Source organism: Dipodomys merriami, unplaced genomic scaffold (assembly GCF_024711535.1).
Source record: "Dipodomys merriami isolate MVZ:Mamm:240054 unplaced genomic scaffold, mDipMer1.0.p SCAF_15, whole genome shotgun sequence".
Lineage (NCBI taxonomy): Eukaryota > Metazoa > Chordata > Mammalia > Rodentia > Heteromyidae > Dipodomys > Dipodomys merriami.
Window position 1 is genome coordinate 12,075,640 of NW_027202826.1, and position 141,271 is coordinate 12,216,910.

The following is a 141,271-nucleotide window of genomic DNA, read 5'->3' on the forward strand; positions in this document are numbered from 1 at the left end:
AAATAAATAAATAAATAAATAAAATGAATAAAAATAAAATGTTCAAGAGTGGAAGAGTCGCTCTCATGGCTGAGCACTTGCCTAGCAAGCCCAGGTGCTGAGTTCAAACCCAACTACCATCAGAAAAGAAAAGAAAAGAAGACTAAAACAGACTCCAGCTGTTTTAGACTTGTAAATACACACTTTAGAATTTAATCAACCCTAACTCACATGCATCATTTCCATATAGAATTTTTGCATACCAGTTTTGTAATTATTAAAGCTATGATGTGGACTTTGAGATATTATTAAAAGTCTTGGAGCTCTAATGCGGATATTCCGTGACATGCTAACCAGGTTTCAAGGTAAGGATGTGCTGTAAACACCTAAAATGGCAGAAAAGCATTTGGCATGATCAGCCCACGGCTATTTTAGAAGTCTAGGCCACTAGCAGAAGTATATCTTATGGGCAAAATGTTATTTTACTCATCCTGAAAGTTTATTCATTCTCAATTTCTTTTAAACCTAAAATATGACTCACTATGTTGACACATCTATACAGTAAGTATATCATCAATAATCATATTCAACACCACACATACACAGGACATACTTTCTCTGAGTCTACTCAGCAAGCTATAAGGAAAACAGGTACTAGGTTCCATCCCTCTGTGACCCCTTCCAGTTCCAACACTTCACAATCCTAGGCTGTCAGTCAACAATGTGCTTTAGAAAGTCAACATTATTCTCATTTGGAGAGAGAAAAGTAGTGCTTTGTTAGCTCTTATGAATTTACCTTTAGTGAAAACTGCGTTAAGTGTAGAAATATCCAGCCTCCTCTTTCCTCTGAGTGCTCTCAGCACCCCCCCACACACAAGCCTAAGCACTCTGTATCATAGAACTCTGCTTGCAAACCCCAGGCTCACTCAGTCTCCTCTTTTGCCTGGATTGCTGCAAGGCCTTTAATCCTTTGGAGTCTTTGCAACACCTGTGTCTTATATCCCTACAACAGCATAGGCTTTAGAGCAGCTGTAACTTCTCAGGTACCCACATAAGCCTCACCTGAAAAACCTATCCAATCATGGCCTCACTTCCTCCCTCTCACCCCTGATTCACTCTGTCTTCCTGCTCCTAGAACATGCCCCGCTCAGGCCTCCTGTCCCTGGGAAGCTGTTCTGACATCCCTTCATGATTTGAACTTCAGCTGAGGTGGGGCCTTCCCAAAGAGGCCTGCCTCCATGAGCAAAACCAAGGTAGAGCCAATTGCTCTCCAGCCTGCTAGCTCACTCCTTTCTGTTTTAAAGCTTACCCCTATCAGCAGCTTGCTATTTCTGTATTCATGGTGTCTATTGCTTCTCCTTTCTCTCTAAACATATGCTCTCTGAGCTTAAGTTGTTGTTTCTATTATTATTGTCTCTCCAGCATGAGGCATAGGGCTTGGCTCACAGTAAACACCAACAGATTTCTATTCAATGGGTAATGAGGCCAGGTAGCGGAACTACTGAGAGAATGTATCACTCTCACAGACTAATGCTTGCCTAAAGGGATCAGAAGGGACGTCTTGGTATACTGTTCTTCATTTGGAGTGATTTTTGTGCGGAATTATAATCTTTTCCCACTCCTCCAGTGCTGGGTTTTTAACTCTGGGCCTTCCACTTGCAAGGTGCTCTATTTTTTGAGCCCTGCCTGCAGCCCTTTTGCCGTGGTCCTTCTTGAGATAGGGTCTTAAACTTTTTTGGCCTGAAGCTGGGATTACAGGTCCACAACATCACACTTAGCTTTTTTCTGTTGAGATGGCATCTCCCACCAACTATTTTTGCCCAGGATATCCTCCCAATATCCACCTCTCAAGCAGCTAGGATCACAGGCATGAGCCACCAGCACCTGGTATGATGAGTAACTTGCAATGATTCCAGTTGAGCAGTAAATCATCTGTAATGGTACCCAGAAGGCTGCCATCTTGCTGTAGATCACTACAGTGAAACTGGAATCATGAACATACTGGAAATCAATCTTTGCTCTATGACTTTAATAATGAATGTCAAACATATAGACAGCACCAGATTGCATGTGTATTTGGCTGTAGACAATACTTTAGGAAGTTGACATTCTTTTATGTATTTTGCTTGAGAAAAGTCATAAAATTCTCTGGGTGCTAGCTAATGAGAATATGTAATAGGGATTCTGTTGCAAATCTAAGCAGAGTCAGTAGCAGGAAAGAGGACAAACCCTCTGCTGACCTTTGTTTCACATTAAAATGACCGGAGTTTGACACCAAAATGACAGCTGGCTAAAACAGCTTGAGATTTCAAAGTGCTTAAGTGCAAGTAAATATTATGACTGAGCTTCTGAGTATGTTGGAAGACATTTAAGAAAGGTCTTGAGTTTAACAGTTGGCTACATTCTGCCCTTTGGATTGAAAGAATACATCACACACACACACACACACACACACACACACACATTTTATCTTCTGAATTTAGAAGAAAGAGAGTAATTAAGACCATGTAATTGCATTGAGCAGAAATCAAGTTGGAAGTTAACACTGAACACAAATTGTAACTGTAGACACTGTCCTCATTGATGACCCGAACAACCCATACTGTTCCAGATTAACCTCAGGTAATGAGGTAGCAACAGCAACAGTATAGACAAAATGCTCTCTCACAACCTATATTTTCTCCCTCCTTTTCTACTAGGGCAAGGGGAGCTTGTAGGTTCACGATGCCCAACTCACTCCTACACTCTGGGCTCAGTCTTCCAAAAGGTCAAACTACTTTCTCTTGTTGATTCTTTAAAAATATCTCAACTTTATTTTTGAAAGCTCATTCATATTACCTTTTTTTCCTAATCAAGACATTATCTAATAGTTCATTTGAGTCTTTGGTATAGTTTTCCAGGGCCAAGAAAGATTTGGGCTGGCTGAGCAGAAAAAATGAGAAGCTAGAACGATAAACAAAAGTCACAAGGACATGATTTGTCATTAGACAGAATAGATTGCAATTATCAGCAGCAGAGAGTTCAAGTAGAAGCTTTCCCATGAGGCTTGGAACGCTTCTTGAAGGCATTAGCATCAATTAGGGAAGAAATAATTCAGAAAGGGAGAGGTTGATTGGGGCCACACAGTCAAGGGCTGATTGGAAATGGTGGGCTGGAGGCTTCGCAGCAGACAAAAGTTGGTATGACTTTCTAGCAAGCACATGACCACAAGCAAAGGGTACAGGCAACATGGAATGAGATGAAAGGTTTTAGTTCTATGTTTGCTTTCACATTTTTAAATAACTTTTTAAAAATTATCTTTAAAGAGTTCTACAAAGGGGTTCCAACTCAACCTGTCAATTTCCATGGACAAGCCAGGCACCAGTGGAGCACACCTGAAATCCTGGTTATTCAAGAGGCTTGAGATCTGAGGATTACAGTTTGAAGCCCAGACAGAAAAGTCTGTAACTCTTGCTTCCAATTACTTCCAAAAAGCTAGGAGTGGAGCTGTGGCTCAAGTAGTAGTGGGCTAAAGATCATAGACACGAGCTACTGATGCCCATCCACAAACTGACTATTTTAATGGGAAGAATAGAATGTGATTCACTAAATGAAATGAAAATTGTTGGCCTTCCTAGGTTTTAATTTTTCTCAGTTGTAATTGAAAGGATCCATCCCATCCGTGCCAGGGAACCACGCAGAGGCAGGCAGGCACAGGAGAAAGATTATTACAAGGTTTATTAGAGGAGCCATATTTCCCCCAGGGAGAGCACAGGGCAACCTCCACTATCTAGATAGCAGCAGGGTCTGGGGGCAGGACGTGAGCTAGTTGGGAGCTCAGATGGGTCTGGATGGAGAGCGAAAGGGGCCAGCTGTAGGGCAAGAACTCCAGGGAAGGGAGGAGCTCAGGTCTGGGTGGAGCTGAGGACCAAAGGTGGGCATAATGCTTACATTCCCCGCTCTGTTGTTTAATAAAAATAGGGGGTACAGGCCGGGGGGTATGGGTAGAGGTCCTTTCTTCTGGAGCTACTTCCTGCTGTAAAGGGGTGAAGTAGTCAAAGGTCTCTGCTTTGTTGCTCAGCCGGGTACTGTCCAACAAGCATCTGCTTGACAGTGGTTGGTAAAGATCCTCCTTTTCCCATAACAATAGTTACTAAAATGCAAGACACAATAAAAGGCAAAATTGCTGTTAGCAGCCCAAGAGAGGAATATGCCATGGGAGAATATTGATTCCCAGAAGGGGCTGAAATTGCCCTTTTTTTGTCTTGGATTGGAGACATAGCATGGTACCTGACTCCCGGCATCCTGGAGGAGGGGGAATAAGACTGTTCCTGCTTTAAGATCACAGTAACCTGCGGAGGAGGTAGCAGCGATATTTAAAGGTACCAGAGACAACAGGTGTCATGAGCTCTTTTGGCTATTTCCTGCTGGCTTGGGGGCACAAAGGAATCCCGAGAGCTGGGGTCTGTAGGGTCCAGGTCTGCTCTGGGCAAGGCAGGGCAGTTTAAGTGATGTCTCCAGTTGCCTGTAGGAACAGGATGGCCTTGACTTGTTCCCAGGTGGTGTCCTGGGCAAGGGGATGTTATCCTGTTGAAAGAGACTTTTGGAAAGATCAGGCAAAAAGCTAACAAGGGAACAAGTCAGTTAACATGAATGACATAGGAGAACACACACTGGCCATGGGCCAGAAAAGTTCCATTTGGAGTATAAGCCCATTACAGGGAAGGAGGAATAACTGGACTGGGGCAAGAAGGTAGAAAGGGGTGTCTAGGGTCTTTTGGGCAACTGGGTAAGGAGAGTACAATGGACTGGTTGGGAGTACCAGTCAGAGGCTACTACAAATACAAATAACAGGTAACAAAGGCAAGACTGTAGCTTTCTGTCCAGTTAGAAGGTAGAGAGTTATGGACATTAGATGGGCAAGCAACTATTTCTCTTGATCTCCCAGCTCTGATTAATTTTGGAAGGGAGAGTGTAAAGTGACTCCATTTAGGATGTCATCTCCTCTTATTCTCCATGGTTTTCCATGGTCAGGACTGACTGTCCTGGCAGGTGTCTCAGTGTCCATTGCTGGGATGGCTTGTCCCAGTTGGCATTTACTGGGTTTGGACTCAAGGCCTGGGCACTGTCCCTGAGCACTTCTGCTCCAGGCTAGTGCTCTACCACTTAAGAGTCACAATGCCACTTTCAACCTTTGGCTGGATACTTAGAGGTGAGTCTTTAGCCAAGCCTCCAGGCTGGCTCTGTGCTGTTTAGCTGGGAGATGGAGTTTTAGAGGGATTCTTTGTGCCCAGGATGGCCTTGAACTGTATCAAAAGGAGTCTTTGTCACAAAAGCCCTTTTTATTTCCAATTAAAGCAACAAGGAGATCAATGAGATAGAGGTTACCTATAAGTTGTTAACAATTGACAAACAATTGCTTTCCAGAGTTTTTAAATAAAACCCAGTAGATTTTTTTAAACTGGGACTGATTGGTATTCTAAGTATTACCCAATGCCTCTGAGCAGCTTGTTTAAAGTGGTTTATATCTTGGGCTTCAGCAGGGTAGCCTGTTTAGCACTCTGGTTTATACAAGGATTTTTCTGGCTGGCTGAGGAAACTGATTCAGGCAGATCTCAATAGGGACAGAATCTCAGGTCTACAAACATTTTTACAAAAAAAAACCTATAAGGGCAAACTAGAATAGCAATTAAACAATCATTCTTTTTGGACTTTTAAAGAAACCTTTAGGACAGTTTTCACTTTAAACTTTGTCTGGGAGACCATCCACTCCCCACAACTTCCCAAATTTTCACAAAGGGGATGTCATTTTTAATCCCTTTTTTAAAAGTCACTTTAATCACGTTAATTGGCATTCAAATGCCCCCATTGAAACTGGGCAATACTCATAATGTTTTGGCTGAAGGTTTAAACAGGCCACTTTTTTTCTTCTTCTGTGGTCTGAGTTACCTTTAGGAAATAAGCAGTTTTTCTTAATGTAGAAGTCAATTTACAGCCTTTGCTCATAGACCCCTTATAGGCTAATCTGTGGGGATTAACGTTACATAAACAAATATCTGAAGTGGCTGTGTTTTACCCCAAATTAGCAGGCTTTTGGTCATGGGTGGTGGAGCCCTCAATGGCAGCACCTGTACAGTAAGTGAGGCACCTCCCACTTCCGGCCCCCAGTGATACATAAGGGGCCTCCAAGGAGCCAGACAGCGCCATTTCTCCCTTTCCTCATGAGAACTTGGCCTTGTCAGCTCTGCTGGCAATAAATCTTTCTTCTCCTTGACTTCTGTCCTTGTGGTCTACCTAGGTTACATTTTTCCTTCATCTGGTGGTCCCATATGGGGATAAGCTCCCCAGTGGATTTCCACACCCCCCCCAAAAAAAAAACCACCAAGCTGGTTTCCTGCTGATGGCTGATCAAGCCCTACCCCCAGGTAAGTGAAGAGTCTAGAAGCTTAGATTTCACTGTGCAGGCTCCATGCCTTTCTCAAGGAGCTTCACCACCACCCTCTACCCCTGGAAAAACTTGGCCAAGTCTCTAAGCCACATTTCTGAGGGCCTCTGTGGTTGAGGGACACTGTGGAGAAATGTGGCAATATTTCCCACTGGTTGTTTCCACGTTTTGAGGCAAATTACACTGTGTAGGATGTTTAGCAGCAGCTTTTGGTTACAGATAACTTAGAATGGGCGGGACACAATCTAGTATTCCTGACATTCCTCAGGACTCCCCCTTGGGTTGTCTCCTAAATAATCTAGAAATGCTTAACTTTGAATCTGACATTGATTCACAGGAGTTCATACATTTCTGTACTGAGATCTGGCCCGAATATCCACTGGACAATCAGTCCACGTGGCCCATTCATGGGACATTGGATCCTGATATTATACAGAATATATCCAACTTCTACAGGTGATCGGGCAAGTTAAAAGAGGCTAGCTACATCGATGCCATCTCTTTCTCTCCTTCCTCCAAACTAAACTTCTTCCTGAGTCCTTACATTCTCCTACCTATCTCCTCCTGGCCACAAGGCCACTGGCTTATAACACAGACTCTATTCCAGATCCAGCAGATGAGTTGCCACCATTTTGAACACGTGGGGCACCAGAGGTGGCAGCCCCCTCCCCTGCCATTGAGCAGGCGGCCCCGGCCCGCCAACACTCATTCCCGTACCCTTCACTCCCACAATCCAAGGCTAAAGCCCCCTTCCATTGGCACCTCTTCCTCCCCCACAGGACAAAAGCTCACCTGGCCTGGCCACTGGGAAACAGCTGTCTCAGCTGAAAGATGCCCTGGAGGTTGTTACGTGCCTTACAGAAACATTGAGTACCATCCTTACCCAGGCCAAAGAGCCTGCTGCAGATGACAGTTCGACCTCAGCCCATGTTCTCCCATTATGCAAGGTGGCAGGGCTGATGGTATAGACGCAGGGCACATGCCATTCTCACTAAATGGCATAGCACAGATGGAGACATGCCTGTAATCTTTCTCCACCAGTCCCACCGCCTACATCAAGGAGCTGCAGCATGTATTCCTACCGTATGAGCTAACCTGGAGTGATGTATACCTAATCTTGAGTAATACCCTTTTACCAGGGGGACAGCGGATGTTTGGGAAAAGGTCCGCCGCTATGCGGATGAGACCCACCGGACCACCCCTCCCCACCACCCCCCATCACTGGGACTGAGGCAGTGCCTGACCAGGACCCTCACTGGGATTACAATTCCCGGTGTGGTCACCAAAGGCAAAACCAATTTATTGCCTGTATAATGGAGGGTCTCAAACAGGCAGGCGGCAAAGCCATCAACTATGACAAGATGGCCACGGTCATACAAGACAAAAATGAAAACCCATCTGCCTTTTGGGCTAGACTGAGTCAGACCCTCCTTCAGTATACTAACCTAGACCCTGAGTCTGTGGATGGACAATGCTTTTTAATGACTCATTTTATTAATCAATCCACTCCAGACATCCAGGATAAATTTAAAAAACTAGACAGGGGGTCCTTACACCCACTAGTGAGGCTCTGGAGGCAGCCTTTAAGGTATATCACGCAGGAAGGAATAGGCCAAACAGCTCAAGTGCCAGATGTTAGCCAAGATCTACCAGCCTCTGGCCTTGCAGCCAACCCCTTCCCAGCAGGGTCCACCTGAGCCCTGCTATGTCTGGGGTCGAAAGAGGCACTGAAGGGAAACCTGCCCCCTGAAGCTGTACTGACAATGTGGCCAGCCAGGCCATAGGGGCCCAGCCTGCCCACAATCACATAAGCCAACCCAACCATGCCCCAAGTGCAGAGTTTCAGGGCATTGGGCCATGGACTGTCCATCATCCTCTCAGGGATGGTGGCCATCCAGTAAGGCCCCATCACCCCCTCCTGGTGCTCTGGGACTGACTGGGGATGCCCTAGACTCCTGGCCTTGACCACTCTCATCACATGCAGGAGCCCAGAGTGACAATCATGGCTGCAGGTCGGATGACCAAGCTTTCAGTGGACACAGGTGCTATGTATTGTGTGCTCACTGAGTTTCATAGCCAGATCTACCTAGCTGATACCTCCATAGTCGGGGTAGAGGGAAAACCTTACAACCCTCCCCTCAAAAAAACCATCATTTGTCTTTTTTCAGGAGTGACCTTCCGTCATTCTTTCCTTGTTATTCCCTACTGTCCAGTGGGGCCAAATTCAGAGCCTCTATTTCCCTATACCCTTCCTAATTGGCACAATGTGATATTGATTCAGTCTCCCTCACAATCTCCTTGTTGATGGCTTTAGTAGGTTCATCTAGCGACCTCTCAGATTTCCCTTTTCCACCCTCCAAGGTGGACCTCAAGGTGTGGGATACCCACAACCCCTCTAATGCTAAACACCACCCTCCTATTCATATCTCTCTGAGGGACGCCCAATGCTTCCCTTCACAACCCCAGTACTCCCTCCCTCACCACAGTCTTCTAGACTGCAACCAATTAGAAAAGACTTACTAAGAAAAGGGCTGTTAGGCCCCACTAATTCTCCCTATAATACCCCCATCTCAGCAGTAGCCAAAACTAACGGTTCATTCTGCCTGGTACAGGACCTTCGCCTTATAAATGCTGCTGTTATCCCCCTACACCCTGTTGTGCCCAACTCCTATATGCTTCTTTCCATAATCCCAGTGACAGTTGCCTTTTATTCAGTATTAGACTTAAAAGATGCCTTTTTAACTATCCCTCTAGTCCCCTTCCCCCAGAACCTTTTTGCCTTACGTGGATTGACCCGGTCACCCAAACCTCAGCTCAGCTCACCTGGACTGTGCTGCCACAGGGGTTCTGGGATAGTCCCCATCTGTTTGGCCAAGCTCTAGCGAGGGACTTAAGAGACCTAAATATAGAACCATCCTCCCTTATCCAATATGTGGAGGATATTCTCCTCTGCAGTCCCATACGGTAACACTTCTTAACTTTCTGGCCTCCCAGGGATATAGAGTCTCATCCAATAAGATACAGGTCATTCAACAGTCCATGACTTCTCTGGGTATTCAACTCACTCCTACATACAAGGCTATCACTATCCCCAGGAAACACCTGATTACTAACTACCCTACCCCCTCCACTAAGTTGGAGCTTCTCTCCTTCCTAGGTCTAGCTGGCTGTTTCAGGTCTTGGACTCCTAACTACTCCCCTTACCGGCCATCAAATGAAAGGATCCATCCCATCCATCCCAGAGGGCAACACAGAGACAGGCAGGCACAGGAGAAAGATTATTACAAGGTTCATTAGAGGAGCCATATTCCCTTGGAGAGAGTGCATGGCACCCTCCACTATCTAGATAGCAGCAGAGTGTGGGGGTAGGAAGTGAGGTAGATGGGAGCTCAGATGGGTCTGGGCAGAGAGAGGTAGAAGCCAGCTATAGGGCAGGAACTCCAGGGAAGGGAGGAGCTCAGGTCTGGGTGGAGCTGAGGACCAAAGGTGGGCATAATGCTTACAGTAATAATAATTTGTCCCATAAGAGTGTTTCCCTATTAAATTGTCCCTCTCCTTAGTAATTCCTGTCTATGAACTGTGGACACTGTTTTTATATTAAAAAAAAATCTTTCACAATTTAACAAACTCATATTGTAAAAAGAAAATTTTCATATTTATGTATAATAAAATATATAATATGTATAATAAATCTCTATATAAAAATCTTTCATAATTTAACAAACTCATATTGTAAGAAGAAAATGTTCATATATATTTATATATATATATAATAAATATTTTTTTCTTCACAGCAGCTGGAGGGCATCCAAAACTGGGAGTTTTCTGATGAGCAAGCCAGTCTTTCATAGATTGTTCCCTTTTGCTTTGGCTGGACAGGGGGCAGCAGGGCAGTTCCAGGGAAGTGTGGAAGTCCACTCCTGGCACGTCATCATTCATTAGCTCTGAAGTCCACAGAAGCCTTCAATACTCCTTGAACTGAAAGCTTGCCTTATCAGAGTCACCTGGGCTGATTCTGGGTGAATCAAGGGCAAAGTCCTCATGAGATAAATGACTCTTTTAGTAGTATATGCTGAGTTAATGCATATTTTTCAGCCCCTAATTTACAATGGGGAAATTTTTGATTCATCCTCTTATCCAGCAGCAAAATTAGAGTAAGCCGGTTACTTCCTGCAGGTGAATGCTTTGGTCAGGACCTCAGTTTCACTTTCACTTGGCAGTTTGGTTCATAGAGTGACACAAATTCTTGTGATTCCATGCACTTTTCTAGCTGCTTTGTGTTCTGTTGTGTTTGAGATGAGATAAGATAATGTGCTTAGATTTCTGGATTCCAGTGTGGATTGGTGTCAGGAGTTCATGAACTCTAAGTCATAAAACATAGATGGATTTGAGTTTTCAGGCCTGCTGAGTAAGTGATCTTTTGAGGACAGCCAAGTATAAAGGTTCCAGCCCCACATCTATTCCAGAGCTGCCCTTGAAAAGATCTTCCTTAGTATTTTCTTTTAAGCTACAATGGTTCATTGGTACCATTATGAGCCATGAACTTGAACGGAGTCACCATGAACTTGCTTGGGTCATGAGCACAATTTGGCATGGTCTGTCACTTCGCTTAAATCCTTCCTTAACTTGGTGTCCAAGGCCCTACCTATGTGTAGATTCCTACAACCTTGTTGACTTGCTCCTCCCTCTCCTCTGCTGATCTGCCCCCCTTTCTTCCTGGCTTCTATATGTTACAGCATCCTGAGGGGTGCCCTTTGCCTCTCTTCTCTCACAACATTTGTCTTTATGTGAATTTGCCCTGGGCAAACCTGTAAGAGCTGCTGTACTCTTCTTACAACAAAGATTTGGTGTCACCCACTTAGCACCTTGAATACATAAGTATTCTGCACATTTAAGTCATTGTGATGTACTTACTATGATATAGAAATGTAAGAAACATAAAAGTAATATAACAGGTATTTCACCAGGTCAGTGACCACAGATATATTATGCTAATTTGTGTGATATAAAAAACTTCACAGTACAGACAGACAAGAGTATATTTTACTGATAATGCACACATTACAAAGGTGTTGCTGTTGGTATGTGAACAGCTCTTAGTAAGATTCTAAACAAAGCAAAATTCAATCTTCTCTTGTTGCATCCTTTTTGTGTGAGTGTGTGTGGTGTGTGGGTCTTGAACTCAGGGCCTGGGCACTGTCCCTGAGCGTTTTCATTCAAGGTGAGCACTCTACCACTTTGAGCCACAGCACCACTTCCAGCTTTCTGGTAGTTAATTGGAGATACATGTCTCATAGACTTTCCTGCCCCAGCTGGCTTCAAAATATGATCCTCAGATCTCAGCCTCTTGAGTAGCTAGGATTACAGGCATGAGCCACCAGCTCCTGGCAGACATTTTGATATATAATAAAACTACACAAACGTACTTGACATTTCCATCTGACACAGAGTTAAGTTTTACTCTTAATTATAAATGGGTTTGTTATTTACATGAAATTTCTACTAACTCTTCAAAGTCATGGAGGACTCAGGACAACTCATTTCTGAGGGAGACCATCCCTTAAATTTCAGGCCATTCAGACTACAACACCAGTTTCATCTATACTGGTGTCAACACCCTTCCCACCCCCGTTACTAATATAAGCAATATAGTAATAACCTATCACCCTGCCTCAGGTGTGGTGTTGGTCCTATTGAGACCCTTTGAACTATCTAGCTGCAAAATAACAAGGTCCTATAAAGCATCTTCAACTTTGCTGAATATGTATGTTCTCTAACTCCGGATGACTCCAAATTCTTCTAAGCATTTGCACCAACTTATTCTCCACCTATTTTATATAAAATATACCATTTCTCCACATACATGCAGCAATTGCCTCTCTAACATTATACTTGTCCTAGTTCATAGCCTCTTTGACCTCAATAGTCATGTTAGAAACATAACTTATGTCCTAATTCTGTGTATACCTCTCTTCAAGATAAGGACACCTACCACCTTTCGAGTTCAGCCAGAACAGCCTACCTGCTATCATGAACACTGGTGTGGTCTCTTCTGCCATTTTCCCAAGTGTTGCTACAGTTCAACAAGTACCTAGTGGATCCTAAATCCTCTCATTAACTCAAAAACATCTATCTCCATCTCTTACCAACCCCTTCAAACTCCAAAGAGATCTGTTCAAAGACACCTGGGTATTCAAATTTTCCACTAGGAAGTTACTGGCTTCCAAGAGTGAGGTCTATTACTATTAACGGAAGTGATAATGATCTGACATTTGCACTTTGGATTATAGCTATAAAACAATTATTTCCAGTTTAATGGCAAAGTTTTCTACGACTCAGTGGTCGCCATGACATGAACTCATTCTCACTCAGGTTGATTTCAGCTGCAATGAGTAACTCTGCCCTACATCTTGAATTGTCTGGGCTTGCCCCAGGCCTGCTCCACCTTAGGATGAAAGGACAGAGGCCAATCACTGTCTGCTCTCTAGAGTTACAAAAGCCTGTCTCCCACTCAAGCATGTTGAAAGCTGCTGTGTATCAAGCCTGCTAATTTTCCAGAGGCCATAGCTCATCACATGGCTTATGCCCAAAGGCAGGAGCACATATTGTTCTCCAAGGACAATATAGAAGGGACTGAAAATTTGCTAAACAACATCCCTTCCAACTCAGCCCAGCAACCATTTGTTTGTTTTATAATGGAACAGAGCCTGTGATTAAGACAATGTTTTTTTGAGCAAAAATGTTTGAACCATAACGCTGGTTATAATACAACATTATGACTGAAAACATAGCAAATTGATCAAAAACAAAAACCAAGAATTAATGGAAAACTGGAGCTATAGTCCTTTGGTTATGAATCTTATTTGCAATTGACTATCAAAAAGCCATAAATGGAGGAAGCGTGAGTAAGCTTGAACCCCCTGTATATTAAAATCACACTGGGATGGTTTAATAAATTACTTTTGCCTTCATAAACCATAAACAAGGAAAACCTAGTGGAAGTTTTAAGTGGGTGGGGCAGGATGGAAGGAGAGTGTAGATCCCAAATGTGGAGATGGAACAGCTTGAAGATAAAACTAAACCTGGCGTAATAGGCAAATCAGTGCAAGGAATTTGGTCAGCTTGGTCAATATTCATTGCTTGTCTGTTTTGTACATGGCTTTTTCTTAGCATTTGCATTGGACATGAAGATGAAAAGTTAATTGCCAGGGCCAGTCTTGGAAAATATCAAATAGAAAGCCTATAGTTAGCCAGGCACTGGTAGCTCACACCTGTAATCCTAGCTAGCAACTCTGGAGGCTGAGATCTGAGGATCGCATTTTCAAGCCAGCCTCCAGCCAGGGCAGAAAAGTCCCCATGAGACTCTTACCTCCAATTAACCACTCAAAAACTAGATGTGGAGCTGTGGCTCAAAGTGGTAGAGTGCTAGCCTTGAACAAAAGAGCTCAAGGACAGCTCCCAGGCCCCAAGTTCAAACCTCATGATGGAGAAAAAAAAAAAAAAGCCTGTAGTTTAGTTAAACATTTACTAGAAGTTTATATGTGGCAAGTCCTAACTGTAGCAGGTATTAAAATATGCACACAAAAAAGAAAAAGACGTAGCTCTACCCTTACATAATTATAGAAACAAAAACAGCTATAAAAATCTCCAAAGACATGCCATCATACATTGCCTATCACTGTATGAGTGGATAGCACTGTGGTATTTGAGCCAGGTTCACCAGACTTGCTAAATGAAAATACTTAGCTTCTTTATGATGAGGACCTGGCCTTTGGGAGAAATGTGCCTCCTCCACTTGATTGAATTCTTGGAAGTCAGGGAAGGGAAGTTGGAAATGCTTTTCTAGGGATAGGGGCCAGGCCAGGTGGCCATCAGTCTCCAATCTTCCAAAACACAATGCTTCTTTGATTCTGAGGCAGCCTCAGGGCTACAGTCTAGTACTGCTCCAACTTAGCTTTCACCTGACCAGCAGATGGGAGTTCATTATAGTTCTTTCCTGTACTTCTACGAGTAAATACTGGAACTCTGAGGAGCAAACAACCCAGCTTCTTCACAGTGCGTAGAACAGCAAAGCCACACTCTCCATGGAATTTCACCAACCTGCAAGACACAGCTTCTAAGTATTCTAATTATGAGATCAGATTTCTTCTAAAATCTTTAGTTCCCATTTCCCAGTGTGTTTTATTTTTAAAATAATCTTTCTTGTAGTTGTCCATGTTAACAGAAGACTCAAATCCTTCACAAAAATTTCCCATTTATACTACTGAAGACAATGTGCTCACCAAATTTACCCAGATAGAAGACCTACATGTTATGTTCACTTTTTCCTCCTGGTAAGTTCCAACAGAAGCAGTTTATGGATTCTTTCTTCCGGTAAATCTTTAGTAGATGTAAAGATGATATAGCAAATATGTACCACACTTTGTCAGGAAATACTGATGTGGTTTGTTTGAGGTCTGGGCATGCTAAGAAGCTGGGTGTGACATACCTGAGCAAGCTAGAGGTTAGCTCATGAAAGGTACTGACTAAACCCAGAATCAGAAAGAGAAATAATGAACTTACACTGTCACTTAGTCAAAGCAAATATAAAGATGATCATAAACCAAGGATAGACCTACACAATGGAAAACTAATATTTCAGGGTGGATTTAGGGAGACAGACTTTCAGGGAACCAATCATATCCTTGCCTGGGACATTAAAATAACATTTAAAATAAAAGTGGGAAGGATACCAAAAGGAAATCCTCATGGTAGAAAATACGAACAGAAAGAAGAGCTATAAGACAGCCAACTACAGGAAGCTAAAATAAATCCACAGGTCTACTCTGACATGTCCTGCTCTTTTTTGTGTGTTTGGATCAGATTCCAACATTTGAGATCTTACATGTTCAATGCCGTGAAACATTGCTCACAAATTCCTTGACTGTGAAGTTTTTGTTATTGTTTTGGCTGTCATCACTTCCTCTGCAACATCTTCATGCCTGGAGTCACGATCTCTTTCCTCATTTATGCAAGAGTTTACCTTCCCTCTATTCTCTAAAATACATGAAGAGTCATCATTCCTCTCCTCTGCTTTTTTTTCTTTAATTCCATTCAGTTGATTTGAATTCCACTTCCAGTGTTACCACTTTTCACTCTGGTGCACTTTTATCTTTCTTGGCCAGTGTTGTCTTCACTTTTATAGGATGTCCTAAGTATTTATCATTGAGAAACAAGGAGGCCACCCAACTATGTGTTTTGCTATGTGTATATAAACTGAATAATAATTATGCAATTATATCATTAATATGTCATAATGTAACTCAAAAACTGCTTTTGCTCAAAAGCACCAACTCCTCACCTAAGCCTACAAATTAAGGAAAAGCAGAAGAGCTTGACATCCCTGCCCCTTTCCTGCAATCACTTTGGAATCCAAGACAGACAGGATGGATGGATTAACATCCTGTGACCCAAGACCAGGCGACCTCCTACCAGGCTGCATTGACTTTCTGATTGTAACAAGACACCTTTGACTAATCCTGAAATAATGAGCAACTGGGCCACACCTGAGACTGAGAATGTTTAATAATTATGCTCACTACTCTCTCTAGCCCCCGTTTTTTTTTTTTACTCCTATTCAAAACAGAAGCACAAGTCAGTACAGGAAAGATGGGTTTAGGGGCTCACTTTGCCTCTGTCTGCGGCATGCCTATGCCCATGCTACATAATCTCATTTCTCTGACCTTCACTACTTCCCACAAAATCATCACCAAGAGAAAATTCTGCAGTTTTATTCCCTATTTGTAAATGATGTTATAAATCTTTTGTAGCAAGTAGGCAAGGCCGCTCCTTTAGAATGGCATACGTGTCTCAACAAGCATTTCACCAGTTCTCCTTCTACGGTTTGCATAAATAGGAAATGCTTTTTCTGGAAAAAAGAAAACACACATATTTGCTTCATACATGTTAAGTATTCTTAGGAGTCCAAAGAAATGTATACTCTACCGTGTTGAAGGAAAATTCCTCCAGAAATGAAATGATCTCATTTTGCCCAACTAAACTTCAGTATGCAACTTTAATATTAGAAAATACACATTCCATATAGACATTTTTATATATTTGTGTGTGTGTGGGGAATGTACATCTTTAATTTTTTCCTCAGCAAGCTTGAGCTGAGCACCAGTGGTTCATATCTGTAACCCTAACTACTCAGGAGGCCAAGCGCTGAGGACCTTTTTGAAGCTAGCCAGGAAAATAAAAAACTGGAGCTGTAACTCCAGCCATAGAGTTGAGTGAAAAAACTAAATAATAGTGCCCAGGCCCTAAATTCAAATTTCAGTACTGTCGGGCGGGCACACACACCCCCCCACACCCCCCCACACCCTCCCAAGTGAAACGGTAGCTTTTAATCTTTCTAAAGATAATAGTCAGGAGTGAAGCCCTGCTAACAAGGTGCTAACCAATCAGGAAGGAAACAGGAAATGTTCATCCCAGGAGCTAATTAATTCCTATCAGCCTAACCCAACCAGCAGCACTAAGTTAGGAGGCTCCATGAAAAGGTGTCTGCTGGTCTCCTCGGCCTCCAGAAGGAATTTCACATAAAAAAGCCCTTAGAGTTAGCTAGTTAGGATACTGCTTATGTCCAGAGAACCTCACCTGAAAATGTGTCAATGAATTGAAAATAGTCCAAAGGAAAAACAAACGTTAAGATTATTATTTATGGTTTCACTGATTTACTAATCTAAGAAAGTCCTAAGGAAAACAAATATCTTGAGGGTAAAAATCTTAAATGACATTTAAAAAAAAATGGGCCCTGATGGAGGACCTTACTCCTTTAAATCTTAGCTACTCAGGAGATGGACATCTAGAGAATGGTGGTTCAAGGCCACCCCTGGCCAAAAAAAAAAAAAAATGAGGCAAGGGCTGAGGGTACAGTTCAAGGGGTAGAGTACCTGCTTAGCAAGTGGGAGGCCCTGACTTTAACTCCTACAATTCTGTGCTCATATGTAAGATCTTACCCCTTCTATGTGCCTAAGATGGGACATAGGACCCATGGCTCCTGGAGAAGGTATGTTATTAACATGAACTTTAGCTCTTCTCACTATCTGGGTAAAATAATTGATGTTCAAAACTTGGACCCCTGGTACTAGAAAAGTGGAGAAATTAAGTCCAAAGGACAAAAAGACTGTGTGGGATCTAAGTTAAGCTCTGCTTTTAACTTTATTGAGCCTCCAAGCTGGGTACAACACTTGGCAGAGAATACCTTAGGCACTCAGTAAATGAACACAGGGTGGAGGATGGACTGACTGATGGAAGATCAGACTTGCCCCGCTGCTTAAAGGAACAGACATAAATGAAATCTTGTCACCCAGACTATGTCACAAGCCTCAATTTCTTCGATAAAAATATATACTTCCAAGGGTAAAGGATTAAGTGTAAAGGTACAAAAGGTATTCAGACAAATACAAGTGACTCAAAGGCCAGAGTAGGGCAAATGGGGTAACTAGAGGTTTCAAAAAGGAAAATAAGTGTTGTGAGAAGACTCAGACTTGGACTCGGTTTGGATTCTGTGAACTCTGAGCAACGGAGATCTGGAATACAGAAAGATAACTCCAAAAGTATGGCAGGAAGATGGAACTTCAACAAGACTGGACAAAAGGGCTTATTAAGAGATTAAAATGTCAGATGCTGTATGTTGGCCTGTGCTGTTCAACAGAGACTTTCTCCTGTAACCTTGAATGACATCAGGGACCCTAAGATGAGAAACTGAAGTTAGCTGTTACATAGCCCTGATTTTAGCCTCCTTTGAACTGAGATCCAATTGGATCTTGGCCTAGTATACAGTTGGGAGAGACCCACTTAGACCTGAATACCAGGCTGTCTTTCTGAGTTTGGGAAGTAGTGGTTAAGGAGTGCAGACCAGGAAAGCAGAGGTTTTATCTAGTAGCCTGGACAGACCTAGCAACTCACTGGCATATATTTAAGTCATTTGCACATCAAATTTTATCACTGACTGTAGTCACCTTTCTAAGGATCTAAGGATCTGTGACAGGAAAGGTGTTTTACCAAGAAATGGAGTCTAAGGAAGTGTGGTGACGTTTCTTCAGCTGTTTGTGTGACTCAGGAGAACATGCAGATGTCAGATTTCTCTTAGCAAGCATTCCACCCATTTGGCTAAAATTGGTGTACAAAACTACCTATTATTGGGATGAGAAGGTGGTTCAGTGGTAGAGTGCTTGCCTTGCATACATGAGGCCCTGGGTTCGATTGCTCAGCACCACATAAGCAGAAAAAACCGGAAGTGGTGCTGTGGCTCAAGTGGTAGAGTGCTAGCCTTAAGCTGAAGAGCTGAGGGATAGTGCCCAGACCAGAGTTCAGGCCCCCATGACCAGACAAAAACAACAAATGAAAACAAACCTGTTAAGTGTTTAGATTTTTTTTCTTTCTTTTTACCTGTCCTGGGGCTTTAACTCTGGGCTTGGGTACTGTCCCTGAGCTGCTTTTGCTCAAGGCTAGCACTCTACCACTTGAGCTGCAATACCATTTCCAGTTTTTTTTCTGAGTAGTTTACTGGAGACTTTCCTGCCTAGGCTGGCTTCGACCTTCCATCCTCAGATCTCAGCCTCCTGAGTAGTTCGGATTGCTTAAATGTATTTTGATGAAGTCTGTCTCCGCTGAGTCTTCTGAAAACTAATCATTCAGCCACACAATGATATCTGCCACTGAGAAAACCTTAGGAAGCAGATGGCATTTGCAAGTTAAGGTTGCACTATGGTTGATCAAGAAAGGAATAGCAAACAGCTCAATGAGCATTTATTTAATGTTACATCCTGGCACAACTCTTCCCGACAAAATAAGTCTAGATTTCAGGAATGAGATGAAGCAGTTTCACCGCCTCCTTCCAGATTCAGAAAGCTGAATCCCTCTCTCGGCCTCCTTTGTGGGACTAGATGTGATTTCCCCATGAACAAAAGAAGAGCATTGGGAAGTGATCGCCATGGACAGGGGTTGGGAGCAAAAGGCCTGGCCTGGGAGAGGAGGAGGAGGAATTGGGCCTCCTCGGCGCCAGGTCTCCAGCGCTCCTTCAACCTGCAGGTCAGATGAAGGGGTCAAAGCCTCCATCCTCCGCAGGCCAGAGGAGCAGCTTTCTCAGAGGAAAACTTTTGAGCCTCCACCTGGCCAGCTTTGAGGAGCCTGCGGAGTTCAATCATTTACATAACGCATGCGTGCAGAGCTGGAGAGGCGCGGTGCGCACACAGCCTGCCCAGGCTGGCGCACCGGGGGCCGCCTCACCGGGAGAGGAGGGGCGGCTCCGGTGTCCCGCCCAGGCCCGGAGAGCAGCATCGCCCCCCGGTGTTGCAGCTCCGCTTAGTCCCCGCTGTACAGGTGCGCTCTTGGTCCCGGCGCCGTGCCCCCGACGTGGGGGGAACTGCCCTGGCACACGTTGGGGGCCGCGGTTTTCCGGGCTGATCGTTGGAAGGCGCGCGCTCAACCGCCCCCGCCGCCGTGGAGCGAGCGCGGAGAGGCTTCGGGTTCCGACCCCTGGCCGGGGAGGTGGAGGGAAGCGGAGCCCCTGAGGTTGCCCCCCACGTGGACCCTGGAACCAGCGGGGATCCCGGGCGTTTAAAGAGGCCAGAGGTCCGTTTAGGCGACGATCGCCGGGCTTTCCCAGCGCGCGCACTCGGCGGGGTACCCGCCAAGGCTTTAGCGAGCCGAGCTCTCCAGGCATCACCCCGGTTTCGAGGGCGGCGGTTTCCCTCCAAAAGCTTGGCCCAGAGGGCTTTGCTCCTAAAGATAGCTATCCCGGAGTTCCCGGATCGCGCCCCAGTCCCGACAGGTGCAGAACCACCTTTCACCCCGCCATGCATGCACCTCTATTTCCCCAAACCTGCCGCTCAGCCGGCGAGCTTGGGTCTCGGGTGAAAGGTCGAGAATACGACAACAGGAGTGGGTGTGGGGGGGGAGTCCCTGAGAGCTCCCACTTTCAAAGAGCCCCGACTCTCTCGACCTCCCCTGCCCTCGGCGCCCAATCAGTGCGCGCCGGGGCGGGGCCTACATTCGCCCCCGCCCCCCTCGCTGGCTATAAATACGGGAGGCTCGGTGCGCCTGGCGTGCGCCGCGCTCCGCCCCGCCCGACCTCCCAGGTGCACCCTAGGCGTCTGCACCTCGGGGCGCGCGCCCACTGCCACTCGTTCCCCCTTCCACCTGGGTCCCTCTCCATCCTGTCTTCTTTCTCCCGGCCCCCGGAGCCGCCCCGACGCCCAGCGCGGGCCCGCAGGTGAGCCCAGGTGAGCCGCCTTGCAGCTGCGCCGGTGCCCCGGCCGCAGCGCTTCCCGAGCTCACGCAGGATGAAGAACCCCATGCTGGAGGCGGCGTCCCTCCTGCTGGAGAAGCTGCTCCTCATCTCGAACTTCAGGCTCTTCAGTTTGGGCGCCCTGGGTGAAGACAAAGCCAGGAGCCGTTTCTATGAGATCAGCTCCTTCCTCCGCGGCGACGTGCTGGAGGTGCCCCGCACCAACTTCACCCACTACGGCATCTACCTGGGTGACAACCGCGTCGCCCACCTCATGCCCGACATCCTGTTGGCCCTGACCAAGGACGAAGGGCGCACTCGACAGGTCGTCTCCAACAAGCGTCTCATCCTGGGCGTCATCGGCAAGGTGGCCAGCGTCCGCGTGGACACGGTGGAGGACTTCGCCTACGGAGCCGACATCCTGGTCAACCACCTGGACAAGTCGCTCAGGAAGAAGGCGCTGCTCAACGAGGAGGTGGCGCTCCGGGCGGAGGCGCAGCTGGGCCTCACCCCCTACAGCCTGCTCTGGAACAACTGCGAGCATTTCGTGACCAACTGCAGATACGGCACCCCGCTCAGTCCCCAGGCTGACCAGGTACCACGTGACGCACAGGGAGTTGGGGGTGGGGAAGCCCTTCCCCATCCTTTTATCCTCTCTGGGAGCACGGGTCTCCCGGGACACCACTCCCCCACTCCGTCCTCCCCACCATTCTTAAGAGTTCTAGATGATCGACGGTCATTTCTGGTTTCTCAGATAGGTCAGGCAAAAGAAAAGCCTTCCAGGATACCTGGAAATGCACCGAGAAAGGGTGTGGCCATACTGGTTGTGTCTAAGGATTCCAGAGCCTGCCCGGTGGTCAGAAACCTTCAGACGACAAAGGGCAAGTGACTAAGGAAGGGGTCATAGGAATTCTGCCTCGTGTGCTGCAACTTTCCCCCTAGAATTGCAATCGGAAGAAAGATAGCCATTCTTTATAACATTTGAAGCACATCCTATCTTTAAAGTGTGTGGGGTGTTTTTTTTTTTTTCTCTCTCTCTCTCTCTCTCCCTCTCCAAGCTGCAGAGAGTGAATTCCCTTTGCTTAATACAAACTGTCAAAATTGCTGGTAGAGCTCTGATTTCCGGGTCTGCTTCAGAGTAGTCTTTTCCTTAGTATAAAGAAATGTTTCTTTGGTGGCTAATTTCCACCTCAATTCAGCATCCATTACCCGTTAGCCGCAAGGTCATGATAGACTGGATTGCTTATAATTGCCCAGAGATGAAAACAATTGATTTTTCAAGACCCAGCCCTCAAATTTGAGAAGGTAATTATTATGGATACTTTGAAAAAGGCCATATTAGAACTAAGATTCTTAAGCCACAAATCCAAAGAGAGGAGGCATGGGTCAGTTACCCCGTGTGAAACTTCTTAAGTTTTAAAGATAATCTTTTAAGCCTGAAAGTTCATTTGCAGTAAGAAGAAAGCTTTCTCAGCCTTAACTATAGTGTTGAAGGGTATTGTTAATATTCATCCATGGACACCTGGGCAATCAGATAATAAGCTTTAATGTTCCTCTTCATGTTTAGATTTTTTAATATATATACCAAAATAATCTAAGTCCATATAACCAGGCTCCACATCTTCTTGTTTAAAGACTGGGTCTTGCACTTGATAGCTGGTGCTCTACTACTTGACCCATGCCTCCAGGTTTTTGCTGGTTGAGCTAGTGTCTTAATTTTCCTGCCCAGTCTGGCCTTGAGCCAATATCCTCCACCCTCAGCTACCCAGGTAGCTAGAGTTATAGGCTTGAGCCACTGATACCCTGCTTGCTTCTTAGATTTCACTTGCTATGCATTTTAAGTTTTATGGGAAAAAAATTTCCATTTCAAAAGTTTCCATTTAAAACTCTCCATTTCAAAGCTTATCTAGATCTTATAGAGGACCAAAATAGATTCAATGTATGAATTCTTTTCCAAGCAAAATAAAAATACAGTTAGAATACTGCAGTGATTCAAGAATCACAGCTCCAGTACAGGCCTGTTTAGAAATGAGCTTCCCCACATTTACAAACACTAGCTCCAAAAGCGTACAACAGGAAAGATGTCAGATTTACCTAAGGACCAAGTAAATAATTTTTCTGAGAAAAACAGTCTTTCCGGTTGATAATTTGAAACTTACCCTTTCATGAAACACAGGTAATTCCACAGAAAAACATTACAAGTTTTTCAAACGTTATACAACAGTTAATCTACAGGAAAAAAAAAACAAACAAACTAGTTTGGAGTAGTTGTTTCTCTGGAAATTTTGTCAGTGAAGTGTTTTAATTACTGCTGCTACATAGTACCTCTTGTGAAATGGAGTTTTTGTCTCACCTTGAATGGTCTAACAAACAATTTGGCCCCAGACTAGATTATCTCAAGGGGGAAAAAGTTCTCATCCCAAATTTTCTAATTGTAAAAGTTGCCTTTAATGGAGTAGGTCATCAGTACTGAAGGATTTCTCCTTTTTGAGGCCATCAAGAAGTATATGATTTTAGGGTTGATTTCACAGTTATTAACATTTTAACATAAGAATGGCCGACTCTCTTACTTAGGTTCTGTTTGTAAAAGCTTTCAACAATGCTTTCCCTGAGCAAAACACTGCAATTAGATTGAAATTGCAATGAGCCGTAAGAGCTTTTTCCTTCTTTGTAATTTCTTTTTAATTTACCCTCAGTATTTTGTAAATTGTTAACCGGTTAATGAGTATTCATGATGCTTTTCTGTGATTCTCCCTGCCCTACCTCTTCACCCTACCCCCCCCCCCCTTTGCTAATACTGCTTTTGTATTGCCAGAATAAATTCAATGCCACTTTATTTTCAGGGGAATTCAGTGTTCACAAAAGTGACCCTATCAGCTTCTTAACACCTTCTCTAAATTTCAGTACAGTCAAATATCTCCAGAAATGCTTCCTGGACCAATGGCTCAGTGAACAGGGCTTGGACATTAGAAACAGATAAATGTAAAGGAAATCTTTCGGAGGAAAAAGAGTTGACCATGATTCTCAGTTTGTCTGAATTACAGCACTATTGTTAAGAAAAATAAAAAGATAAACATGACTCCATTAAGGGGCACCAGTGACTCACATCTGTAATCTTAGCTACTCAGGAGGCTGAGATCTGAGGATTGGCCTTCGAATGCATCCCTGGCAGTAAAGTCCATGATATTTTTATTTCCAATTAACTACAAAAAAGCCAGAAGTGGAGCTGTGGCACTACTGATAGAGCATTAACCTTAAGCCAAAATGAAGCTCAGGGACAGAACCTGAGTTCAAGCCTAGAGCCAACAAAGAAACAAAACAAAACTTACTCATTTATGCAAATAGATAATTGGTGGCAAGTTTCATTTATTTAGGCAGAGAATGGTTATGACAATACAGTGACATTGCCTCTCTATATCTTTCCCATTTTGAGACTTTTAAGACAGTTATCATTGGTATGACTAAAATTTAGGGTGCTGAATTTACCCATAGGCTAAGTTCTTTTAACTGAAGATAACTCTTAATTTTTAAGTATACTATTAGGTAGCTTTAACTTTTGGAGCTGAGTAACTGTTCTGTAGCTACATTCCATAGTTTTCTATAAAATTCTATATTTGCAAAAGCAACTGCTGCCTTCTTAACCTGGTTACCTGAAGCATCATTTTAGGTTCTATGGGACACAGAGTGACAAATCTGGACAGTATACATCTTGCATGATTTAACAAATCTCAAGGAACTTGGATTATATGTGTTTCTTTATATATGAGTTATATGTGTTCCTTTTTTTTAGGTTTAGCCACCTTTCCTGATACTTTTCATTTTTATTTTACAGTTTTGTCAAGTTGTGAAGATAATCATTCGTTCCCAGAGAAGTGTCTTTCTTTCAGCCCTCTTGGGATTGGCATCCGTGATTTGCATGGGTCTGGCATCATACACTATTCTTCCGGCCATTTTTATCCCATTCATCCTATGGATGGCTGGTTAGCTTCATACCCCCATGGAGGTGTGGAAATGAGTTTTTATTTATAGAGCACAAATCACTAGAAGCATGTTGAGAAAAAAAAAATGTGACCCAGAACACTGTTCTAGATACAAATGTGATTAAGAATCACACAAAGTGCTTACTGTGTAAGCCCCAGCACAATGGCTTTTGAATCTTCTTAGGAAGTTCTATTGCAAAGCACATTCAAACCTTGGAAAGGTAACATGTGGTAGAATTCAGCAGGATGAGAAAATTCGACCCACACTGATGGCCCCAAGAAATTATGTGTGTGATTTTTGTCCTCCTGTAATCATTTTTCTGTTAAGTCTGCATTGGAAGATTTGGAGATTTAGCAACTGAGATCACTAACTTTATTCTAAGTTTTTTTTTTTCTGTTCAAAGATTTAAGATAACTGAAAGACTATTTCTCATTCAAATGAAATTATGTTTGATGATTAGCTAAAAGGAAACCAAAACCTCACATTCTGGGTTTGTTTGTTTGTTTTCAGTATTACATGTAATCCTAAAAAAGTCCAGAATATCTTATGACTTGAATTCAGTATTGGCAGAGTTAAGGTTTGAAGTAAAAACAACTGACCAGAAAGTATCGAAATCTGTATCCCTGCAGAAGACACAAATTTGAATGATATTATTGGCTTTACTTATAAGGAAGCCTGGCATTTGTTCCTTTTGCCTTTTATGTGTACCTGTGGCTACTTTAAAACACTGTGAGTCATAACAACTGGTAAGATAAAAATAAGTCTAATCCATTTTCTGTGTCCTTGAATTCTGTAGATGTATGCCCTTGAATCATTGATCTTTAAAACATTTGTTCATGTTCTGAATAACTTTTAAAACCCTTAGATTTGTTTTCTGGTCAGTTTTCTCCATTTCATTTCTAAGTATACTTTGTGAGTTTAATACAGGGATGTGGCGAGCCATACGTAAATCCCCGAAGAAATGTCTATTTGATATGATTTTGGCACTGTCAAGCATGAAGCTGATTTCATTGAAGCCATCATAATACCAGAGCTGAGGTATAGCAGTGTTAAGCCTTCAAGTACTTTTGCAAAGTCACTAACTTCTAAAAGTAAAGCTAGAGCTGGACATATTTCAAGTACTAGTGGGGCCTAGTGGTGCATACCTATAATCTCAGCACTAGGGAGGCTGAAGGGATGTGAGTTCAAGGCCATCCTTGTTACATACATACACACACACACACACACACACACATTGCTTCAAACGAATGACTCATAAAACACTATGAGTGGTATTGATGATCCATCTGGAACAAATTAAAGAGTAGATTTTATTTTAACTGAGGTTTTGCCCATGGATATCCTACAACTTCAGCTAGAGTATAATAATTAAACTTCATTTTTGACTATTTAAATATCTTATTACTGGGGCTGGGAAGGTGGCTCAGTGGTAGAGCAATTGCCTTGCATGCCTGAGGCCCTGAGTTCGATTCCTCAGCACCACATAAGCAAAAAGAAAAAAGCTGGAAGTGGCGCTGTGGCTCAAATGGTAGAGCACTAGCCTTGAGCTGAAGAGCTGAGGGACAGCGCCTAGGCCCAGAGTTCAGGCCCCACGACTGGACCCCCCCCAAAAAAAAATCTTATTACTTAAATGGTTTATATAACTGAAACATTAAATAACACCAAAAAATACAGGTGTCCTAGAGACCCCTTTAAATCACTTAAAATTATTTATGTATCTATGCATGAAAGCTACCACTGTGAGAACTACTGTGTTCCAAGCTTTTTACTTACTCATATAGTAATTGTTTAAATAAATCAGTATCTTAAACATATAATGCCCTTGTAAATAACTAATACTTTTCTGGCAGATTTTATTATAGCAGAAAGTAAAACCCACTATTTGAAGTTAAATCTGTATTCAAATCCCTTATTAAATGCCAAGGAAATTCTTAGGGTTAGAATGAACAAAAATTGTCTTGACTCACTTCTAATCATTAAAGCAAGAGTCAATTCATGCCTAATGCCAATGGCTCAGGCCTGTAATGCTAGCTACACAGAAGGATGAAATCTGAAGGTCATGGTTCAAAGCCAACCCATGAAGATAAATCCAAGAGACTAATCATCAATTAAATACCAAAAATAAGAAATAGAGGTGTGGCTCAAGTGGCAGAGCACCAGCCTTGAGCTAAGCAAGGGTACAAAGTCCTAAGTTCAAGATTCAGTACTGGCACACACACACAAAGACTCAATTCATCACTCAGTGGAATGCTTACTATATGCTAGGCTGACCTGGTACAATCTCATGGTTTAGAAGTCGTGGTATTTTTTTCACTAACTACAAAAGCATGAATATAGTGCTTGGACTTTGGGTGATGAAGCATATCTGTATACCTGAAGCATTAGAACATAGCTTATTTATGTGATGCTGAGAAACACTGTGGGGTGATCTTACCACACAATTGCCTGTAGAAGAAAAGCAGCAAGGAAGGTTTTATAAAATGTTCCACAATACCAGGATTACATATCTTCTTAGAAAAGGAGGATTTGATTTTGTTGTCTTCTGTCTGATTTGTTGCTTAACAATGCAGAAAGTAAAGCACACTTTACAGATTGTGAATATGAAAGAAACCCTGAGTCAGTAATTTGTCTGCTCACTTGAAACAGTTCAGGACTTCATCAGTTAAGATTTGTCATTATAATCCAAGTCCCATAAATTTCTACTGTAGCTTGTAAAATACCCAAGTAGTGCTTGCTGCCTCCTCCTCCTCCTCCTCCTCCTCCTCCTCCTCTTCTTCTTCTTCTTCCCCCCTCTTCCTCCTCCTCCCCCTCCTCCTCCCCTTCCTCCTCCCCCTCCTCCTCCTCCTCTTCCTCCTCCCCCCCCTCATCTTCCTCTTCTTCTTCTTCCTCCCCCTTCCTCTTCCTCTTCTTCTTCTTCTTCTTTGCCATAGATGATGGCCAAAAGTACAGTGGGGCAGGTAGAGGGTAGGAAGGGTCTAAGATGAGATTACCAAAGTTACCTAGACAGGTGTTAGGAATGAAAAGATAAAAGTGGTATGGACCACTTCTGAGTGATGACATTTGAATAGAACTAAATGGAGATTCAGAAAGAAAAGTGGCTGGATTTAACTGGTAAGGCCAGTTAAATGCTGCTTTCTAGGGGATAGACTTAGGGAAGGATATTGTACACATGGTGAATAGCGCAGGCAAATGCATGGGAACTGCCACCACTCATGGCAGTTATCATGAGGTGACAAAAAGCACAACACTGCAAAGGATGGTCAAGAAAACGCAAGTGATTCAAAGGCCAGAGCGGAGCAAATAGAGTGACTAGAGATGTCTGAAAAAGAAACAGGTGGTATGAGCCGTGTGTAGATCCAGTTGTCTGGACTCTGTGAATGAGCAATGAAGATTTGGGTCACAGAAAGATAACTCCAACAGCATGATCCGAGGACTGGACCAAGAGATTGGGAGATTTAGTCAGCGTTCTCAGATAAAGGTCTAAAATGGTGAGGAAAGAAAGCCAATGTGTGAAGAGGGCCCAATAGACTTTAGCATTTGGCTCTTGAGTAGCATTTTTTTATGTGTGTGCTGGCCCTAGAGCTTGAACTCAGGGCCTGGACACTACCCCTGAGCTGTTGCTTTTTTTTTTTTTTTTGGCTGGTTGTGGGTCTTGAACTCGGCCTGGGTCCTGTCCCTCAGCTCTTCAGCTTAAGGCTAGCACTCTACCACTTGAGGTACAGCACCACTTCCAATTTTCTGGTGGTTAATTGGAGATAAGAGTCACAGACTCTTGCCCAGGCTGGTTTTGATCCTTGATACTCAGACCTTGGCCTCCTGAGTATCTAGGATTTCAGGTGTGAGCCACAAGTACCTGGCCCTTGAGCTGCTTTTACTCAAAACTACTGCTTTATCACTTGAGCCACAGCCCCACTTCTGGCTTTTTCTGAGTAATTTATTGGAAATAAGAGTCTCATGGACTTTCCTGCCCAGGCTGACTTTAAACTGAGATCTTCAGATCTCAGCCGCCTAAGTAGCTAGGATTATAGGAATGAGCCACCAGTGCCCAGCTCAAGTAACTCTTGGTAGAGTATTAGGGAACTGAGTCAAGCACCCTACTTTCCTGCAAAATAAATTCCTTTACTATGTATATGTATGTATATGCTACCCAGGCAATGCAATATGGATTTATTTAAAATTTTTCAGAATATATATTTCTTCTTATTCCCACATTCTATTTCATATTCTTAACATCAAAGAATGTTTTCCAGGAACATCAAACTATGGCAATGTCAAATGTCTTTTAGTATAAAGAGAAGCCTGTGGGAAATGGTGGCCAATGTGTTTTCAAATCCTTGAGCTCTCAGCTTTTCTGCCTATGGTTGGTATTCTACCACTTGAGCCACACCTCCAGTTCTGGCCAACCTGTTTTCTTTTTTTTTTTTTTTTTTGTCGGTCATGGGGCTTGAACTCCAGGCCTGGGCGCTGTCCCTCAGCTCTTCAGCTCAAGGCGAGCGCTCTACCACTTGAGCTACAGCGCCACTTCCGGTTTTCTGGTGGTTTATTGGAGATAGGAGTCTCATGGTCTCTCCTGCCCGGGCTGGTTTTGAACCGCGATCCTCAGATCTCAGCCTCCTGAGTAGCTAGGATTACAGGCGTGAGCCACCAGCGCCCGGCAACCTGTTTTCTATAATGTGTTTAGAGTGTTTTACCTAGCCCTGATTTGTCAGTATAAATTTTGTATCTGAAGTGCATGAATTTTGAATAAAATCAATTGTTCACATTGGTCTCTGTTGTCTTTGGATTTGAGGTGCATAAAAGTCATACCTTTTGGACGATGGTAGCCTAAGGAATATTATGTCTCCATGGTTCCTTTATGATTTATGAAACTTCTATATGTTTGAAACTAAACTTGCTATGGATATTTCAGACTGATATGCCTGTGTTATACCTCTTTATGTAGGAATATTCCAATAAGCAAAAAATCCCTTCTCCATTCTACAAGGTAAAGCAGCAACAACCAATCAGAGCTATTCTGCTGACTCTATACCTAGCTTATAGTGCTAAAAAGCAGCTAGCAGTGTACTCTGGGGATGGATAGCATGGGAATGGGGTTTAAGTGCCAGAAGTTACTGGCTGAACCTTTAAACCCCAACTGTATTTGCAATGCAGAATGGAGGGGCTAAAGTGCCTGATAGCCAGGTTCAGCATTTATTTAGCTTCAGATTTCTTCCTCTGTACTAATCAAAGAGCTACCCCAGGTTTCCCAGAGATTGGACCAGCAGCCTCCCAAAGGATGCATTATTCATTTCTTGCATGCACTATTAGTTCTATTCAGGGCCCTATGAAGGTGAACTTGTTAGAATTTTAGTCCAGTTGGGGCTGGGAAGGTGGCTCAGTGGTAGAGCGCTTGCCTTGCATGCCTGAGGTCCTGGGTTCGATTCCCCAGCACCACATAAGCAAAAAGAAAAAAAGCCGGAAGTGGCGCTGTGGCTCAAGTGGTAGAGCGCTAGCCTTGAGCTGAAGAGCTGAGGGACAGCGCCCAGGCCCAGAGTTCAGGCCCCATGACCGGACCCAGAAAAAAAAAAATCACAGAATTTTAGTCCAGTTGTTGTTCTGCTTAGTGACAAAGAATGACATGCAAATAGATTCTAAAAATAGTTCTATAATTCAGAGGGAGTAAAAAGGGAAAAAAAAAAACATTTGGAGAACAAAAAAAATGGTAACTGTGTACTGATGATGAAAAAGACTTCCTGTTTCTGAGCCATCCCCAGCTCACAGTGCAAGTCAACAGAGTCATGTGAGAGCCCTTCTTACAGTGGAGTCACAGGAGTCACTAAGAACCATCACTTGTGTTGCGAGAAAGGTGCCTATCCTGTCACAAGGAACTCATCCTTCCTTTGGGGAAGAACAACTCATGACCCAATGATGCTGGATAGGTAGAAAGCATTTCCCAGACTTCAAATGCATCTGTTGATAGGAGGAATGTGCAAGTTTATGAGACACATGGAAAATAGGGGAGGAATTAGGTTGTGGAGAAATGTATTTTGAGTGAGGACTTATTTAAGGATATTTGCAGAATTGGGGAGCACAGGACTCATTGAGTATCCCCCCTGTTCTGCTCACAACTGTGTCTTCCTACAGATTCTAGATTTTGCTGTGGCTATTTCTTCCCACAGAGCCTAGAACTGTTCCTCCTATGGCTTCCTACATGTTACCACTCAGAATGTGGAATTTTACTTCAAATGCTGCATTATAAGCACTGCCATGTTGGTGGCCAGCCAAATAAAGAAAGTCACTCATTTCTTTCCAAGACCATACTGCTGTATTTAGCCAGTGGTCAGCTGGTATGAAAAGGGAACATGTTTATTTGTATAGTCTTTACCTGTGATTTTTTTTTTTTTTGGCTATACATTTAAAGGTCAGTAAAAGTTCTTAAGATCTTCAGATCTCAAGAGAAATGGCAAAATGAGTTTATCTCTGTCCCTGTAATATGAAGTTTAAGCAGACAAACTGATGGCTGGCTTTAATGTACTTAGTGTATGGTCATAGACTGAATGTTTATGTACTCCTATCACATGTTCAATATCTAACTGCCGTGGAATTTGGAGGTAGCATCTTTTGGGGGGGGTAATTACATTAAAAGATAATATGGAGTCAACTTCATGGGATTAGTGTCCTTATCGGAGGAGAAAGAGACCAAGGCAACTTCCCACCATTCGAGGATGCAGTGAGAAACTGCTGTGAGATGTAACTGGTATTTTCACTTTACATCAGGCTAAGGCAGAATCCACCAGAGTTACACCCTAGATACTGTTCGTGCTTAGCAGTCCTTTGGATGCTGCTGTGAACATTGTATATTCCATAGTGAACTATTCACAAAGCAACTTGCTTTGAGGGAAGTATGCCACCACAAAGGTTTAAATGAAACAAAATCTATGACTAGCCTCATCCCATGGTCCTGATGCCTGCCACTTAGTCTTCTAGGGCATCTTAGTTGTATGACTGGGATAAGTCAAAAGAATTACAGAAGATGGTAACAAGAGCCAGTTTCCAATGATAGCCCATTCACTTCTTCTGCTCAACTTTATTTGCAAGCATAGGGCCATGAAAGAAGAGGCAAGGCTGGTTTGAACAATGACAGTAAAAGACAAAAGTTCTTCTGGATAAATTTGAGGGGTGATGTTCATTTATATTGTGGAACCTGTATCGTTTTAGAATTATCAAGAAAAGTCAAGAGTGGGGTTGGGAAAGATGGCAGATAATGAGGTAAGGGTGACATTGGTGAGCATGCATTATATGCATAAATAGACATGTTGAACTGAAACACTTTTGTATAAGTACTTAAAAGATAATAAAAAAAAATTTACAAGGAAGGTTTTTTGTGTGTGTGTGTCTGTATTTACTTCATGAAGATACCAAAAGATCTAAAAGGAATCATTAAAAATTTGAGGCCAGGGATTACTGAAAGTGTTTGGCGGGGGAGACCCCAGCAGCCCGGATGTAGCAAAGTAGCACAATCATTGGAAAGTTTGGGGAGGAACTTGTATGATAAAATTTTGTTCCTTCAAAGTCCACTGGCAGGGCTTTGACACTGAAGTAAAAAAAAAAAAGTCAACAGAAGCCATGATATCCTAGGTTAGGTGAGTGCTCTTCCACCTAGCTACATGCTATCTCTTACAAATGTTTGTTTTTGTTTTTCCTTTGCTGGTATTGAGGCTTGAACCTGGAGCTGGGGCACTGTCCCTTAGCTTTTTAAAAAATGTTACATTTTTGTTATTTTTAAATAATTGTTCAAAGCAGCTATCACTTAACTAATTAGCGTGTAAAGAAAATGCATCTTAGCTGGGCGCTGGTGGCTCACGCCTGTAATCCTAGCTACTCAGGAGGCTGAGATCTGAGGATCTCGGTTCAAAGCCAGCCCGGGAAGGAGAGACCATGAGACTCCTATCTCCAATAAACCACCAAGAAACCGGAAGTGGCGCTGTAGCTCAAGTGGTAGAGCGCTCGCCTTGAGCTGAAGAGCTAAGGGACAGCGCCCAGGCCCAGAGTTCAAGCCCCACGACCGACAAAAAAAAAAAAGAAAATGCATCTTGATCAATATCACCTCTTTCATCATTTTCCCTCATTCCCCATACCCCAACTCTTCCAATTTTCCTAGTTTCACATAATATGCATTGAATAGTATGACTGCATTTCCTCCCCTTTATTCCTCTAATTTTTTCCTCAAGGCTGCACTCTACCACTTGAGCCACAGCTCTACTTGCTTTTGGGATGTTAACTGAAGATAAGATTCTCACAGACCTTCCTGCCGTGGCTGGCTTCAAACCATGATCCTCAGACTTCAGCCTTCTGAATTGCTAGGATTGCAGGCATGAGCCACAGGCACCCTGCTCATCTTTTATTTCTTTCGTCAGGCTCAAGCTGGATGTTAAAACATTTATAAGGATTTCCCACTTGTTTTCTTCTCTTCACTTTTGGAGGTTTGTGTTCTACAGATATAGATAAAATGAATCTATTACTTTTTTTTTTAAACAAAGGGCCTATGTATGCTAGGAAATGCTCTACCACTTGAGTCACATCTCCAACCCTGAAGCTAAATTCTAGATAATCTAAAAAGTGCATTTCATAAGGGGAAGGAACGTTTACATGCACCCAGACTTTTTTAGTCATCTAAATCTTGCACGTTTCTTTGGTTTTTAAAATTAACCCCTTCTACCCTTGTCATAGTGTCATGTCCTTTTCTGTGGTTTTCAGAGTTCCCCTCTGTTTTCTCCTTCACCATCAAGTATCTCTGACTCTTGGCTTCTTTTCCGCCAGAAACGCCTCTCCATTGCTCATCTGTTTCCTCTTCATTTACAACAAATCCTAACCTGGAATCTATTCCTGAACAGGAATCTTAGTTGGCAAAAGTGCTTAAGACCTTTTTCTAAGAACTTGCAAATCATAGTGAAATGCTATCACAGCATTGGACAACTACACCTACTAGTGAACTTTAAAAAAAAAACAACTTTAGAAGGAATCTGATCAAAGGAGACAACCTATAAATATGAGAAGGATCTTTAGCACTATCTCATCTAAAGCCTGGCTCCCCTAATGATTATTAGGAAATCATGGCTTATTTGGTTTCCTTTATTTTTAAAAATAAAAATTTATTGTAAAGATGATACACAGAGGGGTTATAGTTACATTAAGTCAGGAAATGAGTAAATTGCCTTTTGAACAGTGAAACCCCTTCCCTCATTCTTTTTCAGTCGTCCGCCCCCCCACCCCCCAAATTGTATAGTTTATTTCCAACATAGTGTCTAGTGAGTATCATTGCTTAATTGGTTCATATTTTGGACCCACCCTTTCTGTGCTTTCCCTTCCTCTTTATAATACTGGGGGTATTATACTGAGGTAAGGGTATTGACCAAAATTAGAAGGGTTCAATAACCCTTCTACTTCCAGGAACTTTTATGCCTCAAGGGAAATATCACCATCTAGTGACTCTTTAAGGATCCTACAGCAAGTCTTCTAAATAATGTTTTAATATCATTTAGGCTAGTTTTACTTTAAAATTAACTACTTGAACCAGGCACTGATGGCCCATGCCTGTAATGCTAGCTACTCTGGAAGCTGAGATCTGAGGATTGCAGTTCAAAGCAATCCCTGGCAGGAAAGTCTGTGAAACTCTTAACCACCTGAAAACCAAAGTGGAGCTGTGGCTCAAAGCAGTAGAGCAAATATGCTCAGGGACAGCACCCAGGCCCTGAGTTCAACCTTATGACTAACAAAAATAAATAAAATTAATTACTTGTGATTGAGGAGAAGGTATCAGCATGAAAACCAAGACTGTGCAGAATCTTTTCCCAGAGAATTAGAGTAGTGACAAACAGTAACACAATGCAACAAATATCCTTGCTGTTTCAGTGTGTTTTGTTATTTTGAAGGGGGAGAGAAGGGGTTGAACTCAGAGTCTTTGCTCTACCACTTGCCTCCAGCTCTTTTTTATGTTCTATTATTTATTTTTAGGTCAGTTGTGGGGCTTGAACTCTGGGGCCTGGGCACAGTTCCTCAGCTCTTCAGCTCAAGGCCAGTGCTCTTCCACTTGAGCCAAGTGCCACCGGTTTTTTGGTGTTTTATTGGAGATAACAGTCCAACGGGCAGCTCGGGCTGGCTTTGAACCATGATCCTCAGATCTCAGCCTCCTGAGTAGCTAGGATTACAGGTGTGAGCCACTGGTGCCCAGCTCCCTTTTTTATTTTTCAGTTGCTCTTTAGATAGGGTGTCTCTGGGCTAGTCTCTGCCCCGGATCCTTTTATATATGCCTCCCTACAGCTGGGATTACAGATGAACCATCCCCAGCTTGTTGGTTGAAATGATTTATTTTTAAGCTCACAGCTGGCCTTGAACCTTGATTCTCAGGATCTCTTCCTCTCTGGTAGCTGATTACTGATTTGAGCCACTGACCTATGCAGTAGAACTTATTAACAACTATGCAGTAGAACTTATTAACAACTAACCTTCAAAAAGCCAAAGTGGTAAGATGACCTATCAGTTAAGCTTAGGCTTTCTAGTTGCTTAATGTACACATGGCCTATATGACCTATATAAAATGAGAATACTCCCCACTATCTAAGGGCAGAGAGGTTTTGTTTTGTTGGTCATACTCGTGTTTGAATTCAGAGCTCATGGTAGGTAGGAGGTCTACCGCTTAAGCCATGTGTCAAGTTCCACAAGAGTTTCAGACTATTTTAGAGCATCCTATGTGCACTTCTGCCGTGTTCCACTTGTTTCCACACAACTTTGCGACCCTATGTCAGAATGCTTATGTCTGCAGCTTTCAGAGTGAAACGGAGGCCAATCACCTGTGCTTAAGCTCGCTGAACTTCATTTTCTCCGTCTGTAAAGTGGGCCTATTATTTTTACCAAAATATTTTGAACACTAGACGATTAAAATCCCATGGGAGTAGCCTTAGCACATGAAAGTGTTCTGTGTTAACATCATTAAGTCCTAGCCATCTTGATTTTAAAGAGGACTCCCCCTCCCTTTCTTTTTTTGATGATGGCTCCATCTCAAGCTTTATAAATTACCACTCCCTACCCCAGCTCTTATTAAAAGGTCCAGTTAGGATGTATGATTGTTTTGTGTCAAGCCATTTTAGACTTAAAAGACCTTTCACAATGTTTCTAATTACTGACACCGTCCCCGCCCCCCAGCCTGCAAGAATGCATAAACTCAATTTACAGCTTGTCTTTAGACGTCTTAAAGTGTGCAGGACCTTCACTTCGCATCACTCCCTATCCAATCACCCACACGCGAAAACTTAAAAAAGTTGGATCTTCTCGCTCCAATTGGCTAAAGAGCCTGTCAATCCAAACCTCTCCCCACCCCTCCCACAACTTCTCTCGACGTTAACACTTTAGCCACGCCCTTGGGGGGGTGGAGCCTAGCCGCTGATTGGCCAAGTCTCCACTGCACGTGGGACCATCTAGGCCGCGCACGAGAAGCCTGTGGGAGGTGGCCGAGGCGCGTGGAGTGGCGCGCGCCCCGCCCCCGGAGGGTCCCCTCCCCCTCCGCTTACTCCCCCTCCCCCCGGCGGCACTCCCGCCCCCCTCTCGCACAGACTGGTCTCCACGGCGGTGGCGGCGGTTTGTGGTCGTTGGTCTCTAGGATTTAGGCCCAGCCCTTGAAGACCCGACGGGGTGAGGAGGAGATGGGGTCCGCGGGGCGCCTTCCAAACCGCTACTAACGGCTGGCGGCCCGGCCTCCCGGCCGCACGGAGGGCAGCGGGGTAGTGCGGTCCCCGCGACCACGAGGGCGGCGTCCGTGAGCCTCAGCCCCGTCGAGCGGGCGGGTGGGAGCGTCGTCCGGGCCCACCTCCCCTTCCGCTCGCCCTCCCTCCCTCCCTCCCTCCCTCCCTCCCTCCCTCCCTCGTGCTGCGCCGTCGGCGACCCCCGCCATCCTTCCGCCGAGGCGCAGCCTCCCCCTCCGCCTGGTTTCCGCCCGCCGCCGCCGCCCCTCTTCCGGCCGCCCCTCGCCCCTCGCCGCCCGCGCCCTCCCCGCACCCGTCCTCGCTGCCTCCGCCCGGCGGCCGTTGCGCGTCCGCCCGGCAGCCTGGCCGCGTCCACCCTCGACGTCTAGACCCGGGGTGAGAAGGCAGGTCGCGGCGCGGGGCTTCCTCGAGTTCTAACGGGGAGCGGCCTCGAACTTCCTCCGCGGTGGCTGCCCGGGCCCTCGGGGTGGGCGTCGGGGCTTGAGGGGCGGGGTGGGGTGCGGTGGGGGGGCCGGAGCGTCCCCTCGGGCCGCCCGGGGCCGCTGCCTCCTTGCCGGCTCTTGGTAGCTAGGGGTGGCTGGGACGTGTTCGTTTCGGGGTGCGGGGACGAACACGAATGGGGAGGGGGGCCCGCCCAGACTCCCGGGCGTAGGCCTGGCGTTGAAGCCGCGTTGCCGTGCGCTCGGGCGGCGACTCAGAAGCCCGTGCGGGGCGCGGCCGTCCCGGGGTTGGCCCTTCTCCCGCAGCGCCCCACGCACCCGCTTCTCCTCTGGTTGAGTGCTGCACGTCTAGGTAGACGGAAAGCCCCTGTGATTCGCGGCATCTGTAGAAGTTCGCTTATGTGTAGGACGGAAACCTTTTCAAGAGTCCCAGTGTATTTTTCCTAGGCTTTAATGTGCAGCCTTTACGAGGTAAATTTCCAGCTGGGCTCCCTAGTTACTCGGGGGGGGGGGGGGGGGGGCTGAGAGCTGAGGATGACCGGCTTGAAGCCAGTCTGAGCAGCAAAGTCTGTCAGACTTATTTATCCCTGATGAAGGAAGGAGAGAAAGAAAGGAAAGAGCGCCCGAAGTGGAGCTTTGTTTCAAAGGACAGAGAGCTAATCTTGAGCACAACCAGCTTGTGGATAGTGCCCAGCCCTGAGTGCAAGCTTCTGGAGGGGCACCAAAAACGAATAAATAGATTTTCTGTATGAGCTGTAACCCAATAGGTACGTTTCTAGGGTCTGTATTCATTGCAGAATTACTATTTTAATAATTGTTTGCAACTATTCACTGTTAAAGACGGAGTCACTGCCAGTGTTGTTATACTAGTGAACATTTTCTGCTTTGCGTGTGTGTGTGTGTGTGTGTGTGTGTGTGTGTGTGTGTGTGTGTGTGTGTGTGTGTGTGTGTGTGTGTGTGTGTGTGTGTGTGTGTGTGTGAAGTGCTTGAACTCGGCCTGGGCGCTCTCTTAAGGCTGTCTGTTCAAGGCTGGTGTTCTACCACTTGAGACACCTTTGTCCCGAAGTCTTGTCTTTTCTCTTAAGGCTGGTGTTCTAGAGACACATCTCCAGTCTGCTTTTTGCTAGTAAATTAGAGATAAGACTGGGGAATTTTTCTGTCTTGGCTGGTTTTGAAGCTTAGATTTCAGCCTCCTGAGTAACAAGGATTATGCATGAGCCACCGGTGCCATACTAAGGTGCAGCCTTAAATGCTAAATTTCAACAGAGATTTATTGGATTTGGAGATAATTGCCAAGAATTATAATACAGCCCGATTATTAAAATTTGAACGTATTGTATTATTGAATATGACACGCAGTATGAATTATTGAAGTGAAATTAGGCCATTTTTTTCTGATGGTGTAATTATTATTATTTTTTTGGTCGGTCGTGGGGCTTGAACTCTGGGCTTGGGTGCTGTCCCTCAGCTCTTCAGCTCAAGGTGTGCACTCTCACTTCACAGTGCCACTTCCGGTTTTCTAGTGGTTTTTATTGAAGAGTCTCACAGACTTTCCTGCCCTGGCTGGCTTCGAACTGCGATCCTCAGATCTCAGCCTCCTGAGTAGCTAGGAGTACAGGCGTGAGCCACTGGGGCCTGGCCTTGATGGTGTAATTTTTGTTGGTAAGAAACATGTCAGTTTGAGGAAGGGTTATGAAGTTAATGTCTTTATAAATTACCTTCAATTTCATCAGTTTGTGTGGACTGCTGGAGTCATAATAGAGGTGTTAGTACCTATCAGGTAGGGCTTGTTGCTCTGAAGTTCCATTAGTTGTGGTTGCAGAGTTTTCTGAGCAGTAATCCGTGGTGTTCCTGTCTGTAGTTACCACTGCTGCTGCAGAAAGACCTCTTTGGTTTAAACAAACTTAGCAGTGCAGATTTGTCCTCAACAGCTATGGAAATCAATTAAATTAGTTTTTCTGGGTGGAATTCCAGTCGGTGACTGGTTAAATGGTTGCTTAGAATAGAGTTTAATGTTAACAAAAAGGAAAGGATAAAAGGGGAGAGGGTTGAATAGAAATCAAATATAATGATGTATAAATATTGCATTTTAAACTGTTATTGGCACTGACTTGAACTCAGGGGCCTCTCACTCTTTTGGCTCTGTGTTTTTTTTAAAGTGTTTGAGAAGAATCTAAAAATAATAAAAAGAGATGAAATAGTATCTCTTTTATTGAAATAAGCAGAGAAAGGTCAGAGTTGTAAAGTGATTTGACAAGGCTTTTTTTGTCTTTTTCTTGTGCCAGGGTTTGAACTCAGGACCTCAGATTCTCCCTCTGGTTTCTTGCTCAGGGTTAGGGTTCTACCACTCAAGCCATGTCTTCTCCAGTCCAGCATTTTTCTAGTTAATTAGAGATAGAGTTTCATAGACTGTTCTGCCCAAGATGGTTCCTGCAATCCAAAGAAATGTTTTTAAGTTCTTGTTATAAATATGCACCGTTACTTACTTTTGTTTTAGGAACTGCAACCATGAACGAAGAAAATATAGAAGGAACAAATGGGTGCAGTAAAGTTAGAAGTGGGACCCAGAATGAAGCAGCGTTGCTGGCTTTGATGGAGAAGACTGGATATAACATGGTTCAAGAAAATGGGCAAAGGAAATTTGGTGGTCCTCCTCCAGGTATGAATTTTATATTCTTTTAAGTCATACATTTATGGTAATTACTTAGATTAGTTATCAGCCCACAAATTCAGCTCTTACCTTCTAACTGCTTTAACACCCCAGCAATCATTTTGAGGAGTGAGAGATTGTAAAAGTTAGGCTTGTTTTACCCACATGCTTTCATCCATGTTGTTTACTACTTTAAGAAGCAGAAAGAGGTTGAAATTACAAAGAAGTCAAGTAGGGCAGTGAGAAAAACTGTACTGCTAGATTTATAAGATTAGTCATAGGGGAGAAATTTGCAAGAGCAATGAGTAGTGATGTAGTATTTATACAAGAAAAACAGGCTCAGACCAATATCCAGTGTAGTTCTTTGAAGTCTGAAACCCTCCAGTTAACTTTCTTTATTTGAGATATTGAATAATTTTTAAAATTGTTACTGTAAAGGTGATGTTCAGAGAGGTTACTGTTAAATAAATCAGGTGAAGAGTACATTGTTTTTGAACAATGTCACTGCTTGCCTTGCTCTCTTCTAGTCCAGTTAACTGTCTTACACTTAAAACTCAGCGTCTGCTTGCCTCAAGGACTGTATTAACTTAATTATTTTGCCCATCCTCAGGTACACTTTAGCCATATAGCCTCCTCACTCTATTTTGTTCTGATTTATAAAACTCTTGCCTTGTCTTCCTAAATGGCCTTCTTACAGGTAATCTTCACAGAGTATTCCTCATTTCACTCAGGTCTTTGCATAAAGCTTGTCTTGCTTTTAAACCTAATTCGTGTATGTGTAGGCAAGCTGGTGCTGGGGCTTGAACTCAGGGCCTGAGTGCTGTCCCAGAGCTTCTTATGCTAAAGATTAGTGCTCTACCATTTCTTAATATGGATGTATTTTCTCATGTCTTTTCCACACAAGCAGGAGAGCAGAGGCCTCTCTACTTCTCACTGTATTGCTGGGGTCTAAAAGGAGCCCACCTCACACATGACAGACATTCTTGTGTTTATTTTTGTTATTCTGCATCTTCCTCTAGAATTATCAGTTCTCTTAAAAGTAAAAGAGCTACCTGCTTGTCTCCAGAGCAAAGATGGAAGAATGTGACAAGGGCATTCTGATTCCACGCTCTGCAACCAAATGTTCTTTAACCTGTAATAATTACCATGTGCTGAAAAAAAAAAAAAAGATTAGTGCTCTAACACTTGAGCCACAGCTCCATTCTGGCTTTTTTGGTAGTTTATTGGAGATTAAGAGTATAATGAACTTTCCTTCCCTGGTTGGCTTCAAACCATGGTCCTCGGATCTTAGTCTCCTGAGTATCTAGGATTATAGGCGTGAGCCTCTATCGTTTACCTTAATCCTAATTCTTTGAGAGAGTTGTTCTCCCATTTAGCTCAAGATTTATGTGACTACTTTATTGAATATAAAACTGGCTTTTTCTTCATAACCACCTACTGCTCACTCACTGTCTCTCTTCTTCATTGAGATAAGCTTTATGAAGAAAGGGACTTTATTTTGTTCACTGTGGTATCCCCGATAGCTAGACTAGTACGTCACATAGAAAATATGTTGAAAGAATATGTGATTCAGTAATATATGTATATATATGTATATATATATATATATATATATTAGAGTTTTAAAAATTTATTTTTGTCTTTCAGGTTGGGAAGGTCCACCTCCACCTAGAGGCTGTGAGGTTTTTGTAGGAAAAATACCTCGTGATATGTATGAAGATGAGTTAGTTCCTGTATTTGAAAGAGCTGGGAAGATATATGAGTTTAGACTTATGATGGAATTTAGTGGTGAAAATCGAGGTTATGCTTTTGTGATGTACACAACAAAGGAAGAGGCTCAATTAGCCATTAGAATTCTTAATAATTATGAGATTCGACCAGGGAAGTTTATTGGTGTGTGTGTAAGCTTGGATAATTGTAGATTGTTTATTGGAGCTATTCCCAAGGAAAAGAAAAAAGAAGAAATTTTGGATGAAATGAAGAAAGTTACAGAAGGAGTTGTAGATGTCATTGTTTATCCAAGTGCAACTGATAAAACCAAAAATCGTGGTTTTGCATTTGTTGAATATGAATCTCACAGAGCTGCTGCTATGGCAAGGAGGAAACTAATTCCAGGTAACCTAATCATTTAAAGTCTTTTAAATATGGAATAAAGACCTGTACATTTCATATCATTATTATATCAACATAGATGAGGAATAAAGACTTGTTTTAGTAAGGAAGTAGATGATTCCAAAAGATAAGATGTTGCTTCCATAAACATAAGTCATACTTATGCCAATTTGCCAATTATTAAACCAACATACTTTAATTGAGCTGTTATTATTCAGTAAAAATGCATTACTTCTCATAATAGTGGTCTAATTTTAAAGCTTGTGCTTTAAGGTAATATGTGTCATATTGACTATAAATTTCACTGTAAGTTCTAATTAGAATTGTTAAGTTTTTGAAAACTTTTTGGTGAGTTGGAAACAAATATATATTCGTGAGTTTCTGCTTCTTTGGATAAACAATTTTACATTTTCAAACTTTTAATTGTCTTCAAATTAATCTCTTTTATAGGAACATTTCAACTATGGGGCCATACCATTCAAGTAGATTGGGCTGATCCAGAGAAAGAAGTTGATGAGGAAACCATGCAGAGAGTTAAAGTTCTCTATGTAAGAAATTTAATGATCTCTACTACCGAAGAAACAATTAAAGCTGAATTCAATAAATTCAAGCCTGGTGCAGTTGAAAGAGTAAAGAAACTTAGAGATTATGCTTTTGTTCACTTTTTCAACCGAGAAGATGCAGTAGCTGCAATGTCTGTTATGAATGGAAAATGTATTGATGGAGCAAGTATTGAGGTAACACTGGCAAAACCAGTTAATAAAGAGAACACTTGGCGACAGCACCTTAATGGTCAGATTAGCCCCAATTCTGAAAACCTGATTGTATATGCTAACAAAGAAGAGAGCCACCCAAAAACTCTAGGCAAGCCACCAACTCTTCCCACTCGTCTCAATGGTCAGCATAGCCCAAGCCCCCCTGAAATTGAAAGATGCACTTACCCGTTTTTTCCTGGAACAAAGCTTACTCCAATTAGTATGTATTCTTTAAAGTCCAATCACTTTAATTCTGCAGTAATGCATTTGGATTATTACTGCAACAAAAATAATTGGGCACCACCAGAATATTACTTATATTCAACAACCAGTCAGGATGGGAAAGTACTCTTGGTGTATAAAATAGTTATTCCTGCTATTGCAAATGGATCCCAGAGTTACTTCATGCCAGACAAACTCTGCACCACGTTAGAAGACGCAAAGGAACTGGCTGCCCAGTTTACATTACTTCATTTGGGTAAGTTTAAAAATACTTTTAATATTGTAGAATGTAAAATTAGAAAGTATTATGGATTGAAATTTCATTTATTGTTGGGCGCTGGTAGCTCATGCCTGTAATCCTAGCTACTCAGGAGGCAGATCTGAAAATCATGCTTCAAAGCCAGACAGGACAGGAAGTCCTTGAGACTCTTTATCTCCACTGAAATACAGAAAGCCAGAAGTGGGTCTGTGGCTCAAGTGGTAGAGCACTAGCCTTGAGCAAAATAGCTCAGGGACAGTACTCATGCCCCGAGTGCAAGCCCTAATATTATCATCAAAAAAATCATTATTTTGAACTCTTAACATTAATGGTAAGTATGTAATGAATTTTATTTCAATCATAGGAGTTTATGAAAAATTATTGAAACTTGTCTACTGTATACTTTTTTTTTCTAGTACTTGTGTTTTGAACTCTGGGCCTCTTGCTTACAAGGCAGGTGTTCTGCTGAGCCATACCTGTTGCCTTTTTTTGTCATTAATTGTTTTGAGATAGGGTCTTGCTTTTTGCATGTGTTTGGGCCTGTACTGTGATCAGCCTATTTCAGGCTTCCTGTCATAGCTAGGTTGACAAGTGCATAGCACCATACTCAGCTTCTGTTGAGATAGGGACTTGTGACTACTTTGATTTGTTTTTAGCATGGACTGGCCTTGAACCTTGATCCTCTCGAGTCTCAGCCTTCAGCATAGCTGGTATGACAAGCAAGTGTCACTATACCCAGCTATTGATTGAGAAAGGGTCTCATGTGTACATACCTGGGCTGGCCTCAAACTGATCCTTCCAATCCCAATCTCCCAAGAAGGTAGAACTATAGGCATGAGTCACTGGTATCCAACTTACATTTATATTTATTTTTATTTTTTTTTAGCATTAGTGAGGAAAATTCAGTTTTGATTTCCTGTAGAGTTTAGACCTTGCTTTTTCTTCATTGTTTTTCTAATGACAGATCCTTATTTGATAATTTCTGTATAAGTTACAGGATTTGTTTTGTAAACCAAAACTTCAATGACCTTTTGGATGAAGTGGCAGGGAGTTCATATGATCAGAGGAATTTGTAGACAAAGCATTATGCTTACTAATCTGGAGATTAGTCATTACTACTCATGAAAGACAAAAAACATCACTAGATATGTTCATAACCATTCTTTTTTTAAGTTCATACTTTTAAAATAAATCTAGATATTAGAGAGATAATTCAGAAGCACTTTGGGCACATAAACCTGCCAATCAAATATTTGGCCTTGGTAAAAATTTATTTTGAACACTTCATTTATCTATTATGGTAGCCTATCCCTGATTCTTAACATGGTTGCAGCAGAATTATACTACTCATATTTATTTAAATTTATATTTATTTAAAGTTGATATTCTCGTGTGTTTGAAAAAAGTAATTGAAAAGGAGAAATACTGTCAAAGGGAGAATAATTTTTTTTCTTTTGTCAGTCGTGGGGCTTGAACTCTGGGCCTGGGCGCTATCCCTCAGCTCTTCAGATCAAGGCGAGCACTCTACCACTTGAGCCACAGCACCACTTCTGGTTTTCTAGTGGTTTATTGGAGATAAGAGTCTCACAGACTTTCCTGCCCAGACTGGCTTTGAACCGTGATCCTCAGATCTCAGCCTCCAGAGTAGCTAAGATTACAGGCATGAGTCACCAGCGCCTGGCTGGAGAATAATTTTTACACGTGTGTAACTCATCTATCAAAGCCATTCCCGTGGTGTTTAAGGGGATACTGAACTGGAGATCTCATCACAGTGTTTAGGCTGAAGATAGATTCTTCTTCCAAGAAAAATTTCAGTAAGTTCCCCATTAATAGTTTGGAGGTAATAGAGAAGTTAACTCTTATTGAAGTTAATTCTTAGGTATGATAGAAGCCTTCCATTTTTGTTTTAATATAGAGATTCTGAATAAAAGGTAAAGTAGTTATGTGCAAATACTTATGTGCAGTACTTAGAGAAAAAAGGACACAATTTTTCTGAGTAGAATATAGGTAATTGTTGAGAAATGTACGTATGTCCAACCTTCAATAATAATTCTGAAGCATTTTATTTCAAATTTAAAGATCTGAGATCTTACAACATAATAGGCCTGGTCTATTTCATAGCAGATTTTAATGTAGATATGGTTTGCTTATCTGATTATCCCATAAAGAAGATGAAAGTTTATATGGAGCTAGAGGTTTTTCTTCAGCTTTTAGCTTCCTCATTAGGATGCTTTTAATTTAAGTGCTAACCATAGTTGACCACTACTGATCTGTAGATTCCTAAGAAAACTCAATTGGATTTTGGTTAATTGGGGGATAAAATTAGCTTTAAACATTAAATTCTTAGTGCAAGATGTTTATCAACCTTGAATCAAAGCCTCTTTAATAAAAATTTCAATGATTTCTATTTTATGTATTTTTTAAGTCCCTACTCATCATCAGGGAGAAGAGCCAATAAAATGTAGCAGTACATAAGTGTAAAAAAACTTAGATTAATTCCTAGAGTCTATTTAGGTTATATATACTAGGTCTGAAGCCTGACTAGGGAGAGTAACCAAAACCTTTATTGTACTTTACTCTAGACTAAACGAAGGCTATTGAGTTAGAGGCAGAAAGTGTATCTAGGCTATTGGGGAATAGGGAAAAATTCAGAGAAGCAGACAAGCCAGAGGTCAAGGATTTAAAAAACTTTGATCTGGAAACAAATGTGTAATCTTCAGAGGCTGTGAAAGGACTAGACACATAGGAGCCTACATGATGCATTACAAATAGATTGAGTATTGTAGCAGTGTTCTAGTTAATTTTTTCTTGTCTAACAACATTGGAACCTCTAATTAAACACTTTGAGAGGGTTGATGCTTTTTCAGATTCATCTTCCCTTCTGTAAAGGTTATAGGGTTTCTTGTGGTAGTTTACAATTCAGACCACATGATTGTAGTGATGTGTTCCTGGAGGGGGAGAAGTAGCATATTACTTTTATCTTGTATAATGTTTTGAACATTGCATTTTTCTGAGCTCTTGATGACTTGCTAGTGGTTCCTAGGTTGTCTTATAGACAGTTCCTTACATATTAAGTTATCCTTTGGCTCTATTAAAGGATCTGAGAAATCTAATCTTCCAGATAAGGCATTGAACTATTCTTAAGATATTTCTTTGGATGTAGTAATTAAAAAAATACCTAGATATTTTCAGATGAATCCTTTCAATTTGGTGCCTTTTTCATGCACGTGAATCTCCACCCTGTTGTACAACTACTATATACCAATTAAAATCTTTCTTAAGTTGCTCTTTATAAATTTAAATGACCATCACTGGCATTTTTTATGAAAAAAAAAGAAGATACAGCTTTTGGAGGATAAATGAGTATTGGAAATTGGGTAGTTCCATTTGTGGTGACTACTTAATGTTTTTACCATAATACTCAAAAAATTTTAATCAGATATGTGTGTGGGGGAGCGCACACACACATGTCTGCGCACATACTGCCATTTGAAGGGAAGTCCATTTTAGGCAAAATCCCCATAATGGAAGGCTGAAAACTGGGGTTAATGCCAAAATCAAAATCCTATACCTCAAAATTAGACTATCTCCATCTTTGTAATGTCAAAGAATAATGTCATTGGGAATTGATAGTTGAGCAGGAACTTCTATATGCAGTTTTTTTGTGTATGTATAATAATTTCATAATATATCCCAAGCTGGTCTTGCACATGTAATCTTCCAGCCTCACCTTCTTGAGATCATTGAGTTTGGGATGGGTAGAATGAAGATTCAGGACGTAGGATAGCTGAGTTCTAAAACATGTTTGAACTATGGAGTCATCTTGGATCATTTAGTATTACTTTTAAAATATTTTCTGTTTTGTAGTTTTACATCTGTTTGTGGTATGTTAGACTTACCAGTATGAATAAGCTTTATTCTAAAAGTTTGACTCCCTTTCGAATCTGGGTCTTTCAGTATTTTTATGGCTTTCCTGGATGATTCTTTCCCATGTAGTAGTAGATTAGGCCAAATCAAGGAGTTAAAGGAAAGTTCTGGGGAGTCAGACTATCTTCGAAAAACAAGTCCTGATGAATACAGAGTGGAGCAAATTAGTTATCTTTATGTGTCTTGATTCGATTTTATCTTACTAAATAATAGCAAAATCATTGTAGGCGAGGCCTCTCTTGTTTCTGTGTGTAAGATTTTTTGTTTTGTTTTGTTGGTCATGGGGCTTGATCTTTGGGCCTATGTGCTGTCCCTCAGCTCTTCAGCTCAAGGCTAACGCTCTTGAACCACAACACCACTTCTGGTTTTCTGCTGGTTTTATTTGTAGATAAGAGTCTCACTGACGTTCTTGCCCCTGCTGGCTTTGAACCGCGATCCTCAGGTCTCAGTCCTCAGCTACTCAGTCTCCTGAGTAGCTAGGATTACAAGCATGAGCAACCAGTCCCTTGCTTGGAAGATTTTTTTGACCACCTAATCTCTTTGAGGATGAGAACCTTTGTGTTACAAAGGTTTGGTTAATATCCTATTGTTGTGGCCAAAACTGATGAAATGTTAATTAAAGACAAATCTTTTTTGGATAGCTTGTGTGCTTTCTTTTGCATTTGATAGCAAAACGTGTTTTGTTTTGAATCTGTATCTAATGAAGTTAGGTACTCAAATTCTATACATAGGTTATCAGTTATTTTGGGAGAACAAGAGGAGAGTACAGCTCCTACCTGTTCTAAATTGTAAATCTTGAGGGGAATCTTAGTTTGTTAGAGTCCATGTTAGACAATTCAGGGAGTATTTTCTTTGATAATTTCACTCTGATCTTAAGAATTACTTAGATGGAAAAGATGGAGACATTGCTTAAACTTTCATTAGTTTTGTAGTTTTTTTAGTCCATTATGTTTTCTGTATTTGCTTTTTCCTCTGAGCAAGTAATTTTTCTAGATTAATCTGTCCTGATTTGTGGAGACCATTGTGTATATGAATAATTACCTTTTTAATATTTCTGTACTTTAAGTATTCAGTGTGGCTGACTTGTATAGTCTCATGTTTGATTTGGAATGGCCTTTTCTTCTAGCCATTGAAGAGGGTTATAGAATATAGCTACTGTGCTTATTATTCCCTTAATATCATTTAAGTTAGGTTTTGATTTCTGCCACTACTTGCAACTTTGTTAAAAGTTATGAATTAGGAGCTGGGTGTCAGTAGCTCACACTGTAATCCTAGCTGAGATTGTGGAATATCTTGGTTCAAGGGCAAGGCCTTTTCTCAACCAATTCAACCAATAGTATAATACAGTGACATTCCTGTCATCCTAGCTTTGTAGAAGGTTGAGATTGGAAGGATTGAAGTACCAGGTCAACTTAGGCAGAAAAGTCTGCAATACTGTCATCTCTGTAAAGGAAGAAGATAGGTATAGTACTGCAATGCCTGTCATCCCAGCTACTTCAGGAGGCGAAAAATAGGATCTTGGTCCAGGCTTACTGCAGGATGGGAAGTAAGACCCTATCTGAGAAATAACCAGTGGGGAAAAAAGGAACTAGAGACATGGCGCAGCATAGAGCCAGCATAGAATACCTACCTAGCACATGTGAGGCCCTGAGTTCAAAAGTTATGGAATAGTCAGGAAAGTAAATATATACTTCAAGACATTATAATCTAAACAATGTGTGCTTTTTCTCTTACGAGTTGTTTGCTATTTCCAGATTGATGGACAGAAGTTCAAAAATAAAGTCAAATTAAGAGATATTTCTAAAATTATCAATAAAATGTTTTGATATGAAGAGAAACTTCTCAAATTTTCTAAATTTAAGAAACATTTTCATAGACATGTAAGCTTAATAGAAAATAATGGTTATATTGTAGTGGGTTTAAAATTATAAATATAAGGAAATACTTTATAAAAGGTAATCTTTTTGGCTTTAATTACAAGTCTATGATATTATATCAAGTTGGTATTTTAATGAATGAAATAATTTGCTAAATTCACTTTCAAATTTACCTAGCTCAATGAAAAATAGGCATCACTATCAACACTTTATACACATTTATTTTTATATGACCAAATGATAAGACCAAATTCCATTAACTCAACTATGTGTTTTTGACCCTCTGAGAGGGACCAGGCCTTAGGAAAATGTATTTACTTATACTCTTGTAATTTTCTTTCTCTGTAAGACCCCGTAAATGATAATCTAGTATTCTTCATAATTATCATCTTACTGATATTTGTACTAAAAGGTCATAAGTATTATGGAGACAATCTTGTTAGAAAGGCAGCATAATTGAATGAGTACTAGAATAAAAACTATGTGGCTATAGCCAACAACAAACTGTGTGGCCACCTTTAGAATGGCAAATGAATCACTCTTTGGGGACTTCACTGTCTTCTGTAAAATATCAGAGCTTTAATTTGTTACAGTGACTCAAATTTATCTCAGAAATGTCATGTTTAAATATCTTGTATAGAGACCAAGATAATACTTTAAAATATTTGTTAGATGGGGCTGGGAAGGTGGCTCAGTGGTAGAGTGCTTGCCTTGCATGCATAAGGCCCTGGGTTCAATTCCTCAGCACCACATAAGCAGAAAAAGCTGGAAGTGGTGCTGTGGCTCAAGTGGTAGAGCACTAGCCTTGAACTGAAGAGCTGATGGACAGTGCCCAGGCTCAGAGTTCAGGAACCATGACTGGCAAAAAAAAAAATATTTATTAGAGTGATAGGAAAGTTTATTAGAAAAGAAATACGGTAGAAAAAAGAGCATGTGGCATAGACATGCCACAGGAAGATAGCACTTGAACTCAGCTATCTTTAAAAAATGTTTTATGTCTGTCAGTTTATATTGGAGTTCAGATAATTTTGAGCCTTTCTCAAAATTAACTTTTATCAATTTAAATATACCTTTATATTGGACAGCAGAACAACTGAATAAAAATACGTAAGATTCACTCATGCAGCTGATTTTGCAAGGTGAAGCATACTTGCTTTTTCATTATATAAGTCTGCAGTGTCTAGAAAAACATCAATTTGTTATATTGTATTGCCTGATAATTTGGTGAATGTACTGTGACATGTCACTCTTTTTCATGTTTAAATTGTAAACCTTGATCATTTTATGTAAATTAATTCATGGGATTGACACTTGACTAAATAAGTATCTGAGGATATTATTAATAGAGCTACTTTCTTAGCTTTTTAAACTTACAATCCTATTTTGTTTGTGGAAACAGGTTAAAGTACATAGATTAAGTAATATCCCCAAGATTATTCTGATTATTCTTTTAATATTATTCATTCCTTAGGCTCTTCATTTTCATTTTGTTAACTGGCAGCCACCTGGTTAATCCTTGTTAAAATGTGCCTGTTCAGTAAATACTTACGTGTGTAACGTGTGTTAACTTAGTTGTTTTGAACTGCCTCATCAACCTATGTTCCAGTCTGCTTAGTTAATAGACAATGATATAAATGGATGTAAAACTTGTGACATGTGAGCCATATATGTGGATGGTTTTAGTGTTCTGCTGCTAGTGTTAATTCTAGTGTTCAAAGATAGTCATAGTTGTAGTTTTAGATTTATTAAAATATTCATATTTTGCAGGCACAAAATTTATAAGGCTCCAGGTGAGCCATCAAGAATCTTTAGAAAGTAAGTTTAAAATTTTTTCTGTACTATCAGATCACAATTTTTTTAACCAGGAATTAAAAAATAAATCAGAGAGCAATGTTCACTAATTTAAAGGAACTTCACTTTTGTGTATTAAGTTTCTGCAATAAGAAGCCCCTGAGAGATTCATTGGTATATGATATATAGAAATAGTGCTATGAGACCACTAGAAGTTCATTTTTGAGTTACAATTAAGAGAAATCCAGGTACAGCTGGTAGTTATGCCTGAAATACTAGTTATAGTTACTCAGGAAGCTGAGATTGCTTTGAAACCAAACCCAGGTAAAAAAGTCCTTGAAGACTCCCTCTCCAAAACAACCAGCAAAAAGGGCTGGACGTGTGGTTAAAATGGTAGAGCAAGAGCTGAGCAAGCATGAGGCTCTGAGTTCAAATCCTGGTACCATGAGGGGAAGAAAAGAATTAGACTGGGCTACTGGTGAATCGTGCCTGTGTTCCTAATTAGGAGGCTGAGATCTGAGAATCTTAGTTCGAACCAGTTGGGGCAGAAAAATCCATGTGACTTGTATCTTCAGTTAACTAGCAAAAAAGGCCAGAAGTAGAGGTACAGCTCAAATGGTAGAGTACTAGACTAGAGCAGAAAAAGCCAAGTGAAAGTACAAGACCTTGAGTTTAAACCCCAGTGCTAGCATACAAGCATGAAAAAAGAATTTAAGGTCATTATTTTGTAAAATGAATATATACAAATAATTCATTTTAAAATCATTAAAAATAAATTAAATTAAAATGTAGTTTATGTACTCAGTTCAAAGGAGGACTTACAAATATAGTTTTCTCACTTTGTTTTTTAATCTTTCTCCTTATTTAGTAAGCTTAGGAATTAGAACTTCTTGTTTTGAGAGAGAAAGTTGTGTTTGTGACTCTCATTTGTGCATCAGAATTTAAAAACCTTTTTTTTTAAAGTCTTCTCATTTTTATTTTCTATTCAGCTTTTAAAATTACGGTTTATGCTACAAGCAAGGAGTTGCTGTGTTCACTGATGTGGCCTAGGGAGGGGGTTGCTGGGTTTTTCACTCTTTTTGAAGGACCAGAAAGTAGCTTAGTGGTGTCAGTACTCTTTATTTGAACTTGGGAGTCATTTCATTGTCTTAAGATCTATCTTATCTGAAATATTATTTAACAATGAGTTTTGTTTTGGTTGTTGTTGCTTTTTTTTTTTTTGTCAGTCATGGGGCTTGAACTCTGGGCTTGGGCACTGTCCCTGTGCTCTTCAGCTCAAGGCAAGTGCTCTACCTCTTGAGCCACAGCGCCACTTCTGGTTTTCTAGTGGTTTATTGGAGATAAGAGTCCCATGGACTTTCCTGCCCAGGCTGGCTTTGAACCATGAGCCTCAGATCTCTGCCTCCTGAGTAGTTAGGATTACAGGCGTGAGCCACCAGCACCTGGCTAACAATGAGTTTTGTGATAAACTTTCTTCAGTCTGGCCTCCAACTCACTCAGTAGCCTACACTTATCTTTAACTCACTGTCTTCCTACCTTAGTTTCCCAATTGCTGAGATTACAGGCATATGTGCCAACTATTCCTTACTATATAATAATGGAGTTTTCTTCTGTCCTTTCCATTTCAAATTATTTTTTTAATTTTATAAGACTAAAACTTCTCTTGTCAGCCCCAGAATAAATGTAGTTGTGTGCTAGTTCCCTTGCCATTTTGAAGTCCTCTGAAAAACTGAGATATCTGTGATAACTGGGCGTCCTTGTTCTTCTGATAGGAATACTTCCTTACGATTATTACTCCCTTTAGGCTTTTCATTTTCAGTTTGTTACCTGGCAGCTACCTGGTTAATCCTTGTTAAAATGTGCTTGTTCAACAAGTACTGAGCAGTATTGTTTGGATAAAGACCACTGTAGTGAATCAGATACAGTTGCTGCCTTATAGAGCTTCCATTCTCAGGGAGATTGCAGTTATGGTTCTGATAATGCTCTGAAGTACTACAAGGTGTTAGGAGAATATGTGATTAGAATAACTCAATGTAATACTGTATTTTAGGAAAATCACTACGTAAATTTATCATAGCAGGTAGGCAACAAAGAAAAAGTTTACCAACTTTCTGGGTTCACATTCTAGCAGTAGGAAGGTATAGCACTCCCTGGTGTGAGCTTGACAAGTTCACATGATCAAAGCAGGAAGCATGAATTTACAGTTAGATACATCATATGAAAAAGTTACTTCTGTACTTCAGCTTCCTTATCTTAGAGTAATTACAAGTGTTAAATAAGTTAAATTATTCACTTACAAGTTATATTTTGCTTCTAATCATAAGTAATAATAAATAGTACTTACTGTTTATTAAGTATTAAACCAAGTGCCTTTATATAATACATATACATACACATATAATATTATTTTAATGTTAACCATGTTTTCCCACTTCTTAACAAGTAAACAAGATAGAATTGATTGGAACTTGGTATAAGCTATGTGTGAAGTTAAAAACAACGAAATCCTCCCCTGTATAACTAATATGTCAATAAAAAATGAAGAAATAGGTAAGTAGATTAAATAATTTCCCCAAGATACCTGTTAGAAGAGAGGCTGTACTCTAACTCCTATCCTTGTATCTTTACCACATAATTCCATTGAAAAACTAGCCTTTGTTACATTTAGTACCATGGACTTGTAAAATCTTACTAACAAGCTATTCTAAAAATTAAAATGTGATGAGCTTTTTACCCATATGTTAGCTCTTTTTCAAAGACAGTTTGGGTTTTACTAGTGCTACAAGCTCATACTTCATGCCACACCAGGGTAATATCTGGACTTGGAACACAGGGCAGGATCCTGAGTGAATTGTTTTAGGTTAAAAAGATTCTGTGAACATACCTTGTTTACAGATAGATTTGAAAAGTATACATTTTCAAACACTATAGGGTAAGCACTGCCAGTTATCAGTGACAAAGTGGCAAGATGATGTTTTTCCCCTATTCAGATGGCAGAAAGAATTATCAGTAGACAAATTAGTTTTCATTTCCCGATTCCCCTGTTGCTTGGTACTCTTGGACTGTTTCCTGTTAATATTAGCAAAAATACATAGTTCACGTAATTTATCAGTGCAAGTGTGTTCAACTTTGTGTGTGTATGTGTGTGTGTGTGTGCGTGTGCGCGTGTGTGTATTCAGGTGTCTATAGTGCTTTTGTAGTTTATCAGGTACTCTGCTCAGAATGCTATTTTGTTTTGTTTTGTTTTGTTTTGGCTCCGGTCGTGGGGCCTGAATTCTGGGCCTGGGCGCTGTCCCTCAGGTCTTCAGCTCAAGGCTAGCACTCTACCACTTGAGCCACAGCACCACTTCCGGCTTTTTTCTTTTTGCTTATGTGTTGCTGAGGAACCCAGGGCCTCATGCATGCAAGGCAAGCGCTCTACCTCTGAGCCACCTTCCCAGCCCCTATTTTTTTTTTTTTTTACCTAACTATGGTTGTATACTTCTTGTTTTGGTCATCCTAACTTAACATGCTTACCTGGTAGTAGTAGGCTTTTCATAGCATTGCTCATCCTTCATATAGCAGCTTGCTTACCTTTACTTGTTGTCTATCATAATACTCAGTAATGATTTTGCTACTATGTATTCACTGTTTTATTTTTTCCAAGATAGGGTCTCAACTGTGTAACCAAACCAGCCTTGGACTCACAATCCTCCTTCTGCCTCAGACTTTTGAGTGCTAGGATTATGGGCATGTGCAACCACACCCAGCTATTTACTATTAAGTAGTTTATTTTTATATATGAGTAACTGTGACTGGCTATTTTGATTAAATGCCAGATATTGTATATGAAAAACTATACAATCCTATAATGTTACTATCTTGCCTGATCTCAATGCTTTTAGACAGATTATTTGGTTTTTAGTGCTTAAAAACAGGGGAATAATGTTGTCTAGTTTGTTGTGTGAAAAAGGAAGCTATTGTAATGTATTTCTGAGTTATATCTTCAAAGTGTTACTTTAAAATCTACAAAGTTTGTAGATCATCAGACCTTTTTGCCTGGCTCATACTTTTACTCAGTTTCTTAACAGTTGGATATATCCTTAAACAGAAAAGTTTAAGGCATATAAAGAAATAAATGGATGCTCACAGTTATCTATGTTTAAATGAGGTTAGTTGTTGGAAACATTTTTAGGTTAGTAGTTTTTAAAGTTAGTGAAAGTTTGACCATCTTTTCCTAAAAATAAGTAAGAAATGAGACTTTATATGCAAAGTAATTGTACTTCATGACAACATTTATATTTCCAAAGTTTTCTGGGTTCTTTGTCTTTCTGCCTCCCTGAAAATGGACAGTCTCATTAAAAAATAATTTTAGAAGGCTAGTATTTCTTAGAAATACTAATGTGAACTTAATTGGCCTTGAACAATAAAAACTCTTCCTGATGGTTTATTTACTCAGTTTTCATTTAGTTATCAAAAGAGCATTCGCCTAGTTTGTCTTTGCAGAACTTCAGAAATGATAACAATTTGCCACTTGTTTCTTTTTCTCTAACTTTGTTTTCCTATGTACTGATCAGAAAGTTTTTTTTTAAGTTTTCAAGGATTCCACGCACATCCAAGATAGGGTTGGCATCAATACAAAGACTCAATTCTTTTCTGTCTTCACTGCTTACAGACAGGGAACACAATCCCTTCAGCCTGGACCTCTGTAGAAGAATTTGGAGGAAATAAGCAGGTAAGAAAAAGTCTCTTAGGAATTTTGCAATAGACTTAGTTTTCAGAAAACCAGTAACACATTGTTGTTCTTTTGATTACAGAAAATAAACATTCAGACTGGGAAGGTGGCTTAGTGGTAGATTGCTTGCCTAGCATTCATGAAGCCCTGGGTTCAATTCCTCAGTACCACATACTCAAAGAAAGCTGGAAGTTGTGCTGTGGCTCAAGTGGTAGAGTGCTAGCCTTGAGCCAAAAAAAAAAAAAAAAAAAAAAAAAAGCAGCAGCTCAGGGATAATGCCCAGGCCCTGAGTTCAAGCCCCAGGATTGGCAAAAATAAATAAATAAATAAATTCAGAACTAGAGCTGTGGCTCAAGTGATAGAACCACTTACCTTGAGCAAAAAAACAAAGGGACAACACACAGGCCCTGACTTCAATACAATACAATAACATGTTTAGAATAATAAAATCCTGTAAATTACTTTGTTTGTGATAACTTTGTTATAGGCTCATTAACTGAAGTTGTTAAATTGTTTTCTACATTTCAAGTCATCTCATAACTTTGCACATGGTAATGTACATTTGAACCCCTGAGATGATAAACAGTATTTTAAATTATATGTTGTTGGAGTGAGAGTTATATTTTGATTATTGTTTGTATTTGATTTGTTTGTATTACTGATTTGTTTGTATTTCTCAAACATATCTCCTATTGAGAATTTTTTCAACTTTTGTCTTTTTTGGAATTACAATAAAAATACTAATACTGTAGTTTTTAACAAGCTATTAAAAATACATTAGTAGGAATTTGAAGGTAGTTGATAATTTGAATACCATTCAGACTTTACATACAGAGGCAAAGACAACAATATGGTCCCTGGGAATCAATTTACATACTGGCTTTAGGGCTTAGGAAATTACCTCACCTTTGTGTGCCTCCATTTCTGTAATGTCAGTGGAGATTATAAGAGTATTTATAAGCCAGGACACCTGTTATTCTAGCTATGGCAGGACGCTAAGATCTGAAGATCTTGGTTTGAAGCCAGCCCTGGGCAGGAAGGTATGAGACTCTTATCTCTGATTAATCATTAAAACGCTGAAAGTAGAGCTGTGGCTCACGTAGTACAGTGATAGTTTTGAACATACAAGAGCTCAAGGATAGCACTAAGGCCCTGAGTTCATGCCCCAGGATTGGCACACGTACAAAATCTGGAGTAGAGTAGTGGCTCAACTGGAAGAGTGCCATGTGAGTGAGAAAGCTAAACAAGAGTATGAATGTGAAGCCCAGAGTTTAAACCTCATTATTGCCACCAAAAAAAAAAAAAAATGAGACCCAATCTGAACCAATGGCTGGATGTGATATCCCTGATGTCCCAGCTGTGGGGAAGTACAATGAGCTCAGTGGCTCACACTTCTCATCATAACACTGACAAGCACAAGTAGGAAGATCACAGTCCAAGTTGGCCAGCTCAAAAAGGTGCTGGAGCTATGGCTTTAGTGATACAGTATCTGCCAAGCAAGCATGAGGCCCCGAGTTCAGTCCCTGGTTCTGGCATTAGCGTGGGGGGGGGGGGGTTATGTTCTAGTATAAAGAATATCTGAAACCTAATTAGTCATTTAAAATATATTCATGGGTCTTTAATCCCTATTTCTTGTGTGGGGAACAGAAAAATTTCTCTCATTTTTTATTTTTCCCTTCTTTGACCCTGTTACATTAAAGTACTTGCTTAAAATACTTTATTGATTTTCTGATACTTAATCAGTAGTTCTAAGAACTATTTTCTTTTTGAAGTGAGCTCTTGATTTTCTGTAGTGAGATGGAAAATAAAGAACAAGAAGTTTTACTTTGATTTTAATATAGAAGGTTTTTATCTCCGTATTTGAACCCACCTACATTTTAGGTTTGGTGAGTGGACAATACAGTAAAACACTTCCTTTTTCCACAGACAAAATTTAGTATTTTAATGAAAGGAAGCCTATTCAGACTATTCATTTCAATGACTGAGTATTAGAAATTAAGGTAATAAAATGAAATAATACTTAAAAATTTCAACAAAGACATCATAGATATTTAAAGAAATGCTTAAAAGCATTGTTAGAAGCCTGTGAAAAAAATCATGTGCTTTGTCCTCAGATATGCTACTGGAAATATAAAACAATGTGGCCTTAATTGGAAAAAATTGACAGTTTGTCAAAAAGTTAGATGGAGAGTTTCCATGATTCATCAGTACATTGCCTATGTATTTAGTCAAGAGAACTTAAAATACATGTTTACACAGAAACTTATACATGATTTTCTTGTACAAGAAATCCTTTACAATATTATTCATAATAGCTAGAAGATAGAAGCAAACTAATAACTACCAGATAGACTCATGAGTAAACAAAACATGGCTAATCCGTATGATAAGAGTACCATTTAGTCAGAAAAGGGAGCAAAGTTCTGATAAATCCTACAGTATAAATGAAACTTGCAAACAGTATTCTAAAAAGCCAGTTCCACCCGCTGCATAAATTGTTGATTCCACATAAATTTGAATGAAAATTGCAGAATAGGAAAGTTTATATGAACAGATTAATATTTGCTGATATTGAGGGAAGACTGAATGGAGAATGACTGCTAATGACTACCAGTTTTCTGCTTAAGATGATGAAATGTTCTAGGATTGTATAGAATGGTGTTGTACAGTTTGGGGAATAAGGATGCATCCAAAAAGTGGATATGGCAGAACTTGATAGCTACCAAGGAAAAGAAACCATTTGTGAGAAATATACTTTTTAATGTAAAATTAGTACCTAGAAGAACATGTGCTCAGAAATCAAGAAGATATTCTAAAATTAATGAAAAGATACTTTGAAAGTCTCTGTTAAGTGTTCTCCCCTTTATTTAAGACATAAAAGCAGCTATAGGGTTGGTAGAGTTTAGTCTGGACATGTAAGAGAATTGGAAACAAAGAAGAAACATGTTGAGTAAACCAGTATACCCATTGCTAGTATTTTCACTGAGAAGCCTGTTAGTGGTGGTTGTGTTGGAGAAAGACAGTTATAAGGAGCACATGAACAGTTACGTGGTGTATGAAGTGCCTGTTCAGATGTGTTACTTTCTGGATCATTTCCAAATACACCATCTGAATTCAAGGTTGCATTAACCATTATTTCCTGATACATGGTAACCTAGAGGTTTTAAGTCTAAATATCCTTTGTAGAGATTAGATTTGTTCTTTTAAACTATATTTATTCAAAATATATAGGTCAAATTGTAGAACATTTGATCAAAATTTAATCTGTTAAAGTAGTTGCTCTTTTTTGGCAAAATAACTTTCAAATCAGCTATTACAAAGAAGTTTAGTGTATAAAACAAGGAAATGCAGAGCTCCGTATGCATTAAAATGAGAGGTGTGGGAATGCTGAAGTAATTGAGATTGGCACCATCAACTCTACTTCTGTCCATTGCTACCTTTTGAGACACTTCTCTCCAGAAATCCTGTTTGGTGTGGAAAAAGCTTGGTCAAATGGAAATAATGCTTTCTGAGGACTTAGGAGGCTTAATTTATAACTTGTTCTTCATTCATTTGAAAATACAGATCAGTTATCAAATCAACCATCTTTATCAGTTGTTCATATGAATGAAGTTCTTAGATCTCTACTTATTCCTGGTTTGTGAAATGAAATTAAGAGAGTTTGATTAGCATCATTACAAAGTAGACAAAGCTAATAAAAAATGAGCAAAAGGTGGGTAGTTGTGTTGGTATGCACTTATAATCCCAGCTACATAGGAGGCAGAGACTGGAGGATTTGGGTTCCAGGCCATCGACAAAAAGTTAGCAAGACCTTATCTCAAAAAATAATACCAAGTATGTTCACGTAATCCCTGCTACTTGGCAGGCAGAGGTAAGAGGATTGCCATCCAAGGCTGGTCCTAGGGCAAAAACTTTGAGCCTTTATCAGAAAAACAAACCAAAATACAAAGTGCTAGGGGTATGGCTCATGTGGCTTGCCTATAAGTGTCAGTCTCAGAGTTCAAATTTTTGTACTGCTAAAACGAAGGGTGCAGAAGACTTGAGTAGATGTGAAAAAGGATGGTCAGATAGGCAATAAGCACATTATTAGTCATAAGAGAAATCAAAATTGTAATCACCAGGAAATAGAATTTCTCATACTTTAGAATAGCTATGACTCAGAACTGGTAAAATCAAATTTGGTGAGGGTGTATAATGTAGTAACTGAAGTTCTTGTGTTTTACTAGTGTGAGTATAATAGTCACACTGGAAAATTCCACCATGTGTCCCATTCCCAAGTGTTTACCCCCAACGAAATGAAAACAAAAAAGATGTGTTTCACATGTTTATCAGCAGATGACTAGTTAACATGATACATTCATACAAGGGAATGATATTCAATAATAAAAGGAAGACTGCAGGAGTGAATACCATGAATGCCTATTAGGAAGTATATTAATTAAGAGAAACTAGACAGGAGAAATACCTGAAGCTGGATGTGGTAGTTCAAGCCTGTAATCCTAGCTCAAGGTTAGCCTGGGCTTAAAATTTCCTGAGACTAGGCTTAGGGTACTGGTGTTTGGGAACTATAATCCTTTCTATTCAGGAAGCTGAGATCTAAGGATCACGGTTTGAAGTCAGCCCAGCCAGGAAAGTGAGTAAAATGATTATCTCCAATTAATTACCAAAACAGTCCAACGTGGAGATTTGGCTTAAGTGGTCGAGTGCTAGTGAGCCTTGAGAAAAAAGCTGAAGGATACCACCTAGACCCTGAGTTCAAGCCCTAGAACCAACACCAAAAGAAAAAGAAAAAAAATCCTGAGAACTATATCTCACTCAGTGGCTGGGTGCAGTTGTGCATGCCTGTCATCCTGAACAGCAGGTTAGCATGAATAGAAGGATAGCAGCCCAGGTCAGCCCCAACATAAGAGAGGCCCTACCTCAAATAAAACTAAAGCAGAAAGGGTCTGGTGGTTTGGCCCAAGTAGTAGAGTGCTTGTCTAGCAAGCTTGAGGACCTGAGCTCATTTTCCTAGTACTGCCAAGAAGAAAAGAAAAATACTTGAAAAGTAACACTTGAAGTTAAATCCAGGACAAATTAATGTATGTTGACAGAAATCGGAAAGCTGGAGACCTTTAAGTCTCATTTCCTACATAGAGAGCAGGAAATGTTTTCCTGCTTCTCCCTTCTTTAGCCCTATTGTACTAAAGTCCTTGCTAAAGAAAGAGTCAGGTGTTAGTGAGTCACACTTGTAATCCTAGCTGTTCAGGAGGCTGAGATCTGAGGATCAAAATTCAAAGACAGACTGAGCTGGAAAAGTCAATTAGACTCTTATATCCAGTTAACCGCCTAATAATAATGCCAGAAGTAGAGCTGTGGCTCAATGAAGAAAAGCTCAGGGACAGCTCAGTACTCAAGCCTTGAGTTCAAGACCCAGGCCTTGCATGTACACACACACACACACACACACGCACGCACGCACACACACGGAAAGAAAGAGACAGAAGAGAGGGGGGAGCTATTAAGAGACAAAATTCTGGATTTGATGTGCATGTTTTAGGTCTTATTTTGGGTGTGGATTATACAAGTATACAATTATTAGAATTTATTGAAGTGAATGCAGGGTACATACATCTTTTACCTCAATTTTAAACATTAAGACAGAATAATAAGAAATGGAGACATTAAATTCTGAAGTTTGACTATCATTCTTTTTATAAAAATATTTTAAGTGGTTGTACAAAGGGGTTTCAGTGTCACAAGTCACCACACTTTCCATCGTGTTCTCCCCTATCTTTCATGTATCATTCTTTAAAAAGTGGGTAGGAAAGCAGGAAAATACAGATCCCAGTCTAAGGCAGAAACTGGATTGAAGAACTAAGGGGCTATTTCTTCATGGGGAACTAAAAAATGGGTGGGCAAGTAAATATGTACTAGGAGTCTTAACTCAATAGTTGTTTCCTAAACATGCATGAAAATTTCTTTCCATTTTCTATATATAAATTATGAAAAAATCAAGTTTAACTTTTAGGTTTATCCCAGTAGTTGAGTGTTTTCAGGTTTTCTTTCTTTCATCATCTTGGTTTTTTCATACTTATTTGATATTTATTTTTTAATCACAGATGCTTCTCTGAATATGTTTAAATTCTTACTGGCTCAAGGAATGTACTTTTATCTTTGAAGTGCTTATAAAATCTTGAAAACATCTGGGGTTTTTATATATAATTTTTGTAGTAATTGGGAAACTTCTTGTGTCTTGATATGCCCTGTATGAATAAAGTCTTTAGAGCCAGCTTTTTAAATTTTGTATTTTTTAAAAATGTGAGAGTATAAAAGTTGATCAATGTTTATATAATTGAAATTTAAATTTGTAGCAAGGGACCATTAGAGAGCAGATATGCTAAGCATTGTCCTTGCCTGTAGCCAGCTGTCCTGTAGCTTTCTAAATCCTTTTCCTGAAGGTTTCTTCTGTGTCAGTATCTGTAGTTCATGAATAGACTACTAGCTCTTAAATGGATGTAAAGTCAAGCAAAGTGATTGCTCTTTAAAAACTACATCTCCCTCAGATGTCTTTTCTTCTAAACACTGTTGTAGACAAGCACCACATTTGTAATATTTTAAGAGTTAGGTGTATCCGAGGTACACAGTAAAGAATTGGTTATATTTGTGTAATAAAAGAACAATATTTTTTCAAATATTATTTACTAGGCTCTAGTACCCCTAATCCTTTATTCTCTACACTTTAGCCACAGCTCTACTTCTGGCCTTGTGGGGTAATCAGAGATAAGAATTTCATGGACTTCCTGGGATGGCTTTGATTCTCAGATTTCAGCTTTCTGAGTAGCTAAGATTACTGGCATGAACCACTGGCACTGGCATGTGAAGGGACTTCTAAGAAGATTTGAAGAAAATATTCAGAACTGGGTATTTTAAATATGTTTTCTAGGACAGGCTGCTGTATTGCTCTTATAGTGGGTATGATTCATAAAAATTAAAAAGATTTGATTCAAGAAAAGGTATGTTTGCTAGGTGCTTGTGGCTCATGCCTGTAATCCTAGCTACTCAAGAAGCTGAGAACTGAGGATCACAGTTCAAAGCCAGGCTAGGCAGGAAAGTCCCTGGGACTCTAATCTCTAATAAACTACTCAGGAAAAGCTGGAAGTAGTGCTTGGCTTAATCCTTGATCAAAAGAAGCTCAGAACTATGCCCAGCCTAGAGTTCAAGCCCCGGGACCACCGCGGTGCGCACGCACGCACGCACGCATACACAGTTAGATATGATTCATAAAAACAGAGGTTTTTAATTATTTTACTTGCAATGCTGGAAATTAAATGTATATTTAACTGATTATTTTTCTCCGTTTTCTTAAATAGGTCCTTTCTGATGTTGCTTGAGCTTATTCTCCTGCAGTTGATCCCATTCCTGTTGGCTAATCATTTAAGTCCATGACAACCTAAGTTAATGCTTGTTGATAGTAGCAGGTCAAGATTACAGGACAGTTTTTACCTGTATATTAACTGACCTAATTCCTTTTGTCCATCCTTAGAGTTACCACAGCTCTTATAAAGTAATTGCTTTGTAGTTGTTACACTTTTGACTTACACTACACTAAGGAACATAGTTGAGTTTTTGGAAAGTACAGGACTTATAAATTTGGTCTTATACACACATATACAATTAATGAAGCAGGAAATTGTTGGTGCATAAGATGAATGTTTATGGTGGAATATTAACATTTCAAATATAATTGTTTTTTAAATTTCTGGTTTAAATTTTTTGGTATTTTTCTATACTATAAGTTGATAATGGTTTCTTGACGTTTATAAAGATTCATTTTACTGTTTTGTGGTACCAGTAGGACTCTAATGTTTAAATTGATGTGTTGAGTTACATAAATGTTTACATTAGCATCTACATAATGAAATACCAGTTTGTTCATAGTGAAGGTTTCTGAAGTCCAGGACTAAATATTTCTGCTGGTTTGATGATTTATAATACATTTCCCAAAAAAAGCAGCAGCTATGAATTACCATTTTTTATCTTTTTTTTTCATAAACTCCCCCTTAGTATCAGAGCCAAATTTAAAAGAAGCTTCTTTGTGGAACAAGAGAAATCCTAAGTTCTCTTTTTCTGTTTTAAAAAGGTATCAGTAAGATCTCTGAAGCAGTGTCAGTGAGGGAGACAACACTGACTCAGTAAGATGGCAGGGAATGTGGAAATCATCTTTACACCAATGTGTAGTTATCAGGGTTTTAAATGTTAGAACATTATGTTAAAGTGTGATCATAGTTTTAATGTGTTGAGTCTTTGAATTACATTTGTATCCATAAGGATGTGCAGCATAATTGTTCATGTATTTATTTACAGACTACAATTTCCGTCGCTGCTCAGTAAATAGTCTTTCCCCTGTTAGTGCTACCCTCTCTTCTGGGACTCCCAGCGTGCTTCCTTATACTTCACGGCCTTATTCTTATCCAAGCTATCCCTTGTCACCAACAGTATCACTTGCTAATGGCAGCCATGTTGGACAACGACTATATATCTCCAATCAGGCCTCATTCTTCTGAAGAAAATCTGTAAACATTAGTATGAAGATCTATTTTGTGTAAAACATGCAAATTAAAATACTGTTTTATTTTGGAATTGGATATACACATTTGGCTTTAAAAGTAATATATTTATGCCAACATATGAAATAGAATAATAGAGTGGTAGCATTTATAAAAAGTGCATTTATAAAAAGTTGGTGGTGTAGCAAACTACTGCTCTATTAAAACTTAGCAGATTTTCTTCTGATTTCTAAGTGGGCAGAAGAGTCTAGTAGTTTGTGAGGTTTTTACATCATAACTTTGGTAGGTAGCACTTGACAGATATTGAAGTATTTGAAGGCAACAGTTATACCAGGTTTGATTATAAAGATTGCTGTCTGAATTGGAGATTGAAAAAATATATCACCAGAAGCATCCAACTATTATGTGGAAACAGATAATGAGGGAAAAAGATTTCATTGCAAATTTTATTCAGTACTAAAGAGAAACCATCCTACCATTGTGCTCCTTGAAAGCAACTATAATATTTTAGTTAATTATTTGTTACAGATATAAATTGTCATTTTACTGTTAATATATTTAAGGTTTTTATAGTTATGCTTCATGGTTTTTGATATTCACTACATTGTTTAAATACGTGTTACTGTTTTTTATGTTGAATCATGTGTTTAATTTTTGTACTTGAATTCAAACTCTTTGACATTAAATATGTGATGCTTTTAATATGTGTGTTTTATTTTTATTAGAAATGCACATTAGAATTATCACAATTACTTTCACCTCTGAGAACTCTTTGCAAGCATGTGTCTTCATTAGTTCCAAGCAAAGGGTATTGTAAATAGAAAACACTAGTTTTGTAAAACACAACAAAAAACATTTCCAGGATCAATAGAAATACTTTGTTGGAAGGCCCACTGACATTTCTTCCTTTCACTTATATAGTTAGTGATGTGTGCCATTTTGCTTAGTGGAGTGCTTTGATGACATGTTTCTCGTGATTGATATCAAAGATATTTCAGATATCAACTATTGCTTTTATTTAACTCGTGCAGCTGTAGACACAGGATTTGCAACCATTTACAAATAATTTTCCAACTTAATTTTTGAGTTTCTACCAGAAATTATAAGAAGAGTAAATTAATCAAACGTAATTGTTTTTGTCTTGTAAAGATGATTCGTTCCACGGAAATCATATGTAATACCCTTTCAGTATACTACTTTAGATTTCTATTTTTTCTAATTTAAATGAGTGCAGACCAACATTGTTTTTCTTTCTGGACAAAATTCTGAGAACTTCAGATTTGGCAACTTCCTTGCTGCATATATTACTTTCATGTTCAGTGCCACCCACTTAGCAAACATGTAATGAGTATTTGTTGCTGTTGTGGCAATACCCCACAAAACAAAAGTGACCCCAGATCTTAATCCAGAGGGAAAACAGACATTTCGCTTTTCAGAGAAATGTTTCCACATGACTTTGTCACTTAGTAAAACAAATCTCAACTGAGAACAGCCAAAGTATTTGAGGACCTGTAGCAATGATTTGATTACTACTTCTGATAACCGTTCTTTGAAATTGGACCTTTTACTCTCTTGAGATACACATTTTTTTTTTGTCAGTTGTGGGGCTTGAACTCTGGGCCTGGGCACTGTCCCTTAGCTCTTCAGCTCAAGGCTAGCACTCTACCAAATTGAGCCACAGTGCCACTTCTGGTTTTCTGGTGGTTTATTGGATAAGAGTCACATGGACTTTGCTGCCTGGGTTGGCTTTGAACCACAATCCTCAGATCTCAGCCTCCTGAGTTGCTAGGATTACACGCATGAGCCATCAACTCCTGGCCAAGTTATACTTTTCATCTCTGCAAAATAGTGATATAATGTTAAAATACCTGCAAGTAAGCCAAATGTGGTGTCTCACACCTTTAATCCTAGATACTCAGGAGGTTGAGATCTGGGGGATTATGGTTTGAGGAAGCCTAGGTAGAAAGGGCTGGGGATATCGCTTACGTGGTAAAGTTGTCAGCCAGTCAGCCAAGCAAACCCAAGGTCATGACTCTAAACACCACATGACAAATAGCCTTTACATATTTTTAAAAGATGCTTTATCTCACATGTAATAAGATAAATACAAATTGAAAGTAAGGCATTGAAGACTGGGAGAAAGCAAGGGAAGGGGTGACCTTGTCCAAAAAGAAATGTACTCATTACCTGACAGGTATCTGTAACCCTTCTGTATGTCTTTATAATAAATAGTAATATAATAAAAAATAGTAAATAATGGCAAAAATATGAAAGTTCAATAAACTTTTGGCCAGCTGTTAAAAAGTAGTCTCATAGAGTGCCCATTACAAAGTAACCAAGTATTGAGTGGCTCATACTCACAATCAGAGCTACTCAGGAGGCTGATATCTGAGGATCCCAGTTTGAAGCCAGTGAGGGCAGACAAATCTGAGACTAGTCTTGAGTGAAAAAGGCAAAGAAGAACATAAGAGAACAATTTGGCAGCTGTTGTTTGTAATTACAAATATATCTGATGCAGCAATTATATTTGGGTTATACTTAACGTGTGTCTGAAACAGTATTTGTCAAAGGCTGTTCATCAAAGAATTTTTGAATAGACATTAAACCATTACTATGAAGCCATATAGGAAAAGAAAACCCTTCTATTTCTGAAACAGTACAGAGAACTCCAGGTCTGTGAATAGACCAGTGCAACTTTTCCTAAGAGTGTGTGTGTGTGCATGTTTATCCTTACAGAATTTCATATGCAAATATGAACAAAGGTAAGTGTTCTTCCCATTCTTTACCCAGTAATAGCACACTGTATTATAATACATTCCTGAACCATTTGATATGTCTTCTTTCTCCCCACACTTATGTGTTTTGCCAAAAGTTTGACAATGTTTTTCTTTACAGGGCAGGATTCCAGATGTCCTCTATGTGTATAACCATGTCCCAAGCAAGTTATTTCTCTATAATAATGAAGTGTTAATCATTTTTAATCACTGTGATAAAACACTTGGGAGAAACGATTCAAAAGGAAGATGATTTCTTTTGTCTCATGGTTTCAGAGGTTGCATTCCATGGTTGGCTGGTATCATTGCTGTGGGCCTGAGATGAAGCTGACACATCATGATGGAAAATGTATGGTGGAGCAAAGCAGCTCACCCTGTAGCAGGCAACAAACAAGAGGGGAAGGCTCTGGGGACAAGTAAACTCTTCCAGTACATCTCTAATGCCCTACTTTTAACTAGGCCCACCTGCTAAGCATACCATTAAAAACATTGCTGAAGTTAACACCTCTACCCTAGTACCACCACCTTCCAGCACATGAGTTTTGTAGGGGGAAATTCATACCTAAGCCATAGCAGATAGGATTCCCTTCATCCTTCACTCCTTTGGGGTTCAAAATTTGAAATCCAAGATTTAAAAATCCTTCTGTGTTCTAAACTGAAATTGTTTTAGGGAGGGGAAGTGGGAAGGAAAGCAATAGTGGGGGTATTAATTGGAATACAAGTAAATGTGGAGAAATGTCGCAGTGGAGGATACAACTGTTATGCTAATGTAAATTTCATATGTTAGTGGATGCTAATTTACCCATTTGTAAAAGATAAACAACTCTGGGCTCTTCATGTTAGTGATCACCCCTAACAATCACCAATGGAAATTTGGTGGTTGAAGTATGTGAAAATCGTTGCCTTCTATGTTGATGGTGCACTTAAAGCCCACCCCACATTGTAAGGAGGGTCTTTTCTTGGTTGTGGGTCCTGAACTCTGGGCCTGGGTGCTGTCCCTCAGCTCTTCAGCCCAAGGCTAGCACTCAACCACTTGAGTCACAGCATCACTTCTGACTTTTTCTGCTTATATGGTGCTAAGGAACTGAACCCAGGGCCTCATGCATGCAAGGCAAGCACTCTACCACTGAGCCACTTTCCCAGCCCCTTAAGGTGGGGGCAGGTGGTGGGAGGGGAGGGGAGGTCTTAATTCCTTGAATCTTCACCTTTTCTAGTCATGGTAGAGGAACGAAGAACTACATAGCCTGGTAACTACGATGATAATCAAACTCAACCAATTCAGTCAGATGTTAAAATTCAACCTCCCCAGAATGTTAGAATACCTGTTTGTTTTTTTTCTCAGCAAAATAGGTCACCTGATTTTTTTTTCCCCACTAGTGAACTCAAGCTTGGTTTTTTTTTATAGGTGGCCCTTTTACCACTTGAGCCATGCCTACCACTCCTGGCTAAGTGGAGATGAGTCTTGGGCTGGCTACAAACTTTGATTCTTAGGCCTGAGCAGCTAGGGATTACAAGCAGGAGCTACCAACACCCAACTTTTCCCAAGGGATTTGAATTTAGGCGTGCACTTTGCCACTTAAGCCACACCCCCAGCTCTTTTTGCTTTAGCTATTTTTGGGGGACAGGCTTGTCTTAAACGTACAAAACCAGTGTCAGCTGCCTACAAGTGTCTACTGTTGTCCCAGCCATTCACAGGAGCCTTATGGTGTAAGTACTTTTGGAAATAAAAGACTGGAGCCTAGTCCACATTAAGGCAGAAATCACTGGACTGAGAATTAAGCAGTGGAAGGTGCTCAGTGGAAATGACAGTCCTCAGGAAATGCTCAATTAAGTTACCATTTAACGGGTGGAATGAAAACCCCTGTTTATCAGACATTTGGTGTTCCTCAGGCTTTTCATCGAGGAGGTGACTTTTTTCTAATGCAAATGGTGTGGATTTTTACTCAAGGTCTACCGAAGAAACAGGATTGGGGGAAGGGAAGTGAGTCTCCCGCAGCCAAGTCTGCGCTTGAGCCTGAGGCCATGGCCTCAGCCTCTGGGTGCTGGGATTACAGATTTGGTCCGCCGGCGCCAGTGGGTCATGCCTGTCCTCCTCCCCCCTCCCCGCTCAGGAGGCTGAAATCTGAAGATTGAGGTTCAAAGTCAGCAAGGGCAAGAAAATCTCCAATGAACTACCCAAAAAAGATAGGAAAAAAAAAAAAAAGCCTGCCGTGGCGCTGTGGCTCGCGTGGTAGAGCGCTGGCCTTGAGCGAGCAGCTCAGGGGCAGCGCCCGGCCCCCGAGCTCGAGCCCCAGGACCTCTGCTACAGCACAACTGGAGGGATCTCACTGCTTTAGGCCAAGGGAGAAAACCAAGACAAGACCAAAGGCCTCGCGGACGAAGTTCCAGGAAGGACCACGCCAGGTGACCGCAGCGTCCGCGCCGCGCACGCTTGGGGCGGGGTGGGGGTGTCACCCCGCGGTACCCCGCGTCAGCACGGGTCCGAAGTCATCGGCCAGCCCCGGGACAACCCACTGAGTCCGGCGCGCCCGCCGGGGCCATCTGCCTCCGGCCGGTTCACTCCGGTTCCTTTGGGAACTTCCAGAAGCACCCTGGTTTCCCTTTCGATTCCCGCACCCCCGCGCCGACCTCAGCCCAGCGGAAGTGGCAAACCATCAGTTTCGCTTCTGGCTCAAACCGCATGGCCCCGCCCCCAGCCCACTGGTGGAGATTCAGGCTACTGGACGGGGCGTGGCCGGCCGCGGGGGGCGTGGCCTGGCGTCGGAGCATCCTAGACGCCGCCGCCGCCGCTGCTTCCGCCGCCTCCTCTCCCACTCCTCCGCGCGACGTTGCGGTGGAGGACGCCTGGCCTTCGGAGGCTCGCTCTCCCCGGCTCCCCCCCACCCCACCCTTTCACCGCCTTGCGGCCTCAGAGCCACGCAGACCCGCCATGGAGCCTCGGCGGAGGAAGTCGCGGGGTTCGGCGCGTTCGACTCCCGGGTGCCGGCCGGCCGCCTCGCCTCGGACCCCGGCATTCCGGCCCGCCGCGCCCCGCGCCGCCACCTCCCCGGCCGCGCAGGTCTGGTTGTTCCCCGGCGCCGAGGAGCTCCGCAGCGCTCTGTCCCGGAGGTTGGAGAGCGTGCGCCAGGTCTGCTGCACCCGGCGGCGCCTGGTGGTGCTGGAGCGCGGCGGGACGGGCGTCGAGATCCACCTGCTGCCCGTGGGCCTCGATGGCGCCCGGAAGCCCCGTAAGTGGGACCGGGCCCTCGCGCCCAGGACTGAGAGGGAAGATGGGGAGTGCGGGCCGCGGGGACGGGGGGGGACACACGGGGGGGCCCTGGGCCGACGGCGGGGCCGGACGCTTCTCCTCAGGACGGCCGCGGGGGCGCCGCGCCGTCGAATGTCGGCCTCTGACGCAAAGGAACGTTCAAGAAGGCCGCCGCCGCCGCCGCGTGCCGGGCTCGGCTGGGCTCGGCCGCGTTCGGCCGCGTTCGCCGGCTCGCCGAGCGGCGCCCGCGCTTCCTTCCCTTCATCCCCGTCGCGGCTGGGCTCCCGAGTTGCAAGGATGGGGCCCACCATTGCACCCGCTGACGGCCCTCGCCGTCCTGGCTGCGCTTCCTTTCCCATCGGCCGAGGCTGTGAGCCGTTAGGCCCAGGGTCGTCTCGGGGTGAGAGCCTGGCCGCCCCCCCCCCCCCCCCGCGGCCTAGGCCTCGACGCCGCGGGGGGTGGGGCGCAGTCACGAAAACGCCACCTGCTCTTGTGGGTTTTTTGTTTGTTTTTGCATTGAACTTAGGGAAGTTAGGCCGGGGGGCTCGTGTCTCCAGTCTGTAGTCCAAGCTACTGAGGGAAGACTCGAGACCTGAAGACTGAGGTTGGAAGATTCGATGCCGGCTCTGGAAGGAAAAGTTCTGGAGTCAAGCCGGAAGTTGGCACTGGTGGTGGACCGCTAGCCTTGAGCGCGGGGGGGGGGGGGGGGGGGGAGGGGAATCTAGAGACCACGACCAGGCCCTGAGTTCGAGACACGGGTGGGGCACACATACGCAAGCATGCACACGCACAAATTCAGGGATGTTATCGTTTTCTCTGATGTCCTTAGTGGGTAAACTGCCTCATCATCCTTTTGCCTCAACTTTTTTTTTTTTTTTTTTTTTTTTTTGTCGGTCGTGGGGCTTGAACTCTGGGCCTGGGCGCTGTCCCTTAGCTCTTCAGCTCAAGGTGAGCGCTCTACCACTTGAGCTACAGCGCCACTTCCGGTTTTCTGGTGGTTTTATTGGAGATAGGAGTCTCACAGTCTCTCCTGCCCGGGCTGGCTTTGAACCGTGATCCTCAGATCTCAGCCTCCTGAGTAGCTAGGATTACAGGCGTGAGCCACCAGCGCCCGGCTGCCTCAACTTTTTAAAAAATGGAGTTAACGTTATTTGCATGCCCAACACTTATTCAACTTAATAAAAACAGCCTTTGGCCCAGCATACGCGTGGTCATTTTTGTCCCTTTTTTATACACACGATTTAAATGTTTAGGTTTCAAGAGGTTTAATGGGTTTTGTTTTGGGTTAAGAAGTTATCAACACTCCAAGGTTATTTAAATATACTGACCTTTTTGTGGGTTTTTCTTTTTTGTGGTACTGGGGTTTGTTCTTATTTGCTAATACTTGCTTGGACATAACCACTTGAGACACACCTCCAGCAGTTTCTAAAGTTACTTGGTACGCTTAGTTTTTTTTTTTTTTTTTTTTGGTCGATTGTGGGCATGAACTCAGGGCCTGGGTGCTGTCCCTGAGCCTCTTTGTGCTCAAGGCTGGCGCTCTACCACTAGAGCCACAGCACCACTTCCGTTTTTTTGAGTGTAATTGCAAATAAGTCTCTCACGGGACTTATCTGCCCTTACTGGCTTTGAACCATGAACTTCAGATCTCAGCCTCCTGATTAGCTAGGATTACAGGCATGAGCCACTGGAGATTGACTGGAATTTATTGATTTAAGGAGCATGGGGCGGGAGTTGCTTCCAACCACCTGGATGGATGTGCCAGTACCGTTTATTGAATACCCCTTTTCAGTTTATTAGAATTGATTAATCTGCTGCATCATCTCCTCTTACCAAATTCTGTTTTCTCCTCACCCCCTTTTATTTTTAATGTGGCTTTTACTTTGAGATTTTTGAATAATATATTTTGCTAGACCTAAGAATGAAACATGGTCACCAAACTAGTTTAATTTTTGTGAACAAGTTAAAGGAGATTAAATAGTAACTACTGATCAGTTTTAAATCTAGGTTTTGGAAAGGGCTAAATATGTGCTAATGCCAATGAAAATTCTTTCACCTCATCTCCATAGTCCCCCAAACAATTCTTCTGTTAAGAATATGGCCATTGGTTTTATTGGCAGTAATATGGAAGTGCTTGCTTTTTGTTTAGTTTGTGGATAGAGTATGCCTCTAAAACCACAATGCATTTGTTGTTATAATGAATAAAGTGAGATTTTCTCAGACTTCTCCACTTGTCACGTCAGATTTAGTTTCTCTTATTAAGCAAGGATTTAAGAGCAGATGTTTAGCTATTTCAGGGTGTTCCATTTAAAACAATCATTGCTTTGTCATGTAAGAAAGTCTCTATAAGACAGCTGGCATTCCTACTTATTTTGAGAACTTGCATTTTCATAAACTATGCATGTTTAGCTAAAGTTTCTTCTTCCAGATATTTAAAGTATATTAAGATGAATCAGTAATACTAGTTATTAACCAGAGTGAGGTAGTTACTGGTTGGATTTGTTCTGCAGGGTTCATTAAGTTAGGGAAAAAAATGAAGATACATTCCATGGACCAAGGAGTGGAACATCTGCTGGTTTTATCCTCCGATGGAAAACCCTTTGAGTACAACTACAGCCTAGAACATGCAAGGTGGGGAATTTTTTCTGACATTAAGTGTGACTAGTTTTACTCAAAAGGCAAATTATTTTATAGGAAAATGCTACTTGTCTGATTCTTGTCCGTTGCTCTATCTTGTATCTTAAGTGATAAATTTTCAACTGGCTAGCAAGTTTCATGCCTGCTGTCTGTCACACATGAACCATGACTATGTTGTGTATATGTAATACATGGCTACCCATGATAATGGGATTGAAATTGCATACTTTGGGCATTTAAATGATTGATTAGAATGTCAAATCTCAGGTTGAATTTGATGTTCATAATTCTGTAATTGTATAATAAAGTTTTCAAACTAGGAAAAATATTCATGTGGAATAATTTTTGAGACTATTCTAGTAGACCGCTAGAATTAGAATGTATTTTCAACTTGCATTTATTCCTCCATCATAAAAGTATTGCTACAAGACTATTAGAATTGTCTTAGTATTATACAATTCTTACTTTTTCTTAAACTATTTAAGTCGTTTTTGTAGTTTTTATACTGAATGTGAAGCAATAAATTTAAAGGCTTTTTCTTGAGCTTCATTTTTATATAAATAACGCTAATAGTTCTATCATCTTCTTTCATCAGGTTTCAAAGCATTTTACAAGAAAAAAGTATAATTCAGATTGCCTGTGGAGATTATCATTCTCTTGCACTTTCTAAAGGTACTTCTCTGCAATAGTAGTTATTTAGTAGTAGTTTATGACATAACTATAATTGCAGTGCCATGGGGGCTGAAGCAGGAGGATCATGAGTTCCAGGCCAGCTTGTGCTGGCCTGTGAGTTCTAAGAGATCTGGACTGCATAGTGAGACCCTCTGTCCAAACAAAAAACACTCTGGAGGGGGGGGTATGGTAGTAAGTATATATATATATGTAGAGCCATCTAATTTCTATAGTTAACTATTTGTGTATTTTGTTCCATATTTTTGTTTTCCTTGTGGTTGGTTGGTGCTGGTACTGGGGCTTGAACTCAGGCTACTCTTGTGACTTACTACTGGCCCTCTATCACCTGAGCTGTGCCTCCAGTTTGACCTTTTTGTGAGTTGATTGGAGATAAGGGTTTCAAATTTGTTTGTCTGGGCTGGTTTTGAACAACCTCCATCCTCAAATCTCAACTTCCTAAGTAATAACAAGGATAGGCATGAACCCCAGTGCCCAGCTTGACTTTTACTTTTTGAATTGAAACAGTGAACATTTTTTAAAAACCATTTTTTGCTTGAGATGTGTTTGAGATGATGTCTTGTTTTGCTGCCCAAACACAAGGAATTACATTAACTTCCAAGTAGCTCAGATACTCTTGGCTTAGCCTCCCAAGTAGTTAAGATTTACTGATATTAACACTTTCCTGGCTCAAAATAATTTCTTCTGGAGTCCAGTCCAGGCCTGGACCATTCTTTCCCACAGCTGCCTTCCCTTTTCCTTGTACCATTTTCACTCCTATGAGTGCTTGAAGTAACTGAGGAAGAATGATAAAAACAGGAGATAAGAGTGAAATTCAGATTCAAGAGGGTTTTTATATAGAACAAATGTTTATAAATTGAGTAGAAGCTATGATTCCAAGAAATTATTTGCTGGAGACTACTGAGGTTTAAGAATATGAATTTGGGGGCTGGGAAGGTGGCTCAGTGGTAGAGCGCATGCCTTGCATGCCTGAGGCCCTGGGTTCGATTCCTCAGCACCACATAAGCAAAAAAAAAAAAAAAAGCTGGAAGTGGCACTGTGGCTCAAGTGGTAGAGCGCTAGCCTTGAGCTGAGGAGCTGAGGGACAGGGCCCAGGCCCAGAGTTCAGGCCCCACGACTGGACCCCCCCCCAAAAAAAGAATATGAATTTGTACTGGAAAAAATGGTTATTTGATCTGTTCTATTCATATTTCATATTAAATAGGATCAAATTATAATGGTCAAATTATAATGATGAAGCAAACTATCTTCAAGAAATCTAGTGGTGTGTGTGTGTGTGTGTGTGTGTGTGTGTGTGTGTGTGTGTGTGTGTGTGTGTGTGTGTGTGTGTGTGTGTGTGTGATTGTGAGTGTGAGAGTATGTGCACTTGCAAAGGGAAGAGGATACCAGATTTATTAGTAAATCTGATGGTCTGTTCTATACCTGTAATTTCATTGTCTGAAATTGAGGACAGCCTGAGCTACATAGGGAAACCTGACTCAAAAATTACTTTTTTCTTTCTTGCTATTGTTTCTAACCTATTTATAAGGTACCATGTGATTTTTTTTGTTGCTTTGTATATCTTTCCCCCATGGTATAACCCTTGTTTTCACTGTATTTGATGTTGGTATAATTTGGGGAGGGGAAGGGAAAAAACAAATTGTTTAAATAGGGATACAGGTTGACCCATTGCACAATGAGATGTACAAGACACTATGTCAAAAAATGAACTTTACGGGGCTGGGAAGGTGGCTCAATGGTAGAGCGCTTGCCTTGCATGCTCGAGGCCCTGGGTTCGATTCCTCAGCACCACGTAAGCAAAAAGAAAAAAATCCGGAAGTGGCGCTGTGGCTCAAGTGGTAGAGTGCTAGCCTTGAGCTGAAGAGCTGAGGGACAGCGCCCAGACCCAGAGTTCAGGCCCCATGACCGGACCAAAAAAAAAAAAAAAATGAACTTTATGGCCAGGCGCTGGTTGCTCATGCCTGTAATCCTAGCTAGTCAGGAGGCTGAGATCTGAGGATTACAGTTCAAAGCCAGCCTGGGCAGGAAAGTCCATGAAACTGTTATTTCCAATAAACCACCAGAAAACCGAAAGTGGCGCTGTAGCTCATGTGGTAGAGTGCTAGCCTTGAGCTGAAGAGCTGAGGGACAGTGCCCAGGCACAGAGTTCAAGCCCCACCACTGACCAAAAAAAAAATGAACTTTATAATTTAGGCGGGGGAGGTGGGAGTGTAGTTGAGGGGGTGGAAGGGAACGGATGGTAGGGGAAAAACAGGAGCCTTGCTCATGTAACTGTAACCCCTCTGTACAATATTTTCACAATAAAAAACTTACTAAAAAATTTAAAAAATACTTTTGGCAAATCACAGTATAGGTAGAATAAAAATTAGACAAATGAGCTGGGTGTCAGTGGCTCATACCTATAGTCCTAGCTACTCAGGAGGCTGAGATTTGAGGGTCGTGGTTCAAAGCTAGCCTGGGCAGGAAAGTCGGAGACTTATCTCCAATTAACCACCAGAAAACTGGAAGTGGAGCTGTGGCTCACGTGGTATAGTGCTAGCCTTGAGCTGAAGAGTGCAGGGACAGTGTCTAAGCCCAGAGTTCAAGCCCTATGACTGACCACAAAAAAAAAAAATTAGACAAATGAGAAAGGTTTCATAATACTCTCATAGTTTTTTTCAGACTCTAATGCATATTGAAATTCTACTAGGTAAATGTCTAAAACCTTGCTTTAAAACCATTCCATATATCCAATTAATAAAAGAAGTATGTTTGAAGATACTGTATTCTGATTACAAGTGAAGTTTTTCTTTGAAACAGGATTATACCATGTTGCCCAGACTAGTCCCCAAGTAGTGGGTTCAATTGGTTGTCCCACCTCAACTTCCTGAGTAGTTGACTACAGGGATGAGCTCTCCCACTTGTTTCTAAGTGAAAATTTAAAGGTATTTATGTGGAGCTTAAGTATGCAAAAGGGAGGGAGACAGAGAGATTACTAGTTGCAGATTTTGTTTTCTCAGTGGTAGACATTTCTGTTTCTTATTAACCAAATTTTTGGTGTTTTTAAAAATTAACTAGTTCTTGAATTTAAGTAAAGTATATTCAAGTAGTTTCATTTTACTCCTGGAGATAGATAAAGGATAAGGAAGCTAACTCCTTGAGAAAAGGTTTTTAAAAATTTTTTCTATTGGAAGTGGCGCTGTGCCTTGAAGAGCGCTAACCTTGAAGAGCTGAGGGACAGTGCCCAGGCCCAGAATTCAAGCCCCACAACTGACAAAGGGAAAAAAAAAGAAAAAAAATTCTATTAATTGTGAGTGGTGTACCGTATGTTCTGTGGATGATGTCCTAGGATAATGTAATGTCTACTTCATTATAAATTTTGTAACACAGTGTTTTCTTTGTTTATGTTAAGGTGGTGAGCTTTTCTCGTGGGGACAGAACTTGTACGGCCAGCTAGGAGTCGGAAAGACATTGTCCTCATCTCCCACACCACAGATTGTGGAGCATCTTGCAGGAGTCCCCTTGATTCAGATTTCTGCAGGAGAAGCACACAGCATGGCTTTGTCCATGTCTGGAAACATCTACTCATGGGGAAAAAATGATTTTGGACAACTAGGCCTGGGCCACATCAAGAGTATGGAACAATTTTCAACTTTATGTTATCAAATATAGTTGTTAGATGAGAGATGAACAAACATAGGCTTTGTCATAAATGGCTCAAACCCTCACTTTGTACTATTCTTGGTAATTTATCTTGGCTTCAGGAAGAATTGTCCTTAAGACATGCAAAGTGTAGTATCTGACTATAGAAGATGAGTTTTGGGCCTGTGTGGGGTAAAAAAGGCCACTAAATTAGGGAATTTAATACCTAGGTTCTGCTTCTGACTTTGCAGTGTTACCTTATGACATAATGGCGCCTTGTCTGTCACTTCCTTTAGACCTCCTAACATTCCTATTATATTGCATTATGTCAGTTAATTATTACAAAAGAATACTAAAATTGTGTGAAACTCACAATATTCCAGTCTTTTTAAAATTTTCATGGGGCTTGGGGCTTGAACTCGGCCTGGGTGCTGTCCTTGAGCTTTTTCACTGAACATTAGCATACTACTTCTTTGAGTCACAGCACCACTTCAGTTTTCTGGTGGATAATTGGAGATGAGAGTCTCAGGGACTTTCCTGCCCATGCTGGCTTTGAGCCTCAATCATCAGATCTCTGCCTCCTGAATAGGTAGGATCCAATATTATTTCAGAAGGCATCAATTAAGTGTGCATGTGTTTGTGTATATATGCACACAGAATAAAAGTAACTTCCAAGTCTGAAATACCTCTGTCAGGCTTGTGACAAAGTTTCTCATGGTTCCAAGTAACTTATTAGATTTCCTATGTAAAACTGAGAAGGACTAAGAGTAGAGGAATATCATTATTTTCACTAAATATCAGAGTGTTTTTCACAAGAAAGAGAATAAGACAGTATGAAGATACTGTAGTAGAGAATTTTACAAGAAAAAGAGACCATTTGTGCTCACCAAAAGTAATTCTAAGGTGAGGATGTAGTAAACTGTTAGAACACTTGCTGAGAAGGCCCAAGGTCCGCAGTTCTTTCCACCAAAGTAAATATAAGTTACATTATATGTACAACTATGCATATCAATAACAGTTGTGCTGCAAAGTTACAGGTGTGTTGAAAAGTTGGGTAGTAGCCTTACATCTTGCAGGTCTAGGCCCGCAAGTATGATCCTATTAACCACTCTCCCACCCTCACCTTTTAGGTTTAGGATTTGGACTTCAATAATGCCAACAAAGAGCTCTTCTGGTTAAAATGGGATGGGAGCTGTTTTTGCTAGGTAATAACAGACAAATCCAGGCTAAAACTCAGCTCTTCCTTTTGGTCACTTCAGCTATTTTTTCCCTGTACAGACAAAGATTTTCCTTCTCTTATTGAAGCAGTAGACAATCAGAAAGTTGAATTTGTTGCTTGTGGTGGCTCTCATACTGCCCTGCTTACTCAGGTGGGTGTATCCTTGTCTCTTCTGATGGTATTTCTGGAAGAGTGCTTCCTGTAGTGAGTTAGTGTTTCCTATCTGTAATAGGTCTGTCCTAGTTACCTAGGAGCTTTACTTCCAAGGTGGCTTGTTTTAACTATTCACCAATGAGAAGCATTAGCGAATGTGACTTCATACTGCATTTCTATAGCATCTAATATGAGGTTCTGTTCTTAGGATGGGCTGCTGTTTACTTTTGGTGCTGGAAAATATGGGCAGCTTGGTCACAATTCAACACAGAATAAGTTGAGTCCTTGTTTGGTAACTGAGCTCCATGGACATAGAGTGACTCAAATAGTTTGTGGAAGGTAAGTTGTAAAGTATAAAGGAAAACTGATAAAAATGAATGCAATGAGTGAATAAAATTGCTATTAATTTTTTAGACAAAATAAACATTTTCAAATGTTGTTTAGTTCCCATTACTAATCATAATGCATCTTTTAGTATATGTATTTGTTTTCTTTTATTTGTATTTGTTTGTGTATGTTGCTGAAGATCAGACCCAGAGCTTCATTCATTCTGAGCATATGCAATAACATTTGAGCTACACCCCAGCTGTTCTGTATAGTTTACTCTGTTGCCTCTTGAGTAAAATGCTTTTTGTAAACTGTTCAGGTACATGTTCATCTTGAAGGAAAATAAGTCATTTTTAAAGTTTATTTAGTAATCCTGGTGATAGTGGCCTGTAATCCTAGCTGTTCAAGTGGTTGAGATCTGAGGATCTTGATTTGAGGGCAGCCTGCGCAGGAAAGTTTGTAAGACTCTTATTTCCAATTAGCTACCAAAAAAGCTGGAAGTAGCATTGTGGCTCAAGTGGTAGATAGCTAGCCCTGAGCATAAAGCTCAAAGATATACCCAGGCCCTGAGTTCAAGTCCCAGGACTGACACACACAAAAAATATTTAGAAAAAATGAACATAAGCCAGAAAGTACTATTTATTAGTGTAACACCCTCTAAATAACCCATTGAGTGGCAAGTGTTTTAGTTACCTAGATATTTAAACTATTTATTGTAATGGGAGCCAAATTACACTAAGCAATGGTTATTTCAGATTTTCTTGGTGGCTGTTTGAATGGAATATTCCTGAGAATTTGGGGTTTCACAGCTTATGTTAAAAATAAAGGCAAAAAATCTTGCCCAGACTTACTAGTTTGCTTAATTACTTCTTTGATCATCAGATTCATCAGTTTACTTCTGGCTGTGGAATGTTTGACCTTCGTGGGAATAAGTATTTTCACCTATTTATGCTTAATTTGGGTATTTTTTCTTCATAAATATGAGCAAATTGAGACTCGTAGATACTTGTTTTTGAACTTAATGAAAAATCATCATACCTATTTTCAGTCCATTATAGACATATTCCCTTAGGATACTGGAGGAAAATTACATAAAAGGAAATACTAACATAGACCAAACTCTTGGGGTAAGCTTTTCTTAAACAAAGAGATGTCTTCTTGAGCTCTCTCTGATTTAATACCCTAATCAAAGAAATGTCCCTTTGACTCAGTTCTTCTTAACTGTACCCTTTGAGTAACATATTTGCTAAGAACCAAGTTAGATTCCTTAGTGTAGTCACAAGAGCATTTACTCTGAAAGCTGATATACTTAGTCACATTTATTAGTTAAAAATGTATACTAATTAGTAATGAAGAGAGTGGAGGAAAGAGTCTAGGAGAAGTCCTTTTGAAGCAGTTGGATAGTGTTAACATTTTCTGAACTGTTGCTTAATATACACTGAGTATTGTCAGCCACGGAAGTTTACCTAAGCCTAGAGTTTTTATTAGGTTCATAGGCATATTGGATTAAATCATTACCAGATTGTTGAGCTCAGACTCTAACCCTTCCCTTCTGTTGCTCTGGCTTATTTAGCAGGCCATAAGAGCTCTCCATGAGCCATGCAGCAGAGGGTCCCAGGGCCAAAGGCATTTGGGAAATTGAAGATTTTTGAGGTTACCTCCCTGACTGGGACAAGGACAGACTTGGTCTTTGAGCAAGGCAAAATTCCTTGCTGTATACCCTTGGCAGGAGAGACCCACTGAGGAAATCAGTAAGAAAATCAGTATGATAAGCATCTTTGGGAAATAGACTGGGAGATCAAAGGTCAAGTGATTCAATCTACTAGGATGGGTTGAGGAGGGATTTAGAGATGGCTTCCCGGTGGGTAGTCTCGAGTTGAGGCTAAAAAGAGCAGTAGCAGCCCAGGCAAAGTACTTGATGCCAATGAAGGGAATGCCCTGCTAATAAAACATGATACCATGATCTTGAGTGGATGTAGGGTCTCTTAAGTTTTCTCAGCCACATATTGGTGATTATTTGGTTTCCAGATGGCTTTAACCCTGGAGACTTAGTTTCACAGTACTTGGTAACCTGATTTGAGCAATTTACTGTATCACTAAATACTCTTGTCATTGTAGCATTGATGGTATGTGCTTTATTTAATAGGTGGCACACACTTGCCTACGTTTCTGATGTGGGAAAAGTTTTTTCCTTTGGTTTTGGGAAAGAAGGACAATTAGGAAATGACGGAAAACATAATCAACTGATACCGCTTCCCATGAAATTGGCATCAAATGAAGAACTCAAACTGGGTAAATTCTGTAGGCTCGCAGGATTTGAAGTAATACATTGTTAGAGAAAGTATTATCTTTTAAGTGGTGCAGTAGGGAAAGCAGAAAGTCTGGAGGGACTTTTTCTGAACATTGACTTTATGTGTGTGTTTATAAGTTAAAAGAGTCAGTGTAAGTTGTGGAGTCAACTTGAACGGAAATAAAACAGACTGTATAGAGTATATATACTGAAACTGTAAGAGGTTTACAAACTCAAAGTAATTGACTCTTTCCTGTGTGATCCATAATCCTGTGGAACCCTCAGAATGCTGAGCAGCTGACAGAGCTAGAGCACTAAAACTGTGCGTTTTACCGTGCAATCCTTGTATTGGTTATTCTGTCATCCCATTTTACTGGAGGAAATAGACTTGAAAGCAAAATAGCTACTAAATCAAAGCCAAGAAGTAAGTGCTTGGTCTAAAATTAAACCATGCTCAGTGAAAACCAGAGCCTGAGCTTTTAAGTGCTCTACACAGAAGGAATGCTTTGGAATACTGTAAGCTTAGAATTAGAATTCTCTCATTTTTCTGGAAGGAGTTGTTTTTTTTTAAATTACTTAATGTGTTAAATCTTTGCTTTCTTCATGTTATATAACGACATATTCATATTCTCTGCAGGCAACAGTTATTGGTTAAATCTTGAAATAGTTTTCTTTTTTTCCCCATCTCCCTCCCTCTTCCCCCGCCCAAAGTTGTAAAGTTCATTTTTCAACATAACAACTTGTATATCTCATTGTTGCAATGGGTCTACCACCTGTATCCCTATTTAAACAAGATAGTTGTTTAAAGAATGGAAATGGAATTAAATTAGTCAAGTTAATTCAGTATTTATGATAGAGGTATATAAGCATTTTTTTTACAAATTGTGCATTTTGAAGTGATTCCACATGTCAATCTTGTGAATCACCTGTGTTTTTCAATCAGATTGTACCCTGTGGTACATAGTATCTACTTAATTGTTAGAAATCTTAAATTGTACATATTCCTTTCAGAATATCACAATTCAGGAAAGGAACTGATAATGATTGCTGGAGGGAACCAAAGCATTTTGCTGTGGATGGAAAAAGAGGTAAAAATAGGTTTCTCCATGAATAAGTTGGTAATTTTGGCAAATGTAGTCTAGAATTCAGGTTTACTGAACTTGAAAATTGTTTAGTTACCAGGCTGACTTTTAGGGGAATATGTAGATATTAATCCTTTATTGCCTAAACTAATTCCATGTTTACTACAAAAATCAACAGGTTCACTCATGGTGGCTATTGAATCAATTGGTTTTCTTAAGATTACCTACCTTCTGAGGAAGCTCCTTGCCAGTACTGCAGATTAGTGTCCTAGTGAGATGACATATTCTAAAGAATGTTAACCAGTACAGTATTTAAAAAACCTGTTCATAGGCTTAAGAATTAATCTATGATTTCTGTGTCACTTTATCAAGAGAAACCAAGTTCTTCCCACTTACATAGGTAATTGTCAGTTTATTTAACTTGCTTGAGTATGGGGACACTGAGACAGATTTCTCTGATTTAGTTTCCAAGTCTTTGGCAAGAAATGTCAACCAGACAAAAACACTGGAAATTTCTTGCTAGAGTCCTTCCTTTATGATTGTTCAGAGAGCAATATTTTCTACATTTAAAAGTTAGTCTGACATAGTGATAATGTGCTTAGGAGGGAGGATCACTAGAGGCTAAGAGACTCAGACTAGCCTGGGCTACATACTGAGATTTTATTAAAAAAATAATCAGTGTTAATCTTTATAAGATGTGTCTAAAAGTTGAATATATTTTTGGATGTCTTCAAATTATCCTACCGTTTTAATTATTTACAGAATTCCTATGTAAATCTGAGAAGAAAAATTCTTACATTGAATGAAGGGACTCCAAAGAGATGGATTGCAGATGTAGGAACTAAACAGTGGCAGAATACAAAAAGGTATGTATACCCCTTATTAACTTACTTATTGTTAAAGCAACATTTTCTTTACTGGTTCTGCACACTCAAGACATGAGATTTGGTTTTCTTCTAGTGTATTGTACTAATCAGGGCTTTCCAAGAACAGAGCCATTAGGATAGCTATAACAGAACCAAATAGGGAGCTATACCTATGGATGTAGACATAAGTTATTTTTTATTTCTTATTTTATGTTACTGTTGTTACTGTGTATTGGCTTGTGTAATTGTGGGGCTGACAAGTCTAAAGTCTGTATAATGGAGATAGGGCTGGAGAAGCCAGAAAGAACACTTTGAATCCAAACATAGTCTGAAGACAGAATTCCTTTTTCTTGGGTAACATTTTTTTCTTTTAAGGCTTGAAAGTGATTAGATTTGATCCATCCACATTACAGAGGGCAATCTAGCTTACTCCAAATCTGCTACTTTAGATATTAATCTCATCTAAAAAGTACTCTCTTAGAACAATAATGAGACCAAGAATCTGTGTACTCTAACCTAGCCAAGTTGACACCTACTATTAATCATCACAACTAAAGTAGAAGCTCCCTGAGGACAACTTCCTTTATTGAAGGACTTCTTTGGGCTTTAATATGTTTACAATGTTGTGAATTTGAACAGAAAATGCATTCTGTGGTGTTTATTAGCCTTGTTTGGCCCTGAAACCACTTTTTTTACACTTCTAATTTAGCTGAGTATTTGAAAGGGTGTCTTGGTCTATACCATGAAACTCCTACCACATTGAAAGATGGTAGGCATTTTTACAAGCATCATTTTTAGAGATATCTTTAGATATGGCCTTTTAACTCTGAAAAATACTTGTTAAGATTGTCACATATGTACAGAACATGAATGATCAAGGGGCATTCCTGTAAAGTTACATTGTTTTTAAGATGAAACTGAATGTATGCACATGTCACTAATTTATGGCAATTTCTTTTGTTACCACTTTCATGAAACAGAAATAAATAAATCTTCAGAAGTTAGGTATGGTGGGACTGTTTACTTTGTCCAAGGAATTTCTGACCCTAAATCAATCAGGTCTTTTTCTCTTTTCTGGGTCATCTTTGAGTCTATACCTTTTTGTTTGACATTGACATTTTGAGATTTAGCAAGTAGAGCAGACTTCAATGTCAAGACATTATGCAAACAAGTAGAAGAGAAAGGAAGTTTGAAAGACAATTATAACATGTTCTATTTATCATATTTGTTCTATAAAGAAGTAAGCTGTATTGAAGAATCCCAAATCTGGAAATAAGGCCACCTACTCAGTTAAACAGGGCAAGGAGTCTTTTTATTAGCCACATGGCGACTACACCCCACTATTTGGGTGATAGGATACAGTGAGGTCTTTTTCCCATGATGATCTTTTAAAGAAAAGCCACATGAGGGTGGGAGGGTTGTCAAGGCAAGCAAGCAGGTTTACAGAAGAAGCAAAACATAGTCTTGACTTGGTCAGCATGATCAGTACTATTGATACTATTGATACTTGGTTACAAAAGTCAAAACATATCCTTGGATTATAAAAGTCAAAACACCCTTGGGTAGAGGTAGTCTATTTTACAGAAATTATTTTTATTATAAATTCCTGACTAATATAACAACTCAATACAGCTGGTGATAAACCTCAAGATTGTCAGTGGCCTTCAGCAGAGTTTGTGGTAAACTGCAAAGCTGCCAGCTTGGTAAACTTGAGTGAGGGAGAGATGTTCTGTTGCTTTTTAGCAAGAATGGAAAAGGCTTAGGCTGACTACTGGCCATTTGACCAGGAGTTTTCCCCTGCAGAGGGGTTCTGCCTTTAATATTTGGCTCTATTTTTAATAATTTTGTTGTGTTTCTGATTTCACATTTCACAGTATTACTTGATTTATTAACAATTTACTCCTAATGTAGGGAAATTCGAGAGATATTTGCATCTCCTGCCTGCCTGACTGGAAGTTTCTTAAAGGAAAGGTAATGCATGTAATAAACTAAAGTTTTGTTTTAAAAAAACAAACAGGAAAACATATTTGAAAAAAATGGCTCTAAGCACAGTTTTCTGTGTGGTTGTCTTCTTGAAATTATGTCTGTGATTGCAGCACTGGGGAGACTGATACAGTGTTTGAGGCCAGTCTGGGTTACAGTGAGACCTTATCTGAAACAAAGTTTTTCTCAACAAAAACAGACAACTGCTTCCTATACAAAATGCTGAAAATACAGAGTACTAAGAATGTAGCGTAGTGATAAAACCTTTGCCTAGCATGTATTAGACCCATATCACAAGAAAAAAATTACAAGTGAAAGAAATAAAATGAATATACATAACCCACTACTTAGTACAAGTTCGTTTACAGTGGTATGGTGGCTGTAATCCCAGCTTCTGAAATCATTCTGAGCAACAAGTGAGACCCCCTTCCAAAAATAATAAGAGTACCTAGTACATTTTTCTGTGCTTGTGTGTTTTCATACAAAAATTGTGTTAGGGTTGTTAAGTATATAGTCCCTAGCACTTATATACACAAAAGGGAATGATTGTTTTTAGACTTTGCTTTATACTTAACCTTTCCATCTTACTCAATTCTGTATTCAGTATTCTCTAACATTTTATTATCTATTATATTCCACGAGAAGGCTATATTTTTATTCACTTATTGCTAAAAGATTTTAAGATACCTTCTCTGTGGTATAGGAGAGGTATTATGTTTTTCATTTCAGTGGCAATTGCCTGAAAGAAACAAAGGAGGAAAGATTTATTTTGGCTCACATTTTTCAGAGATTTCAGTCTGTAGTCAGCTGGTTCCATTGCTGTGGATATCGGGTAGGGCTGAAACATGGCATATGGACATGGAGGAGGAAAGGTGCTCTTCTCATGGTAGCCAGAAAGCAGAGAAGTCAGGAAATGCTATGGCAAAATGTACCTTTCAAAATGCATGTCACAGTGACCTACTTTACCTCATCTAGGCCCACCTTTCATAGTTTCCCTACCTCCCAATGGTTTAATCATTTAAAGTTCATTAACTCATTGAAGAGACAGAACCTTCATGATCCAATCACTTCCCCAAAGATCCATGTCTCAACACTGCATTCATCTAAGAATAAGCCTTCAATTTCTTGAGTCTTTTTGGAGGATGTTAATATCCAAACCATAATGGGTTCTGGGAATCAAGGGCCACATGTATCCCAAGCATGTACTCTACCACTCTTCTGTACCTCTAGCTCATTATGAATTTTTAAATATTAGAGAAAAACTTATACTTCATTTCCTAAACATATGTATAATGTTTTGTTTCACTAAAAGCATTCTTTACATTGGCATACTCACTTATTTTTGAAGTAGAAGTGTAGCCTAAGCTGATCTTGATCTTGTGGTTCTCCTGCCTCAGACTCCCAAGTGCTGGAATTACAAGTGTTCTTGGACGTCACCATGTCCAGGAAGAATTCTTTTATCATTTTACAAAAAATAATGCCATCTTTAAACAGGATGTCCATTAAGTTCATAAGTATAATTCATAGGTTATGGTTAATTTTAATATTTCTATTGTAATGTGAAGAATTGGTTGCTCTGAAGCCTCTTCATGAGGTGTCCCTACTTTTGTTTCATGTATCTTGGAGAAATGACTATTTTGGTTTTAGAACCAGGAAAAACCTATTTTTCTGTTTTTTTTTCTTGCTGAAAAAATACTTCCCTTAAGGGATGTGTATGTATTTTGCTGGGAATCAAACCCAAGGCCTTGTACGTGCTATGCAAGTGCTGTACCTGAACTATACCTATGTCCTTGAGTAGCCATCTTAGATAAAACATATCTTGACTCAAAGGCTTTAGGAATATATAATAAATGAAGTCTTAATGGGTCCACCTGTAATCCTACTACTCAGAATACTAAGATCAGAAAAGATCCAAGTTGGAGGCCAGACTCCAACAGAAGTTAGATTCTGTCACAAAACCAGCAAAAAACAGATCTGAATTGTGACTTAAGTTGTAAACCACTGGTTTTAGAAGTTCAAAGCCTGAATTCAAACTCCAGTTCTACCAAAAATAAAAGTAATGCATCTTTTGGGGTTTTCTTTTCCATTTAGAAATAATTGCATGCTACCTATATTTTCATTTGTTTGTATTCAGTCAAATTATTATAGTTATTAAAATAACTTGTTGAGAACAAGGTAGCTTTCTTGTTGAAAACAGTAGCTTTATTAAAATGGAGCATGGTCTAAAACAATCTAGATTATTCATTTTCATTTACTTATTCTATGCATTTATTTTTCTTCTATAGACTGACTGCAGAAACCATGTCTGTTTATCTGGACTTAAGTAAAGCAAGAAACACCTTTAAGGAATTAACTCAAAAAGACTGGATTATTAACACGGTGGTATTCTTAAGAGTATACTAGAACTGTCTAAGAACCCAGAATTTCAGAAGAAATCCTTCCTCTTTAGAGACTGGTTTATCCAGATTAAATCAAACTAAAATAACATTCAGGAGTTTGCCCATTTAGGTTGGTAAAAGCGGTGCAGTAGTCATATAGGATACAAATAATATAGTGTGTCTATGCATAGAGACACCTATAACTACATATTACAGAGAGAATTCAGGACTTTTAAGAAACTTTAAAAAATTTGTTGAGTTTGTGACACTAACATATGAACATTATATGTGCAGTTGTTTTAAGCATAAATATAGAAATGAGCATACTTTAATAGGACTATTTTTTCACCTTTGACCTCCTGGATTCTTTCTTTTCTGTTTTGGGCCATTTTTCTGTAGAATAGTCCTGTTCTTTCTGGGGCTGTTGCCTCTGGTTTCAATGATGTTACTATTTAGTTTCTTACTTGCACACATTTAAAACATGTTTATCCTCTTGATTAAGCATTATTTACCTCATTTCTCTGCTGTTCTAGTTGATCTAGGGATGATATTTCTCATTATGCCAATTTTTTCACTCTTAAGGCTTTACTCTTTTTTTCTGTACCTCATTCTTTGTCCCCCTTAGTCTGGTTCCCATCTCTTACTCGCCCTTCTGGCCTGCTCTGTTTGCCTCGATCTGAATGCTCTTAGTGGCAAGTTTTTCCTTATCAAACTGTTCTTAAGGGAGTAAGGAAAGTTTAGGGGAAAAGAAGGCCCAGCTAGTCCTTTATCAGGGTTCCAACTCTTTAAAGTGCCTGTAACATTAACCTATGAACTGTTGCACAAAGTATTTTGGCTATATTTGTTCTCTGTTATTTGATTAGTTGATATCCTCTCAGTGTCAGACAGTCTGTAACTTAGTTTCAGTAAGGGCTGCTGAATACAGCCATGGGAAGGTCCCTGAGCTCATCACTGAGAGTTGCCTTGCTTGAAGATTGCATCTTGGTTGTACTGGAAAAAAAATAATACAATGCAAATAACAAAGAGGAATTTTTTTCACCTCTGTTTCAGAAGAGGATTGCGGGGTTAGAAGACCTCTGATACTCCTCTCTTAAAATTCTGTCCTGAGGACTATTAGACTTATTTATTGACTAAACATTTAAATACTTGTTACTTGCTGAGTGCTCCTTGCCCTTCAGAAACTCATGGTTGAGGGCAGGTCATACCTACATACATGTACACAATGCACATGTTGAAGACTGGATGTGTTTCACATATCACTGTCCCTAATGTTTATCTTAGAATGTAGTTAAGGGGCTGGGAAGGTGGCTCAGTGGTAGAGTGCTTGCCTTGCATGCATGAGGCCCTGAGTTCGATTCCTCAGTACCACATAAGCAGAAAAAGCCAGATGTGGTGCTGTGGCTCAAGAGGTAGGGCTAGCCTTGAGCTGAAGAGCTGAGGGACAGTACCCAGGCCCAGAGTTGAGGCCCCATGACTGGCAAAAAAAAAAAAAACAACAGTAAAGTATTTTCTGGTGAAATCAGTTGTTAGTAGGGTATTGAATGGTTAGGTTTACTTAGAGCACTAAACAAGGTGACTCAGAAGGTAGACTTCACCAGGTTCCTACTATATGGAAGTGATTTCTAGGAAGCCTGAAAGTTATCCTCAAGGAACAGTATGGAAAGCAGTGAAACTGGTTGAGTGTTACCATGGTTTTGAGGATTGTGAGACTGGCTGATGAGCAAGGAGGTGGGTAGGGTGAGTGCCTTAAACCTTAACATAAAGTTGTCAGATATTAAGTCCAAGTAAACCTCATAGTGGGTGCCCAATAGTATAAAGTGATCATTATAACAGTATTTATATTTGGAGATGGTCAATTTAACCAATAGTTTGTAATGTAGTGGTTGAGAGTTCAGACATTGGAGCTGGGTACTAGTGGCACACGCCTGTAATTCTAGCTACTTGGGAGGTTGAGATGAAGATCTTAGTTTGAAGCCAACCTGAGTAGAAAAATCCCCAAGACTCTTACCTACAGTTATCCAGCAAAAGCCATAATGGAGGTGTGGCTCAAGTGGTAGAGCACCAGACTTGAGCAAAAAAGCCAGGAGAGTTAGAGGATTTGAGTTAAAAGTTCCAGTATAACACACACATACACAATTTGGACATTGGAGTTTGCAAAATCTAGTCCTACGTAGCTGTGTAATCTTGAGTGAGTTAATTTTTTTGAAGAAGATACTTCTCATCTATCAAAGCAGTACTAATATCTATGTTGCAGTGAATATTCAAAGCTTAAGTGACCAAGCTGGAATATAATGTCTAATAAGGTACTCCATAAATACTAGCTTCTTTTTTCATGGTGGGTTTTTAAACAAATTGCATTTGAAGCACACACAAACAACTTAGGATTCAATTTAAAATTTCCTTAAACAGTTGCAATCTGACTTCGTAAAACTACAGAAGACTAGAATATCTAGAAATCAGTGATTGAGGGAGACATGTAGGTCTATGAGCTGATAAAAGGAACTATTGTATTTGAATATTTATTTTGTTTTGCTTTCTTGAGTTCTATTACATTTTTTACTTTTAAAAAATAAGTAATGCTAACCAGAAGGTAGATTATAGAACTAATTATTGAGAGGGCTACAATAGTTCTGAATCCATCACTCATCCAGTGTCCCTCTGCTTTTGTCATTTAATCTTCATGCACCTAGCAACTGAATGGGGGAAGAGTATTTGGGAGGCTAGGTAAAGACAGTCAACATTTGTTTCAGAAAAACTAAATGATTCTTCTAATTTCCTGGTGAAATCAAGCTCCAAGTTGTATACCTTGTTTTGTTGAAATCATTTTCCCTGATCTTCCTGACCACAGATAATCGCCTGTATCAAGGACAATCTGCTAAAAAATTTGCCACTCCATTCTTCATACCAAGAAGCACTAGAAGTTTTCTTGCTACTCCCACAATGTCCTGTGATGCATGATATTAACTACTGGGAGAACCTAGTAGTACCATTTGCCGAGGCTATTTGTAAAATGAGTGACCAATCTTTAAGAATTATGGGTAAGATTGATTGATGGTTGAAAATACTTTGTCCATTTTTTTCAGAAGTTCCTAATTAAGGAAAAAAATTGGTAATTACAAATGCATTGTAGCCTGGTGCCAATGGCTCACACCTGTAATCCTAATTACTCAGGAGGCTGAGATCTGAGTATTGTGGTTCAAAGCCAGCTGGGGCAGGAAAGTCCATGAAACTCCTCTCTCCAATTAACCACCAGAAAACTGGAAGTGGTACTGTGGCTCAGGTGGTAGAGCACTCACCTTGAGCTGAAGAGCTCAGGGTGGGCCCCCAGGCCCAGAGTTCAAGCCCTAAAACTGACCAAAAAAAGAAAAAAAATGCATTGTATCTCTTAGCTCATATTCTTAGCCTACTCTGGAAAGATGTTAACAATTACTGGGGATGTCAAATACAGATTATTTAATATCTTTTTAGAATTCTTAGGGTATTATATGCATGGCTTGGTGATGAGCTCCTTTGTCCCCAACTTTTCATTATGAAAAATTTTACAAACGAGAAGTTGAAAGAATACTGGATGATTACCTGTGTGTCCTACACTTTAGGGCCAACAGTTATGTAGTCATTTGTACTCTCATTTTTTACATTTTTAAACTTAGTCATTTGAATATAAATTTGAAGGCATGAGAATTCACTCATTTTAGTATTCAACAAAAGTATGGAATTTATTAATATATAAGAAAAGTGATCAGAATTCCTTAAAATTCAAGTTAGGAGCACAAAATTAATACTGAAGTAATAAACATTTTTTTTGGGGGGGTCCGGTCGCAGGGCCTGAACTCTGGGCCTGGGTGCTGTCCCTCAGCTCTTCAGCTCAAGGCTAGTGCTCTACCACTTGAGCCACAGCACCACTCCCGGCTTTTTTTCTTTTTGCTTCTGTGGTGCTTGAGGAATCGAACCCAGAGCCTCAGGCATGCAAGGCAAGCGCTCTACCACTGAGCCACCTTCCCAGCCCCATAAACAATTTTTACCATGTGCTATTTTTGTTTTTTTCCAAGTTTGTGGCTCTCTTAACTCTCAGGGAATGTGTGTATTAATCACTATTGTGCCGGGCTCACCTCTGTAATCCCTAGCTACTGAAGAGGCTGATATCTGAGGCTCACAGTTCAAAGCCAACCTGGGCAGAAAAGTCCATGAGACTCTTATCTCCAATTAACCACTCGAAAACCAGAAGTGGTCTGTGGCTCAAGCTGTAGAGCACTCACCTTTTGCTGAAGAGCCCAGGCCCAGAGTTTTGCTCCCAAGCCCAGAGTTCAAGCCCCATAACCAACAAAAAAAAATTGCTACTCTCTGAAGAGACAGATACGCATTTGTAATTACAGCATATTAAAATCCTGCATTAGTAGTTTGAGGAAATAGGAAGAATCTAGGAGAAATTATGCCCTAACAATTTTGTTTGGCTTTTTTGTATTCCTCAGAGATGCTCTGGACCACACTACAAGAGTCTGTTTTCAGCAAATTGGTGCAGATGTTTAAAACTGCCTTGGGTGCTCAGTTGCGTTACTGGGCTGAAAGTGATGTGAATAACGGCCACCTTAAAGCTCTCCTAGAAATACTGAAAATGCTGCATAGGGTAAGGGTTCTAAACAAAACCTCTGCATATAGATTTAGCAACAAAAGCCCACTTGCTTTCAACTTGATTGAATCTTGAGCAGCTCATGAAATGCATGTAGGTGCTATTGCTGTTTTGAAAACATTTCTTGGGTGAATTATCCATATAAAGGGATTTACAGTTGACTGTCCTTTCTCCATAGGCTCCACATCCAAGGACTGAATCAGTAGTGGATTGAAAATACTGCAGGGGAGGAGATGGTAGTAGGATCTGTATAGAACACATGCTTGCTTTTTTCTTTTCATTATTCCTTAAGCAGTACATTATAACAACTACTAACAACATTTTTGTTACAATAAATATTGTTAAGTAATCTAGGTGTTTAAAGTGTATAGGTTGGTATATTTAGGTTATTTGGAAATCTGTGCCATTTTATGTAAGGGGCATAAATGTTTGGACTTGGATATGAGGGTTGTCCTGGAATTAGTCCCCCATAGATACTGAGAGATGATTGTATGATACCTATATATAAAATCTGAAGAAAAATAACAGAAGAATTAAAACATCAGTATATCTATAAAAGAAAAGTATTTTGTAGTACTTTTGAAATGTTGGTATATCCCATGGATTGTTCTTTTCTCCCTCATTCACCACAACTCCAAAGGTATCCATAATCCTGAGTGTAGGGCTAATTATACCTTCTCTATTAGTGGTTCATTAGCCTGCTTTATTTTCTATCTCTTTATCTATGCAACTCCAGATTTCCTTAGCACACTCTTCCACATCATCAGTTCTTATTTCAGTGGTACTTTTGTTATGCCATACAGTTGCTTTTTACTTTTCATTTTAAGTATTAATGTTTTTCATTCATTGGCATTCTTATTTATTCTTGGTCATTATTTACAATTTATCATCCCCTCTTTTTATCCTCCCCTCTGTTTCCTTTTTCTCCTCTTCATTTCCCCTCTTCCCTTACCTCTTTTCTTTCTTTTTTTTTGGGGGGGGGGGTGTCCGGTCGTGGGGCCTGAACTCTGGGCCTGGGCGCTGTCCCTTAGCTCTTCAGCTCAAGGCTAGCGCTCTACCACTTGAGCCACAGAGCCACTTCTGGCTCTTTTCTTTTTGCTTATGTGGTGCTGGGGAATCGAACCCAGGGCCTCAGGCATGCAAGGCAAGCGCTCTACCACTGAACCTTCCCAGCCCCTCACCTCTCTTTTCTATCCTCCCTTTTACTGTTGCTGTACAACTCCTGTGTTGTCTTTATAACTCATATCCTTTGCTTCTAGAGTTTCTGAGGTGTTTTGTGATTATCTGTGAATGAGTTCTCATTTTTCTTAAACATTGTCTTTTAGAATAACTCAGTGGCTAGGTTTCTTCTGGGAGAATTCATTTCTGTCAGGTTTCTAGAAAGAATGAAATTCTTGGTTTGAAGCTTTTCAATTCTCCAAGTGGTGGAGGTATGCACACTTGTGGGAGGGTTCTTTTGTAATTTCAAATTCTATAGGCACTTCTTTTCCAGCTATGTACCTTTATACATTGCTAATTTCCATGGTGAGGTGGATTGGATTAATGATGGAGAAAAGATTTTTTGGTGGGGGGGGATTTTTTTTTTTTGATGTGTGGAGGGGCTGATACTGAGACTTAAACTCAGTACCTGGGTGCTGTCGCTTAGCTTTTTTCACTTGTCTAATGCTTGCTTTACTACTTGAGCTATAGCTCAAGTGCCTTTTATTTTTTATTTTTTTGCTAGCTAATTGGGAATAAAGAGTCCCACTGACTTTCCTGCCTAGCTGGCTTTGAACTGTGATTCTCAGATCTCAACCTCCTAAGTATTTAGGATTACAGATGTCAGCCATCAGCAACGGATGAAAAGAGTTTAACTCTAGTCTCCTTCACCATGATGATTAAGCTCTTTGGGGTCTTATTTGAGTGGGTTTTGTCTTTTTGCTGCAAAGTCCCAACCACTGAAAAATTGAAGTTCAGGTTTATCAGGTTTGACAAATGCTTCATTTACTTGTGTAGGGTGTTATAATTAATTAGTTTTTGCCATTCTGGGGTTTGAACCCATGGTCTTGACATGCACTCTACCATTAAGCCACATCCCCAACCCCACTTAGTGTTTTACCTGATTATTGCATATCTACTTATGAACTCAGTAGTAACCTTTAAAATGTTTGTTATATGTTCTCCTATATTTCAGTTTTTTTCTCCAGTGGATCAGGGTTTATCTGCTATATTGCTCAAGAAAAATAAGACTGCATAATGTACTATTGAAAAATAATGACTAGTTTTCAAAGTTTTGTACAAAAAAGAAAAGATAATCAGGAAATAATCTGGGTTTTTTAAAGCTGGGAAATTAATTGAAGAGTTCAAGGAAAGTATCTTAGAATTGCCACTTAGAATTGTGCAAATTTTAAAAAAGCCTCTGGGATTCTGCTTTGTTCTTTGTTCTTTATGGGCAATAAAAAGTTTGATATTTGTTGAAGTCCTCAGCTCTTAATGGGAGTCTCAGGAAGTCATGAGGAAGAAACATCCATTTTCTTAGGTATTCCAGAGAGCTTGGGGGCAAGATGGGAGTCTAGAGGACCACAGTTGTAGGTAAAAGTGCTGGGAACCTTGGATCCACTTGGGTTTGAGTGACTATCAATAAGAATATTATAGACCAGTGGTCTCTGTACACAGCCACAATGGGCTTTCTGAACACCTGAGAACTAATACAGTTCAATGGTATGTTGCTCATCTAGGTCAGTTACCATTGAGTGTATATGTGGTTCAGTACCTGCACTGATTGACAACAGAATGATTGTAGGTGCATCATAATTTTGATCATCTGATGGAAAGCAAAGCTAGAAAATTCCTCCATAAATACCCTGCACTTACCTTGTGAGAGCAAATACTTTGAAATGGGAAATTGCTAAGTTCTAAGGTCTAACACATCAAGATGAATTGGGCCCTAGAATACTTTAGCTTTATACTGCACTGGTTTTTGCCATTATACTTAGAGTTGTTTAATGTTTTTTTCTATAAATTTCAAGTGACTAGAAGTTTATCACACCATCAATCTCTGAAGTATTTTTATATGCATAAAATTTTGGTCATTGGCAATTGAATAGTTTATATCCGGGTGATTAAAATCATTTAACTTTTGAATTCGATCATCTAACAATCATAAAGCAAAACTGTCTTTAAAACTAAAGTGTCATACTTCATTTAAGGTTAATCAGAACAAATTTCAACTGCCTGAAAATATTTTTGAAGTAGATGAATTATCAGAATGGCTCAATTTTTATGGAGAAGCATATCGAAGATCCTCTTGGAAAACAAATGGGGTAAGTCCAGCATGATTAACTGATAAAGGGCTCCTGTGAAGTAGCTGGCCTAAGGTGTTTTTCCTTTCCCTTAAGGTTTCCATTCTACTCCTAGCGTATCAGCCCTTGCCTGGGTAGTGTGTATAGGCTAGCCAGCTAGCCAGCTATCCATTTTACATTCCTAACTTACCAAGTGAGTCTCCCTAATTCACACAGGCAAAACTCGAAATTGTGGTTTAACTAGCTTAGTACTAATGACCAGCAATTTGAATTATTTTGGCTGGAAGTACTGAAGACCTTAAAGGGATTTAATAAGGCCATGAGACAAGGTATAAGGTTTCTCTGTCCTTTAATTTATCATAATCCTCTTCATTTCTATTTTAGGACACTGGAGCTAATACACAATATTCTATCATATTCAGTCACTTCCCATTTATTTTTAATATTCTGTCGAAAATTAAACTACTGTATGCGGATTCACTTCTGAAAATACAGGTATGTTTGCCTTTTTGTTCCATCTTCAGAAACATACCAGATAAATGCCACTGACTATGACATTCAAAGATACTATACTCAAATGAAGGCCACGCAGACTGTCAGAGCTCAAGTTGGCTCAATCTTAAGACATCAGGGCTTCAGTAGCAAAGGACAGACTTTGGGCTACTGGTCTGCTTTAGAAGATCTTTATCTGATGTTGGCAGTAGCAACCTTTAGTCTTATTAATAGATTTAGCTCAAGGAATTAGAACACATGGGCTTGGTTAGAACTAGGTCCAATATGTAAATTGTGTGTCAGGAATAGAGGAGGCAAAGGATTCTTGACATTTGGACTGCCTTAAGTGGTTGATGCTCTGATGATGGCTTTAATAATGAAGGTGTAGAGTCAGTCACTCCTTGTTGGTACTGTTGCCACCTGAGGTAGTCAGTTTATATAGCAGAAGAGTTTGGGCTTAAAATTAGATAATTGAAAGTGTGAAGGAGTTAGGGGTGGAGCTCAGTAGCAGAACATTTGTTTAAGACTGTTCAATTCCCTGCACACCCACCTAGTTTGGGAAATATATCACACTTTATAATAAATTATTTAAATTTAAATATAAATTATTTAAAGAGGGCAGATGACAAAAATGAAACATTTTTGTTTTTCTAGGAGAGAAAAATAAGAGCTTGTATGAGTTTGGCAGGAATTTTGGTACAAGAAGAGTCAGAATTCGCTTTGGTGCCCACTTTTAATCTTCGAATAAGAAGGAACCACTTGGTTGAGGATGTTTTAAATCAACTAAGTCAATTTGAAAATGAAGACCTCAGGAGGGAGTTATGGGTAAACTATTACTCACTTAATGTTCTTGCTATGGGGTAAGAAAACCATGGAAAGGTCAAAGGGTTTCAGAAAAGGATTCCCTTTTGCCACAAAAGTATTCTGTTGGAGGCTTTTTCTAACTTCTTAGTTACTTTTAAGTTTCAAGTGGGAGCTGTAGTCCCTTACCTCAAACCTTTGGGTTAAAGCAGCATCAGGTGAGTGAGACAGGTGTTCTCCCCTATCCTAGTGAGGTAGGTGGACCAGTATTGGGTCCTACACAGTCTAGTACCTCGAGGTAGGTGGACCAGTATTGGGTCCTACACAGTCTAGTACCTCCTTAGTTTTAACCTATCTTGGCTAAACTCCAGCTTGTTGAGGGTGTTAGATAACACAGAGTCAAGATACGTCTCCTGTCTCTCCCTTGTAAGGGTGTCAGTAAGAAGGGGTCATCTTAGAGAGTTAGAGTTAAGATACATCTGCTCTCCACTTTAAGGGTATCACTGAGATACTTTGTTAGGGGTATCCATGAGATGGTCAGCACAGTTAGGGTGGTGTGTCTGCTCTGTCCCCCTTGTTGAGAGTATGAGTAAGAGGACTGGTAAATCCTCTTAAATTTAGGCTATGTTTGCTATGTACTTTTAGAGGTTTCAGTAAAACACAGGTAGAGATGTCCATGAGATGATCACAGAATTAGGGTGTGTATTCTCATGCAAGAACCCAAACACAGATTGCCTTGTGGAAGAGAGAACTTTCTCTTTATTGACTAAAATTGTTTGGGGATGAAATTGTAGATATAAGTATGTGTTGAACATTCCGTAGTTTTAACTACTTTTTCAATTGACTTTCTAGGATGTATTTGACATAGAGTAGTAACAACAGCTAGATCTATGGAATACTTTCTGGTGCCAAGAACTGTCCTGAGTACTTTACACTTCCTTGCTTAACCCTTTCAGCAACACTGCAGGGGAGTTTCAGTTTCCTTCATTTTACAGATAGAGAAAAAGGGCAGAGACCATTAGGCAACTCACTCAGGGGTAATGTAAGCAGTAAGTGACACAATCAGGATTTGGACCCAACCAGCAGGCAGACTTTCTATTTGATGCTGAGGTTGGCATGACACTAATAGAAGAGGCCCTGAGTTTCTTAAGTTTATTAAAGTTTAAGAAAGTTTCTTACAGTTTAAAATGTCTTAAAGTTCTTAATGTTTCTTAAGTTTTTTTTTTTTAATTCAAGTGATAGGGCTGGGAAGGTGGCTCAGTGGTAGAGCGCTTGCCTTGCAAGCCTGAGGCCCTGGGTTCGATTCCTTAGCACCATTTAAGCAAAACGAAAAAAAGCCGGAAGTGGCGCTGTGGCTCAAGTGGTAGAGCGCTAGCCCTGAGCTGAAGAGCTGAGGGACAGCGCCCAAGCCCAGAGTTTAAGCCTCAAAATTCAAGTGATACTCAGAGAACATTCACATTGTACAGACTCAGGCATTTCACATATGTTATTCCATTTCATCTTTCTGAGAATCTTGTGGGAAAACTGAGGCTTAGTGAGGCCAGCTGTTTGTCTGAATAAGAGAAAGAGTGAGGATTTGATTCTTACTGCAAGAGGTTTGAAACTTTTATCTCTAGGGAATGGAAGAGGCGAGGCTTGTGTGCAAATAAAGGTGGTTACTGAAGCTTTAGGGGCACTAGTGGAGTGTTGTATAGAATTTTGAGATCACCTTTGGAAATAAATGCCTATCAATCAGGAGAGAAAGAAAGAATGGACATGGAGGCTAATGTCTGCAGATAGTAAAGTTTAAAGGAAAGAAGAGCTTCCTAGGCAGAGAGAAAGGACAGATGTTCCAGGGTAGAACCACAGAAACTTCTAGGATTGTATTAATAGGGAAAAGAAGAAAAACATTTTTAAAAAATGTTGCACAAGAGAGAGTTGTATCGAGAAAAAAATGAAGTGTAAGCAGAAGCAGTAATACTATGCAGAAGTGGTAATACTATGCATTAGCAAAATGATAGGATGAGAGGAAAGCATCCTTGGAATGGAAATTCACAAGTTTTTCTTCCTTGGGGACCATTTAGGAGGAGGGGATTTGGAAATTAATCTGTACTCTCTGAGTTGGGCTTCTTAGAATAGTAGCAGCCAAATTGAATTGGAGGCAATGTGTTGAGACTTAACATTTTTTTTTTAACCTGGTGAATAAAGGAGACCTTAATATGTATAAATTGAAGAGAAGGCCTTTAAAAAAGAAAGGCAAAAATGAAGGAGAAAGATGGGCTATAATATAACCTTCCTGGGGAGGGATTGGTGTTAAAGGGAGATGCTACTTCCTCAGCAAGTGAACAGCCCGGGCCATAAGTACCTTACACTGCCTTTGGTTTTTCTAGTCCTGTGAAAATCCTTATATTTGCCTTATTTTCTGTTTGTTCTCATTATTTGTAATGGAGTTGGTGATTATGATAGTGATGTCAGTTGAGGTCACTAGTGGTAAAGATTTATAGACATTGAGGTGTGATGGACAGCTTAAATCTAGAGTACAACATGGAGCTATTGTACATATTTGGGAAAGTTGCCTAAATTCTTGAAGGCTCATAGGCAAAGTATTAATGGAAAGATAAAGTATGGTAATAGTAAGGTACTTACCACAGTGCCTACCAAACACTTGGGTCTATAATTGTTACTATTGAAGGACATTTAATAAGTAGCAGTACAGAGCCTGAAGTGATATTGCTCTCCTCCTAGATTTCATTTAGTGGAGAAATTGGATATGACTTTGGAGGAGTCAAAACAGAGTTCTTCTACTGTCTGTTTGAAGAGATGACCCGGCCAGAATATGGGATGTTTGTTTATCCTGAAGAGGCTTCCTACATGTGGTTTCCTGTCAATGTAAGTCATGTTTTCTTAAAGGATCTTGTGACAGAGAGCAATATAGCACATACTGTAGAAAATTAAGTCTACACTTTTCATAACAGAGAAGTTATTGATACAATAATGTTCTTCCTTTTTCTTTCATTTTTATGCCAGTACTGAGGCTTGAACTCAGAGCCTGGTACTCAGGTTTTTCACTCAAGGTGATGCGCTACTTGAACCAGTCTTCCTCTTTCTGCTTTTTGTTGGTTAATTGGAGATAGGACTCCCAGACTTTTCTTTCTGGGTTGGCTTTGAAGTGTGATCCTCTGATCTCAGCCTCCTGAATAGGTTGGATTATAGGCATGAGCCAACAGTGCCTCGCACTTTTCCCTAGGTCTGTATGTTCACACAAGAAATGTATGAATTAAAAAACCTTTTCCTTAGCCATACATCTTTGCTTTTTTCTATTTTTCAATGAATTTGAAAATACAATGGAGGAAAATATTGGGAAAACTTCATAGTTTCCAAGCTTTACTAAGCCTGCTGTGTTTCTACTCCATTTGTACATTACTTATTTAGCAACTAAAACTATGGCAGGGTTTAAATCAATTTAATGACCAAATATAAGCTCTTAACTCAGGAATTCTTTGGGGGGGGGTTAAGCTTTTAACTCAGGAATTTTTTTGGGGGGGTTGGCAATTTGTGTGAAAGGGGCAAAAATATTTATTTGATATAATCATCCCATTGTAGTAATGAGAATTCCTAACACCTGAAGGTTATTTTTCTGTTTCAGCCTAAATTTGAGGTGAAGAGATATTTCTTGTTTGGAGTTCTCTGTGGACTTTCCCTTTTCAATTGCAATGTTGCCAACATCCCTTTCCCATTGGCACTCTTTAAGAAGCTTTTGGCTAAAACCCCATCACTGGAAGATTTAAAAGAACTTAGTCCTGTTATGGGGAAGTAAGTAAATATGGTCTTTTTTTTAAAGGACTTTAACATATAATTAAGTAAATGTTTAAACATAAATCAATGATATTTTTTACATTTGACATTGGTATTTTAGGTACTTAAACAGTTTTAACTTCAGCAAAAAGAGTTGTTAAACAATGATTTTGTTTCTAAAATTGTTTATTCCCCCGATCTATCTTTATAGTTAAAATAACCTTTTGATTTTGTGTGTGTGTAGAAACTGTCAGACCTATAGTTCATGTTATACCCTAATGCAAAAATCTGTTGTCATGTTTATATTAAATGTTGTTTTATGATAGCTATTTCTAAAGTGGAAATGTATTATTCTTTTATGAGGGGGGAAGGTCAGTACTAGAAAGAGAATTCTGGCTCAGGCTTTACTAGGTAGGTACTCTACCATGCCCCCCGTCCTTTTCACTGTAGTTTTGTTTTTCCAGTAGAGTCTCATGCTTTTGCCCAAACTATTCTTGAACCATGCTCCTCCAACTTTTGTCTCTCAAGTTTCTGGGATAACAGGTGTGGATTATCATTCTGGCTTGTTTTTGAGATAGGGTGTTGGTAACTTTTACACATGGGCTGAACTTAACTGATACCCTCCCATTTACTTCCTATATATCTGGGATTACAGGTATGAAGAACCCTCACATATGGCCAGAATTGATGTGGGTGTGGGTTGTGTGCTTGTGCATGTGTCAATACTTTGGAGCTTGAACTCAGGGCCTAGGTATTATCCCTTGGGTCTTTTTTCTTAAGGCTGGCACTATTGCTTGAGCCATAGTTCCACTTCTGGCCTTTTGCTCATTAATTAATTGGAGATAAGACTTTACTGCTCAGGCTGACTTCAATCCACAATCCTCAAATTTCAAATAGCCAGAATGGCAGACATGAGCCTATTTGCTTGTGTGTGTGTTTGTTGTTTTTGTTTTTGGTTGTGGGGCTTGGACTCTGGGCCTTGGCGCTGTCCCTCAGCTCTTCAGCTCAAGGCTAGCATTCTACCACTTGAGCCACAGAGCGCCACTTCTGGTTTTCTGAGTGGCTTATTGGAGATAAGAATCTCATGGATGCTCCTTCCTGGGCTGGCTCTGAACCTTGATCCTCAGATTTCAGCCTTCTGAGAAGCTAGTATTACAGGCGTGAGCCACCAGCACCCCGCTCTTGTATGTATTTTTTTGTTTGTTTATTTATTTATTGCCAAGCTCTGGGCTTGGATGTTTACTTATTTATTGCCAAGCTCTGGGCTTGGATGCTGTCCCTGAACTCCTTTTTGCTCAAGGCTAGTGCTCTATCACTTGAGCCATAGTGCCACTTTTTTTTTCTTTTTTCTTTAGTTTTTCACTTCTGTTTTTTTTCTGTGATTAATTGGAGATAATAGTTTCACGGACTTTTCCTGCCCAGGCTGGCTTCAAAGCAGGATCCTCAGATCTCAGCCTCCTGAGTAGTTATGTTTACAGGTGTGAGCCATCAGTGCCTGGCCAGAAATTTGCTTTTTATTAAATGACAGGCTTCTACCTGGTACAAAATTAGTAACATATTTTCAGAATTGGTTAATATGCGTTCTGTGCAACATTTTTCTACCCAGTTTTAAAGTCAATAAAGTATTCAAAAAAGTAGCTGAAGTAATACAAATGGCATATATAAATGGCATATATATATTAAATTGACAGACTAACGTATGGTTTAAATTGAAATAGCCATACCAGATGTTAATGGTGTTGGATCTAAGAGAGCTGAGTCAGAAGGAGTTGCCTGTAGGTAAACTTCTTAAAGTCTTATATTCACAGTTGAGCTCTGGCCTTATGTGCAAAGAGAAACAGGTACTATATTGTGATATGCCTGTAAGTAGCAGTGCACTTCCCAGTTATCTTAGTGTTGTAATATAACTATTACCTTTAAAAACAAAATTATTTCTTTAGGAGTTTACAAACACTTCTGGAAGATGAAAACAGTGATTTTGGAGAAACACTTTACATCTATTTTAATGTGAGTAATAGTTAAAACCAGATGACAGATCAGTCTTGGTTTTGACTAATGTTTATCTATTTACCTAAATATATCACCTTTTATTTGAAAAGCAGTATAAGCTTCTAAAGTATGCTAGGGTTGTTGTTCCTCATTTCTCATGATCTTGATGTATCAGATTTGACTGTGAAACAACATCCAAATTTAGTGGCTTCAAGCAACAACTATGATTCTGTTTGCCTTCAGACTTGCCTCAGTAGCCTCACAGGCTGTTTGGTTGGTGAGGTGTCAGCTAGAATTACCTGTTTTCTTATCCATGAAATCTTCCTCGGGCCTACTGAGATTTGTTCATGAGATGTTTTTTAGGATTACGAAGAGTGGAGGGATGGCAAGTCCAGCACACAAGCTTCTGTTCAACTTTGTGCTTCTAGCAGACCCATCAGCCAAAGCATAGAGTGTTGACTCACAAAGATTCAAAAGCTATGGAGATAAACTCACACTGCACCATTTTCTTTATATTTTATTTTTTTACCTTTTAGTGGACATTGTGACATGTTAATACATATCCATTCCTTGTCTTTCTTGCCAGTCTTCCTAAACAGGCTCACTTCGTCTTCCCAAAGACATGAAGTCTTCCCCCTTCATCATTTTGTTTGCCAGTAGTAGTGTGTAAAGTCAGGGTCTGGTGCTACTTAGCAGGTGTTCCACTGTTAAGCCATAGCTCCAGCCCTGATTTTCACTGGTTATTTTTAAGATAAGGTCTCACTTTCTGGCCAGACATGAATCTCGACCGCTATCTTCCTAGTCCAAAGTTCTCACCCTAGCTGAATGACAGACTTATACCATCATACCCAGTATCTTTCCATTGAGAAAGGGTCTTGAAAACCTCTTCCAAGACTGTCCTTGAACCATAATCTTCCTGTTCTCATCCCCAAGTAGCTAGGACTACAGGTGTGTGACCTACCAGTTCATGTCTGATGAGAGTGTCACATAGTCACATTGCAAAGTGGGGGACTGACAATAGGGTGGGAGGAAGTGATGAAAAGTTATGCTAATCTAATACACTAAACAAATTCTGAAATGTAACTTTCCAATTAATATGATCAGTCAGGACAGTTCAAAAACTGTTTCCACTTATAATGGCAATTTTTATTTTTGTTTGTTTTATGAATTGTTTAGGTTTCTAAATGACAAATTCCATAGGAAAAGAGGTGTACTATGAAGTGTTTTTTTTGTTAGTAATAATTGCTCAGAATTATTTGGGAGATAATCTGAATTCATTTGTGTTTACAGGTGCACTGGGACAGAACTGATGTAGACTTAATTCCTAATGGAAAATACATAGCTGTCAACCAGACTAACAAGTATGTACAAAGAGAAATTACATACTTTTTATTTTGGTCAGTTGTGGGGCTTACAGTCTGTGCCTGGGTACTGTCCCTGAGCTCTGCACCTCAAGACAAGTGCTCTACTACTTAAGCCACAGCACCACTTCCAGTTTTTTGTTGGTTAATTGCCTGGGCTGGTTTTGAACTGCAGTTCTTAGATCTCAGCCTCCTGAGTAGCTAGGATTACAGGTGTGAGCCATTGGTACCTGGCTTGAAATTACATTTTTTAAAAAAATTTTTGGCATACACTGAGCTCCTTTTAGTTGCTCTGATTTTTCATTCCCATTGTCACTTTTCAGTAAGGCAGAGAAGCTGGTATGTATTGTGTGAAGATGGACAGACATACATTATACTGTGCAGTTTATACTGTAATGAGTTATATCAGGGTGAATCTCCAATGTTATTGAAGCTTTTTGATCATTTTGTTCAAATTACTGCAGTAAACATTCTTTTTGTTGTTTCATTAAAGGACAGACTATGTGTCTAAGTGTATTGATTATATCTTCAACACCTCTGTAAAGGACATTTATGAAGAATTTCAGAGAGGATTTTATAAAGTGTGCAACAAGGAGATAATAGAATTTTTCCAGCCTGAAGAACTGAAGGATGTGATTATTGGAAACACAGATTATGACTGGGAAATGTTTGAAAAGGTATGTCGTGTTAAAGGTCAAGTTGATGAGTTTTTCTTTTCTTTCCTATTCCCTGAATGTCTTGTTTTTGTTTTTGTTTTTTTCTAGAATGCAAATTATGACCGAGGATACAGTAATTCACATCCCACTATAGTGATGTTCTGGGAGGCTTTACACAAACTGACTCTGGAGGAAAAGAGAAAATTCCTTGGTGAGTATTATGTCAAGGAATACATCTTGTGTTATAGGGATAAGATTCTCCTTTCAAATAGGCAGCATTTCCAACAAATGAGTGGGGAAGTCACTTCCAATACAATCAAAAAGGCCTCTCTGAGGCAGCATAGAAAAATCAACAAGCCAGTTATGCTAGTGGCTCAATGCCTGTAATCATAGCAACTCTCAGGAGACTCAGGGCTTTTCTGACATTCCTTCCCCTGCCTTGAACTTCACCTCACTCCTGCTTCTTTCAACTTTTTTCTCCTTAGAAGTGGAGCATGATGTGAGCACTTGGAAGTTTCCTCAGACATCCTAGGCTGGAGCCCTTTTTCCCTTCTATGCAACACAGCATTTACACTTAGTAGAAGCGCCTTTCTTGGCTGCTTACTCCTTATACAAGAATCTAATAGAGTGATCTTCCCTTACCTGTAATTTTACTCTTTGTAATTTTAGTTAACCATGTTGGTCCATGGTCCAAAAACATGAAGTAGAAAATGCCAGTAAAAAACATATTACGAATTTTCAATGCATGCTGTTATTTTATGGGGAATGCAGCTTTTATAGAAGAAAATGGTACAGATTCATCGCATAGAGAAAAATGTCATTTCAAAGCCTATTTTCCAAGGTCAAAATGTAGAACACTTACCATAGCATATTAGCTTTTTAGGTGCTCTAAACATACAACTTTAAGTATATATATATATTTATATATATATATATATATATGTATTTGTACAAAGTAGTTGCCATTCAACAAATCAGTTTATGAATATAATGCATCTTGATTGATGTCACCCCTTCTAGAATCCTTTTTCCCTATTCAACCCTTCAATTTTTTAAATTTCATAGAATGAAGATTGAATATCATGACTGTATTGTTCCTCCTTCCTCTCTTTATTAATCTCCTCTTGAAGAATTAATCTTCTCTATACCTTTCAAGTACCAACTTCCTAGTGCTTATTTAATTAGGTTGAGTTTTTCTGAGGAAATACCATATTTCCATTAATACATTTTTGTGCATTTGCATACAACTCCACATTTACTTACACATTTATAAATTGTTCCACATGAGAGGAAACTTGTCCTGGTGTCTCTCAGGGCCTGTGCTGTTCTTAAATAGTGTGATAAAGTCTTGTGCCATCCCATTCTGTTCTACCTGTGGTATGAATCATCCTGTTATCATGACTAGGCTGTGTACACCACCTGCTCACTAGTTGCCTTGTGGCTAGCTCACTGTTAAGATTGATCATGGAGGTATCACAGGGCTTGTTTTCAAATAATCCTTATTCTGCATAATTATTGCCCCAAAGGGCAAGAGTGGTAGTGCTGGCAATCCAGCCAAGAAGCCACCAGTGCTTCCTGAAGTGGAAAGTGATGTTTACCCTAGCTGTATGCATGTGTTTGAGAAAGCAGTGTATAGCTGGAGTTTGGTGTTGTCTGCTACATTTTGAGATCCATTGGGATCTTGGAACAGAACACCTGTGGATAAGAGGTCCTACTCATTCTTTACCCAGACTTCAGGCTGCTTGAGGCCACTGACTGAGGTTGTCCTAAAGCAACCCTAAGTGCACTGTTGACTTCAAGAAAGGCCTTCAAGAAAGTTAGACATGAACAGATTTATCTACCTTGTGAAAAAGATAAATTTTATTCTTCTTTTCAGTATTCCTTACAGGTACTGACAGATTACAAAGAAAAGACTTAAAAGATATGAAAATAACATTTTGTTGTCCTGAGAGTTTGGATGAAAAAGATCCCATGAGAGCCCAAACATGCTTTAGTCTTCTCTACCTCCCTAAGTATTCTACCATGGAAAGAGTAGAAGAAGCACTTCAGATAGCCATCAACAGCAACAGAGGCTTTGGCTGACCTTCTACCATACTCTTACTCTGGTTTCTAATAAAATTAAATTGAAAGTTAACATGTAAGTCTTAACATAGTGTGTTTATCTGCAGTTTGAATTGTTTAGTAAGTGTAAGGTTATGAAACAAATATTTTCTATATTTTTACATATTTTGCATATTTTATGAATATATACTACATATTTCTATAAATTTCCTATACAAATACTTGCCTTCTTTGGCCTGAAGGGAGACCATGTATTTGGCTTCCGAGATTTTTTTTTTTTTTTCTGCTAATAAACCCCAAGACTGGTCTGGAACTCTTTTTTTTTTTTTTTTTTTGGGTCCGGTCGTGGGGCCTGAACTCTGGGCCTGGGCGCTGTCCCTCAGCTCTTCAGCTCAAGGCTAGCACTCTACCACTTGAGCCACAGCGCCACTTCTGGCTTTTTTTTCCTGCTTATGTGGTGCTGAGGAATCGAACCCAGGGCCTCAGGCATGCAAGGCAAGCGCTCTACCACTGAGCCACCTTCCCAGCCCTGGTCTGGAACTCTTGATCTTCCATGCTGGGCTTGCATATCCAGCTGTGTGTGTGTTGATGAGATAGAGCCTTGCACCTCAGGCATGCTAGACATGCACTCTGCCACTGAGCTGCCTCCAGATAACTTCTGAGTGATTCCTTATATATCTCAGGTTTGTCTTGCATTTGTCATGTAGCTCAATCTGGTTTTGAACTTGTGGTTCTCCTGCCTCTGCCTCCTCAGGGCTGGAATTGTGTGCATGCCACGATACAGCGATCTTAGTATCTTAAAAACAACTGTATACTGAAATCTGAGTTGTCTAAGAAAGATACTATCCTAACTATCTGAACCAGTTATTCCATTCATTTGAATTTACCTGCAAGAAATAGCTATATCCATATGTAGATTTTTTTATGCACTATGTATATATGCTTATGGTTGGTTTGTATGTTTTACAGTGTATTTACTGAGCTCAATGGAAAAATGTTTGGCTCCCTTCTGATCCCTTGGTTTTGTCTGGACTGATAAGCAAGCCCTAAGTGCCATCTAGTGGTCTCTAGGACAACCTCCTTCAAATTTCTTTCAAATTTCACCAAGGGTCAATTTTATAAAACTTGGGGAAGGGGACAGACATCTCTCACTGGAAAGCAGTAAGACAAGACTTAACTATGCTAATTTCATATTTTTAGCATCACTTAAAACTCCTCTGAAGTAGGCCTCATTTCCTATTAGACTGAAAGCCCCCCTTTTTTGTTTGTTTTGGTGTTGTTTTTTTGTCTGTCACGGGGCTTGAACTCAATCTGGGCACTGTCTCTAAGCTTCTTTGGCACATGGCTAGTGATCTACCACTTGAGCCACAGCACCACTTCAGGCTTTTTTCTGTTTATGTGGTACTGAGGAATCAAACCCATGGCTTCATGCATGCAAGGCAAGCACTCTACCACTGAGTCACATTCCCAGCCCTGAAAGCCCCCTTTGTGAGATTGAAGGTGAGGAGCAAGAATAGGTATGAGGGGTTCTCTTTTGTTCCCCCAGTTGGGAAGTTCTCACAGAGCAGAAGGATCTTATTAGGGTGACTGAGATAATCACTTGCAGTCACACTGGTAAGGACGCTTAGAAATGTGTTCTGAGGCTCAAGAAGCCAGGGTCCCTGGCCTTGTAAAGTCAGCCTCCATGGTGGAATAAGAAAGTGTTCCTCATGGGGGCCTCGGCATCAATTGGAGGTAGTGGAGCCAATGTCAGGGTGGTGGGCACACCACAACTATAAAGGAACCAGGGAGCCAGGATGGCTTAGAACTTGGAAGAACACCAAAAACCCAGGATTACTGGATACCTTAAGAGTGTCAAGGCAAACATATGTGGTGGTGAAAATTTAGAGATAGGAAATCACTGTATATGCCGATTATAACTCAATAAAACTTGAGGGAAAAAACCCAAGACTTGCCTGCTGACTACAGTATGGTCAAAAGTGGAACACAAGTGGTCTATCATCTGTTTTCGGTTCCTATGGTTTTGTTGCCTGTAGTCAACAGTGGCCCAGAAATAGTAGTCATTGACTCTTTAGAGACCACATTTGTGTAAATTTCATTACATGTAATGTTAAAATTGTTGCATTTTATTTGTAATTGTTCTGTTACTGTGCCTAATTCATAAACTATCAGGTGCATATAGACCAGAAAGTGGATAGTATATACTATCTCTGCTGAAGTTTAGGACTGTCCACAAGTGTTAGGAATCCAGTGTGGGCCCTGGGATGCATCTCACATGGGTACAGGCACAACTGTGCCTTGGTCCTGTAAATTGTACAACTCTGGCTTTTAGTATATTCCTAGAATCATGTTAGCATACAATGTTAGAACATACCCACAAAAAGAAGCCCTGTACTCTTTAGCTCCACATTATCCTTAACCTCTGGCACCTAGATAACCATTAATATATTTATGCCTTTATATGAATACATTAACAGGTTTTAATGAACAGGATTTCCCTGTTAAGGACATTTCATGTGGATGGTTATCTTTTATAGTTTTTCCCCTTTAATTTGTGCCAGTCCTGGAGCTTGAACTCGGGGCTTGGGTGCTGCCCCTGAGCTTTTTCGCTCAAAGCTACTGCACTCCCACTTGAGCCACAGCTCCACTTCTAGCTTTTTTGGTGATTAAGTCTCATACTCTTCCCTGCCCAGGCTGGCTTCGAACCATGATGCTCAGATCTGACTCTCAAGTAGCTAGGATTATAGGCTATAAGCCAGGGGCTCTCATCTATATATAGTTTTAAATATAGTTATTTGCACACATTAGTTCTGTGAGGAAGTTTCATTGTGACATTTCTATATGGAAACAAATGTCCCAATCAACCTGTCCTGCGCCCCCACCATTGAACAGTTTCTTGTGGGTTTTTCCCCCTTAGCATTTGTTGTAGCATCTCTTAGTCATTCCTTCATATTGTCCAGTAGCATTTTGTTGGTGTATGGCATATTTCATCCACCATCGATGGGACTTTGGGGTTACCATTTTATAAGGGCTATTACAAATAAATTATGCTGCCACCAACATGCACACACACAGCCTACCCCCAAATCAGCTTCTACCTGTCCTACCCTACTTTACCTACCAAAGCTATGATTTCCTGGGAAATGGCTGTATGTGTATTCAGGGTCTCTATAAACATGGCACATATTTTTCATTTACAGTACTTTTCACAATTTTCCTAGTTTAGGATCATACTCTTGTGACAAAACCCCCAAACTTTTCACAAAGCTTTTCATGGGCAAAAAATTAACAGTTTATTTATTAGTAAGCATTTGATACCAAAGAAATACGGGTAATTTTACAAACTCAGATTCTATATGAACTTCATAGTTCCTAATTTTATGTCACACTAGTTCTAATTTATTTCTCTACAAGTACTACAGTACAGCTCCAATAGATGGCATTATTATGCACCTCGAAGTTAAAACTCCAAGTGACTTATGTGTGCCATTAGGTGACAACTGGCAGTGTTACTCTCCATCAGGACATTCTGCTGAAATGTTTCTTTATACAGTCAGAATCTTCAAACAAGGGCAAAACTGAAGTACAAAGAAGCTGTGGCCTAGTAAGTTTTCTAGAGTCCTAAGCCTGAGAGAAAGCAAAGCAACTTTCTCTCAAACCAAATGGGTCTCCAGTATTTCCAGAGCTGGATACATAAGACCTATTAATATCTCCACTCTTGGCTGGTTGCACTAATTATGCCTGAAGAGTTTAATGCCCATCCAGGTCCAAAGGTGGAAAAACACATACACTGGTATGGTGATGGGCAAGAGCAGACTGTAAAAGCAGAGGCTGGCTGTGCTGGTGCAGCCATGAGGGAAGTCGTCTTCTACAGACGCAGAGTAGAATAGTCCTACTAAAGAGATTAGTGGGATAAGAACAGTCAGGGTGGGCAGAGACACAAACATTCTCCCCACCTAGCCTGACACCCTGTTTTAAAAGGTGTGTTTAGAACACTTAGGGGAGTGTTATACGTGTTTTTGTTTTTAAATTATCATCTTAGTGCTGCTCCATTTCTTCTTGCTTCTTATGTTCACGTGTTGTTCTGGCTGCCTGGGGTATCATATTAGGAATCCCATCAATGATTGGATAGGCTATTCCCAAGTCTTCATTAATCAATTCGTTTGTTGATGCTTCATATCTAAGTGAGGGAAAAACCAAAATGAATTGGAGAAAAAAAAAATTAATTGGTCAATAAATAACACCACCTTATCTAATTCTTCAGTTACTCTTGTCTTAATTCCAAAAGCAGTAATGAATTCATCCATTTCTCTCCAAAAAGTCTTAGAAATTGTAATTGTTTCTTTAGTATCTTTTTTAGTTATTGTGTGTGTTGATACTGGGGCTTGAACGCAGGGCCTTATTCTCTCCTTTAGCTTCTGCATTCTATCACTTGAACCACAGCTCCACTTCCTGCTTTTTGTTGGTTATTGGAAATAATCTCTCACATTTGTCTGCCCAGGCTGGCAGAAGTCATCCTAAGTAGCCAAGATTACAGGTTATCTCTTTTATTTTACTCCCAAGTTATACCTTAAATGTATTTTTTTTATACCAGGCAGAAAAGATTTCTCCTCTCTTTACCTAAATATTTGTAACTTCATTCAACCACAAATCCACTCCAGTTACTCCTAGAACAAAACCTAAAGAAAAATTCCTCGACCTCCTTTTAAAGTAAGGCTAAATACTAAATAGACTCGGAACTCCGCAGAAGGAAACTTCCACACATGCACAATACAGGCTTGAGAAAGATGAGCGCGGAGACAGGGCGTCTCTGGGAACGCAGTGAATCCAAATGGCAATGACATCTTGAAGGAAACTGGCTCTCAGAGTGGAGGCGGCCAGCAATCCACTACCCAAAGAGCGCCAATGATAATCTTCGCTGTAGACACCGTGGATTATTCTAGTGGTGCTGATAACCCAGTTTCAGTAGTCTGGAACCCGCTGTGTGCCCAACAAGTAGGCAAACGGGTAAAAGCAGCGTTTACAAGAACCAGCGGGCCTGCAACTGGGAGCCAATGGGCAAAGGCTTAGCCTGCCAGGCCTCCGCTGTACGGTTCGGGGCGCGCCTCGTTTCCTACCACCTTGGCTCAAAACCGTGAACGCTGTGGCCCGGCCCTGTGCTCACACAGCCGCTCAGGCGTTTTAAGTTAATACCAAAGTCACGGCCTGGCCCACAGTCGCCGGTTCGGTGCGCCCAGGAGCCAGGGAGGGGGCTCGGTGCCCAGGTGGGCATTTTATTCGGGGGGGGGGGAGCGGATGGCTCGCGCTTTGAGCTCAACGTTGCAAAACCAGGTGCCCTATCATTTGAACCACGTCCCGGATACGTCTGCTCCGGTCACGTTCGAGAGCAGTGTCGCCTGGCTGGGCAAGCTGGCCTCCCACCGCGATCCTCCCAATCTCCGCCTCTCCCGCGGCTGGGATGACAGAAGGGGCCACCACCTCGGTGTCGGAACTGACATCTTAAAACAAGGCCCCGGGAGCCAACGGGGGCGAACCCCCCAAAACGTCTGAACCTGTTTATGGGCCCGGTGACTTGATCCCGGCGGCCTCCCCGCCCCCCCCCCCGCCGGGCCGCAACCCGCCCGCCCGCCGGGCCGCGCCCCGGAAATGGCAGCGCGGGAGCCGCACCCGGCGCCGAGAACGGCCGAGGCCCGCGAGTCTCACCGGAGCGGCTTCTTGGAGAGAGGACACACCAGGAACTCCAGCAGCGACGGGTCGAAGGCTCGGGCCAGCTCCTCCGGCCGCTCGCCCCGACCCACCGAGGGCTGCGACCCGGTGGCGCGCAGGCACCACACGCACGGCCCGCGCAGCGCTGAGGCGAGCGTACGGCGCGCTGCGCTCAGCATGGTCCGCGCCCGCCGCCGGCTCCGCCGCCGTCTGCCGTGCGCGTGCGCGCGCCGCCGTGCACACCGCGCCGCGTCTGCCGTGCGCGTGCGCGTCGCTCTCGTCACACCGCGCCGCGTCTGCCGTGCGCGTGCACGCGCCTCTCTCCTCACTCCTAGTTAGCCAGGCCCCGCCCGCCGGGGTTACGCAAAACGCCGTTCTGCTAGGAACTGGCCACTCTGCCGATTGGGTTCCGAGGAGGCGTATGGCCCGACGGCTTTGCCCACGGGGAAAGCATTGCCGTGCGCCCATCCCGGGTTCAGAGTTCCCAGTGTCGGGCCGCTCTGGAGGCCCGTGGCCGCCGCGTCCAACTCCGGGAGGTGGCAGCCAGTCACGTCGGGGTGTACCGTAAATCTTAAGTTTCTCCCCTTCCCCCCACCCCACATTTACGGAGGAGTTAAGAACTTGTAAAGCGAGGCTGTCACCCTCGGGGCGGGGGGCGGCTCCCCTCCCGGAACCCGGATTGTGAGTTCACAAAGCCCACGGGCCTCACCCGGGAGCCTGAGGCGGGCAGGGCCGCGCGCGTGCGCGCATGCGCGCTGGGCCGGGTGGTCCGCCGGCCCCCCGCCTGCGGGCCTCTGCCGCCTCGCGTCGGGGTTTTTACACAGCGGTGTAAGATGGATGAGAACCTGGGTCTGGGCGACCCTGGGCCGGCTTCCTTATCTGCACGATAGATTAATCATTGACTGCTGAAAAGAATTCCCCTCAGTGAGGGCTAAGCTGTGCCAGTGCGGGGTGCGTGGGGTGCGTGGGGGTTCAGAAACGTGCAGGGCGCCAAGTAATGCTCTGATCTATTCGCATTGTCTCATCGAGTCTTCCCGGTTCTGCTTTTTTCCAGAGCCTCACAGCTCATGGGCTTTCTACCATTTGAGCCACGCCTCCAGCCCTACTATCTATCTATCTGTCTGTCTATCTATCTATCTATCTATCTATCTATCTATCTATCTATCTATCTATCTATTTGAGATATATGTATATATGTATATATATACATATATATGTATATATGTGTGTATATGTGTGTGTGTATATATATATATATATATATATATATATATATATATATATATATATACACATACATTTACTGGTTAATTGGAGTCTCCTGGACTTTTTTCCATCTAGCCCAGCTTCAAACCTCAAGCCCTCTGATCTCAACCTCCTTAGTAGCCAGGAAATCTGATGTACAAATCACACTGGGCTTCATCAGTTCAGTTTCAAGTTCTTGGGGGTTAAAGATGGGATTTAAGAGTTTACAGATAGGGCTGGGAAGGTGGCTCAGTGGTAGAGCGCTTGCCTTGCATGCCTGAGGCCCTGGGTTCAATTCCTTAGCACCACATAAGAAAAAACCCGGAATGGCACTGTGGTTCAAGTGGTAGAGCGCTAGCCTTGAGCTGAAGAGCTTAGGGACAGCACCCAGGCCCAGAGTTCAGGCCCCATGACCGGACCAAAAAAGAAAAGAGTTTACAGATAGAAGCTCATATTTTTCAAATTCCTCTTCTATTAGCAATGTAAAAATGCACTGAAATTTTTATATCATTCCAAAAGCCCATTACATTATTTAATGCCTCTTGTAAAACTCAACAGATTTTTAAAGGCTAAGGGAGTTTATAGATTACTAAAAAAGACAATCTCTTCTGGGTACACAGATATTTAAGAGATAATCAAAGTCTTAGGTGCCAAGCCCTATTTTTGCTACCAAGAAATCCTTTATAGAACTTCTTTTATTAAAGCAGACACAGGGCAGAGGTTAGGGAAATGCGGTCTAGAGGGTGCTACTAGAAAATGCCAATGTTACCTTCAGTTTCTAAGTGGGCAGTAGTGGGAATTAAATTTTCAGCAGAAGTTACTGATACTCTGGGCCTAGGGGAGGGAACGGAGTAGAGGACAGATCTATTTCAGCAAGAGGTGGTGAGGCAGAGTTTGACCTCTTCCAGGATGGATGGCTTTGGCCTTTGGGTCCTGTGGGGTAGGAGCAACTCCTTCACCCCCAGGCTTAGAGCAAGCTTGAGGAGCCTAGCCTGGCTGACAGATCCCTATCAGTGAGCTTTGCTAACCACTCATAAATAAATTAGTTTCAGCTTGCCTCACCCATGGATGTTTGAGATCATTTTACTTTGCATGAGTTTGGGGGAAGAATGAAGAGAAACATCAGAGTATTGAAAGTGACCTTGAATTCATAACACTACAAGTCAATAACATATTTAAAGGGCAGCAGTGTGAGTATGTGTGTGTCTATGTCTATGTTAGTCCAAATCATGTGCATATTAAGTTGTCAAATGTCCCTGTTAGCCCTTGGTGATTCTGGTATACAACTGGTTTCTGCATGTTGTAGACTAAACTGAATGCGGGTGGGCTGTCATGACCTTTCTGAAGCCAGTTGATTTTTATCAAGGGTAAGACTTGTGACCTTTCCTGTCACTCTGTCAGTTATGGGCCCAGTTACATTATTAGCTATGTGACCTTGGGGGTGTCTAGCCTTCTGCCTCAACCTTCTTACCTGTGAGATAGGATAATAATAGAATTCCTTCACAGTTTGTAAGTGGCTTAAAGTAAAAGAATACGAGTAGAGCAGGTAACATGACTGGCACAGGCTGCCCACAGAAAGAATGTTACCAGCAGCCTAATTACTTCTTGTGGTGAAGTTAGTGAACATTCTGATGAAAATGGAAAGAGCTGTGTACCTCCATTTTTTTTTTCCTGAGATTTGAATTGAGGGCCTGGCACTTGCTGCAAGAATGCTCTACCTCTTGAGTCACACTTCCAGTTCTTTTTTTGCCTTAGGTTATTTTCCAGATAAGGTCTCTCACTTTTCACCTGATTTGGGCCTCAGATCATGACTCTCTTATTTATGCCTCACTCTGATACTCTGTCTTAAAGATAAAGACAGAGCTCCAATTAAACCTCCCCTCCAGTTCTGAGGCTGTTAGGCAGCGCTTCTGGACCCTGCCCTGGCTCTATAGAGGCTTGTTAGCCAGGATGATCTGTCCCTCTTCCTCCAGTTGAGCTGGAGACTCTTCAGGGAGGAGGGAGCCAGGCTGGCCCCAGCCCCTCCTTCACAGGCTCTGATGGATGGGGTCCTGTCTCTTCCTGGTACTTTTGTAGCTCCCAGGAGGCACTTCCTGCATACTCATGCCCAAGGGACCTCACAGAAGCCCACTGCCTCTGACAAAACTGATGCTGCATTTGAGGAGGGTGCAGGTTGTGTCTCAATGAGTTTTGAGTCGGAGGACAAAGTTCCCTTCACTGATGTCCCTCCTCTGAGCCCAGGCAGGGAGCCTCTGGGCCACCAAAGAGCACCAGCACACAAGTAGCTTAGCAAGCACCTCACTACTCATTCCCACTGCACTCACGACTTGCAAGGACCCAGGGCCCTATGCCCCATGCCCTACCCTGCCCTGGTGATGAACCTGGACCCCACACAAACGCAGCTGGGAAATGTGCCCACTTCAAGTTTTAGCCAAAGTTGTAGCTGTACATGTGGTAGGCATGTACCACTATGACTAGCTTGTTTGTTTGAGATGCAGTCTTATCAACTTTCTACCACGTGAAGTAATCTCTCAATTTTAGTTGGTATTGCAGGTGAGCCACTGATAGTTTTTATAGTTTTTGTACTTTCCACTATGGATATTATGAGGACACAGTTTTAGGCTACCATGCATATAAAATGAACTAAAAACAGCAGGCAGAGGAAGAGTCATTATATTTTAACAAAGTTCCAAAACATATCAGATTTTAGAGCACTGAAATGTGGGAATCTAGCTCCGAAAGGGAAGATGAAATATATTTTCCACTAGATGGCGTCCTTCAATATTGGAATTAAACTTTGGGACTTGTTTTTGTGATTGCAAAGATTTACTTTGATTTTGCTAGTTGTCTCCCTAATTTGATGACATCCACCTTAGGAATAAACATCACAAATGCATTATTAATACATGGAACTGATGAATCCCTAGAAGCCATAGTTCAATAGATAAGTGGACAGGGCTTCACTTTTATGCCTGGGTTGGTATGACCTGCAGTCCTCCACTTGTGCTTCCCTGTGTTGCTGGGGATGACTGGCACCACTGTGCCCAGTCAATATGCTTCCCCTGTAGCTGGGACAACAGGCATGAGCCACCTTACCAAACAGTAATTGAGATGGCGTCGGGAAACTGTTCTGCTTAGACTGGCCTCAAATCTTGATCCCCTGATCTTTGCCTTCCATGTAGCTGGGATAATGGGTTAAAACCTGGGAGCCCAGTTGAAATTTCTTATCATCATCTTAAGTGGGGTAAACAGCACAGGATAAAGGCATAAAAATCCAGGTTTACATGTAATATTTTATGTGTTCATTTAATGTTTACTGAATTCATACTGCATCTTATACACACAAAGAAGGGAGTAAAGTTTGTACCTATGGAAGGATTGTGGGAGTGTAGTTATGCCCATGGGGAGACACCTGAGCCAGGATAGTTGGGGTAAGGTGACAGGGGGATCAGAAAAGACTAAGAGTAAACCAGGTTCAGGAGCTGGGTCAGAACCAGAAAATAAGGCTGAAATGCACTAGAACAGCAAGGAATTGAATCAACTATACCAGAATGTACAGAGCTGCATTCCTTCCATCCTTCCATCCTTGTCCCTTCTCTTTCTGGATGTCAGGTGAGACGCACTGTCCCTGTTGGAGTAGTTAGATCTCAAAACAGACCATGTGAGCTTTTGTAAGCCTCTGACTGAAAGAATCCCTAAGAAAGGGCCATACAGAGCAAACATCCATGTCACAACACCCCTGGATTATAAGGCCAAGTCAGACTGTCTCCAGTCTGAGTGATAGCACTAAAACAGGATAACGGGAAATTGCTATGTAGTCATACATCAAGGTGACCAGCTTGGATCTGGAAACCTCCAGCCAGGTTAGGGAACATAAATAGCCTGGCTCTCAGACACTTTGAGCCTTCAGTTCCTCCATCTTGTCAGAAGGTGTTACTTGACTATTTCTCTCTTGTGCTTTGCTTTGTCTGTATAAACTAAATACATGTTTGCTGGCTGCTACCTATGTGCCTTCTCTGTGGATTACTTTGAAACTCATTTCATCATTATTCCAAGTCCCTGGGGAGGCTAAGGAGGGCTTGAAAAATCAAGTAGAGAATTCTCTTTTATGGTGAAGTCTCTTTTCCAAACATCTTTCTGATGGCATACCCATTTTTTTAAATCCACAAACCAAAAATGTGTAAGTAGGATAAGCAAGGCTGCAGAGAGGAAGATAAGCTGTGTGTGGCTGTGCTACAAAACAGCTCAGAGAAGAGTGGCTAACACAGACTTGACATTGTAAGACTGCATGCTAGTATGCATTTTAAATGGCTCTGTACACTGTGGTACCAGAAAAACAGTGTTTCGGGTTTTTTTCTCTGCTCTCATACCACAATAATACAGAAGTCTTTTGTAACCTCAAAAGGTTTGTGGATTTCTCCCTTCAGCAAGCCAGCCAGCAAGTCTGCAGCAGCGGATACCTTGTAGGTGTGCTCTGATCCAATTCAGCATGACACCATCTACTGAAGATAGAGTCAGATCTCACCGGTTGAACTCTCTGTCCCCAAGATTTCCACCTGCAACCAGAATGCCAGTTGCAAACCCCTAGTAGTTTTACCTATGCTTCTAATGTATAAGCTCCCATTGTGCTTTGTGTGGAGCTCAGTGATTTTTCCTGAGTAGCTCACAGAATTCAGGGAAATGCTTAACACTGACCAGTTTGTTATAAAGCATATTACAGGGGATACAGATAAAGAAATGGATAAGTGAGCTGTGGATCCCCCACCACCAGGAACCTCCATGATGGAAGGCCAGCTCCTCAGACTTGTCTTTTTTTTTTGGGGGGGAGCGGTGAATCCAATCCATAGGCATGATTGCTTACACAGGTAGGCAACCTAGCAAAGCTTATCTATACAGATTCTTCTTGGCTCACCATATAGCATTCCTTATGATTGCCCTACTGTCAAGCAAGAGCAGTTCAGATATTTTTTTCTTTTTTTTTAAAACCAGGCCTATGGCTTGAAATTGGGGCCTGGGTGCCTTCTCTGAGCTTCTTTGACCCAAGGCTTGCACTCTACCACTTGAGCCACAGCTCCACTTCCAGCTTCTTTTGGTGGTTAATTGGAGTTAAGTCACAGGGACTTTAATGCCCAGGCTGGCTTTGAATCACAATCCTCAGATCTCAGAGTCCTAAGTAGATAGGATTATAGGCAAGAGCTACTGGCTTCCAGCTCAGAATTTTTTTATGGCTGATTTTAAGATAGAAAGTTGGGGGAAGATAAGAATTACTATGACTGGTCTTGGAGAAGAGAAATTCTAGTTTCTACAGCCTGCTTTGAGGATAAAGTTAAAAGCCAAGAATTGGGGATAAAACTCTGTGTGTGTGTGTGTGTGTGTGTGTGTGTGTGTGTGTGTGTGTGTGTGTGTGTGTGTGTGTGTGTGTGTGTGTGTGTGTGTGTGTGTCATACTGTCTGATTTCAAAAGTAACCACAAAGGTGACCAAATGTGATCATAATCTCAACACATAAAACATGATACCATATGAGCATATGGGAAAAAGAATAGTATTTCATAAAGGGGCCCAGTCACCACTGTTGACCATGTGCAATTTTCAATAGATACATGTTTTCAGAATATTTAAAAAGTCACTGCTACTATAAGTACATCAGAGGGAGTCTCTAGATAAGCAAGTTTCCCAAAATAAATCTAAGGAAAAATTGCAAGAATTTTGTTTCCAACTCAGCTTTAAGTTAGGGATCTTGCTAATTCCTTTCTGTAGGGGCAACTGTGGGTCTCTCTACCTGCACTGCCAAAGCCAAACCAAAAACAAAAATTTTTGAGACACTTTCAGCTAAGGTTCTTTAGTTAGATACACATATGTAAATTTCAAAGGGAGGTTGCGTGAACTCCCTGTATAAGATGATCTCCCTGCATTGGAAGGAGCTTACTAGCTGATTCTGACAGACTTGCCTGGGTTGAGTTCATAGGGTGTTCTTGAGACAGATCCTTTTTTTTTTAGTTAGTGTGGAACACTTCACAAATTAGTATGTCATCCTTGCGTGGGAGTCATGCTAATCTCCATATCAGTGCAATTTTAGTATACAAGGAAGCACATAAGCTATGAGTCAATCAGCTGTGGCAGCCCCAGCAATAATGGCAACAGCAATTTCCTGTTCTCTGGTCAAAGGAGGAGCCAGTGACCCTGACACCTCACTCTGGAGGAAGTCTCTTACCTCTGCTATCCCAGAGCATTAGTGTAAGAATTATAAAACAATCTGTATAAATCACAACAATGTCTGGCGCTTTGTACTTCATACATGCTAGGAAAGTGAGCTCAAATGGAAAAGAATGTTTCTAAGTCAAAGATTGAAAACTATGATTTGCAGGTCAAATCCAGCCCACTGCATGTTTTTGTAAGTTTCCATTGGAACAGAGCAACATGGATTTGTTTTTTTTCCAAGACTTTTTAAGCTATAAGGAAGCAATTACAAGCCTTATTTTAGAAACCTTAAAATATTTACTATGTGTTTATATTAGGGTTGGAGAGAGAGAGGGAGAGGTAGAGAGAGATTAAGAGAAATGAGAACTGATCTTGCAGGCTGAGGAATTCCAAAACCTGCTAGCTGGACAATGGGATGCAGAAAGCTGATGATATGATTCATCTGAGTCTAAAGGCTGAGGACTGGTAGCACTGATTTCCAGGGGCAGAAAAATGTGGATATCTCGGTTCATCAGGAAAAAGTCACACCTTTTTTCTGGCTTTCCTCTGTTCAGCAGTTTCAGGGATTGGGGGATAACCATCACCCAGTGAGGGTATCTCTTCTTCCATGGTGTAGAGACCCAAATGCTCATCTCTTTCAGAGACACCCTTAGCCCAGTCAAGATGACACAAAACCATCATACTGGCACTTTACAGAAATTGTTAGCCAGTGATGAAACTATCAGAGTAATAAGAGAAGTTTTCCCCAAATAACATTCTCTTGATGGAGAGTTAAAATATTTAAGAAAACAATTGGGGAAATTCTTTCTGCAAGGGCTCAAGATGACATGAGTGAGAGGCAAGATAATTTACTATCCAGTGGAAAATTTAGATATTATAAATAAAATTGACTAGACAAGAAGCAAAATTAATCTAAAACTAAAATGATAATGCAGTAGTATTACAGTACCACATCCACTTCCGTATGCTAGGGTTTTGCATGAGATAATGAAGACTGGCTTGGAAGGTGATCATGTGAGAGATTCTACCACATGTCCAAGGACTCTTCTACATCCAGTGGACAAGCTTTGTTTTTTGAGACCAGTATGTAGCCTAGGCTATCTTTGAACACATAAAACTCCAGTCTCTACATTCCAAATGCTGGGATTACAAGCATGTGCCACCATGCCTGGCTTTTTGGTTATTTTCTGTTTTAGTGATGCTGGGGATTGAACACTTGGCCTCACAAGTACCAGGTAAGCATTCTCCACCAGAAATCTGGCTTTTTATCAACTGTTAGTATGCCCTCTTCCATTTGAGGCTTGACAGTCTCCATCCTAGGCCCTCAGCATGTATCTCTGGTCCCCAGCTGCACAAGCAGAACACCCTGCCCTGCCCTTCACAAAGAAGAGAGAACTCTCAGGGGCTCCCTGCTGCTGGCTTCTCCAGGATTGGCCTGTTACAGCCCTCTGCCCAGACCTAAACTCCACACTGCCTCCTTGCTCCAGCCTCCAGCTGCCTCTAGTCCCATGAATGTATTAAAATGTCCCTGAAGGGGCTGGGAAGTTGGCTCAGTGGTAGAGTGCTTGCCTTGCATGCTTAAGGCCCTGGGTTCGATTCCTCAGCACCACATAAGCAGGGAAAAAAAAGCCAGAAGTGGTGCTGTGGCTCAAGTGGTAGAGTGCTAGCCTTGAGCTGAAGAGCTGAGGGACAGCGCCCAGGCCAAGAGTTCAGGCCCCACGACTGGACCCCCCAAAAAAATAAATAAATAAAAAATAAAATAAAATGTCCCTAATAAAGACAGGAGCTATTTCTCTCTCTCTTTCTCATGAGAGAATTGGCTTTTTCAGCCCCTGATGACAATAAACTCCTTTCGCCGTATGTAACTGGTCAGCATGGTCATCTGAGATGGTTGCTTTCATCAACTTTTATCATGGAGGCCCAGACAGGCTTTAAATTTATGATCCTATTGCTTCAACCTTTTTTTTTTTTTTTCTGTTGGTCGTGGGGCTTGAACTCTGGGCCTGGGCGCTGTCCCTCAGCTCTTCAGCTCAAGGCAAGTGCTCTACCACTTGAGCTACAGCGCCACTTCTGGTTTTCTGGTGGTTTATTGGAGATAGGAGTCTCACGGTCTCTCCTGCCCGGGCTGGCTTTGAACCGCGATCCTCATATCTCAGCCTCCTGAGTAGCTAGGATTACAGGCGTGAGCCACCAGCACCTGGCTGCTTCAACCTTTTGAGTGCTGGGATTATAGGCATCTGCCACCACACCCAGCAAGAGTCAGTGTTCTAGTCTAGGCTTCAGTGATTCAAAATTGTGACTAACCTAATACAGCCCTAGCTTCCATATCTCTGTTTTTCTTTTACCTTTCACATCAGCAGTTTAGTCAAAAAATTCACTGAAAGAAAAATTGCTTATGTTTATGTGTCTTCAATTTTAGCCCGGTTTCTTAGGGTTTTTTTTTTAATCTCTTTTACTCTCTTTCTTTCTTTTTCTATTTCCCATACTTGTTCCTTGACTACTCCCTTTCTGCTAATAGAGACATAAGATCCAAATAATCTGACAGTGCTTTTTGAACTTGAACGTTCATGTGAATGACCTTGGAATCTTGTTAGATGACCTTGGAATCTTGTTAGAATATGGAGTCTGGTTCAGTCATCGTGACTGAGATCATACTGCACATTCTTGACAGCCTGGTTTTGTGAAAGCTTCCAGGCACCACTGCTGAGTTGCAGGCTACACTTTCAGTTACAAGAGCCCCCAGTATATCTGGCAATGTGTGTAGATATATTTGCCTGTTCTGACTAGAGCAATGCTACTAGGAAACTGGGGAACCATCTAGAACATTTTAGATCTGCACTATTCTGGGATCTATTAGGGTCTAGAATTTCTGGATGTTTACTTATATTCTTTGAGTTGAAACATTTTTTCCCTAATGAAAAAAACCTTCCCAGGAAATGATTTCCAGTTCTTTTACTTCTTTTTTTAAAAATCAGTCATTCTATTATACCATGAAGATAATTCTTTCAAAAGTCAATCAACCTTTAATCATATCCTTTTCAGTTTATTAAATGAAAATTATGAGTAGACCATTTTGTGGGAGGGAAATGTTAAAAGTCTCATTCTGGGAAAAGAATAAAACTTAAGGCAGTGAGTTTACAGCCTTGAAATGTGCACTAGGTGACTTGTATTATCTCTCTGTTGTACATTATGGAACCACAGAAAAAAACGGAAGCAATTCTCAAAATGATCATCAGTAGCTGTTTTATTCTGTATTTTCAGATCATATCTGTCAAATACTTCACAGTGAAAGGAAATGAGTTATCACAGAGGCTTTTTCCTTATTTTTTGATGAGGAGGGTAGGGCTTTTTAAGAGTTCAGCACTCTATTGTAGGAAGATGTCTTCTATTATTGAAGAGATTCAGAATCTAACAACTCTTAAATTGATTTGGCTTTCCAGTGAAGAATCTTGAATAAGAGAGATATTACATATAAAAATAGGGTAGTTTTAAAAATCAGAATCATGATTAAGTAAACTTAGTCCTAAGTTCTTTAAACTATGGTCACAATTTCCAGTTCTAAAAGGTTTTCTTTTCCTGTCCGGCACGTTTGGCTGACTCCTGCCTGTGTACAGACATTAGAGGCACAGCCATAGTGGTCTCTTTGTCCTGGTTTCTTTTTTGTGTCATTGCAATAGAAAACTGAAGTTTGGATTAACCACTGAGAACAGTTTTTGAAATGGAAGATCTCATTAAGAAGTGCTTTAATGAGCAGGGGAATGCAAGTTAATGGTAGAGTGCCTGCCTGGATTGCTTGAGACCTTGAGTTTGATCCCCAGCACACAATAACAACAACAAAATATGAAACATTTTATTTCTGGTTATGGTGTTACTTAGCACTTGGAAAGTGGAGGAATGAGAATCTCAAGTGTGAGGCCAGATGGGGATATAAATGGTCTTTAGGCCGGCCTGGGCTTATACAAAATATTGTATAAGATGGTTATATCAGAGAGAATGAGCCTCTTAAAGTTATTATCTCTCCCCTACTCCTTGCCTGCTAATTCTGCCTCCTCTGTACTAAACTTAGGACATGAGACACCATTCACTGAGGCGAGGGACTCAGAGCTATACTTCTTTTCTGAGCCTCATTTATTTGATCTCAAGGATAGCTGTCTGTCTCTGATTCTGTCTCTGTCTGTCTGTCTGTCTGTCTGTCTGTCTGTCTGTCTGTCTGTCTGTCTCTCTCATTCATGCCACAATTTATGACTTACTTAAGTCCTCATGACTTCTGACCGGTTCTTCAGTAGTCTTATAACCATTCCTTCCTCCAGTGGTTCTTTTCCAATTCATCCCCTACACTGTTGCCAAAATATCTCTTTGAAAGTAAAATTAATCACAAAGCTTAGCAACTAAAGGCCTTTACTTAAAGTAGTATTGAATGTGGCTTTTTTTTTTTTTTTTTTTGGTTGTGGAGCTTGAACTCTAGGCCTGGTCTCTGTCCCTGAGCGTTTTCACTCAAGGCTAGTACTCTGTCACTTTGAACCACAGCACCACTTCTGGTTTGCTGGCAGTTAATTGGAGGTGAGAATCTCATGGACTTTCCTTCCTGGACTGGCTTTGATTTGTGATCTTCTGATCTTAGCCTCCTGAGTAGCTAGGATTACAGGTGTGAGCCACTGGCATCCAGCCTAAATGTGGCTTGTTTAAGAGAATCTTTGGCTTTAACCTCTCTGATCAGTGCTCAAATTTACATTTGTATGTGTGTATATTTGAATGAATACATATTTTTTTCTTTCTAGACTTTGTTCAGGTAGTATGAGTTTTGAACTCAGGTCATAGCACTTGTTCGGCAAACACACTACCTTGAGCCACTCTACTTTTTATTTATTCTTTTGTTTTTCAGTGCTAGGCATCAAACCGAGGGCCTTGTGCATGCTAAGTATGTGCTTCACTGCAGTGCTTTACTGCGCAGCCCAATAAGATTTACTTTTTAGAGCAGTTTTAGGTTCACAACAGAATTGAGCCAAAAGAAGAGATTTCCCATGTACTACTTCTCTAGCCCACCAGCCCTCTGCTCACAGCTTCACACATCCCTACGGTACAGAGGTGTTTGTACAGTGTAATTTTTAAGTTTACAGTTATAAAAATACAAGGAAAAATTATGCACTCTCATCTAGATTCCTTAATTTAACAGCTTTCTAGGTTTTAAAATGACTGTTTGAGTATAACTTGCAGATATGAACTCCATTCCAAGATTAACACTTTAAAACTAAACATGAAACAAGACCTCTTATATTACCACAATGTAAAAATCAAATCCAGGAAAGAAATATCAATACTTTGATATAATCATTGTATAATTAATAATTTTAAATGTTAACAGTTTTCCCATTAATATTTTTCTTCCTTCCTTCCCTCCTTCCCTCCTTCCTTCCTTCCCTCCTTTCTTTCTTTCTTTCTTTCTTTCTTTCTTTCTTTCTTTCTTTCTTTCTTTCTTTCTTTCTTTCTTTCTTTTTCTTTCTTTCTTTCTTTCTTTCTTCTCTCTCTCTCTCTCTCTCTCTCTCTCTCTCTCTCTCTCTCTCTCTCTCTGTCTCTATCTCTGTCTCTCTCTCTTTCTCTCTCTCCTGCTTTTTTTCTCCCTTGACATTTTTGAGTATATAGAAGTCTGTTCACATGCACAGCACAGCAAGTCCATTCCTTATGATGTGACTGACAGTTTTTATGGCTAGATTCAGATTCTGCATTTTACCAAGATACCACAGAAATGACATTGGGCTCTTCTCCATGCATCACAACAGGAAACTCTGCTGGTTACTCTCACTCTGATCGTTTTATTGAAGTGGTGCCTGTGCAATGTTTCCACTGTAAATTACTGTTTTCTTGCATATAATGGGGCTTAGGGTCAGACACAAGGCTAAAAGAAAGAGAGAAAAGCGTTCCTAAGTGATCTAAAGGGAAATTAGGTAGCTCTCTGTTATTTTGACCTTCCTCGAAATTACAAACAAAAAAAAAAATAGAAGACTCCTTACAATGGTGATTTTTGTGACAGTTTTAGAAAATGGTTTACAAAAATAATCTATAGCTCTGAATTCCCTAGGGTTGACTATTAGAGCATAAAGGAAGTGGGCATGCTGCAGAGCCAAGCTTCTCAGGGAGTGAGGAGAGAGCGGTTTACGGTACTCTGTGCATTTGGCTCCCTGTTGGATCACTCTTCAAAGACCTGCTGACAAGAAGATAATGTCTCATGTTGTTAGTCATGCTTGGTAATCAGAAGAACCAGTTTATGTTGGTATGTTGGTACTAAAGGTCTGAGTCTTGACTCAGCTTCTTTGTTCAACCCTCTATTCTTTAAGGGAGAACGTTACTGACACTGAATGAGTGAGTCCATGTGTGCTTACTTGCTTTCTGGAGTTTTTTTTTTTTTGTCAGTCGTGGGGCTTGAGCTCTGGGCCTGGGCTCTGTCCCTGAGCTCTTCAGCTCAAGGCTAGCCCTCTACCACTTGAACCACAGCGCCAATTCTGGTTTTCTGGTGGTTAATTGGAGATAAGAATCTCATAGTCTTTCCTGCCTGAGCTGGCTTTGAACTGCGAGCCTCAGATCTCAGCCTCCTGAGTAGCTAGGATTACAGGCATAAGCCACCAATGCCCAGCTTCTGGAGTTTAAAATCTAGTACAATAAATAGGATGCTCTCAGACTGTTCTTTCCAAGCTCCATGCCATAGTGAAATGATCGTGCATTCTGAGTACAGTAGTTCTCCTTTGCACCTTCAGCTACAGAAAGATCTCTTTCCCATTAGGATATTTTGGGGCAGCATGAGATCTCTGCCTAGGTCAGTTTGCCACAGCCTGGGCAGCTCAGACAACAGAAATAGATTCTCTCTCTCAATCTTTCTTTCTTTCTTTCTTTCTTTCTTTCTTTCTTTCTTTCTTTCTTTCTTTCTTTCTTTCTTTCTCTCTTTCTTTCTTTCTTTCCTTCTTTCTTATCTTTCTTATCTTTCCCTCTCTCTTTCCTTCCAACTCCTTTATTTTATAGTGATACTGGGAATTGAACTCAGACTCTCACTCTTGCTAAGCAGGTACTCTACTGCTGAGCCACAACTCTAGTTCCTTTCTGCACAGGTTATTTTATTTTATTTTTTGCCAGTCATGGGGCCTGAACTCTGGGCCGGGGCGCTGTCCCTCAGCGCTTCAGCTCAAGGCTAGCACTCTACCCCTTGAGTCACAGTGCCATTTCTGGTATTTTCTGCTTATGTGGTGCTGAGGAATCAAACCCAGAGCCTCATGCATGCAAGGCAAGCACTCTACCACTGAACCACCTTCCCAGCCCCTGCACAGGTTATTTTAAAGATAGAGTATCTGTCTCAGCATGCGTCTGGACCATGATCCACCTGTTTTAGGCTTCCTATCATTGCTGGGATGACAGGCATGTACCACCATGCCTAGCTTCTTTCTGTTGAGATGGAGTCTTGTGGTCATTTCTCTCCAGCTGGCTTAGACCCACCTGCTGCAGATCTCAGTCTCCTATTTGTGTGAGGGTGACAGTCATACAAAGAGTTTATTCTCTTTGATGTAACTACAAATGAAATTGTCTAAAAATTTCACTTTTGGTTTACTCATTAATCCTATACTGAGCTACAGTTGATTTTTGTGTATAACTTATATCCTTAAATCTTGTAGAACTTGTTTATTCAAATTAAAATTTTTTCTCTACATTATAATCATGCCATCTGCAAACACAGATAATTTTACTTTTTCTTTTCCAATCTGAATGCCTATTATTTTATTGCCTACGTGCCCCTTCTAGACCCTTTAGAACAATGGTCCAACAATATCATACTTTGGTATTTATCCAATTTTGTTTGGAAAAATGTTTATTCAAATCCTTTGCCCATCTGTGACTGCTTTATTTCCTCTAAACTATGAAGTTGGAGAATTGCATCTTCCTAAAATTTGTATGTCGACTTCTTAACCCCTAGAACCTGAGAATATGATGGTATTTAGAGATAGGAACTTTGAAAAGGCAGTTAAAATCAGCTAATTAGAGTGGGCCCTAATCCTCTATATAAAGAGAGGAAATTAGGACACCGGTTCAAAGAGAAGACCATGTGAAATCTGTGAGATTGGTCTCAGAAGAAACCAACCTTGCCAATGCCTGGATCTTTGACTTCTAGACTACAGAATCATGAGAAAACAAATTTCTGTTGTATGCACCTCACAATGTATGGTACTTTATTATGGCAGCCCTAACTAATTTATTTACCTTCTAATGATACGCTGAAAAGAGATAGGTCATCCAATGCAATACCTAGGAAGGAATCCTTCAAAATAATTGATTTTGATTATAGATTTTCCCTGGGATTATCAATGATAATCTTCTGATGAGTAAGCACCCAGAAATTTAGTGTTATGGATTTTGTTCAGTTGGTGGTTATTAATGAAATATATGTGGCTTTCAGTCATCTAACCCAGAATCACCTGACAAATATGTAACATGAATAGAAAATAAGTCTTTTTTTTATAAAGTCCACAATGAAGTTACTTAACTAGGAGAAATTTTTATCAAAAACTCAAAGTTTATAAATTCATAGTAATGATTCTGAAAAATCCATAATGACCCTGCTGCCTGAACTCAAGGCCAACACGATTCTGAAATTTTATAATTTTAAACATACTGTTCCCCCGGTATCAGATGCAGAAACTAGAGGCAAAGAACAGCAAAATGCATCTCCTGGCTGCTAGTAGAAAATATTCCTTGTTGAGTGCTGTGCTTTTCTGCAGTGAAACACATGTGTATGTTATAGAAACTAATTAAGACTACTTTTTTGTTCACAAAGAGAAACAGCTGGGTTTTCACATCTGAATACACTCAAGATCAGTATTTACGGAGAAAAGAAAAATCCATAGCCACTGGAAGAAGAAAATGAGCATTCAACTTCTTCTTCAATCATTTCAAAACATTCTTTATGTGAACATGGAACAGAAAGCTCATCACATTTAAAATGTAGCCACTCTTCCAGTCATTATAAAGCTTAATTTCTTGATGAGATGCCATCTTAGATGAATATTTAAAATCTGAAATTAAAAATCTGCATAACTGTTCGCACTGCTGTCAGGCAGTGTCTCTAGGAAGCTATAAACTAGACTGTTTGCTTACTCTGGGAATTCTGGGAAAGGACAATAGGATTGTGATCCAAACAGTCACCCTCTCCTCTCTGCCTTCGTTTGAATCTAAACTTCTCTAAGAATCAATCTGAGAATGAATCAGTGCACCTCCAGATTCATTGGTAGTCCTGGTGGAAGACCATGTGACTTCTACCACAGATCAACAGAAGGAATAGAGGCAAAATGATGGCTTCAGTAGCACCTGGCTTGCAGCCCTGACAACCTTTCCTAGTTGTTAGTGGAGAGACCTATGGTGTTCCAGAAAAGATGAACCCAAAAAATTCCCCCCTGCTCAAATGGAAGGATCTCTTAGTCTATTGGTAGGCTCTAAAAAGCATTAGCATCATCCATGAAGCAACAAAACACAATCAAAAAATGAGCACAAATGATGGACTCAAAGAATGCTCTAGAAACAGAGTGGTTTCCTGACTGAAAAGCATGCCCTCTGTGCCATGCCTTGAACATATGAGCACTGTCCTTCTTAAGCAGCCAGATTTCCTACTTCCTGGAACCTAGGAACTCCCCCAAAGGAGAATCTAGGGAGAGCCAAAATGTCCCAGGATCCAGATTGACTAAATCCTCCCACTCCCTCTATTCCTTGCCAGTCAGGAATCCAACCACTTTTTCCAGAGTTCTCTATTAAAGTTTATACATGAGCTTTCTTGTTATATCTGTATTAAAATGTTACTGTGATCCTCCAAAGAACTTTCACAGCAGGAAGGGTGCATATGATAATCCCAAAGAATTGATGTCACTTCACTTAATGTCACAGTTGCTACAAAGTGAGAAAAACCAAAACTTAGCCCTAAGTGACAAGACCATAGATTTTCAGAGCTCTAAAGCCTTCTAAAAAATCATCCAATCCAACCAAGAAAAAATTTTTTAGCTCTCCGAACACATTTCTGCCAGGTTGCTAACTAAACCTCCTCTCACAGGACAGCTCAGTTTCATCTTTGGCTAGTGCTGGCAGGCCTTCATGCATTCTTGTATTCTTTATTCAACAAATGTCCCATAGAACCACATGTACACCAACAGGTGCTATTTGGACAGTGAGGTCATTTCTGGAAGTAACCTCAGTTAAAGATAGAAAGTGGACATTTTTAGCCAACAGTGATGACACACACCTGTAATCCAGCATTGAGGGGGTGGAGACTGAGGCAGGAAGATAAACAATTTCCAGCTTTATGTAGACTGAGTTACATAGAGATTATGTCAAATGAAAGAGAGGCAGTGAAGGAGAGAGGATGAAAGAGAAAAAGATACAGAAAGAGACAGAGATAGAGACAGGAAAGTTTTGCAAGAGTACCGAAACTGTCACAAAGTTATGAAACTATCACAAAGTTCTTCCTTCTATTGATTTGATCAATTCTATCCCATTGCAAAGCTACAAATCACTCCTATTCATCACAGCTAGTCTGTTGTTTTTTAGTTGTTGTTAGTGTTTTTGTTGATGATGATGGTGTTTTGTTGCCAGTCCTGGAGCATGAACTTGGCCTGGGCACTGTCTCTGAGCTTCTTTTGCTCAAGGCTAGCGCTCTACCACTTGAGCCACAGCACCACTTCTGGTTTATTTTTTTAGTATTTTATTAGAGATAAGAGTCTCGTGGGCTTTCCTGCCTGGTCTGGCTTCAAATCATGATCCTCAGACCTCAGCCTCCTGAGTACTAGGATTACAGGTGTGAATCACCAGTTCCTGGCATCATTTAGTTATTTTTCAGGTCCTTTTTCCTTCCTGGTTCTTCCTTCTGGACCTATTTTTCAGTTGAACTATGTTTCTCTGAAAGATTTCCCAATAGCCAAAGAGAATTTCATGTCGCCTGGTCAAAAGAGAAGAAAGATGGACTGCCCTGTTTTCATTCTAGATAGAATAATTCTTTGGGCACATTAAAACTACATTTGCTTTCTTATGCTCACTCTGAACATGTCAGTCCCAACCCGACTTCCAGTTAGCTAAAACTCATGGTGCCAGGCCCTGGGAAGACAGTATTATCACCAGGATCTGAAATCTTCAGTCTTATGCTGTCAGATGATTCAAGAAGCTAATGCAACCCCTTAATCACTGCTTAAAAGTAATCAATAGTCCTTTAGCTGTGGTAATACAGACCTAACATAACATTTGCCATCTTAACTGTCTTGAAGTGTGAGTTCAGTGCTACTAAAGACAGGTATATTGTGCAGCATTCACTACTATCCACCCCGAGGATATTTTCATCTTGCAAAATTGAAACTCTGTGCTCATGAATCAACAATGTCCCATTCTTCCTTGCCTCCAGTCCTGGCAATCACCAGTCTACTTTCTGACTCTATGAAGTTGATGTGTTCATAGGAAATGGAGCCAGACAGTAGTTTGTTCCCTTTGTGAGATGTATTTCTCTTGGCATAGTATCATCTATGTGGTAGCCTGGGTCTGATTCTCCCTGTCTGAGGATGAACAGTCTTCTATTGTGAGATTATACTTCCTTGTACTTAGAAAGTCAACAGTTAGTTGGTGGACACATGGCCTACTCTCGTCTTTGGGCTATTGTGAGGAAAGCTGCTGTGAACGTGGGTGTGCAAATATCTCTTTGAGAAGATTCTACTTTCAGTCCTTTTGGGTTATTTATAGCCAGAAATAGAATTTTGTCTCCTAATATATATTTATACATCTATATACATCTATATATTGTTGTTGTTGTTGTTGTCAGTTGTAGGGCTTGAACTCAGGGCCTGGGAGCTGTCCCTGAGCTTCTTTGTGCTCAAGGCAAGCACTCTGCCACTTGAGTCACAGCGCCACTTCCAGTTTTTGAGTGGTTAATTGGAGATATGAGTTTCACAGACTTTCCTGCCTGGGCTAGCTTGAACCGTGATCCTCAGATCTCAGCCTCCTGAGTAGCTAGGATTACAGGCATGAGTCAATGGTGCCTGGCTCTAATAAATATTTTTAATGGTTTCAGAATATTGAAAAAATATTTCACTTGGCTATTTTACAGTGTTTTTTTCTTGAAAAAACAATTCACTTAGACAAAGTGTATCACTTTAGCTCTAGATATGTTTAACTAAGTCTGATCAAATTTTTCAATGACATTGCCCATATCTGAAAAGCCTTTATAGGAACAATAAAGACACTAGATGCTAATTTCCTACTGAAAATCTTAATCCTTGATACCTTTTGACAGAACTCCAGCAAACTCATATTTTTTCTAGCCTTTTGTAAAAGGACTTCTCTTTCATGAAATGAATAAATCATAGTCTAGCAGAGTCAGGACAGGCAAATAGCATGTTAATGTGATTATGCTGAGACTATACTGTCCTCTAAGGTTAAAAGCTGACTACCAATTTGTCTCCCTGTCAGTTTAGAGTTCTCTTGAACCTGTCAAATCTGACAGGCATCAACAGCTGACACAAAGATGATGTCATTTGCTCTCTTGTTTGCTTCTTTGCCTAATAAAAACCAGCGGGACAAAGCTGCCAGTGTCTTTAAGACTCAGCTCTCTAAAACAACAGAATTTAAGTGTTTCAAGTAATAACAAAGAGCCTTGTTCTATAGCAAAATTTTCAGGCTATTTTCCTTTCTGAAATACCTGTTTATAATATTAAATACTCTTTATATTAAACGTTCTATAAAAATGTTTTTTGTTTTATATGAGGCTCATATAGTAGAGGTCACTAAGTTGTCTCCTTCATTTCATGCATCAGTCTGAAACTTGTATCCTATAACTATACTCCATTAGTATTTCATTGAAATTTACTGATTTCCCCTTTTTTAAGAGCTAAATGTTGGGGGTATGCTGGAATGTTATCAAAACCAGTTTAATTCATACCTATTAATTTAAAAAAAAATACAGCCTGTTATGTCAGAGAGCTTGCTGGGTGCTGGGTATAGACTGGTTGGCAAAGTTCATACACAGATGATCCCTCAAGGACATTACACTTTAGAAAACATTCTTGATTATATTATAAACCGATCTTCCCAATTTTCTTCACCTTGGTAAAGGACATTACTATTAACCCAGCTGTTTGCCCCAGCCTGGACTCCAAGACAGTTTTTTGAGTTTCCCTCTCACAACTCTCTACTCCTAGCTCTGTTCTACCTCCAGCTTCCTTTACTATTTCAGCTATTACATGAAGTCAAGCAACTACTGTGTGTTAGTTAAACTTTACGTTGCTGTGTCAAAAACCTGAGAGAAGCGATTTTAAATAAGAAGTATTTATTTGGCTTGTGATTTCAGAGGTTTAAATCCTTGGTTATCTGGCTCCATTGCTTACTCCATTGCTTGTAGGTTTATTGCAAGTCTGAAATATCATGGTGGAAGGGCAGGGCAGAAGAAATATTTACCTCATGGCAGCCAACAAGGTGTCAAGGCAAGATACATCCTCACAGATACCCTTCAGCAGCCTACTTCCTCCTCAGGACCTACTCTCAAAGCTCCTCCGCCTCCCGATAGTCTGTGCACACGTTAAATCTATCAATGGATTAAACAATGAATTAGATCAGAGCTCTCAGGAACTAACCATCTCTGGAGACCCTCATAGATAATGTCCAGAGTTGTGATTCTCTAAGGCTAGTGCTCTATCAGTTGAGCCACAGCTTTCCTTCCAGCTTTTTGGTGGTACATCAGAGATATGAGTCTCATGGACTCGCCTGCCTAGGCTGGTTTTGTACCATGATCCTTAGATCTTAGCTTCCTGAGTAACTAGGATTATAGTTGTGAGCCATCAGTGTTGGGATATTAATTCTTTTTGTTTGTGTCAAAACTTCAGGAAGCATGGATCTCTCAGAGGAAGGAAACTCTGAAGTAGGATGTGGAGCCATCACTGAGGCCTGGCAATTAACCTGGTGACAGATGCTACAGCCAGACTACACAAAAGCCTTCAATAGATGCTTTTTTTGGTAGCATTATTCTGACCATCAGCACTACTTTGCTAGGGCTACTCTTTGAAAAAACCCACAAACCTGATGGCTTGAAACATCAGGAATTTAGTGTCTCACAATTATGTAGTACAGAAGTCCATAACTGACGTGTCAGTGATGTTGGTTGCTTCTGGAGGCTTCGAGAAGAGAAATCTTCCATGCCTCTGTCCTAGTTTCTTTTTGTGGTGGCTTTGGGCTTTCAGATACAGCGCTCATCTTCACCAGTTGTCCAGGCAATGATAAGTTAAGTAGACATGAATATGAGGGAGAGGAATTATTTAACCAATCACATATTCTAAGCCATTACAGAAACATTATCACAATTCCTTAGAACACCAACATAAACAGTTGGTGTTCCATCCCATGTACTAGGAAAGTCACTGGGTGACAACTATATATATCATTATGTCCTGCATATCTGTGTTCTCCAAAACTCACACTGACATTTGGCTTCCACTATCCCAGTATTAAAGAGTCTTTGACAGCTGATTAGGCTGCTGGAGAGAAAACACCATTGGAGAAGGGTGATTTGGGGCCTCTTTTGGCCTCCTTGTTCTTCTACCTTTAGGAACAGAGTTTCTTTTCTCCCTGTCTGCCTGCTGTATGATGATGCAGCAAGAAGGCCCTTGCCAAACTTCAGTCCTCTGATCTTGGACATCTCAGACTCCAGAATGGTGAGCCAACATATTTCTGTTCATTCTGAATTATCCAGTCTGTGGTATTTTAGTTATAGGAGCACAGAATGGACTAAGATGCCTTACCTTGAATATTATTTTCTAGTTGGTCTAAAAAGGAATTGAGCTCAAACCTTGGATGCAACAGTACAATTGTACCCCTAAAGGATGTCTTAGTCTGTATAAGCTATCACAAAATGCCAGGAACTGAGCAAGTAGTAAATAAAACTATCTTTCTCATAGCTCTGAAGGCCAGAAAGTTCACGAGGAAGATGGTAGCAGATTGGGAGTCTGATGAGGCCCAGAATCCTGGTACATACATGACATGGTGCTCTCTTGCTGTGATCATGGTGGTAGGGAATTGGTACCTCTCTGGAGTATCTTCTAAAGACACCAATCCCTGCCAGCAGGGTGCTGCTTCCATGGTCCAATCACCTGCCAGAGCCCTTGTATTCTATCACCCTCCCCCCTGAGCTTGTATTTCAGAATAGGTGTGTGTGTGTGTGTGTGTGTGTGTGTGTGTGTGTGTGTGTGTGTGTGTGTGTGTGTGTGTGTGTGTGCATGTTTGTGCCAGCATGTGCTGGCACTAGGCCTTGAACTCAAGGCCACACATTGTCCCTTAGCTTTTTTGTTCCAGGCTGCTACTCTGAACTTCAGCTGTCCTTCTCGCTTTTTGGTGGTTCATTGGAGGTGAGACTCTCATGCAGTTTCTAGCCTGGGCTTGTTTCAAACCACAGTCCACAGATCTCAGCCTCTTGATGATCTGGGATTACAGGTGTGGGTCCCCAGTGTCCAGCTTTTGTCATGGGAACTTTGAGGAGACTTAACTATTCAGACCATAGCAGGTTACAAAAGAACTAAAGTCTGCCTTATGGTCAGGAGGGCTGTTGTCCTGTGCATCTTGGACCACAGCAGAGCCCACACAGATGATGATGGATAGAACCACACAGATGCTGTGAATCACAACACAGATTGTTCTCTGAGAGATGGACACTAACATCCCTTCTCTGGATGTTGTTCTATTACTGATGGCAGACATTGACTCGATCTGCTCTTTATTTTGCTGTGGAACTTGGTGAAACACCAACTCATTGTTACTGGCTGATGCATGTGTACTGAAGATAAAAATGATTAATAACAATTTGACTTTGTACAGAACTTCCTCTCTGGAACCATTATTTTTGGCAGGTATGTGGGAGGGAAAACACATAACATAAAACAGACTTTTGGCAACGAACCAATAGTCTCAATCATAAATTTTTAGGTATTTAGGTAATTTCTGAGATGAATATTTAGAAACATATTACTTAAGCTAATGTTTAGATGTGTGTACATTGCTATTTAGGAGATTCTTTTATTTTTGTTTATATCATAGATATTTCAGTAAAGACAAATTTGCCTATACAATGGACACCATTAAAAACATTTAAAAAACTGGCAAAGGTGCTTGACAGAAGCCAGATATTGTGTGGGTTTGGCTGGTGCTGTCGTTTTTCTGTGTGTGTGTTATGGGGGGTTGGGGGGGAGAGGCGCGTACTGGGGTTTGAATTTAGGTCTTATGCTTGCTCTACCCATGAGCCATGCCTCCAGCCCTTTATCCCACTGATATTTTTGAGATAGAGTCTCATTTCCTGCCTGGGCGCATACATGAATAGTCTGTGATTCACCTACTTTTGCTTCTCACAAAGCTGTGGTGATGAGGATGACAGATGTGCACCACTGCTTGTGGTTGTTGGTTTTCTGCCCTATTGGCTTCAAACCAAAGTCCTTCCAATCTCAGACTCTCAAGACGGGAGCCATCTATCATTAGGGAAATTTAACAAACTGCAATTTAAAAAAAATATTTTTTTATTTTTATTTTTTTGCCTGTCTTGGTGCTTGAACTCAGGGCCTGGGTGCCACCTCTGAGCCTCTTTGTGTTTTCAAATCTAGTGCTTTACCATTAGAGCCACAGTGCCACTTCTGGCTTTTTCTGAGTAGTTACTGGAGAGAACAGTCTCATGTACATTCCTGCCTAAGTTGTCTTCAAACTGGGATCTTCAGAACTCAGCCTTCTGAGTAGCTAGGATTGCAGGCGTGAGCCACGGACACCCAGCTCAAAAAATTTAAAATATAATTTTATTGTTATTATTAAGGTGTTGTATAGAGATGTTATCCTTTCTTTAATCAGGTAATGAGTACATTTTACTTCACTTTCCTTTCACTACAAAAAGGTAAGTCTACATTCTGCCTCACTTAGCAGTTCCATTTTATATTAAGAAAACCAAGCATGAGGCACAATTTTGGCTATATTTTCTCCATTCAGCTATGTTGTATAATTGTCTGTATTGGAAAAGTATTGAAAACAATTTAAGTATTACTATGGAATAATTAGTTCAATAAATGACAATGTATCTACTTAGTCAGATTCTGTGCAGTTTTAAAGACAGGTTGTAGACTTGTGCTTAGTTCTATTGAAGTTGATCAATTATGAGTAAAATTATATGTAGAGAGTAAGTACTTAAATGTTGCATATAAGCTGAATCTCTGGCACAAATGGTAAAACACCTTCCTACTAAGTACAAGGCCTGAGTTCAAACCTCAGTACTAAAAAACTAAAATCAGAGGGAGAAATCTTCCAAGAGTTGGTAGGTTATAGCTGCTGTAGCTGGGACTGAGGAAAATGCTGGAAAAAAGCATCATCCTTATTGTAATAAGAAGAATGCATTGTAATGTTTTATATACTATGTAAAAACTAGTTATTACATATATTTGCCCATGTCTCTAGATTTTTATAGCCACCTAATAAATCTGTCTAATCTTATTATACTTATTTCCTTTTGAAATTCCACATACTTCACTTTTTTTTCTAGGATACAATAAAATGTCTTAAATTTCATTTGACACAGATTTAATAAATCATCACAGGAATGGAGTGTTTGATTTTTATGATTTTATTTTGGCTTTACACACATAAATTTGTGAAGACTTAACAGAGCTGTCTGGTTTAGGAAGTTAAAGTATGCCAACTAGATGCAGTTACATGATGACAAATATGATCATTGCTGCCTTCCCCTGTGTAAATAAAATTAAGATGGCTACAGTTTGTCCCTAGAGCAAAGTTAATCTACAAACCCTAAGGAGCACCATTTGGCAGGCTGCAATTTTTCTTACTGCCACCAGTCACTCAATTTTGTTTGATTGCTATTGTGAACCTGCTTGCTAAGCAGGTGTTTTACCACTAAGCCATGCCTACAGTGGTTTATAATGCTGGTTATTTTTAAGATAGAGTCTTACATTCTGTCTAGGCTTCGTCTGGACTTTGATGTCCCTCAGTCCCCACTCCTCTATTTTTGGTTCCCCATGGTAGCATGGAGAATATGCACATACCACTACACTCAACTTCTTCTGTTGAGTTGGTGTCTCTTGGAATTGTCTGCCCAATCCAACCCAGGCTAACTATAATCCTCCCATTCTCAGCCTCCCAAGTAGCTAGATATACTGGCATGAGCCACTTTTTGCTCAGCAACTCTGTCTTTACTTTCCAGATAAAGAATGCTTTTGTTGAGAACATGCATGTAAGATTAGTTTTTGACAGTTTCTTTTTTATAATGTTTTTTATTGTAAAGATTCTGTGCAGAGGGGTTACAGTTACATGAGTAAGGTAATGAGTACATTTCCTAGCGAGACTGTTGGCCCCTCCTTTGTTTTTCCTCTACCATCCCTTCCCTCCCCACCTTCCCAAATCCTCCCTCCCCCCAGCCTGAAGTTGTAAAGTTTGTTTTCAACATAGTGTCTTGTACATCTCATTGCTACAATGGGTCAACCTGTATCCTTATTTCAGCATTTTGTTATTTCCCTTCCCCTCCCCAAATTAGAAAAATGTATATAGAAGATGCAGGGCACCGGAATCAAATACAGTGAAAACAAGGGTTATACAATGGGGGTAGAACATACAAAAGAAGCAAAAAGATCACATAGAACATAATAAGCACATTAAAAACAAAAGCAAGAAAGATAAAACCTCTTGTGTTCCTATCTTGGGGTTCATTTCTAGTCATGGGATCTGCTGTCTTGATGGTTTAAAAGACTTACTGCTTACCAAGGACCCTCTTAGAATAGCTTACCTTGTAACCAAGACCCCAGAACTAACCTAAGTAATTCAAAACAACTTGTGCAATGCTCAGGGCCAGCAGAAAGTTGCTCTAAACAAGTTCAAGTTACCCCATTGTTCTCCTTTGATCTCTTTTAAGACTCTAAGTCCTCCAAGAGTATGGTGGCACAGGCATCAGCATTCAGGGGGCTGGGGCAGGAGGATCCCGAGTTTGAGGCCAGCTTGGGCTGCAGAGTGAAACTTTGTTTAAAAAAAAATTCAGTCTTCCCTACTCTTTTTTTTTTTTTTTTTTTTGTCAGTCCTGGGGCTTGCACTCAGGGTCTTGGTCTCTGAACTTTGGTGTTCAAGGCTAGCGCTCCACTACTTGACCCACAGTGCCACTTCCAGCTTTTCTGAGCATTTTATTGAAATAAGTGTCTCATGGATTTTCCTGCCTGGGCTGCCTTCAAATCATGATCCTTAGATCTCAACCTCTTTAGTAGCTAGGATTACAGGCATGAGCCTGGCCAGGCTTCCTAATTCTTAATGAAAGTTATTGGTGTCTAACTTGTCCTATGTTGCCCGATTTTCAAATTTATTCTGTACCTGAATAAAAATGCTGCTTTTATTTTAATCTCATTTCTGATTTCTTGGTTTACAACCCAAGTATCCTGGATGCCATTTCCCGCCAAATCATGATAGCATTAATACATTTTAACTAAGATAATGATGTCATTGTTATATTTAAGATAAGGTACTGTGTCCTACCCAAATGCCTTAAGAAAACAAATGTGGAAGAAGAGAATTAAGAAGAGAAAGAAAAAGAAAAAAAACTGTCAAATATTTCTCTTGTGGACATGAAGAAATGTAACAGGGCTGAGAGTGAGGCTCAAGTGCAGAATTCTTGCTTAGCATGTATAAGGCCTTGAGACCAACTCCAGTACTACCAAAAAAACCCCAAAAAACAAACCAATAAAGCAAACAAAAAGGAAATAGTGTATCTCAGAACTGGGTCTGGTAGCTCATGCCTGTAATCCCCACACTTGAAAGAGGTAGGATTAACAGTTCTAGGCCAGCCTGGGCTACACAGTGAGAGACAGTCTAAAAAAAAAAAAAATAAAAACAAACACAAAAAATGCATCCAGACACACAGTTATGACCAACCTATTTCTCCCACCAAGATATCAGAAGTCTGTCTGTCCCTTTCTAAATTTATGAATGTGCAGTCAATTGAGATAAATGGAGAAAGACAGAAGAAAAACAATTATCATTAAATGATATTCACGTATTCTATAGAAAATTTGCTTTAATTCAAAAGCAGCTATCCACATTTGAAGGAGGAGTCTGTGAAGAAGGGAGCAAATCAGCCTGTGTCTGGGTGGAAATGGCAGTTCTGGGCATCGTTCCTTTGGCACTGGGGAATCACCTGTCTCCTGATGGAGCTGGACCACAATGGTCTCCTTCGGTCAAGAGTTATGATTAGCATTTATTACGTCTTTAATTTTAGATACAAGTATCTTTTGTCCACACAATCTTCTGTGGTTCCCTACCGCATAATTCTTGATGCAGTTGCTTGGTTGATGTTCGTTTCCCGCTGGTGGCAGCTGTTCTGCTGGGCCAGGCATCCACAGGCATGGGTGAGGGCTCTCACACATGCTGAGTATCTTGTATGTTTGTGAAAATATATCCAGCAGTTGGAAAGATGGGATGAAAATTAAGCCATGACCTTGAAATATATGCGATTAAGATTACTGTGGGTGCTGGGGCCACTTAAAGCTGTTTTGGTTAAAGGAAGCAGGCTTGCTTACTGCCATAATTACTATTCTATATTGGCTCAATTAAAGAAAGAAGTTGGGCACAGTGCCGAATACCTGTAATCCCAGCCACTTGGAAGGCAGATGTAGAAAGGTCACTTGTCCAGGGTTCTGGCCAAGCAAAAAGTGAGAGAGCTTACCTGAAAAATAGAGCAGAAAGGGCCAAAGGTGTGGTGCAAGTGGTAGAACACTTGCCTGGCAACTTGAGGCTCTGAGTTAAATCCCCAGTAACTCTGCTCCCCCCCCAAAAAAAACCCTCTCAAAAAAACCCCCAAAAATAATAAAAATTAAAAAAAAAAGAAAATGCAACATCATCACTTTGTTTTGCATAGGAAAGCTCTGGCTCTGTTTTCAGTAAGGAAAATAAGACTTTATTTAGTTATCAGTCCTCCCTCGCCTTCAGGCTTGTCATCAAGATGAAGTTTTTCATAAAAAAAAAAAAAAAACCCTACAAAACCACACCTGGAAACAAACTCTTGAGCTGCGGTCCAGATACAGCATCCCAAATAGTGATGACAAACCTCACGTTTGACATCAACTAGAACCCTACTCCTACCTCCACTAGTATCCTCCCTTCCTATGGAGCCAGTTGCTGGTACCCGGAATGGAAGCCAGGGCTTCCAGTGCTCCACTATGAGCCTGGCCCCGTGGGGATCCCAGCTTCATCGCAGAAGCTGGTGACACTGGCCCACATTGCAGCCTAGGTGAATTGGATTTCTCCCTTCCCCAGTGTTTCCAAAGGTGGCCAGTGTGATTCAAATTTCACAGCTTTGTCTTCTGTTCTCAACTGCCCTTAGCTACCTGATTAAGTGAGATTCTGGCTGTCTTACTCTGTCTCTGAGGTATTTTACAGTTTGCCTGCTTTACTGCGGGCACACAGCAGCCAGGATGAACTGCTCGGTGCTCAGCCGAGTCTGCACACTTGGGGTGATTCGAATAGCCTTGAGAAGAACTGATCCTGATTCCTGTGCCAAGGCTGTCATCGCTTTGGGTTGAAAGCAGTACTTGTCAGGCTTTCAAATGTAAGAAGGGCAGACACATGATCACCTTTGCCAGAATGTTCTCTTCAAGATGATCTGTGGATCATCAGGACCAGGGCCAGTCTCCAAAGTGCTGGTGACCTTGGGAGAAGGTGCCAAGCCAAGGGGAGGAGGTCAAACTTAATAAAAGATCTTGTTCTAGGTTTTAGGCCCAGGGCGTCGTTCAGACGATGACTCACACAGGTCAAGTTCAGTGGCTTCTTTTCACCCCCTTTCCGCCCTCCCTTCTCCTATTCACAACTCTCCCGAAGGGCGCTGGCGGCGCCGGCCACCGCAGCCTACCTCCTTCCCGCCGCGGCCACCGCGCAGCCCCGCAGCCCCGCGCTTGGGCTGGGCGCTCTGCACAGTGCCCCGAGGGTGAGAACCGCCCAAGACGCCGCACTCGCCTCCAGCGGTCACCCCCATCCCCGCGCGCCCACCCCGAGCCTTCCTAAGGCTTTTGGGTCACTTCTGCATGGATAATGAGACCCAGAGTCCAGGAGCTAATGAAAGGA

At 40.7% G+C, this 141,271-nt stretch overlaps 5 protein-coding genes across 18 annotated transcripts; 3 read left to right on the forward strand and 2 right to left on the reverse strand.

The window, feature by feature from the left end:
* The first annotated feature begins 20,730 nt into the window (after nucleotides 1–20,730).
* On the forward strand, nucleotides 20,731–25,013 carry Lrat (lecithin retinol acyltransferase). Its single transcript, XM_070022009.1, has 2 exons — nucleotides 20,731–21,270; nucleotides 24,508–25,013. Exons 1-2 carry the CDS (start codon nucleotides 20,731–20,733, stop codon nucleotides 24,658–24,660), a joined length of 693 nt encoding a protein of 230 aa, XP_069878110.1. The 3' UTR covers nucleotides 24,661–25,013.
* Nucleotides 25,014–36,228: 11,215 nt separating this feature from the next.
* On the forward strand, nucleotides 36,229–66,639 carry Rbm46 (RNA binding motif protein 46). Of its 14 annotated transcripts, XR_011371845.1 has the most exons (7): nucleotides 37,535–37,601; nucleotides 39,332–39,493; nucleotides 41,132–41,599; nucleotides 42,047–42,829; nucleotides 55,082–55,141; nucleotides 62,494–62,687; nucleotides 63,488–63,551. XR_011371845.1 is itself a non-coding variant. In XM_070022019.1 (6 exons), exons 1-5 carry the CDS (start codon nucleotides 37,583–37,585, stop codon nucleotides 55,135–55,137), a joined length of 1,488 nt encoding a protein of 495 aa, XP_069878120.1. In that variant the 5' UTR covers nucleotides 37,535–37,582; the 3' UTR covers nucleotides 55,138–55,141; nucleotides 66,586–66,639. The 14 variants fall into 14 exon arrangements, 13 of the variants coding, with proteins under 13 accessions (XP_069878112.1, XP_069878124.1, XP_069878113.1 ...); XM_070022019.1 differs by lacking the exons at nucleotides 62,494–62,687; nucleotides 63,488–63,551 and adding an exon at nucleotides 66,586–66,639; XM_070022018.1 differs by lacking the exons at nucleotides 62,494–62,687; nucleotides 63,488–63,551 and adding an exon at nucleotides 63,620–63,702.
* Nucleotides 66,640–69,219: 2,580 nt separating this feature from the next.
* Nucleotides 69,220–106,069, forward strand: Herc5 (HECT and RLD domain containing E3 ubiquitin protein ligase 5). The gene is made up of 23 exons (XM_070022257.1): nucleotides 69,220–69,691; nucleotides 72,219–72,339; nucleotides 72,941–73,017; nucleotides 76,427–76,648; nucleotides 77,935–78,026; nucleotides 78,237–78,367; nucleotides 80,502–80,647; nucleotides 81,657–81,733; nucleotides 82,490–82,593; nucleotides 84,505–84,564; nucleotides 86,862–86,955; nucleotides 89,803–89,992; nucleotides 91,424–91,578; nucleotides 94,770–94,883; nucleotides 95,247–95,357; nucleotides 96,009–96,179; nucleotides 98,880–99,023; nucleotides 99,781–99,947; nucleotides 101,870–101,936; nucleotides 103,209–103,279; nucleotides 103,773–103,956; nucleotides 104,044–104,146; nucleotides 105,812–106,069. Exons 1-23 carry the CDS (start codon nucleotides 69,394–69,396, stop codon nucleotides 106,015–106,017), a joined length of 3,105 nt encoding a protein of 1,034 aa, XP_069878358.1. The 5' UTR covers nucleotides 69,220–69,393; the 3' UTR covers nucleotides 106,018–106,069.
* A 3,195-nt stretch (nucleotides 106,070–109,264) lies between these two features.
* On the reverse strand, nucleotides 109,265–109,953 carry Pigy (phosphatidylinositol glycan anchor biosynthesis class Y). The gene has a single exon (XM_070022259.1). The coding sequence runs from the start codon at nucleotides 109,941–109,943 to the stop codon at nucleotides 109,728–109,730; it is 216 nt and encodes a 71-aa protein (XP_069878360.1). The 5' UTR covers nucleotides 109,944–109,953; the 3' UTR covers nucleotides 109,265–109,727.
* Nucleotides 109,954–110,033: 80 nt separating this feature from the next.
* On the reverse strand, nucleotides 110,034–111,904 carry Pyurf (PIGY upstream open reading frame). Its single transcript, XM_070022258.1, has 2 exons — nucleotides 111,700–111,904; nucleotides 110,034–110,176 (listed from the first exon to the last, which is right to left on the reverse strand). The coding sequence occupies exons 1-2, from the start codon at nucleotides 111,879–111,881 to the stop codon at nucleotides 110,035–110,037; spliced, it is 324 nt and encodes a 107-aa protein (XP_069878359.1). The 5' UTR covers nucleotides 111,882–111,904; the 3' UTR covers nucleotide 110,034.
* Between the last annotated feature and the right edge of the window lie 29,367 nt (nucleotides 111,905–141,271).

Coding starts and splice junctions, on each gene's coding strand:
- Pigy (XM_070022259.1), bottom strand. CDS start 109,943: ATGTTTGTGTCTCTGCCCACCCTGACTGTTCTTATCCCACTAATCTCT.
- Lrat (XM_070022009.1), top strand. CDS start 20,731: ATGAAGAACCCCATGCTGGAGGCGGCGTCCCTCCTGCTGGAGAAGCTG. Junction 21,271..24,507: donor TCAGTCCCCAGGCTGACCAG/GTACCACGTGAC, acceptor TTTATTTTACAG/TTTTGTCAAGTTGTGAAGAT.
- Pyurf (XM_070022258.1), bottom strand. CDS start 111,881: ATGCTGAGCGCAGCGCGCCGTACGCTCGCCTCAGCGCTGCGCGGGCCG. Junction 110,177..111,699: donor CTCTCCAAGAAGCCGCTCCG/GTGAGACTCGCG, acceptor TCCCTCACTTAG/ATATGAAGCATCAACAAACG.
- Rbm46 (XM_070022010.1), top strand. Junction 39,494..41,131: donor ATTTGGTGGTCCTCCTCCAG/GTATGAATTTTA, acceptor TTTGTCTTTCAG/GTTGGGAAGGTCCACCTCCA. Junction 42,830..63,487: donor GTTTACATTACTTCATTTGG/GTAAGTTTAAAA, acceptor ATTTATTTACAG/ACTACAATTTCCGTCGCTGC.
- Herc5 (XM_070022257.1), top strand. CDS start 69,394: ATGGAGCCTCGGCGGAGGAAGTCGCGGGGTTCGGCGCGTTCGACTCCC. Junction 73,018..76,426: donor TTCTCTTGCACTTTCTAAAG/GTACTTCTCTGC, acceptor GTTTATGTTAAG/GTGGTGAGCTTTTCTCGTGG. Junction 103,957..104,043: donor ACTGGGAAATGTTTGAAAAG/GTATGTCGTGTT, acceptor GTTTTTTTCTAG/AATGCAAATTATGACCGAGG.